This window comes from Bubalus bubalis, chromosome 19 (assembly GCF_019923935.1).
Source record: "Bubalus bubalis isolate 160015118507 breed Murrah chromosome 19, NDDB_SH_1, whole genome shotgun sequence".
NCBI lineage: Eukaryota > Metazoa > Chordata > Mammalia > Artiodactyla > Bovidae > Bubalus > Bubalus bubalis.
The window spans coordinates 9,650,238-9,772,133 of NC_059175.1; the positions used below are offsets into that span (position 1 = coordinate 9,650,238).

Below are 121,896 nucleotides of genomic sequence, written 5' to 3' on the forward strand. Positions count from 1 at the left end.
GCTCTTCTTATGGACTTCATTACTTTCCCCTCACACTCTCCATGGTGCAATATGGAAAGAGAACTGGGATAGGATCAATCCTAAAAAAATTATTGAGAAGTTTAAAACCTGCCCCGATCATCAGTCTACAGATGATGGAGACGTGAATATGTGAGTCCTGTGCTGGACAGGGGTTTGGCTTAGATGGCATCTAAGGTCACTTTTAAAACCACTGTTCTGGGACTCTTCTTTGCCTCCTTCAAAACTCATCGAAGTGAAGTCTATTTCTTTTGACATAAACTATAACCTCAGGAGAAATAGGATACCATCTAGCATGATCCAAAGAGGCAGGGCCTGAGGGCAAAAGTATATTTTATAGGAAGAAAGATCTTCAACAAGTTTCTCCTCTCCTTTTTAGAAGTTCTCTGGTCCTGACATTTCTCTACAGTACATCAACAGAAGTTTAATCTGGCTCTGGTTTGAAAAGTAGATCCATCACGTTGGCTTGGCTTACCAACTAAGTCAGACCCACTTCTCCTGCTCTGCAAGCTAGATGTATTGACCATCAGGCCTCTGTTTTTCCACTCAAACTGCTTCTCTAAAGCCAGTCTGGCAGCCTCTGAGATGGATGGGCTAACGATCATTCCTTAAGCTCCCCCATCACTGGCAGGATGTCCACAGGGATTGCGCTTATTATTCAGGAAGGGGAGATTAAAGTGGGCTTTGAGAAGACTGAAATCCAGAGAACCGTGAGCTTGCCCAAGGTAACATGTCAAAGTTTTCCTCTCCTGTTAATGATTGCTGGAAGATAGTTGCTTAAAAATCCAGATGAACAGGATTATAGACAAGGCAGGTTCTTATATTTCTATACAAAGGAAGCTTAGGGACTTTAGGGAAGGCAATCCAATCAGAAGAGTTGTGCCAGAAGGGCATGTCTTAAAGTTGAACTTGCCAGAGAGTTCACTGTTTTAGGAAGATGTTAGACAGACAACAATGAAGATTATGGACATGCTTTTAAAAATCCTCAATTTTTTTCAGTGCCCTGTATTCCCCTAATTTTCCAACCTTTCCTGAGAAAGATAGCTCTTTAATAGTATTTTCCTCTCTTGGGCCCTGGGGCCTCTACTCCAGTTCATCTGAGGATGTGAGCCATTACTTCCCTTCTTTGTTTATCACAGCAGTCTGTGGTGACCACTCCCTCTGATGGTATATTATGCACTGTGTTTCAGTTCATGACTATTTAGTGCCCCACTGCGGGAAAGGATTATACTTTGGGTCCTGGTGAGCTCATACTTGGCCACATGACTTGCTCTTGGCCAGTAAAACACTAAGCAGAAGTATGTTGGGTTGTTTTCATGGGAAAGTTTTAAAAGTCAGGGTATACTTGGCCTCATTTTCCTCTTCCATGGTGATTAGCAATGTTCCAAAATGCAGTGGCTCTGTCAGCCTGGGTTATGGAGGGTTTTGGAAGGAGGGAAATGTTGAGTACAGCTATAATCAACCTTCCGCGGACATGTAGTGTGTTTAAGGAAATAAACTTTTATAGATATGAGCCACTGAACTTTGAGGGTTATTTGTTGTTACAGCATAATTTAGCTTAGTCTGATCAGTTCAGATAGACTACCATACCCATCAAAATATCTCATAGACAGTATTAGTTGTCTATCGCTATAAGCAAAGTAATTTGCTTATAAGCCCAAAGCTTAGCGGCTTAAAAGAATCCATGTTTGTTATGTCACCATATCCGTGGATCAGGATCGCAGGTGTGGCTTAGCAAGGTCGTCAGCCCAGGGAATACAGACCCTGTATTAAGGAATACAGCCCAGGGTCTCTCAGAAGGCTGCAATCACAAGAAGTTGACTGGGGCGGCAGTCATCTCAAGGCTCAACTAGAGCAGGATCCACTTCCAAGATAACTCAGTGGATGCTGGCATGATTCACTTCCTCACAGGCTGTTGCACTGAGCTCTCAATTACTTGCTGGCTTTTGACCAGGGGCCACTCTCAATTCTCTCAAGGTAGCCCTCTCCATCAGAGTAACATGAGAGAAGAGCCTGAGTGAGGGAATGCCAGCAAAAGAACAGGCTCAGTCTGTCCTAACCTAATCACAGATGTGACATTCCATCATTTTTATATTCTATCAAATGTCAAATTCTATTCGCTGGGTGCTGCCCACACTCAAGGGCAGGGGTTACATAAATGTATGACTCTCAAGAGGCAGGGACCACTGGGAACCGTATTATAAACTGTCTACCACAATTATCTGTCAAAAAAAAAAAATTAACACAAATTGTGCAAGAACTGAGGCTTGTCTAGTGAGGTAAAAAAGAGAATTGCAGATTTTACAACTGGGTTCTGAAGCCCAAGAAGTCTAAATACCTCGTCTAGAAAATACAGTCAGAAGTCAAGCCAGGATTAAAATTCAGGTCAGGGACTTCCCTGGTAGTCCAGTGGTTATGAATCCACATTCTAATGGGACGCAAATTGGGTCTCTGGTTGGGGAAATAAGATCCCACAGGTCTTGGGGCAACTAAGCTTGAGCACTGTAACCAGAGAAGCCCCTATATGCTACAACTAGAGAAAAAAAAACACTTGCAGCCAAAAAACACACACCAAAAACAAAAACAATTGTTTCAGTTTTCTAAAGCTAGTTTGGAAAATTCTATCTGAAATGATCATATTCATTCATGAGTTATAGTATCCTTTCATATATAATGTTGAGTATATACCAATAATTCCCAGAACATTTTAAAAATTAAAAAAAATTAAATTCAGATCAGTATTATTTCCACTAGAGATAAGTTAAAAGTTAAATAACAATATAAGACAAATTGCATTCAACTGAAAGAGAAGCTAGACATCAATTGCTAGTTGAATTGCCAAATAAATCATCTAGACAATGAGTGTACAAGATGTGCAGAGAAAGCAAGCTCTTTCGGCTGAAGCAATTGGAAAGGTAGGTCATGATATGAGCTAGGCTTTGCAGGGTGTAATATTTGAGCAGAAAAGAAGGGGAAAGTGTTTTTAGGATTGGCCTGAGGCTTCTTTAGGGAATGCTAGTGTCATTGGGAAAAGTTCCCCCAAGTGACTCTGATATAACCTGTTATAATCCCCTGGTTGAGGAGCACTGCTCAGGGGATCTTTTGCATTATCTAGTGAGATGTCAGGGAGCATGCTTTGCCCTACAGAGATCTCCAAGGCCAAGTCTTTCAGGATTCCAATATGCTTTCCTCTTACAAGAATAGCTCAATAGCTATATAGACTCTCCCCAGTATTGATGGATAGAGTCAAGTTACTGGAGTTCAGCAAAGACTTCCATGGTCCCCTCATCTAAAGGGTCATGAACACACCCAAAGGGCCTCCGAGAGCACCTGACGTGCAGAGATAAGCCCCCAAGATATAAGTCATTAAACTTTGAAGAAAGACTTATTTTTTAAAAAAGACTTATTTATATTCACCTTGAGCTGATACTGTGTTCCCATTTCTGCAGGCGATATCATTGATAGTTTAAGCAATTGGATCCAAATCCCCAGTCAAGTGGGAAGGAAGCTGGACCCAAATCATCTGGAAAAGCTAGTGTTTTCTTATTTACACCTCCCTTCCATCTTGTTTTATCAACTTGATCATTTTTTTTTTAAGGCGATTGGGAAAAAAGAGAGAGCAAAAGAGAAGGAGAAAGTAAAATTTGAATTCTAAAATAATCTTTAAATTTGGTAAAAGATAGTCCCTAATGGTCAAGATCCCCCTTTGCTCCCTGAGAAACCAAGTCATTTTTCCATTGAAAGCTGCAAAGATAGCCGATTAAGCGTCCAAGTGCAAGCTTTGACTTTCCAAACATGAACTGGGACTGGCCGTGTTATGACAGAGACCTTAATGCCGGGTAGAAGGGAGAGGCCTTTAGGGCCTTTTAGCCGATGGAACAGTAAAGATCTCGGCCTATAGCAACACAAACACCACCCCCACCCCACGCCTGACTGAGGAGGGACCCTGTGGAGCCACAGTGATGGACATTTGAGATGCTTTGTACCCAGACGCAAATGTCATCTTCTGCCATTTGCACTCTTGGCCCGGGTCACCCTGGATGAAGACATTGCTGATGGATATGGCCTTTGTCCAGCGCCCTGCAGTAGGGTTTGGAATGGACGATAGCTGAAGCTTTGCCCACAGCAGCCACAAGATACCCACAGAGACCTATGTCCTCCAGGGTTTGCTAACGAAATTTCTCCTCCGGGAATTAAAAGGACTTCAGTGAAACCTGTCCAGTTTATTGTATTTTTTATTATGTTTTTCTTCTGAAGCAAAGCTGAACATAAAAGAGCAAGTAGCTTCAAAACGTTTCCTGTGTCCTAGGAATCTTAATATTTGCCATAATACAGTCTTGATGTTCGAGCATTTCAAAGGAAGACTGAAATAACTCTTTGTTCTTTTCTCATCTTCTCTCTTTCTCCAGAATTCTATAAAATCTTAGCTCTGGAGATGCAAACATAAAAGTCAAAAGTGCCCAGGACTTCTCTGGTGGTCCAGTAGCCAAGGCTCTGTGCTCCCAATGCAGGGGGGCCTGGGTTTGATCCCTGCAGAGGTCAGGCAGATCCCACATGCCACAACTAAGACCCAGCCGCAGACAAATTAAAAAAAATTTTTTTTAAGTCTAAAGGGCCCAATTACACATCAATAAATCAGGATGAGGTGAACGGGGCTAACCCAGAGGTGCTGGGAGACAGGTAAAAACACCAACTTTGATGCAAGACTTCATGAGCCCATTTGTCTGACATAGAGACCTGAGCCTGGAGTGCTACTTACGGGCAAACCCTAAGTGGAGATTTTTAACCTGGCTGGGGATTAGAACCCCCTGGGGAGCTTTTCGAGCAATACTTACCTATCCTCAGACTCTGATTCAATCAGCCTGGAATGGTGCCCAGGCAAGGCCATTTAAAAGCTCCCCAAACACCTGTCAATGGATATTTAGGTTGTTTCCGTGTTTTGGCTGTTGTGAAGAGTGCTGCTATGAACAGAGAGGTATATGTATCTTTCTGAATTATAGTTTTGTCTGGATATATGTCCAGGAGTGAGATTGCTGGATCACATGATAACTGTATTTTTAGTTTTCTGAGGAAGTGTCATACTGTTTTCCATAGTGGTTGCAAGAAATTACTTTCCCACCAACAGTATAGGAGGGTTCCCTTTTCCCCATACCCTCTCCAGCATTTGTTATTTTTAATGGTGGACATCCTGACTGGTGTGAGATGGTACCTCACTGTAGTTTTGATTTGCATTTCTCTAATAAAATTGTAAATCAACTATACTTCAAGATAAATAAATAAATGCAAGCTCCCCAGGCGGAAACCAAACGTATCTCACTCTTCCAATGATCAAGTGGCCTACGCGCTAAACTAGGCTTGGGGTCAATTAGCTTTGTTCTAGCCTTGGGGTTACAAACTCAGATATCTAAGATGGCCAGTAAGGTAAGGCATGAAGAGGGCCATATACACGGCAACAGAGAGAGGTAGAACTTTTGGGTTTTCAATAGAGGTGGAAATTTGGATTTTTACAAGAAACTTACTGACTTTAAAGTGCTGACAATTTATTTAACATGAAACTCTTTGAAGGTACACAAGGCAACAGCCTTGGTTCCCACTCATACCATTTCCTACACTGGCTCCTCAGATGACTTGGTTATTTCTTTCTTTCATGGATAAACTAGCAAAATTAAGGCAAGAGCGAACAGGTCAACAGAGCTTGAGTGCATCACCTGGTTAACACAGGCCCACGTCAATATGGGGCAGAGAGGTGAGTTCTCATATATACCCTTGTGTCCTTCATTCATTCATTCATTCATTGTGCTGGGTCTTCGTTGCTGCTCGGGCATTTCTCTAGTTGCGGTACACAGGCTTCTCATTGCGATGGCTTCTCTTGTTGCACAGGGGGGCACAGGGCACAGGCTCTGTGGCAGGCGGGCCTCAGTAATTGTGGCTCAAGGGCTCCAGAGCACGGGCTCAGTAGTTGTGGCACACGGGCTTAGTGGCTCTGGGGCAGGTGGAATCTTCCCGGACCAGGGATCACTTCCGTGTCCCCGTCTTGGCAGGTGGATTCTTATCCACTGTACCACCAGGAAGTCCCTACCCATGTGTCTTTAATTGCATTTAATAAGACTGGTTACAGGGAAGGCACAGGAATATCCCCATCACCAAAATGGGTAACACTGAGCCTGAGGCCAATCCTAGTGTAACTCTGAGACCAGGTCTTAGACAAGGATGTGCTACTGGGTCCAGGACTTTAGAAGAAACCCAACAAAAATAAGAAGGGGAATAACTGAACCCCCTAAAGATCACTGTTGAGCCTGTTTATTAAGATCATGAATAAGAGCATGTGGTGTATAAGGCAAAGCACAGGAACCAAAGCCAGACACTTACCTAGAGTCTAGTATGGCACTAGATAAACTAGACTGTCCCCAGACTCCACATCCATAAAAGGGACATAAAAAGAGCTCCCCCTGAGAGTTACAATGACAACATAACATGTACAGAGCACTTGCGCAGTGCCTGGTACGTACAAGGCACTCCATAAATTCCCAATCAGAAAAGGCAACCATTTGCACTCCTTTGTAACTGAATTAAATCATCTCAGAACACTTACAGTTCGAGAGCTCTTCCAAAAATCTAACTTAATTCTAAATCCTTTTTATCTGCAACAACTGGCAAATACATGTTCTTTCCACATATTGAGCACAGATAAAAAAAAAAGTCTCCTCCCATCATAGTCCTTTCCTCCAGCATTTTCCGAAGCTCCAGTGATTCCTGCCGCCTCTGAATCTGTCTCTCTTCCCACACACCTGAGGTACACCTTGTATTACTGAACCTACTGTATCATCTGCCACTCAGCTCATCAGGCTGTGAAAACACCACACCTTAGCAGTCTGCATCGAGTCTCCAGACAGAATCACCCTTAGGGAAGAGACTGTGTGTCAATTATCTTTTCATCCTCTTTAGATACAAAACATCACCCTGAAGACCAAAAGTGTCATCCAAGGCACTTTCTCCCAGCCTCTCTCCACAAAGCCCTATCTTGCCTCCAGCACCCACAGCCAATTCTGAAATTATATTTTCCATCCTGGTGGACTCTGCATTCCACAGAGCAGCCCCAGTCACGGCTCACCATCTTCCAAAACATCTATTTACAAGCAGTTTAATTTGCAAACAGGTGGTGACTTCTACCTCCAGCCACTCTATTTAAGGCCTTGAGGTTAGTGATAGGTTAGTCGCTCAATCATGTCTGACTCTTTGCAGCCCTATCAACTGTAGCCCACCAGGCTCCTCTGTCTATGGATTTCTCCAGGCAAGAATACTGGAGTGGGTTGCCATTCTGTTCTGGACAAGCTAAACAGTGCAATGTCCTTAATCTGAGTTCCAACATTATAGAACAAGTTTTCCTGAGGGAATGACATCCCGTCTGTGGTTAGGCAACTTTTTATTAATACTTCTCTACTCTGTATCTCTTTACCAACATACCCACCTCTGATTCAGATTCTTTGGCCCAGAAGTAGAGGGGTATGACTATTAACTAAGATAACTGATTTTTTTGTTAATTTATTTTTATCAAGGTAGTACTGATTTACAACATTATATAAGTTTCATAGGTACAACATTATATTTCTACTGTATACACTACAGCATGTTCACCACCAAAAATTTAGTTTCCATCCACCACTATACAGTTGAAACCCTTTAGCTCTTTTGCCCTCCCAACCCTCCACATTTTCCCCCTCTGATAACCACTACTCTGTTCTCCAATCTGCATTTGTTTTTGTTTTGTTTGGTTTATTCATTTATTTTATTTGTTTGCTTTTATATTCCACATGTGAGTAAAATAATACAGTGTTTGTTTTTCTCTGTCTGACTTATTTCACTTTAGCATAACACCCTCAGGGTCCACCCATGTTGTCACAGATGGAAGATTTTATCTTTTTTATGGCTAAGTAATATTCTATTTAGAACTTCCCTGGTGATGGTATGGACCTAGCAGAAGCAGAAGATATTAAGAAGAGGTGGCAAGAACACACAGGAGAACTGAACAAAGAGGTGGCAAGAATACACAGGAGAACTGAACAAAAAAGAGCTTCACAACCAAGATAATCACGATGGTGTGATCACTCACCTAGAGCCAGACATCCTGGAATGTGAAGTCAGGTGGGCCTTAGAAAGCATCACTACCAACAAAGTTGGTGGAGGTGATGAAATTTCAGTTGAGCTATTTCAAATCCTGAAAGATAATTATGTGAAAATGCTGCACTCAATATGCCAGCAAATTTGGAAAACTCAGCAGTGGCCACAGGACTGGAAAAGGTCAGTTTTCATTCCAATCCCAAAGAAAGGCAATGCCAAAGAATGCTCAAACTACTGCACAATTGCACTCATCTCACACGCAAGTAAAGTAATGCTTAAAATTCTCCAAGCCAGGCTTCAGAACCGTGAACCATGAACTTCAAGCTGGTTTTAAAAAGGCAGAGGAACCAGAGATCAAATTGCCAATATCTGTTGGATCATGGAAAAAGGAAGAGTGTTCCAGAAAAACATCTATTTCTTTTTTTATTAACTATGCCAAAGCCTTTGACTATGTGGATCACAATAAACTGTGGAAAATTCTGAAAGAGATGGGAATACCAGACCACCTGACCTGCCTCTTGAGAAACCTATATGCAGGTCAGGAAGAAACAGTTAGGACTGGACATGGAACAACAGACTGGTTCCAAATAGGAAAAGGAGTACGTCGAGGCTGTATAATGTCACCCTGCTTATTTAACTTATATGCAGAGTACATCATGAGAAACGCTGGGCTGGGAGAAGCACAAGCTGGAATCAAGATTGCCAGGAGAAATATCAAGAACCTCAGATATGCAGATGACACCACCCTTATGGCAGAAAGTGAAGAGGAACTAAAGAGCCTCTTGATGAAAGTGAAAGAGGAGAGTGAAAAAGTTGGCTTAAAGCTCAACATTCAGAAAACGAAGATCATGGCATCTGGTCCCATCACTTCATGGCAAATAGATGGGGAAACAGTGGAAACAGTGTCAGACTTTATTTTTTGGGGCTTCAAAATCACTGCAGATGGTGATTGCAGCCATGAAATTAAAAGATGCTTACTCCTTGGAAAGAAAGTTATGACCAACCTAGATAGCATATTAAAAGGCAGAGATATTACTTTGCCAACAAAGGTCCATCTAGTCAAGGCTATGATTTTTCCAGTGGTCATGTATGGATGTGAGAGTTGGACTATAAAGAAAGCTGAGTGCTGAAGAATTGATGCTTTTGAACTGTGGTGTTGGAGAAGACTCTTGAGAGTCCCTTGGACTGCAAGGAGGTCCAGCCAGTCCATCCTAAAGGAGATCAGTCCTGGGTGCTCATTGGAAGTACTGATGCTAAAGCTGAAACTCCAATAATTTGGCCACCTCATGCAAAGAGTTGACTCATTGGAAAAGACCCTGATGCTGGGAGGGATTGGGGGCAGGAGGAGAAAGGGGCGACAGAGGATGAGATGGCTGGATGGCACCACCGACTCGGTGGACATGAGTTTGAGTGAACTCCGGGAGTTGGTGATGGACAGGGAGGCCTGGCGTGCTGCGATTCATGGGGTTGCAAAGAGTCTGACACGACTGAGCGACTGAACTGAACTGAATATTCTATTTCTGAATATATTACCTCTTCTTTATCCATTCATCCATTGATGGTTACATAGGTTGTTCCCATATCTTGACTATTATAAATAATGCTGCTATGATCACTGGGGTGTATATGTCTTTTTGAGTTAGCTATAACTGATTGTTTAAAAGTAAAGCTTTTGTGTGCAAATACACCTGAAAGGAGATCAGAGTATGCTACCCCCAAAATAAGTACTTTAGCCTAAGGTTTATTTCAATAAGAATTTGAGCTGAAGAGAATCAACAGACACAGAAAGAATTCTCTGTGCCCCCCTTATCTGCCTATAAGCAGAAAATAAATTTTTCTGTACTAGAAGAGAAGAGTGACCCTTTTCACTGAAGACTGAGAGACAGCACCAAAATGAGTCTGCAGAAACAAACTTACCAAAATGGCCCTCGTCTTCTGTAAGTTTTCCCCATGTATTTCCTAGTCACTTTCTTAAAATTTATTGTCCCCTGAAGCCCAAACCCTCTTTCCTCTGTTAAAAAGGGCATATAAGCTACCATGTCTACCTGCTTCTCTGAGTTTCACTTCTTTTCTGTGAACTCCCATGCATGTAAATATTAATAAAATGTATGTTTTTAATCGTGTTGATATGTCTAACGTCAGTCAAATTTGGAGACACCCAACCACTGAATCTAACAGGTAAAATCTTTTTCTCCCTAACAAGTTTCTTCAAAGCAGACATTCTTGGAGACAGTATTCTTATTCTCTAAACCTAAGGACCTGCACCCCCTTCTTGGAAGATTTATTGTAGTTTATTTAATTAGGAAACAATTGTTGAGCCCTCATGCATGCAAGGCTGCTGGTGGAGAATTATAAACACTTATTTGCCCTGAAGCCATGGCTAAGCTACTGGAGATAGGATGAGGATACATGAAACAATTTCAGAGCAGTGTGAGATGAGCTGTAAAAAAGGAAAGCATGGAATGCTACAAACTGGACCTCGGTAGCTGCACTTCCAGGTCAGATCCCATGCTCCCACAGAGCAGCCGTGGCGGTCCTTTTTAAACATAAACTGAGTCTTATTTTTCCCCTGCTCAGATCCCCTGAAGGCTGACTTTGCACTTAGAATGAATTCCTAATTCTTTTCACAGTCTACAAGACATGGCGTGTATAAATGATTTTATTTGCAAAGCAGAAATGGAGACATAGAGAACAAATATATGGATACCAAGGGGGAAAGGGGAGGAGGGTGGGAGGAACTGGGAGATTGGGATTGACACATACACACTATTATTGATGAAAAAGTGAAAGAGTTAGTGGCTCAGTTGTGTCCGACTCCTTGTGACCCCATGAACTGTAGCCTGCCAGGCTCCTCTGTCCATGGAATTCTCCAGGCAAGAATACTGGAGTGGGTAGCCATTCCCTTCTCCAAAGGATCTTTCCGATCCAGGTATCAAACCCAGGTTTCGTGCATTGCAGGAAGATTCTTTACTGCCTGAGCACCAGGGAAGCTATAAAATAGAATATAAATAGACCACTGTTGGGAACATGCTGTACAGCACAGAGAACTCTACTTGATGTACTGTGGTGACCTGAATGGGGAGGAAGTCGGGAAGGGAGGGGATGTATGTATATGTTGGAAGAGGAAATGGCAACCCACTCCAGTATTCTTGCCTGTAGAATCCCCAGGACAGAGGAAACCGGCTGGCTACAGTCCATGGGGTCACAAAGAGTCAAACATGACTGAGCAACTGAGCACACACACACCCAAATGTGTAGGTATGGCTGATTCATTTTGCCTTACAGTAGAAACTAACACAACTATACTCCAATAAAATTTTTTAAAAGTAAAATAAGGACAATGAGAAATTCAAATATGGGGGGAAAAAAGATGCAGAGTGATCTGTTCCTTGCTGCCCTCTCCACCCACATTTACTGGTCCTTTGAGCATCTAGGCTGCAGGCCTCCACTCATCTCACTTCAGGCCACTCCCCTTGACCCTCACCTACTCCTGAGTGGTTTCTTCTCCTCCTCTGTGTCTTTTGTTCTAATGTCACCTCGATGGCCACTTAAAATAGCTGCCCTCTGTTGCTCTCAATTACAGAACGCCGTTTCCTTCAGAGCACTTAGCACTGTCTGAAATGGATTAACCTGTCTCCTTGTCAAAGGTCTATCTTCCTCCTTAGATTGCAGACTCGATGACGACCGGGTTCCGGTCTGAGTGGAAGAGCACTGCACACAGGGCCTCTCGAGAATCAGTGGTTCTGAATGATGAATGGAGTCAGAAGGTCAGCCTTCAGGACAGCAGCCCTCCTCTATGCCCCCATCCATCACCCACTCCCCTGATGTCTGGGGCTTGTGCTGTCTGAAGCTAGTCACCCCTCACCTGGCCACAGCTGAGCAGGAGCAGGTTCTCCCCCACACCTGGTAGTCCAGCAGCATCTCAGGGCCCCTTTGCAGTTGCATTCCTGTTCCTGAGTTCTTTCCCCACCCAGACTCCAGGCAAGCCTTTGGAAAATGGACTGGATGCAAAGAGAAACCTGTTCCTTCCTCTCCTTCCTCATCGCACCTCCCTTACAGGTGCGCGTGCACACACACACACACACACATGTGCGCATCAGGAAAGCATGGCTGGGCTTCCACAAATGGAGACACAAACTATCCAACAGGTACAATTCTGGCTTTATTCTGAGATCTTCAACTCCTGGTCCCTCACTCCCAAGCTGTTTCCCACGGGAGTCTGTGCTGGGCCCTTGCTCTGAAGCTCCTGTCAAAACCCTCCTGAGTCAGCCTGAGGGAAGGCCGGACCACTGCCGCCCAGAAGATCTGGTGTGACCAGAGTTTTCGGCAATGTCAGTGCGTGACCGTGGGCACCGGGTGACATCATACATGACCTAGCACCGGACTTTCAACACGGCACAGCATGAACTTCATCACAAGAACCAGAAAATATAGATTTGATGCCTCCAGAAAGAGATGGCTAAGATCTCATTTCCTAGGGATCAGACAGATCATGCTGAAATGGGTGTTGATAATACCCACTGATTGCATCTCAAGGGCCATTCCCCTGAACGAAGCCTGGGTCTTGTCATCAGAGAGCTTATTCCTTTAGGGCTACATCTACTGGGAACATTTTAGCTCTAAAATATACAGCATTAGAGAAATGGAAAAAACCTTTTAGGATTGTATAGTGAAGACAGTTTCATAATAACCTAATTAAATTTTAGGATACCATAGAGCTTACTGAAGGGCAGCTATGAAGAAAAGATGCATTAGTGTCCTAGGGGATACACTCAATAGACTCTGACATCAGAACCCCGCCAGGAACGCTAACAGAACCCTTACTCTGGGCCAGGCACTGAGCAAAGCAACAGGCATGTCTCATTTAAACTGAGGGTCAGAAATTATTCTATTTTCACACGAGGAAACTAAGGTTCAGAGAGTTTAAGTAGTCACACAGCTTATAAGTGACTCAGCCCTTTGCCACATGGCTCCATCAGTTCTTCCTGCCATCATCTCTGTTGCTTGTGAACTTGGGAGTCAGCAAGAGAGCCAGGGAGGTAACCAGCTTAAAATCCACCAGCCACTGCTGCACTGTCTGCTCCCTATTGCCCATCTAGGTGGTCTCATCACCAGCCGCCCCAGGCAGACAGCCCTCAAGGCTGCTGCTTGGAAATTGGACCTGTGGGAACAGTGAGGAGAACAGAGGACCAGAGGGCAAGACCCTCTCCTGCCACTGATTCACACAGCCCCCAGGAACCCACATCCAGGGTCCCCACCACAAAGAACACTGATGACACGGCTTTCAAACATAACAGTACTCAGCGTGAGTCAACACGACTCTGCTGAACTTGAAAGCAATGTGCTCTCAATAAGCTGCTCTTTCAAAGCTCTAAGAGCTGAGTCTAATGGGTGCCCTTTAAACATAATCCAGGGTATATTTCTTTCCTGATATATTTTACTATTATTATTGTATTATCATAGAATTACATAATGATAGTAATAAATGGCTAGTGTTTACTGAATATCTACTGTGTGTCATGAATTACATAGATATTTCTCTTAAATAGCTGTATCATGAATAATGCACACTGTACTAACATTTTAACAGCTATTAATGACTATTAATAGTATCTTAGTATGAAGGTATTATTAAAAGTATTTTGTTTATCTATTTCAAATCATTTGCAAGGTTAGTAATTTCACTCTTTCAGATTTTTATAGCAATTATAGTTTAGAATAGAGCCAGGCCCTATACAGACGGGAGTAGGAAATGGCAACCCACTGCAGTATTCTTGCCTAGGAAATTCCATGGACAGAGCACAAGACCATGGGACCACAGAGAGTCGGACATGACTGAACACCGGCACTGGCACTCTAAAGATTAATTCATTTCATTCTTCTTAACAACACTACATTATTTTTTTTCATGGTTATAGTCTTTTTTAAATATAAATTTATTTATTTTAATTGGAGGCTAATTACTTTACAATATTGTATTGGTTTTTGCCATATATTGACATGAATTCACCACGGGTGTACATGTGTTCCCCATCCTGAACCCCCCCTCCCACCTCCCTCCCCATCCCCTCCCTCTGGGTCATCCCAGTGCACCAGCTCTGAGCACCCTGTGTCATGCATCAAACCTGGACTGGCGGTCTGTTTCACATATGATAATATACATATTTCAATGCCATTCTCCCAAATCATCCCCTGCCCTCCCACAGAGTCCAAAACACTATTCTATACATCTGTGTCTCTTTTGCTGTCTCGCATATAGCGTTATCATTACCATCTTTCTAAATTCCATATATATGCATTAGTATACTGTATTGGTGTTTTTCTTTGTGGCTTACTTCATTCTGTATAATAGGCTCCAGTTTCATCCACCTCATTAGAACTGATTCAAATGTATTCTTTTTAATGGCTGAGTAAGATTCCATTGTGTATATGTACCACAGCTTTCTTATCCATTCATCTGCTGATGGACATCTAGGTTGCTTCCATGTCCTGGCTATTATAAACAGTGCTGCGATGAACATCGGGGTACACAAGAACACTACATTATTATCCTTTTTTTTTTTGCAGATAAGAAAACTGAGGTCCAGAAAGAGTAAGTAATTTGCCCAGGGTCACACAGCAAATTGATAGCCTAATGGAGATTTGAACCCTACCAATCTGATTTCAGAGTCCAAGCTTATGGCCTCTTCACTTTGCTGCTACAAATGATTCCAGCGGCTAACCTCTTGAGAAGGCAAAGGATAATTGCATAAAGCTAATGATTGTATTAAAAAAAAAAAAGATTAGCAGATTCAGACAAGTCCATCCTGTGACAGTCAGAATCACATACATCTCATAGGAACACTTTTACACACTGAAAGTGAAAGTGTTAGTCGCTCAGTTGTGTCCAACTCTTTGCAACCCATGAACTGTAGCCCACCAGGCTCCTCTGCCTATGGAATTCTCCAGGCAAGAATCCTGGAATGGGTAGCCATTCCCTTTTCCAGGGATTGAACCCAGGTCTTCTGCATTGCAGGCGATTCTTTACCATCTGAGCCACCAGGGAAGTCTTTTACACACTTAAGTTGATTAAAAAAAAAAAAAAGTAAGTGTTTAATGTTGCACACTATAGAGATCCTAACCTTTTAAGATTAAGTAAATAAAGACTTAGAAGTGCTTACAATACTTACTAGCATTTCTTTTTTTAATATAAATTTATTTATTTTAATTGGAGGTTAATTACTTTACAATATTGTATTGGTTTTGCCATACATCAACATGAATCTCCCACAGGTTCACACGTGTTAGCATTTCTAACTGTAATTTGTTAGTGTCTCCATTTATAAATCAACAGGAACCACATGTAATACACTCACTGGATATTCATGCTCTCAGTGGATACTCAGCTACAACCCACATGCAGATGAATCTTGGGGAAACATACTTAATCAGGGGTGTGTGTGTGTGTGTGTGTGTGTGTGTGTGTATAACAGACAGTAGCCTGCAATGTTTATTGGTGGGAAATAGGACACTCAGGTAGAATACGTAATGTGTCCACTACTTACTCACTACACTGCCTTTCTGAAAAAACAGAATAGGAATAGGTTTCAGCTATGTTTTTCTATAAAACCTTGAATTTATATTAAAAGTTATTCATCAAAAGGAGATAAACAGACCTAACACTCATAAAGTATGATTTATCTGCCATTCTTTGATCTATTTATTTTCTATCTTCTGTAAGTTTTGCATCCCCAAGGTCTTTCATAAGTCATATTGGTTGTCCTTAAAAAGATTATCTATTTAATTGATTGTTTTTACTTAAAAATTCTGTGAAGTAGTTTTGCTAAATGCTTGGAATTCATGTTTTACAGTATTTCTTTTTGGTGTACCATAAACTAAAATTGTTCCTTTCTTCCTTTTTATAAATTACTAATTTTAACCCAAAAAATAGCAATGGAAACCAAAGGATTTTGTGGGAAACAAATCTGTGCATATTGTTATCATTTTGTCCTCTCTCTTGTTACTCACTTAAATCATGAATCTTTATCACAATGATGACAGACAAGAGAATTCCGGATAATATATTGTCTACAAAGCAGGTGAGAAAAAAAGGGAAGAAATGAGAAAAATGGTCAGACCTCATCACAGCTGGGTCAGGCGCACAGGACAAAATGCCTGTAAGCCATTTTGTTTTTTTTTTTTTCAACTGCTTCATTTAAAAAATACCATTTGATCTTTTTTGCCTTTGACTTCACCTCTGAGGCATGTTTCTACCCTTCGGTTGGCTTCAACTAGCTAGCCAACCCTAAGGTCATGCACAATGACTTCCTAAATGTCAGGGGCACACAGGAAAGATCACGGCTGGAGGGTTTAAGACTCAGGCTGCTCCTATCAGAACTGCCTGATGTGGGGGTCCAGCTACCTCAGCCCCCCACCAACTCAAAAAAGTAAGTGGTCCACTTAAGGCCTGTGGGCTGTGTGTCTCTCAACCACTTGAGAGACTGGGTTAAGGTTAGAGCTGGGGACAGGCATGAGCCAAAGCAAAGCCCTGAATGTTCGCAGGCTGAGGCTCCTCCCCTCTTGCTCGGCAACCACACTGAAGTGCTCTTCCCGTGTCCTGAACAACCATAAAGGCACAGCGTTTCCCAGACAATGTGCTGAGCCTGACCCCCATACACAGCAGCCCTACGGAGTGAGTGCTACCATCTGCATCCTTGCCCAGAAGGGGAAAGTGAAGTGCCAGCTGGGACTACAAAACCCAGGAAGCTGGCTCCAGAGCCCACTACCAAGGACCACAACTCTGCCAGTGGGGCACCCCAGCACCTTTGCAGGTGTCTTGGGAAGAGAAGGGTAAGCCCAGAGCAGGGGTTTGAGCACCAGGGGAAAGCCTCACCATCTGCATCATGCCCTCCACTCCCTGGACCTGGTGAGAGAGCATAAACTTCCAGACCCACCTTAGGGCTGCCATTGCGGTCCTCAGAGGCCTGAAGGAGAGGAAATGAGGCAACACATGAATTTTCAAAAAAATTTTTTGAGCCTAAGGTCTGTCTAGTCAAGGTTATGGTTTTTGCTGTGGTCATGTATGGATGTGAGAGTTGGACTGTGAAGAAGGCTGAGCGCCGAAGAATTGATGCTTTTGAACTGTGGTGTTGGAGAAGACTCTTGAGAGTCCCTTGGACTGCAAGGAGATCCAACCAGTCCATTCTGAAGGAGATCAGCCCTGGGATTTCTTTGGAAGGAATGATGCTAGAGCTGAAACTCCAGTACTTTGGCCACCTCACACGAAGAGTTGACTCATTGGAAAAGACTCTGATGCTGGGAGGAATTGGGGGCAGGAGAGAAGGGGACGACAGAGGATGAGATGGCTGGATGGCATCACCGACTTGAGTTTGATGTGAGTTTGAGTGAACTCCGGGAGTTGGTGATGGACAGGGAGGCCTCCCGTGATGCAATTCATGGGGTCGCAAAGAGTCGGACACGACTGAGCGACTGAACTAAACTGAACTGAACTGAAAATCTAAGAGAGGTCTTTTTGAGGGAGACTGTGGGTCTGTCCCTGAACTTTCCAACAGAGGATGGACAGCCCCTCGGCGGCATGCTGAGTGTCCTCCATCAGGCCAGGACATTTTGCTATTGTCCACCCCCCTCCCCCAGTGAAATCCTCTTTTGTCTTCTTCTATCTGCCCTTTTCTTACTCCCTCTCTGTAAGTCTTCACTGATTTGACAGTCTGAAACACTTTACTTCTTGTCCAAAGCTTAGTCACACCATCCAATAATTTCTTGACCTCCTTGATATATAGACAACTAAATAGTTTGGGGCTCAGTAATAAGTCTTATTATGTCAGACTGAAAAGGAAAGAACATTTAAAACATCTTTGCCCCACAAGTCACTGCTCTTTCAAGTCCGCAACAGATATCTACAATTATCAACTGAATAAAAAAAATTAAAATGCTGCTTTCTAATAAACCCTAATTCTTAGAGCAATAAAAATGGTTTGTGTGACAATATCCCTGTAAACCTTTTTTTTTTTTCTATTGGTCTCATGTGTTCACTTTCAGCTAAAGGCTCAACATGAATTCATTTACAGATCAAGGAGACTGTTAATAGCTCCCTAGCCAAAGGCTCTGCTGGATGACTGCTGCCACTGCCTCTCAGCGACAATGTTCACCTCTGGGGAATTTTTCCATTAGTCATGGGTCATCACCATTCTCAAAATGTAATAAGTTTGTGGCTACACATGACCCTGTAAGTGAGAGAAACGTAACTGAGTACTTTGGCATTAAACGTGCCTGGGTTAAAACCTAGCCCAGCAATTCTATCCTCCACTATGTGCATAATGAGTTATGGACATAGATGAATACCGTAGCACTGCGTTTACCAGAAAAACAAAGGAAGCAACCTAAATGTCCACCCTAAGGAAACGCACTGCTATGCTGGAATACTATACAAGAGTTAGAAGAAGTGATCTAGATGCTTACAACAGCTTATGCTTATCAAGTGCTTACAGTGGAATAACCGGACACATTTCTGTTCTATGACCAATGATTCCAAATCCACCTCCCATGCAGTAATGTTGGTAATGCTTGTTTGAGGACACAAGAGGGATTCGGTGGAAATCTGTATCAGTGATAGAAATAAACAATTCAACAACTTTGTCTTAGTGATGGACAGCCAGGGGCGTCTTTAATAAACAGCAGCAAAAATGAACAGCAATTACTGAGCTCTTTCTGGGTCAGGCACTGTTGTGCACACTTTACATGGTTAACTCAATTTCTGCTTCAACAACACAATAAAGACGACAAGAACCTGCATGTCACAGACAAAGAAACTAAGGCACAAAGAAACTAGGGAGTTTCCCGAGATCACACACTAGTAATGTCAGGACTGGAATTCAGCCCAGACCATCTGATTTCAGGCCCTGTAGTTCTAACCACATTGCTATCTATATCTCTATTGGAATCAAAATGATAGAAGTGAAAATAAAATGAGAATGGGGAAAAAAGGATGCAGAATTTTATACAAGACATAATTCATGGAAACTTTAAGAACACATATATATTATAATAATACCACATGTTAGCTGCTAGCATATAAATGTATTATGTAAAAGTATTTCTATGTGGTTCATTAGGGAAAGGGGGGGTAAAAGACATCAGGATGGGGAGGTGAGGAAAAAAACTGAACAGAGCTGTATCCCTAATATTTTATCTCTTTAAAAAGGTTTCTTCAGCTTCAATGAGTATGTGAAGTCAACGCGCTGCTCTTTAGTTTTCCCAGTACTCTTATAAAATGTCTCATTTTTCCCTATGGTATTTGCAAAGCCCAGAATCCATAAACATGCTTTCAATTTAATCCTACCAATTAATACTTGTATTATTAGAAGACAGTTTAAATGACATTTACTTTTACTGAGTTATGCATTTTAGTAGTATGAAAAGATTTGAAAGAAAAACCAAATAGGTTTAACAAACTTTACTTTCTTATGATAAAAGTGTTGCAGATTCATTTTAGAAACTTAGAAAGTTTCAATATGCAAAATGACACTTCACTGAAATACCACTGTTTACAGTCCCATGTATATTGTTCCAGGGATATTCTGTGACTCAACATACATATGTAATTTTTATATAAAATGACATTATATTGTATATCCATTTCCGTAAACTGTTATTGTCCACTAAAGACACAGGAAATGTCTTTAAATGTATTTCTGCATTAAGCAGCTACATATGTTTGATTATACAGATGTACATATTTAACAACTGTTATTACCACCCCCCAAAAATAGGAAGGTTAAATAAAGACATTTTTGGAATAATGAAAGCTAAAAGAATTTGCTACTAGCAGATCTACACTATAAACAAGTGTGAAAAGTAGTTCCTATGACAGAAGGAAAATCATTCCAGACAGAAACCTACACATACACAAAGGAATAAAGTGCATCAGATGGTAAATACATGAGCAAACAACTTTTTGTTGTTTTTTTTTACACATCTATAAAATATAATTTAAAATTTGAAACAAAAAGGAATAACAGTGTATCCCAGGTTTTGTAACAGGAATAAAATCGCAAGATATGATAATAACAGCACAAAAGGTGGCAGGAAAAAGTGGAAGCAAACTCTGGTGGGTTCTTACATTATTCAGGAAGGGGTATAATATTATCTGAAGTAAAATGTGATAAGATGTACATTGTAGACCTGACAGTACCTGTTATATAATTAAAACAAAAGTGTGAAATAAGACACCAATTATATGATTCTAATAACTGATATTTAAAGGAGAGAACGTTCTTAAAAGTAAAAGCTTTTACACAGCAAAAAAATAAAAAAATGAAAAGACAACCTACTGAGTGGAATAAAATACTTGCAAATGATATGACCAATAATGAATTAAGAGTCGATATATATAAACAGCTTATACAATTCAACATCAAAAAATCAAACAACCTGATTAAAAAATAGGCAGAAAACCTGAACAGATATTTTTCCAAAGCAGGCATGCAGATGGCCCAGAGGCACGTGACATCTCTAATCATCAGGGAAATGCCAATCAAAACCACAATGAAAAAAGAATAAAAATTATTTTATAAGACCACATGGTTTATCACTGCACACCTGTCAGAACGGCTTGATAGCCAATGAGAATTTGCTGTATGACTCAGGGAACTCAAGCAGGGGCTCTATGACAATCTGGAAGGGTGGAATGGGGATGGAGTTGAGAGGGAGGCTTGGGAGGGAGGGGACATGGGCGTACCTATGGCTGAACTTGTTGATGTTTGACAGAAAGCCACAAAATTCTGTGAAGCAATTATACTTCAATTAAAAAAATAAAGTGGAAAAAAAAAACACACAAATACAAATGTTGACAAGGATATAGAGAAAAGAACCCTCGTACACTTGATGGGAAGGTAAACTGGTACGGCCACTATGGTAAACAGTATGGAGGTTTTTCAGAAAACTAAAAATAGAACTACCATGTGACCCAGCAATTCCACTCCTGGGTATGTATCTGAGAAAAAACAAAAATACTAATTCAAAAAGATATATACTCCCCAATGTTCACAGCAGCATTATTTATAACTGCCAAGATACAGAAGCAACCTAAGTGTCCATCGGCAGATGAATGGATAAAGAAGATGTGGTGCACACACACGATGGAATCCAACTCAGTCATAAAAAGGAACAAAGTCTTGCCTTTTGCAGTAGTGTGGTTGGACTTAGAGGGCATTATGCTAAATGAAGTAAGTCAGACATAGTCAGACACATACTACATGTGATCGCTTACATGGGGACTCTTAAAAATACAACAAACTAGCGAATATAACAAAAAGGCAGCAGACTCATAGAGGACAAAATAGTAGTTACCAGTGTGGAGAAGGGGAAGAAGGGCATATAGGGGTTGGGAAGCAGGTGTACAAACTATTGAGAGTAAGATTAACCAGAGAAGCTTGGGTCCTGAAGCTTTGACATTAATCACCTTTTTTCTATTTTAACAGTTTATCACCACTGAAGACATTTTAGATTCACTTTTTAATACAGTTTCAGGTATGATAACCAAAGTGGAAGTCTGCTGGCATTTTTCAATATCAAGGGATCAATTTTTCTAAGATTCAGTTCCTTTTTGCATCCACAAAAGGACAGAGACAAAACACAGCAACTTGGCCTTGAATGAGCCCTCCGGGAAAGCCAGCTGTTGTTGCCAAATACATCAGAACTCAGGTGGTGGAAATCAAACAGACTTTCTGAATCATCCCATTTTGTTGCCTGGATCCAGGCACAGCTCTGCACGTCTCTGACAAGGCCTCTTGTTCAGTGAGGTGCCGCCAGTGCCTGGAGGCCTCTGGCAGCTGGGAATTTTTTTAATGGTTCATCAATCTCAAAATATAGTTATCACTCTAGACCCATCCCAGACTTCCTTTGTGGCTATGGGCAAAACACCTGACCTCCTAGAATCTTGCATTTGTCACCGGTAATTATTATGTTAATTAAACCTTAACATATGCTCTGAATGGACACTAAGTGGCTATATTATACACATGTATAATATATAATACATATGTATAATTTAATAAATAATATATTATAAATAAATAATATATATGCACTTAATCTTCACTATAGATGATGAAACTGGGACAGAGAAAACTTGAGTAACTTGCCCTCAAGCCAAGACTTGGCTCCAGCTCTCACCTCAGTCCCACACAGCCTCTGGTCAAGGAAGGTGAAAGACTGAGTCAATGCAAAATCAACTCATTTTTAGCCCCAGCTTCCAGGGGTTTAGCGAAACACTGGGACAGAACACAGTAACCTTGCTTCTTACTCATGTCCCTGCCACTAATTTGCTACCCCCACAGCCTCCCCTTGACTGCTCCAAACGTCCGTCATGTAAGCACCTCCCCCACGAGTGAGAGACAGCCCCCTGTGGTCACTGCGGAGGGTCCATCAACGTGCAGGTCTCTTCTAGTGCTGGCACCTCAAGCCAAGTTGGCTTTCTTACCCTTAAGGAATGCATTCATTTGTTCATTCCACCAATATTTATCAAGCACCTATTATGTGCCAACCTGGGCACTGTTCCAGGACCTGGAAATAACGAGCTAGATAAACAAGAATAACCCGTGCCTGTGAAGAATATACAACTGAGTAAAGAAGACAGACAGTGAACTCATAATTAACAGTTTGAAGAGGAAGAAAAAATAGGGAAATGTAGCAGAAGAGCTGACATTTGAGCAGAAATTGGAGGCTTTTGTGGGAGTTTGTCAGTCAAACAAGCAGAATAAAATTCCAAGTTGAGGGCAAGCACATGCAAAGGCATGAAAATACACTCTTGGTGGGAATGAAACTGGTACAGCCACTGTGCACTTTGGAGAACAGTACGGAGGTTCCTTAAAATCCAAAATTAGAGTTGCCATATGATCTAGCAGTTCCATCCCTGGGCATACACCCAGACAAAACTCTAATTCAGAAAGATACACGCAGCCCAATGTCCACAGCAGCAGTATTTACAATAGCCAAGACATGGAAGCAACCTAAATGTCCATCAACAGCTGAATGGATAGAGACGATAATGTGATACATATATATATGGAATATATATAATAGAATATTACCCAGCCATTCAAAAGAATGAAATAATGCCATTTGCTGCAATATGGATGGACCAAGAGATTATCACACTAAGTGAAGTAAATCAGACAAACACCATGTGATATCACTTATATGTGGAATCTAAAATATGACACAAATACATTGAATGAAGTCAGACAGAGAAGGAGAAATACCATATGACATCCCGTATAGGTGGAATCTACAAGGAAATGATACAAATGAACTTATTTACAAAACAGAAACAGACCCACAGACTTCAAGAAGGAGCTTATGGTTGCCAGGTGGTGGGGGAAAGATGAGAGGAAGGAATAGTTAGGGAGTTAGGGATGGGCATGTACACACGGCTATATTTAAAATGGATAACCTTCTGGAGAGCACATGGAACTCTGCTCAGTGTTATGTGGCAGACCGGATGGGAGGGGGGTTTCAGGGAGAATAGATACATGGATATGTATGACGGGGTCCCTTCTCGGCTCACCTGAAACTATCACAACACTGTTTATTAATTGGCTATACCCCAATTGATGCTTTTGAACTGTGGTGTTGGAGAAGACTCTTGAGAGTCCCTTGGACTGCAAGGAGGTCCAACCAGTCCATCCTAAAGGAGACCAGTCCTGGGTGTTCATTGGAAGGACTGATGCTGAAGTGGAAACTCCAATGCTTTGGCCACCTCATGCGAAGAGTTGACTCATTGGAAAAGACCCTGATGCTGGGAGACATTGGGGGCAGGAGGAGAAGGGGACGACAGAGGATGAGATGGCTGGATGGCATCACCGACTCAATGGACATGAGTCTGAGTGAACTCCGGGAGTTGGTGACGGACAGGGAGGCCTGGTGTGCTGCAATTCATGGGGTCACAAAGAGTCGGACACAACTGAGCGACTGAACTGAACTGAACTGAATACCCTAGTTCAAACTAAAATTTTTAAAAATATGACACAAAAGAACTGATCTACAAACAGAAACAGACTCACAGACATAGAGAACAGACTTGTGATTGCCAATGGAGTAGGGGAAGGGGAGGGATGGATTGGGAATTTGGGACTATTATATATAGGATGGATAAACAATAAGGCCCTACTGTATAGCACAGGAAACTACATTCAATATCACATGATAAATCAGAATGGAAAAGAACATGAAAAAGAGTATATATATGTATAAGTGAGTCACTTAGCTGTACAACAGAAATTAACACAACATTGTAAATCAACTATACTTCAATAAAATTTTTTTAAAAAGAAGGAAAGAGATTGGAGGGTTCCATGACTGTGGGATTATGGGCAAATGATGGCAGGACAGGAAGTCAGGTGAAAGAGATTAGGCAGCCTTTAACTGAAGAAGGTAAACTAAGCAAGGATGTGTGTCTCCTCATCCCCTTTACACACCAGGGAAAATGACAGGAAGCAGCACAAGAGGAATAAGCTGACAACAGCAAAGATACAGGAAGGGGCTCATCAGTGGATGTATCAAGGTGGAAAGCACAAGAAATGGTGGTGATTCATAAAGCAGAGTAGATGACAGACATCCACATTTGAGGTTTCCCAAAAGCAGATCCTGGGACAAAGTCTTGTGAACAGTTAATTTATTTGGGAGGTGATCCCTAAAAAGCATAAGAAGGCAAATTGCAAAGAAAGGGTGAAAAATTCAATAAAGTGCATATTAATTTGAAGGTTTTGTGTGTGTCTTAGTCACTCAGTTGTGTTCTACTCTTTGCAACCCCATGGCCTGTGGCCCACCAGGCTCCTCTGTCCATGGAATTCCCCAGGCAAGAGTACTGGAGTGGGTTACCATTTCCTTCTCCAGGGGATCTTCCCAACCCAGGGATCAAACCTGGGTCTCCTGCATTGCAGGCAGATTCTTTACCATTTGAACCACCAGGGAAGCCCAGTTTGAAGGTTATTAGTAGTAAGTAACGGAGAAGGCAATGGCACAACACTCCAGTACTCTTCCCTGGAAAATCCCATGGATGGAGGAGCCTGGTAGGCTGCAGTCCTTGGGGTCGCTAAGAGTCGGACCCGACTGAATGACTTCACTTTCACTTTTCACTTTCATGCATTGGAGAAGAAAATGGCAACCCACTCCAGTGTTCTTGCCTGGAGAATCCCAGGGACAGGGGAGCCTGGTGGACTGCCGTCTATGGGGTCACACAGAGTCGGACACAACTGAAGTGACTTAGCAGCAGCAGCAGTAGTAAGAAGGGATTCATCCGGGTGGGGATGTAATGGACCTCAGAATTGGAGTATTTATCAACAAATTCCATCCCTCACTGGTTAAAGGTTGTCCCTGAAGGCTTAAAATTCCAGCACTTTCAGGCTGCCCTGTATGTTGAGCCAAGCCCTCCTGGCCTAGGAGAAAGCCTCCATGCAGGGAGAGGCAGGAACCTGAAGTAGGAAGTTGGTGGTATCTACAATGACAGACTTTATTTTCTTGAGCTCCAAAATCACTGCAGATGGTGATTACAGCCACAAAATTAAAAGACGCTTGCTTCTTGAAAGGAAAGCTATGACAAACCTAGACAGCATATTAAAAAGAAAAGACATTACTTTGCTGACAAAGGTCTGTCTAGTCAAAGCTATGGTTTTTCCAGTAATCATGTATGGATGTGAGAGTTAGATTACAAAGAAAGCTGAGCACCAAAGAACTGATGCTTTTGAACTGTGGTGTTGGAGAAGACTCTTGAGAGTCCCTTGGACTGCAAGGAGAACAAAGCAGTCAATCCTAAAGGAAATCAACCCTGAATAGGCATTGGAAGGACTGATGCTGAAGCTGATGCTCCAGTACTTTGGCCACCTGATGTGAAGAGCCAACTCACTGGAAAAGACCCTGATGCTGGGAAAGATTGAAGGCAGGAGGAGAAGGGGAAGACAGAGGACAAGATGGTTGGATGACATCACCGACTCAATGGAGATGAGTTTGAGCAAGCTCCGGAAGATGGTGAAGAATAGGGAAGCCTGGCATGCTGCAGTCCATGGGGTTGCAAAGAGTTGGACACGACTGAGCGACTGAACAATAGGCACTGGGACTGCACGTAAATTTAGAGGCAATCTGCAGGGATGTGGTGCCAGGTATAAGCAGCTTCTGCTATGTACAATAGGCTCCAGACTCAGAATGTGTGAAGGACAGCAGGAAAGGGGCAGGCATTAGCTGGAAACTAGCTGAAATTCAGCTCACCAAGCAAATGTTCTCTCACAACACCATGCGTGATAGGCTCTGCAGTCAGATCATTACCCTTCTCCTGCTCTATTATTAATCCGAAACTGAAAGGTTATGAAGAGTGATGATACCAGACTCAAGTATGCTTCCTCCAAAATCCAAAAAGGCCCGCCAAGTTCTGGACCTCATTTTACTGGTGGACAATGAAAGACAGAGAAACTTGTCTTTGCCCCGCAGGCACTATTTCAACTGGACCCCCAGAAACTTCACTAGGGAGACAGATCCCTAAATGTTCACAGGCTTTATCTCCCACCCCAAGTTCACATATGTCTCACTAAGGCATCTTAAGTATCTGCTACTTCCTGCTCAACAAATCTAATTAACTTGACATCAAAATAGTGGTGAATTATAATGCTGTATGGAAAGTCAAAATGACCAAGGCTTTGGTGGATTGTGTTATAACAAGAGGGCAGAACAGGTCGTGTAGACCTGAGGTAAGACTGGGGAAACACACTGTTGGTTCTTTCAGGTAAGAGCAAAATTGCTTCTGGTGATACTCAGAAATTGGTAAGAAGAAAAGGGCATTTTCTGGGTCAAAATCTGAATACCAGATGCCTGTGTGCTAAGTCGTTTCAGTTCTATCTGACTCTGCGACCCCATGCACTGTAACTTTCCAGGCTCCTCTGTCCATGAGATTCTCCAGGCAAGAATACTGGAGTGGGTTGCCATTTCCTTCTCCAGGGGATTTTCCTGACCCAGGGATCGAACCTGGGTCTCCTGCATTGCAGGCAGACCCTATACCATCTGAGCCACCGGGGAAGCCCCAAAAGGCAAAATAGGAAGGTGAAACGAGGATGCAGTAAGTATCAGCAGCTCACGTCTTTCACGTATTTGACAGCAGCTCTGCAATTCTTCTGCATACCAGCTATTTCTTCCCACATCAGACTGTGTGCTTGTCACCCTAATTATGGATCTCATGACAACAAGGAGAGACTGGGGTGGGTCTTGATGACAACAGGCATCCTCTTGTAAGGCAACTTCCTTGAGTAAAATTATTACAGTCTTCAAGCTAGAGAATGCTTGTCTTCTCAGATGCAGGGTAGCCTGCTTCCTCCAACAAGAGAACCTTGAAAAGACTTGGGGATTTGAGATTCTCAACTCTACCTGGGTCCATAAGATATCCCCATTCCAAGTCTTTTTTCTTTTTTTTTTTTTTTTTTTTTTTTTGGCTGTGCTGAGTCTTAATTGCAGCATGCAGGTTCTTCTTATTGCTGAGCACGGGCTCTAGGGTATACAGGCTCAGCAGTTGCCGTGCTGGGCTTTCCACTTGTGTTGCATGGGCTTAGTTGTCCTGCGGCATGTGGAATCTTAGTTCCCAGACCATGGATTGAACCCACATCCCCTGCATTGGAAGGTGGATTCCTAACCACTGGACCACCAGGGAAGTTCCCCATTCCAAGTCTAAATATTTCATTCCTTCTCAATGGTTTCACTCTCACAAGAAAGACAGCTTTGTCATGCAAAGCTGTGAATTCAGTTAAATTTTGTATTTCACTTGCAACAAGATTGGCTCTGTGGCTATAACAGGAGATTATTTTAGGGCTGCCCTAGAAGCTCTCTGGTTCGCTATAACTAGAACCGAGAATTTAAACATCTAAGCTTGTCACTTTCTTTCTCCCGAGTTCCCAGGAGACTCCATCCCGGGCTGTTGTCCCCTGTGGCCATCACTGATGCCACACTGGTCAAGAGCAACAGCCTCTTGTTCCCACGGACGTTTGCTTCCATAGGCGCTTCATCACAATTAGCCACACATGAGATCGTTCAGAGGTTGAATTTGCCAGCAAATGGGTTTCAACACCAAGATTTTTTTTTTTAATCTTTTCAATTTCATAGATTTTTGAGTTTTAAAACTGTAGACAAAAGATGCTGAACCTGTGATAATAAAACTAAACTGGGAGGAGAAAAAAGAGGAGATGGGGATGGCTGTGTAGGTGAGCTAAAAGTTTATTCTAGCAAGAATTAAACAGATTATTTCTAAAGCTAAAAAGCAAAGAAACTATTAATCTTTTAAATAGGGATATCACCTAAGGAACAAAACAGAAATGTTTTACAGTGATTACTCCTATGGATAAAGGATGGATGAAAAAGGTGGATCCGGGGGACTGTTAGGTACCTGCTTGTTCTATTTATTTCAACCGTTTGTAAGTATCATTTGATTTTTTTTTTTAAGTTTAAAGAATTTAAGCCAAGCCCAGATCAGTCAGGGATGCCAAAGAAATTCATGTTAAGTTTTATCCCTAAGTGATAGGAAATCAACAAAAGTATTTAAGCAAGAGAACAGCATGATCAAAAAATGTTTTAAGAAAGGTCGGGGGGTCTGCAGTGTAAGGGGTGTACCATATGATCTCACTTACATATGGACTCCAAAAGTCAAACTCGTAAAAGCAACAAGGATCGATAGAACAGTGGTGACCAGGGGCTGAATGGTGGGAGAAACGGGGAGGTGTTAGTGAAAGGGCACACAACCTCATTAGAAACAACTACCTTCTAGAGACCAAATGTATGGCCTGTGACGACGGTTAATAATAATGTGTTGTATTCTTGAAATTTCCTAGGAGACTAGATCTTAAGTGTTCTCAACACACACACATAGACACATGCACACATACGCACAAACAGAAATGGTAACTATGTGAGGTGATGGTATGTTAGCTCCATTGTGGTAACTATTTCAACAATGTATGTGTGTGTAGGAGCATCATGCTGTACAACGTAAATATATAGAGTAGTAGCAGTGTCAGTTGCTCAGCTGTGTCTGACTCTGTGCGACCCCACGAACTGTAGCCCTCCAGGCTCCTCCATCCACGGGATTCTCCAGGCAAGAATACTGGAGTGGGTTGCCATTCCCTTCTCCAGTGGCTCTTCCTCACCCAGGGATCAAACCCAGGTCTCCTGCATTGTAGGCAGATTCTTTACCATTTGAGTACAGGGAAGCTCTTTAAATATATATAACTTTTGTCAGTTGTACACAATAAAACTAAAAAATATGTATTTTTAATGTAAAAAAAAAAAAGATCATATCAGAGGCCTATAGGAAGGTGGGGCACAGGAGTGTATCAGGACTAGTCAGAGGGGAACTTTCCATACCCATAGTTCTCATAGCTGAATAGTTCAGAACCTATTTCACTTGCAATTCCAAGTTCCAGCAGTGAGAATATTTAAGCTCATCCCTCATACAGCTCTCATATGGTCAGACAGCACACCGATAAAGGCTGTTTTTTTATCTGTTATCATTATTACGTTGGGGTATATTATTACCTTAGGGTATAGAGTTAATCAACCCTGAATATTCATTGGAAGGACTCATGCTGAAGCTCAAGCTTCAATACTTTGGCCACCTGATGCAAAGAGCCGACTCATTAGAAAAGACCGTGATGCTGGGAAAGATTGAGGGCAGGAGGAGAAGGGGACGACAGAGGATGAGATGGTTGGATGGCATCACCGACTCAATGGACATGAGTTTGAGCAAGCTCCAGGAGTTGGTGATGGACAGGGAGTCCTGGCATGCTGGAGTCCATGGGGTCACAAAGAGTCAGACATGGCTGAGCAACTGAATAACAACATAAAGAGCTATATATGGCCCCATATTGTACTGAGGCCCAATCTAGAGGATTAGTAGAAAAAGTCTTCCACTAAGAACCAAAGAGTCAAGGTGGATGCCTGGCATTTAATGGCCATGGGATAAAGGTGTGGACAGAACAAGGATCTGAATGGCAGGCTTCAGATGCCCCAGGTACTCCCATGCCCACTCACTTCCCTGCTGGCATGTGTGAGTGAGACTTGGAGAGGAAGATAACCAAGAGTTAATGTACTCAGTCTTTAAACTGATCCTGAATTTGCAAATATTTGAAAATACTGCCCATCAAATTTTAACCCAAATATATATATATATATATATATATATATATATATAGTATGGATAGATGAAGAGAGGAGGGAAGAGCTTCATAATGATGATTCTGTGGCTCAGTGATGTGACCAAGGATCCAGACCAAGGATCCTTTCAACCTGCTCTGCCACACTCAACATTAGCTTCATCCTCTGATGGGAAGCAACAAGTCTCCAATCCCAGAGCCACGTCCCCACAAGACAAGATCCAGAAGAAAGAGATCAAATTTCTGGCTTTTCTCTGGAGCAGAGAAACATTTCCTAGAACCACCCCTCTACAGACTTCCTCCCATGCCAATTCCTGGGCCAATCACTGAGAAAGAGACCAGGAAACCCTTTAAACCAGACAAGCCCACCTGGAGCCAAGGGTTGATAGGGCTTACCTGAGGCATGTGGATGCATTCATCGGTATGAATAATTGAAGAAAAAACAGAGTTATACAGGAGAGAAGAGAGTAGCCTGGACACTGGGCAGACATCCACTAGCATCCATTACAACATCTACATGGGAAAACTGGCTTATGGGGTCAGGAAATCAAACTATAGTAACTGGTAATTTTGTTCAAAATCAGTAGAGAAAATATCCTGATTTCTGAAAGTTAAGGAAATAAAATGCTAACAGTAAGGACATAAGACTCACAAAAAAGTATTTCTAATAATCTCACAGAAATCTGGGAGAACCTTGGCCTCCAAGATCTCAGCTCTCAAGAAGCCTCCAAGAATACAGGAGGCACAGGAAGGTACCGATGCAGAGCCCATGAATGTCTGAATGAATAATTACATAGCATAGCATAGCATAGCATGTATCAAGCACTTGCTCTACATTACGCACTTTACATTCATTAACACACAAAATGCTCATAAAAACTCAATGAGGAGTCATCAAAGATGAAGGAAATGAAGCTCAGGTAGGTTGTTACTTGCTCAGCTTCATAATCCTAGTAATGAGAAAGACAAGACACAAACTCGAATTTATTTGATTCTGAAGCTCATGCTCTTAGTCATTCATCTACTATAGTTTCTAGAAAAATGGAGGAATTAAACTAAACAAGTTAAACCATGGTCTATACCAAAAGTTCTGAAGAATTCTAATGTAGTTTTGGTAGCATGCTTTATCCATTTGGAGAAGGAAATGGCAACCCACTCCAGTACTCCTGCCTGGAAAATCCCATGAATGGAGGAGTGTGGTAGGCTACAGTCCATGGGATGACAAACAGTCAGACACAACTGAGTGACTTTTCTTTTTTAAATCCATTTTCACTTAAGTAACCTTTCCTAAATACCCACTCTGCCCTTAAACGTCACCTAGGTCACCCGGCCAACCAGTACGAGCGTTCCCTACTGTCTTCTACTAAAGTGTGGTCCACAGATCAGAAGTCTTGGCATCAGTAAAAGCTCAATAGAAACACAGAGTCACAGACCCTACCCCTAACTTAGTAGACTAGAACTGTATTTTAATAAGATCCTCGGGCAATACATGTGGGAGACCTGGGTTCCATCCCTGGGTTGGGAAGATTCCCTGGAGAAGGGAACAGCTACCCACTCCGGTATTCTGGCCTGGAGAATTCCATAGACTGTAGTCCATGGGGTCGCAAAGAGTCGGACACAACTGAGCAACTTTCACTCACTCGGGCAATTTACATGCACATTAAAGTTTGAATTACTGCTCTATAGCATCCCTGACATCTGGGCTCCTCTAATTTTTCCTGGGGACAGCTAACTCCATAACAACACAGCTCCCATTATTATTAAATTCTTACTAAAGTTTCTCTGATCATTCTACTCCTTCCTCCAGTCTGCCATCTCAACTTACTCTTCAAATTTTAGAAGAGTAAAGGGAACTCTTCAAATTTTAGAAATACATATTACATCCCACCATGATCCTCCCTCTCTAAGCGCCTTCAATGTTTTCCAGGTCACACTGTTCATTTCCTTCATATCAGTGGTCCCTGATCTGATATGTGTATTGAATCACCTGAAAATACCCAGACATAGATCCTAAGAATCTGTGCTTTTTACATACTCCCCAAGTTCAGCCAACCACTGCCTTACATGCCCTCCAGTATCTTATTGATAATATTCTCCTTAGAATGCAGCTTACAGAGCTGAAGACAATGATTTGTCTTAAATATAGGCATTATTATGCCCATAATGAGAGCAGCCTGAAGTGTGACCAGCTTGAAGCGTGACTAGCTCTTGTAAGGGGTCTCATCACACTATTAACCCTTATCAAGTCTGTTGATAACCAAAACCTCCAGGCCTTTTTTCCCCCTATGAACTGCTACAAAGTCAGATGTCCCCAATTCTACACATCAGCTTTTTATTCTCCTTTAGAATTAGATGTAAGGCTATGTACTTTATACTCTTAGATTTCCTCTTGTTGTTTTAACCCCTTAATTTCACCTGCCAGGAGTCCTAAATCTTTAGTCCATCCTTTATTGGATGGCAATGAATGGACTGTGAAGAGCTGGATTCTAGCATTAGACATGCTTAGGTACAATCAGATTTATTTTATTGGGACAAATAGCTCAGCATAAGTCCTGACAAGAAATGTTCGTGCACTGTAGTTGTTGAATCAAGTAATGGTGTAATGACTGAAAGCAGTGATAACCAGAGAGACTGGTTAGGAGGCTCTTGTACTGATTTAAATATAAATGGATGGTCTGAACTGAGATTGGTTCAGTGATAAACAAGGAAGATTTAGGGGGCTATTGAGAGGTATAATCAATAATATTTATTGGACAAGAATAAGAATGTCAGGGGAAGGAAGAGGGAAGAATCACAATGACACCCGTGCGTCTAAACTGAGCAACCAGGAAGAGGCTGGTGCTGGCCCAGGACCAGCCCATACCCTGCCTCTGCCCACCCCACATGATTGCCTAAAGGCTCCAGGGAAAGAGAAATGTTCTCTATCACCTGTGCGTGTGTTTAATTGAAATGGGGCTGATGACTTTATGGACCTAACTCAATTGTGACACAGACAGAATTGATTAAAAAAATAATCTCCGGATAACCTTGAAGACCTTATGCTAAGTGAAATAAACCAGACACAAAAGAACAGATACTGTGGGACTCCACTTACATAAGATACCTAAAACAGGCAAATTCATAGAGACAGAAAATAGAAGGGCCTGGGGGAAAGGGAAGAATGGCATTTATTTTTTAATGAGTACAGAGCCTCAGTTTGGGGTGATGAAAAAGTTCTGGAAATGCACAGTGGTGGCGGCAGAACAATGTAAACAAACTAATCCCACTGAATTGCACACCTAAGAAGAGTGCAATGGAAAAGTTTTGATGTGTGTTTTGCTGCAATGAAAACCGTTTTAAATGTACCTCAAGTTATCAACCGTGGATGTTGATGAACATTCCACTTTTTTTCTAGTTATGGTTGGTTGGGCTTGAGGAACTGACAAAAGTCCTGAGAGACTTAAACCTTCTGTTTAATTTACTGTGAAGTTACAACAAAGGCACTAAGGCATAAAGAACCAACTCAGAAAACAATTCACCGAGAAGTTACAGCAAAGGCCCCAAGGCATAAAGGACCAACTCGGTGGAAGCAAACTGTCAGCTGCTGTGATGGTCTGTGATGTAGAATACTTCTGTTTTTACTGGGTTTTGTTCTGATCTCACTTCTTTCCATCACCTTGAATAAATCTCATTAGCAACTTTTACCTACTGATAAACGCTTTCAGCTAATAGCCTGAAATGAAGTACATATAGAAGTCAAGTAGGCCTTAGGAAGCATCACTACAAACAAAGCTAGTGGAGGTGATGGAATTCCAGTTGAGCTGCTTCAAATCCTAAATGATGATGATGTGAAAGTGCTACACCCAATAAGCCAGCAAATTTGAAAAACTCAACAGTGGCCACAGGACTGGAAAAGGTCAGTTTTCATTCCAATCCCAAAGAAAGGCAATGCCAAAGAATGCTCATACTGCACAATTGCACTCATCTCAAGTACTCTTGCCTGGGAAATCCCATGGACAGAGGAGCCTGGTGGGCTGCCTTCTATAGGGTCGCACAGAGTCGGACACGACTGAAGTGACTTAGCAGCAGCAGCAGTCTTTACTTGGAGAAGGAAGTGGCAACCCACTCCAGTATTCTTGCCTGGAGAATCCTGTGGACAGAAGAGCCTGGTGGGCTGCTGTCCATGGGGTTGCACAGAGTAGGAGACAACTGAAGCGACTTAGCATGCATGCATGCATTGGAGAAGGAAATGGCAACCCACTCAAGTGTTCTTGCCTGGAGAATCCCAGGGACGGGGGAGCCTGGTGGGCTGCCGTTTATGTGGTCGCACAGAGTCGGACACAACTGAAGCAACTTAGCAGCAGCAGCACGCATTAGCAAAGTAATGCTCAAAATTCTCCAAGCCAGGCCCCAACAGTACATGAACCATGAACTTCCAGAAGTTCAAGCAGGATTTAGAAAAGGCAGAGGAACCAATGATCAAACTGCCAATATCCGTCGGATCATCAAAAAAGCGAGAGAGTTCCAAAAAAATATCTACTTCTGCTTTATTGACTATGCCAAAGCCTTTGACTGTGTGGATCACAACACACTGTGGAAAATTCTGAAAGAGATGGGAATACCAGACCACCTGACCTGCCTCCTGAGAAACCTGTATGCAGGTCAAGAAGCAACAGTTAGAACTGGACATGGAACAATACACTGGTTCCAAATAGGAAAAGGAGTACGTCAAGGCTGTATACTGTCACCCTGCTTATTTAACTTATATGCAGAGTACATTATGAGAAATGCTGGGCTGGATGAAGCACAAGCTGGAATCAAGATTGCCAGGAGAAATATCAATAACCTCAGATATGCAGATGACACCACCCTTATGGCAGAAAGTGAAGAATGAACTAAAGAGCCTCTTGATGAAAGTAAAAGAGGAGAGTGAAAAAAACTGGCTTAAAACTCAACATTCAAAAAACTAAGATCATGGCACCTGATCCCATCACCTCATGGCAAATAGATGGGGAAACAGTGGAAACAGTAAGAGACTTTATTTTGGGGGGCTCCAAAATCACTGCAGATGGTGACTGCAGCCATGAAAAGACGCTTGCTCCTTGGAAGAAAAGTTATGACCAACCTAGATAGCATATTAAAAAGTACTTTGCCAACAAAGGTCCCTCTAGTCAAAGCTTTGGTTTTTCCAGTAGTCATGTATGGATGTGAGAGTTGGACTATAAAGAAAGCTAAGTGCAGAAGAATTGATGCTTTTGAACTGTGGTGTCGGAGAAGACTCTTGAGAGTCCCTTGGACTGCAAGGAGATCCAACCAGTCAGTCCTAAAGGAAATCAGTCCTGAATATTCATTGGAAGGACTGATGCTGAAGCTGAAACTACAATACTTTGGCCACCTGATATGAAGAACTGACTCATTGGAAAAGACCCTGATGCTGGGAATGATTGAGGGTAGGAGGAGAAGGGGATGGCAGAGGATGAGATGGTTGGATGGCATCACTGACTCAATGGACATGAGTTTGGGTGGACTTCGGGAGTTGGTGATGAACAGGGAGGCCTGGCGTGCTGCAGTCCATCGGGTCACAAAGAGTTGGACGTGGCTGAGTAACTGAACTGAACTGAAACACTTTCAGCAAATAGCCTGAAATGTGGTACATATAGAAGTAAAAATAAGGCAAGCTTTTATCTGGGTTGTAAGTAAATACCTAACAAAAAAATGTATATACAATCTGAAATTTCAGACTTTAAATTTATGGAAGTGTCTTGAGATGAACAGTGGCTCATTTTGAAATCTCCTAATCTAGCCCTGTGAAGTGACTCTCAGCCTGGGTCACACACTGGAATCATTTGAGGGAGTTTTACAAATTGCCAATACCTGCATCCGAACCTGAAAGATTTAGTTATCTGGAGTCCAGCCTGTGCATCAGAATTTTTATGACCTGAGCTCCTTGGGTGATTATATTCAGCCACTGGCTTAGAAAGTAAGACAAATTCCCTGTATCCTGAAAATGAGAGATGGAGAGAAATGTATCTAACTAAAAACCTGTGAGAGTGATCATATCATCAAAGCAGAAATTGATATAAGAATCCTAAAACTTTAGAAGGAACTTCAAGATAGTCTTGGAGTAGGTAAAGGCAACATACTCCAGTACTCTTGCCTGGAGAATCCCATGGACAGAGGAGCCTGGCAAGCTACAGTCCATAGGGTCACAAGGAGTCAGACACGACTGAGCGTGCACGCACTCAAGATGGTCTAGGTGGTCAGTGGGTCTCAAAATGGGATACCCAGACCAGCAACATCTGCAGCCGCAGGACATGTATTAGAAAAACATATTACAGGGCCCACTCCAGACCTGTGGAATAAAAATCTAAGGTGGAGCCCAGCTACCTGAGTTTTAAGAGGCTCTCAAGGCCATTCAGCTATCAACTGAAATTGAGAACCATTGTTCAAGAGCAGTTAACCGGGAATTTTAAACAATATCCCATCACACTTCAAAGATTCTGATACAAGGGGTTTTTCTTTTTGAACCTCAACTGATTTCACTGTAAAACTGGGATGGAAAACCAGCTGGAAAAGAACACAAATCTTTTGATTCCAAATTGAGCTCTCTGTCTAGCAGCCAATTTAGGTTCTTCTCAGGATGCTAGATCCAATCTGGTATAGATTTAAGCTGTGACCGTTTGAAGACTTCATTGTCCCTCACAGGGCTCAGTTCTAGGAAATTGACCTTCTGGTTACTGTTCTTATATCCCTCATGATGGAAAATGAAGGTTAGGCCATGAAAAATCAACAAAGTAGCGGAAAAATAAAATTAAAATACCAATGAGTGTGTGCATGCGTGCTAAGCTGCTTCAGTCGTATCCGAGTCTTTGCGACCTTATGGACTGAAGCCTGCCAGGCTTCTCTGTCCATGGGATTCTCCAGGCAAGAATACTGGAGTGGGTTGCCATTTCCTCCTCCAGGGGATCTTCCTGACTCAGGGATTGGCCAAAGGATCAAACCTTACATCTCCTGCATTGGCAGGCGAGTTCTTTAACATGAGCACTCCAAAATAAAAACAAGAACCTTACAAACAAAGTATTATATACTTGCAAACAAGCATATAATACATGAAAAGTGTTTACATTTCAAAATGGATTGTGGAAAATCTATTTACCGTTCATATAAGACCAGCACTGTGATCTTCAGGCTACCAAAGGTCCACTTAAGCCTACTTAAGAAGTTACTTTGTCTCTTTGTGAAGTGAAAGTGTTACTCACTCAGTCCTGCCAACTCTTTGCAACCCCAAGGAATGTAGCCTGGAGTTTCTGGCAAAAATTTCTAGCAAAAATGAGTACAAGGCCCCATTGTTCTGCAGCAGTGAGACAGTGACATGGGAGGGTCTTTCCTCCTGCTCAGTACCCCTCCAGCTCCTCCTGCACCTTCCCAGACCTTCCCTCCCAGACCTTGCCTCCTCGGCCCACTTGCCCTGGTACTGGCAGAGATATGGGGCACCTGGGGAGCGGGGGAAGAAAACGGGCCTCTGGAAAAGGAAGGAAAACAACTAGTACTAGGCCAGAGAGGCTGATTTTGGTCCCCTGTGATCTTCCCCAAGCTCCCACAATTTTTTAGTAGCAGAACTAGGACTGAACTGGTCTTCTCCCAGTCCTTTTCCGCCGAGTGTTCTTTCCACAAGCATGACACCTCCCATGCATTTATGCTGTCTTCACAACTTGTTACTGATGTGACACTGTCACCTACACACAACTTTTAAGAATTAAAGGAAACACTCGTTTTGTAAACCGTTTGATTCTACTGGAAGCTATTTCAGCATCTGAAAGTCCCAGGGTCATCATTATATCCAGCAATACTTGAACCATAAATGTACATTTATAGAGCACAGTTTAGTAACATGCCTTAAAAAGCTTGATCTAACAATTCCACTACTAGGAATTTGTACTGATAATCATAGTCATATAAAGAAACTACACGACACTTGTTGCAGCATCATCTATAATAGAGGGCATCCAGAAACAAGCTAAGGGCCAACAATACAGTAGTGGTTAAGTCAAGCAGGGCGTCTACACCAAGCAGTCAGGCAGTATCAAGGTTATTGTAGAGGGGATAATAAATGACATTAAAAACATGCCAACAGAGTCACATTACATTAAGTGAAAATGCAGATTGCAGAATATGTTTTTCTGTGAAAAAAATTCCTACAGATAGAAAAAAAGACAACAGTATACAGGAAATTATGAACAGCAGTTATCTCTGGGGGGTGAAATTACAGAGAACTTTCACTTACTTTCTTCACTTGTCTCGAAGTTTTCTACAAATAACATTGTTGGGTTTTTAATTATAAATCATTTTACAAGAAAAGTTATTTTTAATTATCATAGGAATGTGATGAATAGAGATATGGTTGAAAATGTTATCTTCTATAGAAATCTCTATATTGGTCCAAGTTCTCCAAAATTCTACTTGTTCACATCTTACAGTTAATATCTACTCAATAACACATTTAAAAGAATTCATTTTCTCTAGCGTACTTTTTTATTTATTTAACTTTACAATATTGTATTGGTTTTGCCAAATATCAAAATGAATGTCACAGGCATAGTGCTCCCCATCCTGAGCCCTCCTCCCTCCTCCCTCCCCACACCATCCCTCTGGGTCATCCCAGTGCACCAGCCCCAAGCATCCAGCATTGTGCATCGAACCTGGACTGGCGACTCGTTTCATATGATATTATACATATTTCAATGCCATTCTCCCAAATCATCCCACCCTCTCCCTCTCCCACAGAGTCCAAAAGACTGTTCTATACATCAGTGTCTCTTTTGCTGTCTTGTATATAGGGTTATTATTACCATCTTTCTAAATTCCATATATATGCGTTAGTATACTGTATTGGTGTTTTTCTTTCTGGCTTACTTCACTCTGTATAATAGGCTCCAGTTTCATCCACCTCATTAGAACTGATTCAAATGTCTAGCGTATTTCTGACAAGTAGTTCTGGTCACAGTTTCTCTTCAGTAAGTTCTCCACTAAATCCCCACCTTCTAAGACCTTGTTCTCCCTCAGACACTTCTCTCCCTTAACATAAGGAGCAGCTCAAACCTGTGACGTGGGTCACCTTTGTGAAAGAAAAAGCTTCCAGACATGCTGAAATGCTGGCTGCCACAGAAAACCAAATTGCCCTTGCCCAGTGGTAAAGTCCCCTCCTGAGTCAATTACACAGCTCTCTAGAATACTAACACATGTCATGTGTTTGATATCATATGGAAATCTACATTAAAATTTACACATTAGGCAGATGGCCTCTAGAAGCTGAAATCAGCAAGGAATTGGATTTCCCCTCAAAGCCTCAGAAGGAATACAGCCCTGCCATTTTGATTAGACTTCTGACCTCTAGAACTGTTAAGAGAATAATTCTGTGTTTTTCAAGCCACTACAAAGCTACAAAGCAGCTATCTGGAATACTGGTTTGCAAGAATTATCAACACCTGACGTGTAACATCAGCACTCAGTCCACGACAGTGAGTTAGAGAGACAGCAACCACATGCTGAAGTCTGCCTGCTTGGTCCTGGCTCACATCTGTTTCTCATGGAATTATTAGCAGTAGGGCTCAGAGTGGCTGGCCAATTATACAGTCACCTTGATTATAAGCCTCCTCACCTGGAACGCACCCTTGCCTACAAAGGTCAAAGGCAGACAGAAATTTCATTTAGCTCCAAGAATAACTTAATCCTTAGCATCTTGACTCCAGACACAAGAAAATTCAAGGCACATTAAATAAAAAGTTATTTTAGTATTTTGTGAAAATGATGAAAACCGTCATCATTAAATATTAGTTGTATTTAATTGTACCATTTACAGACAAATGTTATAAATGACAGGAGATCATTAGTATCTAGTTCATTTCTTTCATTTCTAAATATTGAATTTCAGAGCCAATCATTAAAAGATGCAGCTTTGGCCAGAGCACTCAACAACAATCATCCTTCCAGAACACCATCATCAATACACTTTACAACTAACCAGAACTGTGTGATCCTCCCCCACCATCCTGGAAGTCTTATTAATGATATCATTCAAAACCTGTTCTTGCCCCTGTAAAGGTAATATACACCCTCTCTCTAGTCATGCCTTGCATGCAGACATGCACGTTTGGTAAATGATCAATTTTTCACTTGTACATTCACCAGTGCCTTCTGCTAGCATGACAAATCCTCACTTGAAAACATTTCCCTTGAAAACTGAAAAAGAGAAGTAATTTTGTCTCTTTTTCATTCTGTAAGTGCCCAGAAAGCCTACTTGAGAACTGTGTTTCTTAAAATTCTAAGAAATACTCAAAATTCTAAGATACTCATACCCTAGCTGAAATTCATATTTTAATTACCAAAATGTTTAAATTCTCATTACAAAAAAGTAGTCTTTATGTATGTTGATGGATGTGCCAAGTAACCACATTGTGGTAATCATTTCACAATATGCAAGAGCATCAAATCATCACATTGTATACCTTACACTTACAGAATGTATGTCAATTATACCTAAATAAAGCCCAAAGGGCAGGCAAAAACTGCTGCCTATTTTGGCAAAGCATTATAAATGCTTTTTATCTGATAAAATGAACAAAATAATTATTTTAAGTGTGGTGTTAGTGGTGACCATGATCCTCCTAAAGAAAGGTAAAAACACTTCTAAAATAGCATGAATCTTTCTTTGCCTTGTTGATGGTTCCTACAATGAAATACCAACTAGTCTTGATTAAAAAAAAAAAAAATCACTGTTTTCTGATAAGGATGTAAATTTCAACCAAAAATTTAATATAATTTACTATTTAAAAACACTCACTGTGTTCCTTTGCTGGTTTGGTTTCCTTTCTTTTCCTCGCTGCCACACACAGAGGACAAGGAGAGAGGAGGAGACACAGCCACTCCAGACTGGGAAGAGGCAGGTTTATTAAGGCAGGGAACTCAAAGACCAGCGTGGTGGCTGGGCCGTACCAGGAGAGAGTCTCCCACCTGCTCACCAGAATCTTAGAAGTTATTATAGAGTCCTTATCTGAGTTCAGTTTATGTATTTAGGCCAGAGGGCCTTGGCAACACCTTACTTTCTCCACGCTGCTTTCGGCAAACTATGGGACTGGTGGGCAGTCAGGAGAGTGGGGAGGAGCCAATGATTGCCCCGTTCGAGGTCAGGGGTCACCTGGCGGTCTCCTCCTCCACAGGACCTCCTCAAAACATTCATCTGAAAATGCAACTTACCTCTGAATTGTGATCTTCTATCTGTACACATCTCAAAGAACTAAACTGACTTCAGATACACAATGCAGCTTAAACTGAACATCACGCACAAATGTTTGAAATATTAATTTTATTAGGAAAGATTTCATAGTAGTATCAGATCATATAATCAGTCACTTCATTTTAAATACAATTAAAATACGAACTTTTCATTCATTTGACACATATCTGGGCACCTACCAGTGCCAGGCATTGGGGACCCAGGTCAAGCAGGACGATCCCTGCTCTCACGGAGCTTACATTCTAACAGGAGGGCAATATTTTTTTTTAATGCTTATATTTCTTATAAACATGTAAGTCAGAGGAAGAAAATGGTGTTCTACAAGAGCACATAACAGGTGTCTAACCCAGCCCAGGGAAACCACAGAGATAAAAAGATAAGTGTTTAAGTAGAAGGGAGAAAAGTTCAGGTAGAGAGAACCTCATAGACTCTAAGAGTGGAAGGACTTTTTAGGTTCAAGGAATTGGAAGAAGTCTAGAATGGGAGGAATACCCAATGTGAAAAGAGGAGTCAAGGAGATGAGACTTAAGAAGTGATGATTAAGACCCATGGAGGGCATTAGGGGTTTGGCACTTCTAAGGGGAACCAGTGAAAGATGTGAGTAAGGAAGCAACATGCCAGAAGTGCGCCTTAGAATGGCCATTCTAATTCCAGAGTGAGGCAGAGACTGGACTAGGTAAGACTGGATGCAGGCAGACTCCTTCTAAGCTCTGCAGTGAACGACAAAAGTAGTGGAGGAATTCAAGAGATGGTCAGGAGGCAAAACCAATTGAACATGAGGATCGAATTCTGAGGGTCCCTGAACCTGTTTGACACAGAGGTCTGGAGCTCAGGGGAGAGCTGTGTTAAGAATTGTTGACACAGGAATCATCCCCATTTAGATGGTAACTAAAGCCATAAGAAGGGCTGGAATGGCCAGACAGCATAAATGAAGCCATGAAAAACACATACATTTAAGAATGAGGAGGAATAATATTCAGCCATAAAAAGAATAAAATCTTGCCATTTGCAACAACATGAGTGGACCCTGAGGTCCACTATGCTAAGTGAAATAAGTCAGAGAAAGAGGAACACCATATCTAACTGATATGTGGAATCTAAACAACAAAACAAGCTTATACATAACTGATTAGTATTTGTGAGAAGGAGAGGGGTGAGGGTGGACAAAATGACTGAAGAGGGTCAAAAGGCAGCATAGGTCCAGCTATAAAATACGTAAGTCCTGGGGATGTAATGTACAGCATGGGGACTACAGTTAATAATGCTGTATTGCATATTTGAAATTTGCTAAACAAGTAAATCTTAAAAGTCCTCATCACAAGGAAAAAAAGAAAGAAAAAATTTCGTAACTGTTCATGATGATGGATGATGATTAGACTTATTTTGGTGATCATTTTTGTAGTGTACAGAAATATCCCATCATTATGTTGTACACCTGAAATTAATATAATTTTACATTCAATTATATGTCAGTTTAAAAAAAGAAAAAGGAAATGTGCCAGGAGCAGGGAGAAGAGGGAATGGGGAGTTATTATTTAATAACAGAGCTTCAATTTGGGATGATGAAAAGTGCTGGAGATGGATGGTGGTGATTACCAACAACGTGACGTGCTTAACATCACAGAAGCGCACACTTGAAAATGGTTAAAATGGTAAACTTTATGTTAGGTGTATTTTGCCACAATTAAAAGAAAAAAAGAGACACTTTTGTGCTATTTGTATCTTTTAGAGTAAGAATGTATTCACATATTGCTAATGAAAAATCAGGACAAATGGTGAAGGGAAGGAGGAAGGAGCAGAGGAAGCCGGGCCTGCAAAGGAAACAGAACGAGGACCGGCAAGGAGGCTGGGAGGTTACAGCGTGGAAGCTCAGAACAGCGCTGCTGGAAGGAAGTGTCTGACCGATGTGAATGCTCCAGGGAACTGAATCAGGTAAAGCTGGGAAAAGACCCACTGGTTTCGGGAACATGGAGGTCAGTGGTGACCTTGGAGAGGAGGGCTGCTGACAGTAGAAACCAGAGAGGCGAGAATGGGTAGGAAACAGAAGCCAGGGTGCAGACAGCCAGAAGGCCGATGCCGTGGAGAGGAGGAGGACGGTGGCTGCAGGGGAAAGTAATAGATGCTGTTTTTAAAAAAGTACATTAACATATCACCATGCATAATTGGCAAAGCAACCACTTCAGGGGAAATACAATTTTCTGTTTAAAATATCTCAATAATACCTGGAATTTACAGATAACAGAACTTCTCATACTTCTTAGGGCTTAGAAAGGATAACTCTAAATTATTTCCTTCCTTCTAAGCATGGCAGAGTTGAGCCATAGAAAGCTTTTTCTAAGAGAATTTACAAGGAATGACACTTCATCAGATAAATATCTTCACTGATTTTTTTTAAAGGTAGAAAAGTACAATGCACTGTGTTAAGAAAACACTTTTACTATTAATAGCGACATGTTGAAAAAGTCTAAAATTTTAAGGCTACAAATATCTTAAATTTCAGTACACGTCCAATAGAAGATGCTTTATATTCCAATCACATCCTCAAGATGCCGAAGTTAGTTTTCTGGATGGGCGCGTTGAGGGCGGCACTAAGACTGAGACCCAGGACCAGCCTGGTGTCCACTGGATCGATAATCCCATCGTCCCACAGCCTGAAAAAAGACCAAAAAACGAGTGATTATGAATCCTGCACCAAACACCCAGTTATACTCACAGTGCCTAAAAGTGCCAAGGAGGTCTTTCTGCAGGTAATATATGGATCCCCTGATGAGCTTCTGTGTATTATAATCTCACAATAGAGACCATGATCAGGAACAGGAGGGAGGAAGGAAAGAAAAGTGACTTGTCTCAGAACCCACAGAATGTCAAGCTGAACTTGAGGCTTTAGGAGCAGCTTACTACAAGGAACCTCAAAATAAACCCTGGTTTTAAAATACTTTATTTCATGAAAAGCTTTCCCATCCCTCCTCTGCCCACACAAACATACCAACCAAAATGTTATATTACTGCTATTATTATGGAGATCCATATAAACCAAGGTAAGAGTCTCCAACCAAAGTCCCCACTGAAAAAGGTATAGTCCCCCAAACTCCTAAGAAACTATGAAAATTATTAAATAGACTTCAGTCCATTTTATTAATAAAATAAATATCTTCACATGTAGTTATTTTTTGCTACAATAGGAAAAGCAAGTAAACTGATTTTAAAAACTGATTTCAGAAAAAATTTACAAGTAGATATCCTAGTTTGCTATTCATGGACAACCTCATATTTATACAGAAAAATGAGTAAGAAATAATATTTTTAAAGGTCATTAGTGGGTGTCAGTTTTGCTTTTTGTAAACAAACTGCCTTCAGCATCTAGACATAGCATCAATTATTAAACCATACTTACATTGACAGACCATGAATCAAATCTTTACTCATAAAACATTCATAATAAGTACCCTTAAAGCATCAACAGGCAATAAAAAAATTATTTTTGTAACCTGTTCAATTGACTATACACTCCCTCTGAAGCCTGCATGCCTGTGTGCTCAGTCATGTCCAGCTCTTAGCAACAACATGGACTGTAGCCCCATACCGGGCTCCTCTGTCCATGGAATTCTCCAGGCAACAGTACTGGAGTGGGTTGCCATTTCCTTCTCCAGGGGATCTTCCCAAGCCAGGGATTGAACCTGCATCTCCTGCATCAGCAGGCGGATTCTTTACCACTACACCACCTGGGAAGCCCCTTTTGGAACCTACAGCTGAGTAATATAGCAAACACAATGATATCAAGGTTGCTCCAGGTAGGAGGTCCTTAATCAAATGTCTGGATAAGTTTGGATATAAAAACAATTGAGAAGAAGAAAATTGGCATGCTGTACATGTAACCCGTAAAGAATAAGAAAAACCCAGGAGGTTACATTGCAGATGATGACAAAGCTCTCTGAAAAGACACACCTAGCACATTAAAGCCTAAACAGACGAGGAAATTTATTATTAAACTGAGATTTATCCAACTGAAGGAAGGTGCCACAAACTGGCTTGACAATCCTTTAATCATTGAAACAAAGTTGGTATATCCATGCCACCAATTGTTTTAACAGATCAAACACCTACAAATTAACAGAAAAACCTTAGTCTTTCAATATTAAATCCCAGAGATAAGTCTAGCTGGGCCATATGCTCTCCTGTCTTGAATATAATCCACTAAAAATAATAATAATGTCAAGTATGAAAATAATAAGGGATTCAGTCTAGCTAGGACTGAAAAACAAATTAATGGCTCACACAAAATATGCTATTTTTCAAAGTTTAATATTCCACTGTCCTTTTAAATTTCAAAGTCTTATGTAAAAACAAATTATAGGTGAGCTTATAATGCATATTTCTCTTAAATTTTTATATGATTTTCTATTCCTTCTTTGTTTCTACTGGCTACTATGTAAGCCTGTTTCAGTGAGGGTAAAAAAGAACATACAATTTCTCAAACCAAAGACTATATAAAATATTCTGTTCTTAATTAAGTGAATCAATGACCTGCCATGACAAAATACACTTGGACATTTGCTTTCAGAAATACATACTAACAAGAAGAGAAACAGGTTCTTCAAAAATCCCAAATGGTATTAATTTAAAATTTGAAACTAATGATGCTCTGGGAGATAAGTATGTTCAGCCTTTGCAGCCCCCCAACATCAGGAGCAGAGTCTGCCACAAAGGATGCATTCAGTGACTGACATGGATTCTACTTTTTGATTTTTCTTTCTCCCTTCTCTCTGGTTTCTCCAGTAAATGACACAAATCACAGCATAATCTAATTTTAAAAGACACAAATAGTTATTTTCTTTTTTCCATCTGCCCAAAGGATAAAAGGAAGACATAAAGCTTAAATTATTCTTCAGAATGCAAAACATTAAAGTTGTTGAAAAAGAGGTCTGAAAGCACACATATATCTCCAATGGGGACAGCTGGGATAATTTATTACCTCATTTAAGTGGTGTAAGAAACAAACAGAATAAGAACCACAGTGGTATGTGAGGTAATTGCTTAATGTCAACACGTGGACCCTGGCTGTGAATAATCAATCACCTTCTGAATGCACCAGGCTCACTTGTTAAGAAGTGTCACTAAGTGACCATTTTCATGTTTAAATGGGGTAAAAGCAAAATAATCAGAAAGGGGGATGACTGGGATTCATGTGTCCAAGCAAAAATTATTGCAGAACTAATTCCTGAAAGTGACACAGCCAGGATTATAACTCAACTTCCCAGCCCCAGTGTGGTCCACCTCTGGCCCCAGTGTGGTCCAGGCCGTGAACCACTCAACTAGGAGTGGGCTAAGGGAAGAGGCGGGGAGAGTGGTAGGGTCAGACCAATAGGGATGGATCCAAAGTCCAGCCTGGAAGAAGAGCCAGCATTTCAGCAGCAGGCATTCCCATTCGAGAAACAACAGTACAAAATTGTGTCCAAAAATTATTTTTTGCTTCCCACGAGGGCTGGATGATGCCAACTCCTCAGATCTCATAAAGCTATTGTTCTGACTGTCAAAATGTTCCCATCAAAGAGTTAGTTATTCTCTGGCTCCCACCTTGCGCTGGAATAGTAAGGGTTTCCTTCCTCTTCAAACCGCTTAATGATGGGCTCTTTTAAAGCTGCTTCATCAGCACTGGAGAACTGAAAGAAAAGGGACCATGACTAAGTCCTGCTGCAGGGGAACACGGATCCACTCAAGAGAATCTCAAGGGAAAAGGGGGCAACAGATTTCATGAATGACAATGTTACTACCAACATCTGAACAGTGAGGTGTAGATTACATGTGGTGCTTTAACATATATGATCGCACCTGAGACGTGAGTATCTAATAAATTAGTGCACTGTTACATCTCCTTCATCAGAGCCAACATCCTGAAGTTGCTTAACACAAGGTCAACACCAAGGTTATCACATACTTCAGCAGGGTAGAGCAACTGGATGTCAATTATACAACATAACAAAAGGGCTATATTATATTACATTTAACAGCTTCTGTTTAAGGAGGTGGAGAAGTTGGGGATTTTCATTCAAAATAGCCAAAATTTTAAAGATTTTAAAGTTTAAAGGGATAAGACAATAAACCATATTTTAAATAACCTCTGCAACTTCCCAGATAGCTGAGATTTTTCTCTAATTAACACTTAAGGACTGGCCCATCCATATTGCCAGAAACAAGTGATAATTAATTCAGACTGCAAACTCTCTATGCAAATTAATTTTGAAATCCTGAAAAGTATTTTCAACTTAAAGATTATTTTTTCAAATAAATCCAAGATTTTTTAATGTACTTTCATTGACTAATGTCATTTATAACTCAAGAATTTAAAGGGAAAAACCACTAAAATCCTACACTTTCCTTTAAGACATAAAAATAGATGAATTCATATATCTGTATACCAAATTAATCAAATAACTATTTAATAAGGTATCACTGTGCTGGGCTAGCATTTAAGACACGTCTTCAAAACATTAGGTAGAATTTCATAGACCGCACTGCACACACGTGCCCCTCTGCACACACAAAAGTGAGGCTTTCCTTTTGCTTGGATACTAGTCAGCACTAAAGTGAATCTGAAACCTCAATTCCGCAGAATTCCTATCACTTGGGATGAGAGGCATGGATGAGATGCATTCAGGGAGGCAGGAACCACCTCTGGCTTTATACTATCCTCACGCTACACACTGGGCAGTTGACCAGATGATCAATGTCTAAATGACAGAACTGAGAGCCTGAAAAGGCAGCGCCTCCTCTATGCTATGCCTTACTATGATGAAACAGTGCATCCAAGCAACTTCAGGAACATTCACCAATCATGAAATAGTTGTAAGTTATAATAAGTTACAATGTAAAATTTCAGATGAATCTCTAACAGACACAAACAAAAGACTCCATCTAAAAGCAGTCATTTGCTGATCTGCCTTTCATTAAGCTTCCGGGACCCTTTCCAGCCTTCTTCATTGATACTTTCACAGTGTAATAATGGTATTCAATTCTCATTATATGACAGGGCCTCCACTCAAGGTATCCTTAACAACAATCTACAAGTAAAACAGGAAACAAAATTCTGCGGCTTTAGATCATAAAACCAAAGACGTAAGTCAGGTTTATTTAAATCTCTTCCACTGCAAATAACTAAGAATCAAACATCTTTATGCCTCAGGCACTCACAGACAAGAGTTTCTGAAGTGTTTTCTTAGAGATTCTTAAAAATGTATAAATTACTACAAGAAGTTACTTCAAATGAAATGGCTTTAAAAAGAGAGATGGAGAATGTGGAGGTCTAAGTTGCTAAAGCAACTTCCAGGCCAGCATCTTCTAGATAAAGTCAGGCCCTGCGTGTTGGAACCGTGCCCGTGAACTTGGCGGGGTTCCGGGTGGGCTGCTCCCCGGCTCCAGCGCCTGGCGAACCTCAAACAGCACTTTACCTGCTTCCCTTCCCGCGCTCGTTGGTCCTTTGCTACTGTCGCCAACACGTGAGCTGCCTGCTCTCCGCCCATCACTGAGATGCGAGCATTTGGCCACAAGTAGAGAAATCTTGGGCTATGCAGGGAGAAATGAAAGAATGATCAAATGAATTCACTGTACAACACAGAGATTTTCAGAGGCTCATGTTTACCTTTTAAATTAGTGGTTCTTCATTCTGGTCTCATGCTATAATTATCTGAAGATTAAGAAAAACAAAAACAATGCCCACAACCTACCATAGACTAATCTCCAGCAGTGGGGCTTCAGCATGGTAGAATTTCTAAGTTCTCCAGGTGATTCTAATGTCTGTTTTGATGAATTATATTTTTCCATTTTATCCAAATTTACAGGGCAAAAATGTATTCAAAAGATCTTCTGCTTATGTATGGTTATATGCTATTTTCCATTCCTAAAATTGATGATACATCACCTTCTCCCTTTATTTTTTAGTTTTAACAGGGGACTCTAAAGTTTGTAACCCTTTTAAACATACCAACTTTGGGCTTTCCTGATTATTCTATCTTTATAATGTTTGTGCTTTATTACGTCCTGTCTCTATTTTTCTTGTTTTAATATCCTGCTCTTCTTTGAACTTCTTGGGCTAGCTGCTTGGCTCAGTGATTTTCAGCCTTACATCTTTTCCAGTATGTATGTATATATATATATATATATATATATATATATATAAAGTCTACACACCTTCAAAACAAGACTTTAGCTGCATCACACAAGTTATGATACGATATATAGTGTTTTCATTATCAGCCATCTCAAAATATTTCCTAATTACCACTTTGGCTTTCTTCCAAGTGGTACCTTTAGCATTAAATTTCATTTCACCCCTCCAGAGGATGCAAATTACGGCCTAATTGAATAGGATTTGTGAATGTCATTCTGTGTTTCAAATAAACTTGAAATAAACTAACCATTCATAATTATACCTGAAGTATGATTCATTCCTTCAGAGAAAGTCATGACAACCACCTACCTATAGGCTCTGCCACACATCCCGTAGTTTCCAGCCCCGTAAGATCCCCCGATGATGACAGTTATCTTCGGCACATTGGCACAGGCTACGGCAGTCACCATCTTGGCACCATCCTTGGCAATTCCTTCAGCTTCATACTCTCGACCAACCATAAATCCTACGAGGAAAGAACAGAAAGAGAGCCTCAGGGTGATGAGATTAATGTGCAGTCATTTTCACCAAGGTACTGGAAGGACATCTTGTCAAACTATATATATTTTACCAGAGGTCTTTCACCCTAATAAAATATTTATATGTGAAATACACACCCCCCCCAAATCTACTTTTAAGGGTAAAATAAAATTTTCTCTAATCATTTAAAAAACTGCTTAAATGTTTCATCTGGATACACACAGAGATCTTTAGACAAGATAACAATGCCACATACCTTCAAGAAATTAATCTCAAAACTACAGCTTGGTGAGGAAAGAACAGGATGAGGCAAGTTAAGGAAAAAGTACTGGGGCAAGTCCAACTGTGAAACTGTGGGTTTCTGGGCTCACTGACCTGGTTCACAATATAGATTATTCCTTCTGAAGCGCTGCTTTAAAACTTTGAGAAAATAAAATTAATGTTTCAGAGAGATGCTCAGAGTCCTTGTCAGTGACTCAATAGCAAGATAAAAGAATTCTCATTATCATTACAGGATCCTTCTACTTCTCCAAGCTCCCAGCTCTGTTGAAACTGATCTGCAGCCTCACTGGGGCTTCCAGGCCTTGGGGTCCTTTTCCTCTTCACCTTACAGACACCAAGTCAGGCTTCATCTGTCTCCCTCCCCATACGCAGATTCACACGCCTACTTGATAGTTGCTCTTCTTGCTTTGCACATCTCCTGCATTGGGTAATTCAATTCAACCACTTTTTCCGGATCATCTGTACTTGCTGTGGCTACAACAATACTGATACAATACCCCTTGCCCTCACCAGGCACCATCTGCCTCCTCTGGTTACCCACCCCAACCCTCTGAATTGGGCCCTCAGAACAGCTCAGAAACTCCTTTATCCATTTTATCTTGACTCCCTGTAACATTTCCATAATAGCTATCTCAAATATTGACTCTTTAAAAGTTCTCACCCCCTACCCACCACTCCACTGCCCCTCTAGTCCCTGTGAATGATTTTACCTTGAAAAAGAAGACAAGCCATTTCACCTGGCTTTCTCTGACCCTACTGTCTTTCAGCATAAAGAACAACATAATCATGCTGCCTTTCTTCCTTTACTCTCATCTCCTGGAAGAAATTACTCAAAGATGGTCCCTTTCTCTTCTCCCTGGGTCTTTTCTATTCCCACAGCTTGAAGTCCCATCTCCATGTTCCCCTCCAGCTAACACAGCTTCTGTGCTCAAGACGGTTCAACTGCCCACCATGCATCTCCAGATGGTTGTCCCACAGGCCCCTCAAATACAGTGTTGTAAACCAAACTCCACTCTCTGTCCCCAACACACCTAAAAATAAAATACGACAAAAATGTAGGAATCTTCCAAGCACACAGTTTAACTTACTGGTGGTTAATAAACCATGAATCATTATTAGAAACAAGGTCTCTGGACTACCAAATCTTCAGAAGACTTTTACATGACCTCTTAGAAGGTCTGCCACACAGGGTCCTCTCCGGCCGCAGCTGGATACAACTTCTCTCAAGAGTCATCTAACCAAGGATCTTTGGCTCAAGAACAGCACCAGATGAAGATGTTTTAGTACCAGTACTGAGTAAAGCCCTGCTATCTGTCAAAGGCCAAACTCCTTCTCATAAAGGCATGCCTGATCCCAGCAACTAGTTAAGGGGCCTCTCCTTCCTTTGAACCTGAGATAACCATGCATGACTTAGAGGTAGAAAAAGTTTTCAGCTCAGCGACATATTAGAGTGCTTCCTATATGTCAAACACCAGGCAACACACAAAAAGTATAAATAGGAAAGTCAGAGAATTCCAGGAAAAAGAACTCTAGAATCATAAGAGCCCTTAAAGAGTCATTTTATCCACCACATTAGGATGGTCCATGAATCATGAAATTGGACAGGTGACATCAGTCATATTGTTCTCTGGAGTCAAAACTCCAATTCCAGACTTTGGTTCAGGATGTACGTGTCCATTTAAAAAAGATGTTGCTTCAGGGAGAATTACACAATGAAAGATGAGGAAAAGGGAAGACCAGAGCATGTGCTTGAAATCTTTTAAGGGCAACAAAGTACGGGAAAGACACCAGGGGTCAGACAGCATCCTCTGCCACTGATGACGGTGGAACTAGCTCAGGATACTGCTGCTTTCTGGGTGGGTGGGTGCGGATACGCAAGTGTAAAATGAGGTCACTTGAATGCAGTGCATGAAACTCAAAAACTGCTTGGCTAAAAATATGCATAAACTCCTCCAAACCTTTAAGATTCATGAGGCAGTAACCTTTGAAGACAATCTAGAGAGAGCAAGTCCAATCAAGTTTTCTGTTCTGATGGAAGCGTTCTATGTTGGCACTGCCCAATACATGGACATATTGGACAGTGCAGCTCTGAAATAAATGAAAGCAAACTGGTGGAACTATTTTCTTACCAGTAATATTTTGAAGGAAGAGCAGAGGAATATTCCTTTGGCAGCATAACTGGATAAAATGAGCCCCCTATAACCAAATAAGAAACAAATCTTTTCAGAGGAGGTTAACAAATCTGTAATCACCATGCATCCTGCAAACACCACACGGGGGTCAAAGCAAGAGTCCCCTCTGCTTGGCGAGTCTGACCTTGTGGTAACAGTAACGGTGATACCACAGTGCAGATCTGCTGTCAGTGGGCACTTGACTGGTCTGCACTGAACCTGTGCTGCCCCGGCACCTGTCTGATCACTGGCCTACGGCCACAGCACAACTCCTGTGTCCGAGATGACACCAATCACTAACATGCCAAACAACAAGGAAAATTTAAGGACCAGGGAAGGAAGAATTGCTCGTCAATGAGAATTTCTGAATCTCACCATAAGGCATTCTCTGGTTCTCCACTTTTAAAAGGATAGAATATAAATCCTTCTGGGATATCTATGTTTTGATGATCATCTGAAATTCTTTCATGCACCAAGATTATAGTAAAATATATCTTTCCCTACCAACGTGTTTCAAATAAATGGGATTTTAGATAAGTGCTAGAGACCCTTTAACCTTAAGCTAAGGAAATTAGTTAATGACACAAAAATATTCCTTTCCCTATTTTTCTAAAGATTATATGAGTAAAAGAACAATTAAACCATTTGTTTCATATTTTACTCTATTCACAGATGCCCTTAACTTAGCTGAAAATGCCGTGGCAAGTACAAGATGGCAGAGCAATTGCTCAACCTCAAATACGAGGATGAAGAAATCACACAGACTTGTGTGGCTTAATTTCAACAAATGAAATGTCAGACTGGGGCCAAACACAGCTCTTCTCCTGGGCTTATCTATGACAAGCCAGCAAATAAAATGAGGTGGAGTTTACTGACCCCCGTCTGACATATCCTCTATTGAAATATGCATATTATACAGTCATTAAAAGTCAGTGTATTAGGAATATTTAGTATTTTAGGAAACACTCACTATACATATTATTAAATGAAAGCAAGCAAAATCTCTCTATATATGGCAGAACCCATTCTGGGTTTTGTCTTTTGTGTTTTAAAGAGAGGGAATTAAAAAAAAAAAACAACTAAGGAATATAATAAAATGCTACCCAAGGTTGTTTCTGGTAAGAGTGTAGCTGACTTTTCTGTTCTTTATTTTTACTTTACTTTCATCTTATAATCACAGTGGGGAAATGACAAGGAATACAGAATCCAGAAACCAACTTTACAGGTAAAACATTCCACCAAAGACAAGCTCTTCCTAATTGAGGTATGAAAGTGCTTAGCTGCCTGCTACCTGCCTCAGTAAGAGATGCTTCACCTTATTATTTACCTACCTTATGAAGAGGAAAAACAAAACACTAAGCATTTTAATTTTCTTAAGAAAACATTTTATCAAATAAGTACATGAATTACATTTATCCAAGTTTAGGTAAATCTGAACAATGATGTATGAAACTGAATACTGAACCCAAAAGGTATCATTAATTTCCTCTCTGAAAACCAGAGCTTTAGTTCTCACTATCTTCCTGTTCCAAAAAGTGAAAATATAATCAGGTTAAAACAATGACAGGATAGAATAGAGCAGATGATGTCTCAGAACATAAGAATAGTATTAATATCTTTGAATCCCTCAAGTGCATGAAATACTATCAAGGCAAGTATTTCCATATTCTTAGAATACATACACACAATCCATAGCAGTTATAATTCAAGTATTAGAACTTTCCTAACAATCGTTTGTATCTTAATAGTGCTCCAGACCGTTCATCATGTTTATGTAAACCCCCATAAAGCTGTTTCAATCACACCTGCACGCACACACATGGCCACACGCTCACACACACACACACTGTTTTGTTTGCTAAGGCATCTGCTTAAATATTTAAAAGCTTTCATGCGATACATTTTCACTCATTATTTGAAATGTTTAAATTAAAACAGGAAAACCTTGGAACATTTTTAACAGTACTTGCCTTTTTGGCCGATTCAGAAAAGAGAACTCCATTGTTTCCAACGATACCTATTGGGTATCCAAATATTCTAGCAAATCCTCAAAAGAAAATTGAAAAAAGAGAAAAAGATGTATGTATTTCAGAGAGCTTTTACTTCATCACAAGCAGACATATTTATACATTGTTTAATTTCAAATCAATGTTTAAAATGTACAGATTTCATCTATGGTACAAAACAGCTCAGGGCACAATTTATTTCTAAAGCACTAAAGTCTGGGATTTATGCTTTCTTGAAAGGGTTGTGTCACATGTAAAGTACATTATCCACTTGCCTGATCAACTGCTTTGGTTAGACGATCGGGTCAGTGTGAATGGATCGGCCATCCATTCACATAACATGTATGTAAGAGCATCCACTATGTACCTCACACAGAGAGTATTCTGAACTAGAACAAGTCAGAGACATGGATCCCTTAAAAGGTCAGTGTCCAGAGTCATCAGCTTGCCTTAAAATGCCTGTGTTAATGATACCCCTTTGAAATAAAGGGGATAAACTCAGCAAAGACAAATCTTTTTAAAAAGCAGGAACAATCAAGCCCGGTGGTAACCGAGCTGAAGGTAAGAAATACAGTTAAACTTAGAAGAGTGTATCACTCCACTTTCCTTTCCTCTGTGCTTGCATCTTTTTTTCCTCCCTTTCACAAGTTTTGTTTTTGTCTCACCATGATTTCCACTACCACTCCGAATACCCACTACACACACAGGCACACACACACCCCGCACCCCCCCAGAAGTAAGACAGAAGAAAAATGGTGAAGAAAACTCTGTAATTTTATGAAATAGATACTTTGGGTGATTCTAGGATGCTATTTTGTAAATATGAAGGATGTGACTAGAGACATTTCCAAACCTACTGGATTATAAACAGGTGTCAAGTAGTTGGAAGCCAAGTATCAACAAACTGTGCTTGTTAGAGCGAGTCACAGGAAGTATGCTACCAGTTTCTGGACCAGGCTCCATCTCCAAGCTCAAGCTGGACAGGCTGCAGCTAAGACCCCCAGTGCAGGGGGGGCCAACAAAAAGCAGGTGCTCAAAAAGTGAATGGATAAGAAAGAATGTCAACCGTAAGACTTATTTTTGTTCTTTTCTCTGGCTTTGTCTTGATTTATTTTTAAAAATTCTTATGGTTATTTAACAATAACCAACAGAGAATAAGATGGTTGGATGGCATCACCTGCTCAATGGACATGAGTTTGAGCAAGCTCCAGGAGTTGGTGATGGACAGGGAGGCCTGGCATGCTGCAGTCCATGGGGCTGCAAAGAGCCGGACACAACTGAGTGACTGAAGTGAACTGATGGTTATTTGATGTGATAAAATGAAACACTGATTTAATGGTCACCTATATTTCTTCTAGTCTTTCAGACCTAAAATCTCAGCCAAAACCCTATGCTGCACACCCTAAAAGCCACTACCTCTTTCTTACAGAGGCAGTTCAGGGAGGGGCAAACTTGCCCAGGGCTCTAGCAATTCACTCTGAGTCCTTGCCTGTCCCACAAAAAGAGCTCGGAATTTGGCCCCTGTCGCAGCAGTAAGGTGCTAACCCTGAAGGTGTTCTGCCCTGTTAACTATTTAGACTTTCCATCTATCGAGTAGGGTGCATCTCTCGCTACACTGGGGTCACCCACCCATGAAGGGAACATCTTCACCAACTTCCTATGGGTCAAACAAAACAGTGAAATGTCTATGAAACCCCTATGGTTAAGTGCAGGGGCAGGAGGAAAGCTGTAAGAACCGCCAACAGCACCAGATCCTTGGAGAAATCTGTCCTTGTCCCTCCTTGCTCCCACTCAGGGCCCCAACCCTCTCAGGGCCCCCTGATCATCACCCCCTCCTCCTGCCCCTCTCATTTCCCCTCCCCATCTCTTACTGCCCCACTTCCTCTCAAACCACCCTCCCCTCCAGCCCCCCTTCATTCCCCACTCCTCTTCTCTCCCTCCTCCCTCACCCACTCACTCCCTCCTCCCCCCACCTCTCAGTCCTCTCTTCTTCCTCTCACTCCCCACCCCTCCCCTCAACCTTATTTGAATTCCAATACAGACTAAAAGAAATGGAGGAAAGTGGACACAACCCTGGTATTTTAGGAGGCAAAGGTACCATAAGTCTTTTAGCAAGTCCAGGGCAAATACATAAAAAGAGATGACAAAGACAGCCCATCCATCTTCAACAAAGAAGCTAAAACAGTTCTGACTTGTTTTAAATTGCTGCACAATGCGGGTTACATGCAGAACTATTTGGTGACAAATCCTGTCTATATATCAAACAAAAGGCTCTTAATCACTTAAATACCTACATACAAACACATAAATTCCACTCCCAGTATGAACCCTTCTCTTGCTCATAAATCAGACCAGAAGAAAGTGCTGTGACTTATCCTTAAACTTCAATGTAGATTTGCAATTTGGATTTTTGCAGATAGTTGTTTTCTCTACTCTGATATGTTACCTTCAGATTAACTACTACATTTTGGAGCTTCTACAAGACCAAATAAAATGCCCAAATTTGTTTTGCTGTTTGTCCAAGACAGATTATTATGCATCTGGTATCTATGTTTCAAATATTTTTTTTTCAAAGGCCTACAAACAACACTTTAGGTAAATGAATTAACTTTTATAAATATTCTTATTTTGCTTTTTCAGACTTGACATTCTGTCCTGTATTCTGTCCTGTATTTGTGTGGGTCAACATAAGATCTACACAGAGACAGTGAGAAGGTTTAACTGAGTCTACAGTTTTCTGGGAAATGAAAACATCACATGAAACTTCACAGTTGAATTGAAGACTAAAGAATGAAGAAGACCGTGCTGAAATTTTCAAAACAATTATAGCTATCCAGAGAAATAAAAAGAACTACAAATATTTCTGTTAATTTTACGATCCTAAGAATCTTTTTATACAGCTAAAGCCACAAAGTCACAGAAAAAGGGCCTGGACCATAGCATTTTGCCCTCATGATTTTAAACTCTGGATCCATAAAGCCATTCGGCTACAAATGATCCTTACAAAACACTTCCTCTTGAATACTGACTCACATTTGTACTGCTCTAAATAACAAAGTTCATGCCAAGTGCATCAGAGGCGTGAGACAAGAGATCATCTGTTTTCAAAGCATCATAAAATGTTCACATTTTCAATTCTTCATCTTTATACCTGTAACTAATGTGTCTCCATATAAGGCTTTGAACTCATTGAATCTGCTTCCATCCACGATTCTAGCAATGACCTAAGAGGAAAAAATAACAATGTCCCTGAGGAATTATATTACAAAAGGCTTTGTGCATTCAAGTTATTCATAAGGAAAACAAATTCTTAATGAAGTTGTCACTTTCGCAAAATTTCACCCTGTTCAGAAAATCTCAGTAGAATTTCACTCGACTTGTATGGTTAATGCCCTGAAGTCATTCTGAGTCCTGATATTACACTTCACTATAAAAGCAACAGTACCACATGGCCAAACTAGACCAACCTAGACAGCACATTAAAAAGTAGAGACATTACTTAGCTGATAAAGGTCCATCTAGTCAAAGTTATGGTTTTTCCAGTAGTCACGTATGGATGTGAGAGTTGGACTATAAGGAAAGCTAAGGGCTAAAGAACTGATGCTTTTGAACTATGGTGTTGGAGAAGCCTCTTGAGAGTCCCTTGGACTGCAAGGAGATCCAACCAGTCCATCCTAAAGGAAGTCAGTCCTCAATATTCACTGGAAGGACTGATGCTGAAGCTGAAACTACAATACTTTGGCCACCTGATGGGAAGAACTGACTCACTGGAAAAGACCCTGATGCTGGGAAAGATTGAAGGCAGGAGAAGGGGACGACAGAGGATGAGATGGTTGGATGGCATCACTGGACCTGAGCTCATGGACATGAGCTTGAGGAAGCTCCAGGAGCTGGTGATGGACAGGGAAGCCTGGCGTGCTGCAGTCCATGGGGTCACAACGAGTCAGACACGAATGAGCGACTGAACTGAACTGAACCACATGGCACCCTACAAGGGCTGAGAAGCAGAGAAGCAGAGACTACAAGGGCTGGCTACCAGATTCAGAGCTTCAGGGGCTGTCAAATGTATTAGCTGAGGGTCAGGGATTCAATCAGAAAGCAAGGACCCTCTGTATAGAACAGAGAAGCATACTCAATATTTTATAATAACCTAAAGGGCAAAGAATCTGAAAAAGAATATATGTGTGTGTATATATATATACATACACACACATATATGTATATTTTACATATATGTAAAACTGAATCACTGGACTGTACACCTGAAACTAACACAACATTGTAAATCAACTATACTTCAATTAAGAGAATACATTAAAACAAGAAAAAGAAGAAAGAAAGGTCCAGCCTTAGAGTCAGAAGACTTAGGCTCCAACCTAAGGTATCACATATAATTTGTGGGCCATTTGTGTGTCCTGGAGTAAGTCAATTAGCCCCTCTGAGTCTCAGTTCTCACTTCTGCAGAAACAGAATAAAGTTGTGAAGATGTGATGAACTAGTAACAAAGGAACCTAAGAAAATAATGCTGAGATGAAGAACCAGCTCTGACTCCCAACGTCTCCCAGCTCCACCACTGAGACACTGGAGGCATAGGCTGGTTACCTAAAATCCTCAAAACCTCGGTTTCCTCATCTGTTTAATGATAATAATACTTAAGTGCTAATAACAAAGCACAGTGCCTGGCACTCACTGAAAGGCAGCTGTCATTAAGTCTTCAATAAAGGTTCTTTGATTCTGAATCTGACTGATGTTTTTACATACACACATGTATATATACATGTCATTAATTTATAAGAGATCAAAGTTACCAGATAATCCTCAGTGCTCAGCATTAAACATCAGGACTATTTCAAAGTGTTCTAAACATGAAGTATATTCCAAATTTTTTCAGAAACTATTTTAGATGCTATGCATCATTTTTTCAGTCCAGTTCAAACTTCCTTTTCCCTCCTTACCATGTCAATCAAAGATGTATTTTACAAGATGCAAAGGCTGAAAAATGAGTGAATAACTTACTTTGAATTATGTTTTAGTTATTTTCCTTAAAAGGTCCAATAATATAATGGGGATATAACAGTTGTCTAAGTGCTATGGAGTTCTAAAATTACACCTTTTGAAAAACAAACATATAACAATGACCATTCTTCCATACAAAAAATAAAATCACTCAAGGTCAGAGAAACCTGGGGCCACTTAATGTGAAACTCCCTTCTATCTGCTTTATGATGAAGCTCATTTAACCACATAAAATATACTAACTCATCTTCCCAAAGAAGTAAACTTTAGGAAGCAGACATATCACATGATATTATCCCTATTTGTAGGAGTGGAAATCAATGTTCAGAGGTTCAATCTCAGTACCACTGACTAGGGAAACAAGGACCAGAACTGGGTTTTTCAGTTAATATCCCAATGCAGTCCCACAGCTCCATATACTAATATCTCCAAACAAGGCTTATTTGCTATTACAGAAAAATATAATAAATTATCATCACAGTGATGAACATGAAGAAGCTAGGATACAATTTAAGAAGGCAGTGGTCTATCTTTATAAAAAGATACCAATTAAGATGGCATCACTAACTCGATGGACATGAGTCTGAGTGAACTCCGGGAGTTGGTGATGGACAGGGAGGCCTGGCGTGCTGTGATTCATGGGGTCGCAAAGAGTCAGACACGACTGAGCGACTGAACTGAACTGAACTGAGGATGAAATTGAAATACTGTTTAAAAAAAAAAAAAGGATGAACTACCACGAAGGCATGGATTTGCATCTGTTTTGTTTATTTCTCTACCCTTGGTTCCTGAAATAGTATCTTCACAGAAAAAGCATGCAACAAATACTGTCAAATATATGAAAAAAGTGATTATGCTTGAAAGAATGAATCCTTCACCATCTAGAAAACTTGACTATTAAAACAACTCATTTTTCAGGGACAGCATCCTTGTAAGTACCATTTTTTTCTCTATGTCTGTAATTAACTGAGAAGTCAAATCAAAAACCTAATTTTAAAATGTATAGTTAACTAAGTTACCTTGCCAAAGTGAAGTACCAGTTGATGCTTCATTAAAATCCAAGATTTAAGACTCTCTAACAATAATAGGGTATTTCCTAAATAAATAATTGCTCACATCCATAAGTTTGATATTATATTCATCTATTCTTCCAAAAATATATTTACTGAGTGCCTGCCATGTCACCAAGTACTAGTATAAGAATGAGGACCTAGCTACAAAAAAATGTTTCATGAAGAACTTTTCAATAATGGGGAAATGTTTATAATTTAAGCATTGATTTCCACTCCTAGAATATATGTATATACTATCTGAACTACATAAAAATGTATACACGCACATTAAGCCAAAATACCAAAATATTGGCTGCTTTCTCTAGATGGTGGAATTACAAGCAATTTTTGTTTTTCTGTATTTTCTATATTTTTCACAATTAGTACATAATAGTTTTTTTTTTTTCATAATAGTTTTATAGTCAAGGGAAAACATAACAAAATATTATAGGCACAGAATCTGATATTAGGACAATTTCCTAATTTAAAAACTATTCTGCCAGAAAAGATTACATGCTGTATACAAGCACTAAAAACTGTCAACCTAGACCATGGAAGACAATCTGTAACCATAGCAACATCTTCACCTGTAATCAGAAGTCTAATCCTTTGTTCATGTCCTATTGATCTAAAAGGGTATGTTTTTTTTTTCAACAACTTACTGACATTCCATCCATTTCCCGAAATAAGAACCCAAAAAAGAAACAGCTGGAAATTATAGCACTGCCCTACATCTTTCCTCGTGTCCACAGGAATACAGAGCACTAAATATGAACAAAGCAAGCTTAGGCATCGTGCAGGAAAACTTGCTGATAATTAAGAGGTGTTCCCCCTTTTTTCTTTTAGTAAGATATCTTTCCCTTTTATGTCCCATATATAAAACAGACTTCAGCTTTGAAAATGGATACATACAGCTTCCTAGTTCACACGAAGTTTAAACACATGCCTTAAACTATGACAGCACAGCTTAGAGCTCACAGCTCCACTTTACACACCTCTCGGACATCAAAGTTCCTCTTAAGGTTGGCACCAACTATTCCATACAATTCATCAGCAGGAAATAAAGGATCTTCAGAAGGCTCAATGGTAACCTGCAGAAATACAGAATAACAACATTAGCCTGTTTAAAGATATTATTTCAAGGTGACATAAGCCAAAATGCATTGGAAAAATAAAAAAATATAAGAACAAATTCAACTCACATCCATTTTCTTCTGATAATTTAGACTCCTCACAATCTTCCTAGCTAAGTGAAGGGCATGATTATCATCCAAAGCGTAGTAGTCACTTACTCCAGACTTTCTACAGAGTAAAGCACACTAAAATAATCAGAACAGGGGAAAGGAAAATAATTAAATATCTTAAACCTCAAGAACCTTCTCTCATCTAAGGATGACATCTTTTTGCTTCTAAAACACTTTAATAACTGTCATCTAATTTGATCTTCATAACGTCCATGGCAAAACAGTATTATTAATCTTGATTTATGAACAGGGAAAACTGAGGTACACAGAAGTTATATACCTTGCCGTAGGACCGCCAGTAGCTGCGTAAGAACCCTCACCTTGTATTTCTCAATCCTGACTTTCTTTTAGTAGACCACAGGGCCTTACTGGCAAGAACTTCTATTTGATGCTCATCCCATACACCACAGATAAAACTGCATATGATGCATTTCAACCTCAGCTGGCCCACTTTCGTGATGTAGTTGGTAACAACGACAAGACTCACTGAGGTACAACTGTGTACCTTCATCAACTGTAAAGATGATCACAACCTCACTATCTTCATCAACTGTGACGACGCAACTGTGGCTTCTCATCTCTGAGAGACTGCCGAGGCCTCCCTTATCACGTTACAGCCCCAGAGTCAGCTCTCGCAGGCAGCGCACAAAGGCTTGAAGACACTGTCCCTCAGATCAGTGCTGAAAACAGCTGATAGCGTGGCGCTGTGTAAGGGCCATGGAAGTCCTTCTCATTTCAGGTTCAATGTGAATGAAGCCTGGGCATACTCTGGTTCTTAGATGGCTTGTTATTTCACTTGTAGATGTATGGCTATGACTTTCTAATGCAATATTTTAAGAAGAACTATAGAGTCAGGCAAAAATATATACCTGAAAAGAATAGAATTTTACTTTATTTTATAAGCAAAGATTTGGAGAAGGAAACGGCAACCCACTCCAGTATTCTTGCCTGGAGAATTCCATGGACCGAGGAGACTGGTGGGCTACTCCATGGGGTAGCGAAGAGTCAGACACGACTAAGTGATTAAACAGCAACAAATAAGCAGAGACTAAGCTGCCATAGTCTAAATTTTGATGTCTTGTCTAAGGAAAACACCAAATCCTCAGGAGCTATGTCCAGACTAGGGCTCTCACGGTGGTCTCATGTCCCGTCCACTTTGGGCTTGGGTGTTCCTCAGTAAGAGCAGGGACCATGTATCCTCCAATACCTTTGCAAATGGTAGATCCTTCAGTTTCATCAACTTAATAAGGCATTTTACAACTGACCGTATCTTTCAAACATTTCACACATAATACCAGCTGCATTTGCTGACTTCTATCTACACTATAGCAACTCAGTAAACAAAGAGAAATAGGAGAGATTGCTTCCCAATTGGTAAATATTTAAAATAAAATGTCTTCTTTTAAAAATTGCCTAGTATGTACCAAAATAGTAGGAAAGGGAAAGTTTTGATGAGACACTGTATTATGTAAAGCTTTGTGTCAAATTACCTACTAAGGATGACAAATCAGAGATGTACAAGTATGTATTTATTTATAGTAACAGAGAGAACCAAAGCAACTTGTGACTAGTAAATTTTATGACACTGTTCCTGAAAAAAGCCATCACCACCTAATCCACATGACTTTAAACAAGCTATTATTAATGATAATAGCTGGCAGTAATAGAGCGCTTAGGATGCCACAGACAGTGTGCTGTGAGGCAGAAGCAATTCACATCTCCATTTCACTCATGAGGAAATGAGGCTCCGGGAAGTTTAGTAGTTTGTCTAGTCACAAGGGTAACAAGTGAGGCAAATGGAAGATGCATCCTAGAATCTACACCCCTAACTTTTTCACCTTTTGACTTTATATTAGAGTAGCTGATCAACAGGCTGTGTTAGTTTCAGGTATACAACAAAGTGACTCAGTTATACACATGTATGTATCAATTCTTTTTCAAATTCTTTTCCCATTTAGGTTGTTATATAACATTGAGCTGAGTTCCCTGTGCTACATAGTAGGTCCTTACTGGTTATCCATTTTAAATAGAGTAGTGCGTGCACATCAATCCCAAACTCCCTAACTGGACGCAAGCTAGCATATTCGCTCTGTAATTGTTTTTTAGTTCATTCATTTACCCGCCTAATTAAATTATAAATCCTTGAGGGCAAGGACTAGGCCTGAAATTCTTCTGCGTTACTCATAACACTTGGTATAATCCATCTATCCACAGTAGGTGCTCAGTGAGAAAGGAGTGAATGGAAAACTGAGGCAGAGGTAGGTCCCTTAGCCAGCTCTTCAAAAGGCATGGCAAGTGTTCTTTGATAGGAGAGTGGAAATGTTGTACATATTTTCCTTCTCCCACTCACTAGACTGTTCCTACAGCCACCTGCTGGTTTGTGGTATGGCAGAGCAAGAAAGGTTTACTGCACCTCCCAGGCCACTGAGCTCAATGATTAAATCTACCTGCCATTTATGTCTGGGTTCTTTAAAGTCTAGTCCTAGGCCCTGTTCCTTATCTACACTCAGCTCAAGGTGGACTTATCTATTCCCATGGTTTAAATTCCACCTCTGTGCTGATGGTTCTCGAGCACTGATCTGGGCTCCAGACACTTATAGTTAACTGCCTATTCAGCATCTCTACTTGGATGCCTGGAGCATCTCTAACTTAGCAACACTTGACCCCTCTGTTGCATCCCAAACTCTGCCCCTCCTCCAGTCCTCCCAGACTCAGGGAATAAAACCATTTCATGTCATTATCTTCATTACCTCACTTTCCTGTGCCCCATATATGAAATCCATCAACAAATCCCTCAATTCTACCTCTAAAATAGAGCACAAATGTGATTACTCCCTTCCTACCTTCACCACCACCATAACCTAAGCCAGCAGCACCTATGCTATTGATAGAACCATCCAACTGGTCCCTCATACACTCTTGCCAACCTACTAAGCATCTTCCGTCTAGCAACCGGAGGGATTTTTCTAATGAAAGATTTGATAATAGTACATCTCTCCTTAATACTCTTCAATGATTTCCTAATTGCTCATAAGAATACTGATTATTATGATGATAAACATGATAATAATGGCAGTTAACATTTACAGGTACTTAGTTTAAAGTGGGAGAAGGTAATGGCACCCCACTCCAGTACTCTTGCCTGGAAAATCCCATGGACGGAGGAGCCTGGTGGGCTGTAGTACATGGGGTCGCTAAGAGTCAGACACAACTGAAGCGACTTAGCAGCAGCAGTTTAAAGTGGGTATTGTTTCAAGCAATTTACACATAATATCTCATTTAATCCTCATGAAATTCTAGGAGGTAGATGGTGGTATTCTTACTCCTGAACTTTAACCTGAAATGGGCCAACCGGTGATGTAACGGAGCTGGCTCACGCCTGACTCACAAGAGCCAATTGTATGTATCTCTTCCTGATGCCATGGTGAGTGCTGTCCCATTGGTAGCTTAAAATCAGGCATAGTGGGATAATTTATACCACAAATATGGATTGGCAGATGCCACAAAGCAGGATATTTTCTCTTCTCAGAGAACAAGCTAAGTGTTTACCTCTTATTGAGCATTTAGCTAAGCTATTCCTCAGCATTCCATGCAGCCTGCAGGGACCTTGAATGGACACAGGCTCCTCAAGCAAGACCTAGGTAGCAGCTCAGTCACGAGCAAATATAAGTTCTCAATGACTTCCCCAACAGCCCTTATGATCAACAGTCTGCACTGCCTCTCACGGCCTGCATGCTTATATACAGTCTCCAAGGAACTTAACACTACCCCCAATCTTCTGGTTTGATTGACCAATCTGGCCCTAGTCAGGGGACCCCAAAGCACTCCAATCATCAACCCTAATAAAAACATGTACCCCAGGTCCTGTCTCATCTCTGGGCACTCTGGCTTGAGCACCTCATGTGGTCCATCAAGGTGTGCTGTATAATTTCTCCAGGACCTATGACTAATAAACTTCTCTATTTCAGATTCTCTTATGGTCTATTGTTGAATCATGGCTCACCATCCAGCACCCTGTCCTCCACTTAACAAGTGTTAATTAAGCAATGTCATAATGCCTGCACGCCACTGGCTTAGCTCTACCTTCTATATGCCTTCCCTATACTTCTTTTTTGTGGCCCTTATCATGTATACACATTTATATACTATTTTGAAGGAGGTGAAACAAACCTCCCTGACTAGACTATAAGCTTGAGATCAAAGACAATGTCTATCTTACTACCTTGAATACCTAAACAGTGCCTGGTACATAACAGGTGTTCAATGGGTATTTGTTAAATAAATGATAAATCTGTCTCTCCAGTCTTTCTAGGCTATAATAAAAAGCTGATGTTCTTGCTTAGAAATGGAACACTAAAGAACTGAACCCCAAAACTGCAGATCTAGAATAAGTAAACTGGTTTGATCTGGCAAGTTTAACACTTGGAAAAAATAATTTAAAATTTCTTTTAAACAGATAAATGACAATCAATCCTGGGAAGAAACAACTGCTTCTGTTTCACCTGCAGTGAAGATCAGCCCCTCCAAGATCCTCAGCTGACACCTCTTCTCCAGTGGCTGCTTTAACCTACAACAAAGATAAAAGTCAAAGGTGAGTTTTGTCCATCAGAGTTATTAAAAAGCCTTCCCATACATTCCCTAACCTGGCTATATCTACCATTCTTTCTTTCACAGAACTACATATTTTGTTTCTCATTTAACCCACCTGGATAATATTGTCTCTAGTCTACAGACAAGAAATGCGAACCCAGAGTCACTAAGGAACTTGCCCATAGCCCCCAAGCAAGGGACAGAAACTGACTTGAACCCAGACATTCCTGGCTTGAAAGCACGCTCTTTCCCCTACATTATTCTGCCTCCACATGCACCTTAGAGCCTTCGTATCTGTGCATATGTTGTTCCCACTACCTGGGCTCCCTTCTTCCTCTCATCCACCCAATGAATCCCCACTTATTGTTCAAGCCCTACCTGCTCGATGTGGCTTTCCCTGATCTGCCCAGGCCTTTAAACCATTAATGACACTCCATGGTATTAACAGAGCCATGCTTGCTCATCTGTGGTTCAAGCATATTCCGCTTACACCTCCAATGGCACGTCACTACTTTGCGTGTGTCTGTCATCTTTCCTATACTGTGAGTTCCTGGATGGCAGAAACTGTGCTTTATTCATCTTTGGACACTCAATAAATGTACTGGAGTAATGATATTTTTTTTTCACCTTTGCTAAATAATTCCAGTGACTATCGAAAACAAACTCTTAAAGGTATAGTATCTTTAAGATGGGGGAAAAAATCTCCATGATTACCCACATCTAAGATTCATGAGAATATGACCAAAAAGAGAGAAATGTTAAGTAATAAATTAAGACTGTCTTAATTATAGTCTGAGAAGTTTTAACAAGAAAAATGATTTAAGGCTAAATGCCAACCTGGTCCCTTAGGAATCGTTTATTGATTCCTACTTCTTTGAGTTGGTTGATTTATTTCTTTTTCTCCAAGTCATTTTTTAAAAGGCTTTTATTAGAATAATGAACATTAATCTAAAATACAGCATAGGAATGACTTATTTACTACATCAAAAGCTCTGTCTTAAATATTATTCTACAGGGAGAAGTAATTAAATTTTTCACCTCCAAATATTCCACCCCCAGAACTAAATTCTTGATTCTCTTCTTCCCAAAAAATTCAGTGTAAAATAACATTCAGTCCAGATAATAACTAGTTACAAAGGTGTCTGGATATTTAAAATTGTAAAAACTAATAAATAGCTGATAAATGATATTCATTTTCAGGGAACTAATACCAGCTGAAAAAATAAAATTTGTCATCAGTTAATATTTACTGAAACACTTACACATGACTGAAACTGTGACATATATAAAAATTTGATAAAAGTTTAAGAGAAAAAGAAAATGGCTCATTCTATTAAATAACAAGCTTGGACATAGAAGATAGGACAACAAAACAGCTCCTTCAAAACCTTGTCTGCAAAGCCTTTTCTCAATTTTCAGTAAAACAAGCATCAAAATTTAGAATTCTCCAATAGCTGAGGCTGCTGCTGCTTTTTTTCTACCTATACACATGGCCTTTTGATGGAAGACTACGGAACAGGGTTCAGTTCTCTAACAGAACTGCAGACTTCAGTGGCCAGGTTGCTTCTTTCTAAGATATAAGTTAAATCTGAATCCACTGAACAGACACTGTGATGTTGACCTTTATCTTCTTTATCCTGATGCTGACAAAATCCTCTCAAAAACAGCATTATATCCATATTATGATAATGCCTTATTCCCAAAAAGATGTTTTAAATTCTAGTCATATCTGTACTCATTCTCTAATAAAAATAAACAAGACTACCCAGGAAAATTTACTATACATAGTAAATTAACCAACAATTGCTATGAATATAGCTAGAGAGATATTAAAGAATAATATTTAGTATTATTCTGCAGGCTTTTGGAATGAAGCCTTGAGACTTTTACTACATCTGAAATGGTAGTTTTTCAGGCTTACCTGATCCTCCATAAAAAAGTTATTGAAAATTAACACAAAGCATAAGATCTTTTAACATACTCTTTTTAATAAACTTGTGTTAGTATTCCAAAACCAAGATAAACTTTTGAAGCAATAAACTTCCTTTGTAAGATATAATTCATGTACCAGAAGATTTGCCATTTAAAAGCATACAATTCAGTGTCTTATTATATTAACAAGGCTGTGTACTCATCACCACCAGCCAATCCCAGAACATCCACCACTCTCAGAAGAAGCATTCCTACCCATACACCCCACCCTAGACCTTGGCAACCGCTAACCTACCTTCTGTCTCTATGAATCCGCCTATTCTACATATTTCATAGAAGTGGAACCATACAATATTTGTCCTTTTGTGTCTGGCTCAGTGTTTTCAAGGTTTATCCATGTTGTAGGATGTGTCAGAACTTCATTCCTTTTTACGGCTGAATAATACTCCACTGTAGGTTTACTGTACCTTTAGAATTTCCTTGGCATTATTCTGTTTACCTCTTTAATATTCTTGGATTATATATACACAGTGGGACGTTTCCTTGTAATTTGTACTAACTACCTGTGTCTTTACCCACCCTCTGTTTATCCCTCTGAAATCTAGGATCAAGTTGTGGCACAAACACTGCAGGGTGACCGCTGCTTTCCTGAAACTCGCTGTTGCAGCCTGGTGGAGCACAGACCAGAAACTGCCCCATGACTCGAGGGTGCGGCAAAGTGCGCCCTCGTGATTGTCCTAGTAAGCATACCAAATGCACATACTTGGGGCAGGACGTGCTCGCTGCTCCGCTTCACTGCCTGCCCCTGCGTCCATCCCCATGGAAACAAAACAAGATGTTCCTGATCAACAGCAGAGCCTTAACTTGACTCCCTCTTTATGGTGCGCTGATCAAACTCCCCAGTATAGCTATTCCCTAATGATCTCATGTGACTTCTACCAATAAAAGTGCGGGCTGAAAGGAGACATTTTGTCTTCCTGCCATGGAGAGCAGGAGGACCCCCTGATTCCCTGCTTGCCCAATTATGTGTCTGACTTTTCATTATGCGCCGGCCCCTGTTTCAGGACTTTCTCACCCCCTGTGCTGGACGTGGCAGGTGGCGCCCAAACAGGGACCTGAAATTGGGAAGAATTCCCCCGAGGGAAAAAACTTAAAGTGAAGACAGCGAGCGGTAAGTGAGACGCCTGGATCACGACCAGGCCCTCAGACTCTAAGAGTGGAAAGTCCCTTGTTGTCTTACAAAGTCAGGGTAACAATGGGGAATGATTTGAGTAAAGCTGAGAAACATTACCTCCAGCTTGTGAGGCACCTCCTCCAGACTGCTAGAGTGCAGGTGAAAGAGGAGCAATTGACACAATTGCTAAGTGAAAGTGAAAGTGAAGTCACTCAGTCGTGTCTGACCCTTTGCGACCCCATGGACTGTAGTCTACCAGGCTTCTCTGTCCATGGGATTTTCCAGGCAAGAATACTGGAGTGGGGTGCCATTTCCTTCTCCAAGAGATCTGCCCAACCCAGGGATTGAACCCCAGTCTCCCACATTGTAGGCAGACGCTTTACCGTCTGAGCCACCAGGGAAGTTAGAGGTGGTTAAATATAATCCTTGGTTTCTGGAAGAAGGCACTCTAGATATTGAAAATTGGGATTGAGTGGGAGAGAATTTGAAACCAGTACACAGGAGAGGGGATCGCATACTCGTGATGGTATTTGCAACCTGGGGCTAGTGCGCTCGGTCCTATACCCTTTTCAGACTGAGAAATCATGCCAGAAGGCGGTGTCCCCAGAAGCGGCTCTTGTTTACCCTTCCACCCCTTTGCCACCTAAACTTGAGGATGATTTTCCACCACCGCCACCTCCACTGGATCCAGAAATGTCTTGGGAGGATAAGCCGCTGATTCAATTTCAGCCTGCTATGGCCTCCACCCTTCATACGTGTGCTTTAAACATTGAGGACCATCTTGCTTTCCCTATTAACTACAGACCCGACGCCAATAATCCCACTCAGGTTATTGCAACCCATGAAACTTTTGACATCAGTGTTTTAAAGGAACTAAAATCTAGTGTTAGGTTGAACGGGGCTAATTCCCCTTAACACAGGAACTGTTGGAAATTTGTTTCCCTGGAAGAAGTTCTCCTTACAATGTTAAAATGTTAGCCAAAGCACCTTTAAGTGGTCCCCAATATTTACAGTTTTTTGCCTCTTATACTGAGTTGTGCCAAGAGCAAGCCCATACTAATTTGGCCACTGGACATAATCTTACTTTTGAAATGCTCATAGGCACAGGGCAATATACCAGTCCAACAGCCCAACTGACTTATGAAGGTACACTGGTGGGAGCATATGAACAGGTCACCAAATGTTGCCAAAGGGCGTGGCAGACAGTATCAGACCCTGACAAGCCTACCAGTTCATTTGTCAAAATTTTACAGAGACCTGGAGAAGACTCACTGAATTTGTAGACTGGCTCTCATCTGCTCTCCACTGTCAAATTAATAGTCCTACGGTGGAGGACATTTTGTTAAAACAATTAGCCTATGAAAATGCCAATGAAGATTGCAAGGCTGCCCTTAACCCTATTCATCAAAATGTCAGCCTTGCAGATTTTGTTCGAGCATGTCAGAATGTTGGTACACAGGCTCACAAACAAACCATGCTAGCTCAAGCAATTTGTGCTGCCTTTAAAAATAATTTTAGCTCTTCCCCTGCCAAATGTTTTCAATGTGAAAAGCCTGAACATATGAAAAAGGATTGCCGTTCCCAATCTAAAACAGGTATTACAATACCTCCACCCATTTGTAACAATAAAACACCAGGACTGTGTCCTCAATGCCAGAAAGGCAATCACTGGGCTAATCAATACAGATCAAAATTTCCTAAGAACGGTTCCCCTTTACAGCCAGGAAACAGCCAACAGGGCCAGCCCCAGGCCCCACAAACAATGGGACATAGCTGGTGAGGATCTCCAGCACACCCTGCAGCCTATCTCCAGCCTCCCAGCTGCTACCAGCGGAAGTGCTGCGTTGGACCTCCCAACCAGAGTAACTGTTTAGATTAATGAATCAGACCCCATGTAGCAATCCCTACTGGGATCTGAGGCCCCATTCCACTGGGGACTACAGGACTCATTCTGGGCAGAAGTGGCCTTACTCTCAAGGGCCTCCAAATTCTTCCTGGCCTTATTGACCTAGACTACTTGGGAGAAATTAAAGAAATGGCTCTTTCTTGCTCATCCCATGTCATTCTTCAAGGTCAACGAACTGCTCAGCTCCTTCTCTTGCCTTACCATGCCCCTAACAATTATAATCCTATCACCAGAGGAAAACAAGGATTTGGGAGCACTGGTGATCAAGTAGTGTGCTTTACTCAACAAATACTCTCAGATTGGCCCACTTGTAAGGCTAAAATTCAAGGAAAAACCTTCTCTAGTCTCTTAGATACTGGAGCTGACTTTTCCATCATTACTTCTCATCAATGGCCAGATGACTGGCCCTTGACTGAACCCCAGGAAAAAATCTCAGGCTTTGAAGAATCCCAACACCTTGCTCAGAGTTCAGCAATTCTTCCTTGCCTAGGGCCCGAAAAACGACTTGCCCAGTGGCGCCTAGTTCTCTCCAACAAGGGAAAGGCAGATCATATAATGATGAGAATGGGGTAACAACTGAGAAAAGGGCTAGGAAAAAATTTATAGGGAGATCCTTCTCCTTTACCTATTCAACCCAAACTGGAAAGAAAAGAGCTACTATATAAAAATTTTTAATGAGGGTCACTGACATTTCTCCGCCACTACATGCCACACCTCTAACGTGGCTTACATCTAAACCTGTTTGGGTGGATCAATGGCCTCTAGCAAAGGAGAAACTTACGCATTTACAAGTCTTGGTAGAAGAACAGTTTCAAGCAGGACACAGAGGAAAGTACTAGTCCTTGGACTACTCCAGTTTTCACAGTCCCTAAAAACATCAGGCAAATGGAGGCTGCTTCATGATCTTCGAGCTATTAATGCAGTAATGCAACCCATGGAGGCCTTGCAGCCCGGACTCATCCCCTTTGGCCATACCTCAAGATTGGCCAATTGTAGTTCTGGATCTTAAAGACTGTTTTTATACAATCCTCTGAGCTCCACAAGACAAAGAAAAATTTGCCTTTTCAGTACCTAGTATTAACCAACCAGCCCCCATGAAATGGTACCAATAGAAAATGTTGCCTCAGGGGATGATGACGCTATGGCAACAATACGTGGCTAGCACTCTGGAGGGAGCTCGATCCCTCTGTCCTCAAGCCTCCATCATTCACTATATGGATGACATACTCTTAGCTGCCCCAGAAGTCTCTCCTAAACCCACTTTTTCACCAAGTTCAACACGATCTTAAATGATGGGGACTACATGTAGCCCCCCCAAAAATTTAAAAAACAGCTCCCTTTTCCTATTTAGCTTATTGGGTTTCAGAACATACCATTATACCCCAAAAGGTATCCATTAGATGTGACAATCTCAAAACATTCCATGATTTTCAGAAGCTTTTAGGAGATATTCATTGGTTGTGCCCTGCTTTGTGCATTCCTACCAGTTCACTTACACACCTCTTTGAGACCCTTAAAGGGGACTCAGCCCTTTCTTCTCCTCAGACTCTGATGCCACAAGCTAAAAAGGAACTTGATATAGTAAATATTGCCATTCAAAATGCTCAACTTAATCATATTCATGATGATCATCCTATTCTCTTCATTGTTGTAGCCTCTTCAGAAGCCCCTACAGGAGTTCTATTTCAAGAACAGCCCACCTTTGGCATCACAGAATGGCTGTTGGCACATTCTCAGGAGGGCAAAACTCAGATGACGTACGTTACCCTTGTGTCTAATTTAATTATACAAGAAAGAAAGCATACTTGCCAGTTAACTGGCTTTGATCCTCAAACTATTCATGTTCCATTTGACAAAACTCAACAACAGCATCTTTGACAGACTTGCTTATCATGGCAGGTCATCCTCGCTGCTTTTGTGGGCATTTTAGACAATCACCCTCCTGCACATAAATTATTACAATTTATTTCCCTAACTCCCTTTGTGTGGCCCAGAGTCACCAAGGCCACACCTATCCCAGGCACTCCTACTTATTTTACAGATGGCTCTAACAATGGCAAAGCAGGCATTACCGACCCTGAGGAGTGAGCAACTCGAGTAACTCCCCACACCTCGGCTCAGCGAGTGGACCTAGTAACAGAAATTACAGTACTTGTTTCTAAAGACCTCTATTAATATTGTTAGTGACTCTGCCTATGTGGTTGGAATGACCAAGTCTACTGAGACTGCAAAAATTAAACATGTTAATTCTGAGGACTTATTCCTCCTATTTCTCCAACTTCAAAAAGCCATTCGCTCCCATTCCTTTCCTTTCTTTATTACACATATTCAAGCTCACTCCCCTCTCCTGGGGCCTCTCACCCTTGGCAAATCTCAGGCTGACCTTCTAACGATGCCCAATTTTAAGCAGGCTTACCAGTTTCATCAACTTCTTCATCAATCTGCCATTCCCTTAGACATCAGTTTAACATTACTAAATCCCAAGCAACACAAATTATTCAAGCCTGTCCTTCCTATTAACAAGTCAGTGCTTACCAACCTCCATCACCTGGAGTTAACCCTCAAGGGGTTACTCCAAATGAAATTTGGCAAATGGATGTAACCCATTTTCCTGAGTTTGGACACCTTAGCTACCTTCGTGTTTCTATTGATACTTATTCTCATATGCTTTGGGCTTCTGCTCATCCCGATGAAACCACCATTCACGCCCAATGCCATTTATTAGCTGCTTCTGCTCATATGGGCATCCCAAAGAAACTTAAAACTGACAACGGGCCAACTTACACCCGTAAAGCTTTTACAGCCTGTTGCTCTCCCTGGTCTATTAGTCATTCTACAGGCATCCCATATAATCCAACTGGCCAAGTTATTGTTGAATGAGCACATTATACTCTTAAAAGTCAACTTTTAAAACAGAAAGGGGGAACAGCAGGGAAATCTCCACCTGCACATCTACGTCTAGCTTTCCTAACCTTAAATTTTTTCACAACAGATGACCAAAAATCAACCCAACATGAGAAACACCATTCACATACTCCTTCAGTGCGACACCCACAGGTCTGATGGAAGGTGCCAGAAGGTAGTCCATGGAAAGGACCAACCCCCCTACGAACATGGGGAGGAGGATGTGGTTGTGTCTCAACAGGTCAAGGCCCTGGTTAGATACCAAGCAGGCGCATCAAGCTTTACCATGGATCCCCCATTTGCACCACGGGAGATGTGGGACCCCACGAAGAGCAAGGCAATGGTGACACAGAAAGTCCAGAGGCTGCGCCTGGCGGACTGCACCCCCCTCCCCCCACCACCGCCCCAAGCAAGGACAGCCACGCACTCGTCAGGCACCTCCTATGACTTGCGGACAACTGAAGAGCCGCAGTCAAAAGAGCGAACAGATGCTCTTGCACACTCAAACACCTAAGACCCCCAAGATCATGCTGCTGGCTATGGTGGCATTGGTCTCCTGTGCTGTAACTGGGGCTGCTGCTGCTAAGTCGCTTCAGTCGTGTCCGACTCTGTGTGACCCCATAGACGGCAGCCCACCAGGCTCCCCTGTCCCTGGGATTCTCCAGGCAAGAACACTGGAGTAGGTTGCCATTTCCTTCTCCAATGCATGAAAGTGAAAAGTGAAAGTGAAGTCGTTCAGTCGTGTCTGACCCTTAGCGACCCCATGGACTGCAGCCTACCAGGCTCCTCCGTCCATGGGATTTTCCAGGCAAAAGTACTGGAGTGGGGTGCCATCGCCTTCTCCAGTAACTGGGGCAGATGCCGATTTGTATTGGACTTATGTTCCAGACCCTCCGTTAGCTAGACCCTTAACGTGGATTGACACTTCCCCTACAGTTTGGACCAACGATTCCCATTGGTTCCCAGATCCTGACGGGGTACCCCCAAATTTAACACTAAAACAGCTCTATATTATTATTCTGGACTGACCATGATAGTCCTGCAATCAAAACAAAAAGGGGGAGATGTTGCAGCCTGGCAGAGCAGAGACCAGAACCTGCCCCACGACTTGAGGGTGCGGCAAACTGCGCCCTCGTGATTGTCCTAGTAAGCACGCCAAACAGACATACTTGGGGCGGAACATGCTGCCTGCTCCGCTTCACTGACTGCCACTGCGTCTGTCCCCATGGAAACAAAACAAGTCATTCCTGATCAAAAGCAAAGCTTTAACTTGACTCCCTCATTATGGTGCGCTGATCAAACTCCCCAGTATAGCTATTCCCTAATGATCTCATGTGACTTCTACCAATAAAAGTGCGGGCTGAAAGAGGCCATTTTGTCTTCCTGCCACGGGGAGCAGGAGGACCCCCGATTCCCTGCTTGCCAAATGATATGTGTCTGTCTTTTCATTACGTGTCCATCCCTGTCGCAGGTCTTTCTCACCTGCCCTGCTGGACACGGCACTCACAGTAATGGAGATGGTCAAATGGGAACTGAGGAAAAACCAGGGATAACATAATCCAGTCCCCAGTGCCTACTTCACAGGCAGGTGACCAGTGAGGGCACACACGGTCCCACTCTCAGAAGAGTTCTGTGCTCAGAGTTTAATGCTCACTGGTTACCCTAGTGCAAGTCTAAACAATTTTATCTCTGAAGCTGTTTTCTGTAATGAAGTCTGATGGGACAATGGAGCATATGTGTTAAGGTTTACAGCCTCTGCTCTTGTGCAGTCCTCCTCCCCTCTGCTCCCTGCTTCCTGGCTGACTGGCGCCCGCGCCCTGGGTCTTGCCCTACCTTCTCTTCCCTGCCCCTGACCAGCGACTGTTCCATCTGTCCCCAGTGGGGCTCTGGCTCAGGAGCAGGGTCATAGGTCAGGTGTGCACCCCATGGTGTCTCTGGGAGGATCATGGTGGCCCATCACAGACCTGGGCTAGGCAGTGCTGAGATGTGCTTGCTAACAGGCCACTTGCGGGGAGGAGAGGGGCTAAGAGCTAGCCTTTTGCCCATCCCCATCCGGGTACCAAGCACATTTTCACATGGAGATGGCACAACTTTGGGGTCATAGTGGGCCCATGGGAAGCAGAGATGCCTGGGGCGGCGGTGGGGGGTGCAATGTCATGAAACAGCGAATAAAAACACAACTGCTAGACAGATCACAGAAGAAAGGAAAATGTTTTATATTTTAGTACCTTTGACAGTGGAAACAATGCAACCGTCTATCAACCAATAAATGCATAAACAAAATACAGCCTATCCATACAATGAAATATTACTCAGCTATAAAGAGGAATGAAGTAATTCCTCAAAAATTTAGATACAGAGTTACCACATGGCTCAGCAATCCCACTTCTGAACATATAAGAAATGAAAGAAGAAGAAATGAAAGCAGGGACTCACACAGATATTTGCACACATATGGTCACAGCAGCATTATTCCAAATAGCCCCAAAGTGGAAGCAGCCCAAAAGTCTATTGAAGGATAAATAGACAAAATGTGGTATATACATGTACACTGCCTTTAAAAGTCTTTAAAAGGAAGGAAATTCTGACACATGTTACAACATGGACAAATCTTGAGGGCATTTTCCTAAGTGAAATATGGCAAACACAGAAGGACAGATACTATAGGATCCATTTAAATGAGGTTCCGAAAGTAGTCAAATTCATAGACAAAGTAGAATCATGGTTTCCGGGGTAGTGAAGAAGGCAGGGAATAGGGAGTTAGTGTTTAATAGGTACAGAGTTTCAGCTGGGGAAGATGAGGACGTTCGGGAGATGGATGGCAGTGAGAGCTGTACAACAAAGTGCCTATACTTAACGCCAGAGCACCGTACACTTAAACATGGTCAGAATGGCGCATTTTCCATTATGTATATTTTACTTCAAGCAAGCAAGCAAGACCATGTTCTTACCAAAAAGAAACGAACAGGCAGGTTCTTACCAAGGGAGGTCCACCCAAGAAAATGGTACCCTGCTTGCGGACGATGATGTTTTCATCAGCCATTGCAGGCACGTAAGCTCCTCCTGCTGTGCAGGAGCCCATGACCACTGCTATCTGGAATCCAAGCACACAGGAAACTCATGCAGTACAGCTCGAACAGTGAATTACACAGTCTCTGGATCTACAGTTCCACAAACAGTACCAGGGCATGTTACTAGCTTGTCCCTGTGTTGCCTTTGTTTTTTTTTTGGTTTTTTGGGGTTTTTTTTGTCTGTGCTGTATGGCTTGCAGGATCTCAGTTCCTGACCAGGGATTAAATGCAGGTCATGGCAGAAAAGCTTGGAATCTTAACCACTAGGAGACCAGGGAACTCCCTGTGCTTCATTTTTAAAATGGAGTTCTCTAAGTGTTTAGAACTGTTTCCTAACTTTTGTATCCAAACATTTTGAAGGGCTTAGGTCACACTTTTACAAAGCTTGTAGACAACCTCCATGTCAAATGGAAGACTGGCCAAACACACCATTACACTGAGCAACTGATGGAGAGAAGAAACTCACAATCAACCCATAAATTAGCAAAATTATATTAAAAGGACAACTTTTATATCTAATAATAGCAATAATAAGTTCTCTAAACAATTGCCACTTACCTCATAGGAATACTGAAATAATTCTCCAAATGAGCAATGTTAATTTTGTGTTACCCTGAATATAAGACTTTCTAAATATAAAACTAATGTTAGCATCACAATTGAAAATCTTGCTCAAAAGAAAGTCAGTTGTGTTGAAGCTGGGTGATGCATACTTGAGGGTTCACAGTACTATTTTTCTACTTTTGTGGGTGCTTAAAATTTTCCATGATAAAAGTTTTTAAAAAATTCTTGCTTAGAAATTAGTATGATACAAACAATAAATATAGATTTTGCTGATTAGTCCTAGATAGGAATAAATACTACCACAAAGAAAAATAAGAGAAGTATGTAGTGAATATTTTCTTAAATTACCATATGAAAGTAGTTTTACTAATTCCAATATTCCATCAGTTTTCCTTCTAGTCATATAAATACCTACTTTGGAAAAGAAAAAAGCCACACTATTATTAATCCAAAAGCAAAAGGCAGCATGAGTTAACATTTTCTATGTAGATGGCTGTCTTGTTAACTCATGTGCTGCCTTCTATTTAGATGGCTGTCACAAAAGGCATTTTCTCCTATTTCATGTAATGTTATTAAAAACAGCTGTAGCATTTCTTTGTCAATATATAACAGAAATGTTTATCACTTCCTGCTTTGCTTGTCTGCTTATCAGTCACTGAGAAGTCTTTTTCTTTCAGTTTTATTGGAATCTAATTGACACACAGTGCTGCCTAAATTTAAGGTGTACAGCATAATGACTTGACTTCCATGTATCATGAAAGGTTATCTTAGTAGGTTTAGAAAATATCCACCGTCTCATTTAGATATCACTTTTATTTTTGCTGCACCATGCAGTGTATGGGATTCTTGGTTCCCTGACCAGGGATCGAACCCATGCCCCCTGCAATGGAAGCATGGAGTCTGAGCCGTGGACTGCCAGGGAAATCCCTAAAATTTTTAAAATGGAAGAAAAATGTTTTTCTTATGATGAAAAAACCTCTTAGGATTTACTCTGAATGGCTTTCACACATAACATAGAATAGCGTTAATTATATTATTCATATTGCACATTATATCACATTACTTACTCATCTTATAAGTTTGTACTTTTTGACCACTGTCATCCAGTTCCCTTTCTGCCCAATCCCTCGTCTCTGGTAACTATAAATCTGATCTCTTTTTCTCTGGGTTTGTTTGGTTGGTTGGTTGGTTTTGAAGTATAATCAACTTAAACACGATGTTAGTTACTGTAATATGACAGAGGGATTTGGTATCACTATACATGTCAAAATGATCACCACAGTAAGTCCAGCCACAGGCTGTCACCATATAAAGATAGCACATAATTCCTGACTGTATTCCCCACACTGTACATTTCATACCCATGACTCATTTTACAACTGGAAGTTTGTACCTCTTAATCTCCCTCACCTATTTCTCCCCCTGCCCCTGCCCCACCTCCCTGCAGAAGTTTGTTTTAAAATATCTATGGCTAGAAAAACTCTTGCCCATGAGTACAAAGAAATATTCATCATAGCAATGTTTATAATAGCAAAAACATGCAAATAACCAACAGGTCTATCAATACAATATTTTGAAAGGGATATTGTAGATAAATAAATTCTTTAAAAATCTGAGGCAAATGGTACTAATGAACCTATTTGCAGGGAAGGAATAGAAATGCAGATAAAACAGACATGGTGGGGTGGAGGAGAGGGGAGGGCGGGACGAACTGATAGAGTAGCATCGACATACATACACTACCATGCGTAAAATGGTATAAAAAAGCTCATGGGAAGCTGCTGCGTAGCACAGGGAGCTCAGCTGAGCTCTGTGACGCCCTAGAGGAGTGGGACAGGAGATGTGGGAGGGAGGCCAAGAAGGAAGAGATATATGTATACATATAACTAAGATCATGGCATCTGGTCCCATCACTTCATGGGAAATAGATGGGGAAACAGTGGAAACAGTGTCAGACTTTATTTTGGGGGGCTCCAAAACCACTGAAGATGGTGGTTGCAGCCATGAAATTAAAAGACACTTACTCCTCGGCAGGAAAGTTATGACCAACCTAGATAGCATATTGAAAAGCAGAGATATTACTTTGCCAACAAAGGTCCATCTAGTCAAGGCTATGGTTTTTCCAGTGGTCATGTGTGGATGTGAGAGTTGGACTATGAAGAAAGCTGAATGCCAAAGAATTGATGCTTTTGAACTGTGGTGTTGAAGACTCTTGAGACACCTTGGACAGCAAGGTGATCAAACCAGTCAATCCTAAAGGAAATCAACCCTGACTATTCATTGGAAGGACTGATGCTGAAGCTGAAGCTCCAATATTTTGACCATCTGATGCGAAGAGCCAACTTGTTGGAAAACACCTTGATGCTAGAAAGATTGAGGGCAGGAGGAGAAGGGGGCAACAGAAGATAAGATGGTTAGATGGCATCAGTGACTCAATGGACATGAGTTTGAGCAAACTGAGAGATAGGGAAGGACAGGGAAGCCTGGCATGCTGTAGTCCATGGGGTCACAAAGAGTCAGACACGACTGAGAGACTGAAAAACGAAAACAAAGAACACTTCAGATGCCTTTTCTCTGCAGAAGCTCTATAATCAAGAAATCAACAATCCACTTCTCCAAAGCCAGAGAAGACATCACAAACGTATAGAGAAGACCTTTGCTTAGTAATGAGTGGGACACTGTGGCAGGCAACTTCTAAAACACCCCCCACCCCACTTCATCATCCTAGACTCTTGGTATTCACGTCCTGTATGATCCCATTGCCTTGAGTGTGTGGTGGGTCTGGTGATATGCCTCTAACAAATAGAATATGGCGAGTGATGGGACGTCACTGCTGTGCCCAGGGTATGAGAGACCATGTCTTGTGTCTTGCTGGCCTCTCTCTTGCCCACCTGCTTGCACACTCTAATGCAGCAGCTGACATGCTGTGATGTGCTGTATGGAGAGGCACACAGTAAGAAAGAACATACAACAGCTCAAAAGGAACTAAGAAAGGCCTGCAGAGGACCAAATCCTGCCATCAGCCAGTGATACGGGGTGAAGCCTTGAGAGGATGCAGTCAGTCACGTGATCCAGCTAAGAGGAGAGCTCTAAGATCCAGCTAAGCTGTGCTCAGACCCTGAATCCATAGAAACTGCAAGACAATAAGCATTGTTGTTTTAAACTGCTGTGTTTGGGGATAATTTGCTCTGCAGTAATGGAGAACTAATACAGAGATCAAAAACCATCTCCCTCATGTGACTGCAGAGAAGGCAATGGCACCCCACTGCAGTACTCTTGCCTGGAAAATCCCATGGACGGAGGAGCCTGGTAGGCTGCAGTCCATGGGGTCGCTGAGGGTCGGACACGACTGAGCGACTTCACTTTCACTTTTCACTTTCATGCATTGGAGAAGGAAATGGCAACCCACTCCAGTGTTCTTGCCTGGAGCATCCCAGGGACGGGGGAGCCTGGTGGGCTGCCGTCTCTGGGGTCGCAGTCGGACATGACTGAAGCGACTTAGCAGCAGCAGCATGTGACTGCAACTGAAGCACATCTGAAGACCTGGGATAATCCGTGTTTGAAGTGCTTTGTTGCTGTTGCTCTTTAAGTATCTGTGAACTGTTCCTCTAGTCCAGAGGTGGGAGCCAGACCAGCACTAGCACTCTGTACCACCCCAGAGAGTGATGAGAAACCAAGGGAAAGACAGGGATAAACTGTGAAGCCATTATGCTAAGTGAAAGAAACCAGTCACAAAAGACCACTTACTGTGCAATTCCATCTATACAAAATGTCCAGAAGAGGCACATCCATAGGTTACCTGGAGGGACTAAGTTAAAAAATGAGATTAACTGCCAATGGGTGTGGTATTTCCTTCTGGAGTCATTTAAAGTTGTTTTAAAGTCATTTAAAGTTGTTTAAAATTGATTCAACCCTGTAAATATCCTAAAAACCACTGAATTATACATATTAAATGAGTAAATTGTATAGTATGTGAAATATACCTTAATAAATTACTTTTCTATAAAACTTATAAAATTAAAACAAAGCACAAGTTAGAGTGACTAAGTATATAAGAATCAATATCCTCACATTTTTCATCAGTAAGAAAGAGAGGCTATTCTAGTTCTAAGCATCCAACACAAACTTAATATCGCTAAAGCAAATTCTGAAAATAGAAATAAAAGAACACAGCGAAGTCACCCGTATCACACCATCTCCTCTTCTGTATTTAATTCTGAGTCCTTCACTCACTCACAAATAGAGTGAGCGTGCACCGAGAGCTCTGCCTCTGTGCCTACCGCTTTTCTCGCAGAGCGTGGGGACCCCAGGGCCCAAACAGCCCCGAGGACTTTCCAGGCCCCGAAGCATTTGTCCAGAGTACAGTGAAGACCTCACACTGGGCCACCCTGAACAAGGGATCCAGAACCCCAGAAAGGAGATTCTGCTGCTTTCTCTACCAAGAGGACACTATAAGGACATAAGGAAGCTCTGTGGCCACAAACCGCTCGGGCCACACTCAGCATAGCTTTGGCTGTGTGGGTGACACAGCCCAGGCACCGCGTCAGCAGAGACATCACAGCGCCCCTCATCTGCATGAGAACACGAGACCTCCCGCCAGCTCCACGGAGAGGCCGCTGTCCACTCCTTCACCTTTGAGGTGGGCCTGCTCTGTGACACAGACAAACCAAGAGACCCCTCTTGCAGGGTCAGCAGGGCCATGGCGACTCAAAAACTTAAATCCAGAGCAAGAAAACAGCAAGGAGGCTAAGAATGATGTGCAACTGACAGTAACAATCCTCGTCATCACCGCCGCGGGCAGCACAGCAAAAGCTGTCAATGAAAGGAAACGAGAGGCTAAAGAACAGAAGGAAGAGGCTGGAAAAACTTTAGACAAACCTGCATTACCCTCTAGGCTTTGTCTGCACAAACAGAGACTGGTTGTCACTGCACCAAAAACAAATTACATATTGTAGGTCAGCAGCCTGCCCTGTGGACGGGGTCTCTGAGATGAAGTCAAGAGGTTTTACATCTAATTCTGAGAAGCTGTGTGAACCTTAGACCTCCATCTTTCCACTGAAAAATTGCAGAAGACCATGCAGTTCAAAGGCTCTCTCTGATAAATGTAACAGAACTTGGGGACAGAGATTTTCAGCCGCTTGATGGAAAAGCCATTAAACTATAATTTTTTTTTAATCTCTCATCTTATTCCTTTTTCCTTTCAAAGTAATGCAGAAAGCAAATACTGCCTGTATCACACTATTTGCTTCTATCCTTGGGTGGGGAAGATCCCCTGGAGAAGGAAATGGCAACACACTCCAGTGTTTTTGCCCAGAAAATCCCATGGACAAAGGAGCCTGGCAGGCTACACTCCATGGAGTCACAAAGAGTAGGACACGACTGAGCACAAGGCACCTAAAGAGTTACCATTAAAAAAATAAAAGCCATAATACACACATATTAAGTCAATAGCTGTCTAGAATTTAAGAATATTATCAACTAAACCATCTGATCACACTGTTGATCCTAGAACATGCATGCTTATCTGTGCCCAGTGGATAGGATGAAATGTACATAGAAAACAAAAAATCCACCTTACCCAGAACATTCTGCTTCTGCTCCAAGCTTTTTATCAGAGAACTTCAAAACAATCAAACAGAGTGGTTTCTTCTACCCCTGACCCTGTCTGGTTTCATGAGCAGGTTCAAGTGAATTTAAAAAATATTACTCAGTGTTTATCCTAACTAAGACCCGCAAAACATTTACCAAGGTCTGAAGCAAAGAAAATAAATTACAAAAATAATAAGCTAAGCCAAAAGGGATAAGAAGGAAATGGTAAGAAAAAGAGGAAAGTAAGGACATTTGAGAATAATTTCAGGTACATCTCCAAAAAGAAGAATGGGCAGAAATACAAAGAAGAAAAAAGGAAGAAAGGCCTGAGGAGCTGCAACCAGCATGGCTAGGTGAGTAACGCCTGAATCAGAAGAAATAAACTGTTAATAAAAACAGAAACACTTGTTGCTGGTGTAGTAAGGATCACAGTAAAACAAGGCAGAGAATTAATGCATCAGAGCAAAGATCAGTCCAGACTAGACTCTCACTAGACTATAAAAATTAATGGTAATGTAAGATCTGAAGAAAAGAAACACCAAGATCCCACTTCTGAAGAGAACTGGAAGTCTCACACTTAAAAAGTCGGCAACGCGGGAGCCACAAAAGAAAGTAAACACTAATGGACACCAATATGCCAAGTCTTTAAACTTCAAAAACAAGTCAGGGGTCCTAAAACCTATGAGAAAGTAAGGAAAAATGAAACAGGAGAGAATACAGAGTGTATCTAGTTAACTGTTTTTTCTCGAGTCCAAAAACAAAATTATTGGATCTAGAAGATCTGTAGGAATCTAGTCACATCTTTACAGCTGTAAAATATAGGACATAACAGAGATATCGTTGTACGAGACATACTTCTTAGAAATGGATAAATGGATTTAAAATGGTCAAGGTTAATAATATTAAATAAAAACCAATCTTGGGGAGGAAAACAGGAATTGAACCAACATAGAAAGTTAGTGCTCACTGGGCTTCCCAGGTGGTTCAGTGGGAAAGAATCCACCTGTCAGTACAGGAGACACAGGAGATGAGGGTCGATGCCTCTTTTGGGAAGATCCTCTGGAGAAGGAAAAGGCAACCCACTCCAGTATTCTTGTCTGGAGAATCCCATGGACGGAGGAGCCTGGCCGGCTTCAGTCCACAGGATTGCACAGAGTCGGACACGGCAGAGCACATAGAGATCACTATCAAAATGAACGTATATAACATAACTGCAGTTACAACAGTGATTGCTTTATGCGGTAAAATACAAGAAAAAAAAGATTGTTTTTAACAATCCATCTAAGCTAATATCTTAAATACAGTAAATAATAAAACATGGGATTTTCCAGATGGCCCAGTGGTAAAAGAATCTGCCTGCCAATGATTAAAACACAAGAAACAGAACCACTTTATAGCCATAAAGAGTTTCACTCTTTTAATAAATTATTAGGTAGACAAATAAATGTGTTGGGATGTAAACAATCCAATATTGTCTCTAATCCCAAGTGGCATAGAGTTTAGTAAAGGAAATGAGTCAGGATACGTCTAGATGAAAGGGATAAATGCCACTAGTAAGGCAAAGTGCAAGAGTTATGGACGGGAGTTGGGTGAAGAAAAGATTACTTCCAGTAAGGGATTCTCAGAAGTTTTCCTGGAAAAGGTAGCATCTAAAATGGATGCCACCATCCATCTTAGATGGCTGCGCGGGTGCAGGAGGGCCTAGAGGAGCTATCCCACGTTGAAGGTCAGGAGGGGCGGCGGTGAGGAGATACCCCTCGTCCAAGGTAAGGAGCAGCGGCTGCGCTTTGCTGGAGCAGCCGTGAAGAGATATCCCACGTCCAAGGTAAGAGAAACCCAAATAAGACAGTAGGTGTTGCAAGAGGGCTTCAGAGGGCAGCCACACTGAAACCATAATCACAGAAAACTAATCAATCTAATCACACTAGGACCACAGCCTTCTCTAACTCGATGAAACTAAGCCATGCCCGTGGGGCAACCCAAGACAGGCAGGTCATGGTGGAGAAGTCTGACAGAATGTGGTCCATTGGAGAAGGGAATGGCAAACCACTTCAGTATTCTTGCCTTGAGAACCCCATGAACAGTATGAAAAGGCAAAATGATAGGATACTGAAAGAGGAACTCCCCAGGTCAGTAGAGGCCCAATATGCTACTGGAGATCAGTGGAGAAATAACTCCAGAAAGAATAAAGGGATGGAGCCAAAGCAAAAACAATACCCAGTTGTGGATGTGACTGGTGATAGAAGCAAGGTCCAATGCTGTAAAGAGCAATATTGCATAGGAACCTGGAATGTTAGGTCCATGAAGCAAGGCAAATTGGAAGTGGTCAAACAGGAGACGTCAAGAGTGAACATCGACAGTCTAGGGATCAGTGAACTAAAATGGACTGGAATGGGTGAATTTAACTCAGATGACCAATATATCTACTACTGCGGGCACGAATCCCTTAGAAGAAATGGAGTAGCCATCATGGTCAACAAGAGTCCAAAATGCAGTACTTGGATGCAATCTCAAAAATGACAGAATGATCTCTGTTTCCAAGGCAAACCACTCAATATCACAGTAATCCAAGTCTACATCCCAGTAACGCCATAACCAGTAACACTGAAGAAGCTGAAGTTGAACAGTTCTATGAAGACCTACAAGATCTTTTAGAACTAACACCCCAAAAAGATGTCCTTTTCATTATAGGGGACTGGAGTGCAAAAGTAGGAAGTCAAGAAACACCTGGAGTAACAGGTAAATTTGGCCTTGGAATACAGAATGAAGCAGGGCAAAGACTAATAGAGTTTTGCCAAGAGAATGCACTGGTCATAGCAAACACCCTCTTCCAACAACACAAGAGAAGACTCTACACATGGACATCACCAGATGGTCAACACTGAAATCAGATTGATTATATTCTTTGCAGCCAAAAATGGAGAAGCTCTATACAGTCAGCAAAAACAAGACCAGGAGCTGACTGTGGCTCAGATCATGAACTCCTTATTGCCAAATTCAGACTTAAATTGAAGAAAGTAGGGAAAACCACTAGACCATTCAGGTATGACCTAAATCAAATCCCTTATATTATACAGTGGAAGTGAGAAATAGGTTTAAGGGACTAGATCTGATAGACAGAGTGCCTGATGAACTATGGATGGAGGTTCGTGACATTGTACAGGAGACAGGGATCAAGACCATCCCCATGGAAAAGAAATGCAAAAAAGCAAAATGGCTGTCTGGGGAGGCCTTACAAATAGCTGTGAAAAGAAGAGAAGCGAAAAGCAAAGGAGGAAAGGAAAGATATAAGCATCTGAATGCAGACTTCCAAAGAATAGCAAGAAGAGATAAGAAAGCCTTCCTCAGCCATCAATGCAAAGAAATAGAGGAAAACAACAGAATGGGAAAGACTAGAGATCCCGTCAAGAAAATTAGAGATACCAAGGGAACATTTCATGCAAAGATGGGCTTGATAAAGGACAGAAATGGTATGGACCTAACAGAAGCAGAAGATATTAAGAAGAGGTGGCAAGAATACACAGAAGAACTGTACAAAAAAGATCTTCACGACCAAGATAATCACGATTGTGTGATCACTTACCTAGAGCCAGACATCCTGGTATGTGAAGTCAAGTGGGCCTTAGAAAGCATCACTACGAACAAAGCTAGCGGAGGTGATGGTATTCCAGTTGAGCTATTTCAAATCCTGAAAGATGATGCTGGGAAAGTGTGCACTCAATATGCTAGCAAATTTGGAAAACTCAGCAGTGGCCACAGGACTGGAAAAGGTCAGTTTTTATTCCAATCCCAAAGAAAGGCAATGCCAAAGAATGCTCAAACTACTGCACAATTGCACTCATCTCACACGCTAGTAAAGTAATGCTCAAAATTCTCCAAGCCAGGCTTCAGCAATACATGAACCGTGAACTTCCAGATGTTTAAGCTGGTTTTAGAAAAGGCAGAGGAACCAGAGATCAAATTGCCAACATCTGCTGGATCATGGAAAAAGCAAGAGAGTTCCAGAAAAACATCTACTTCTGCTTTATTGACTACGCCAAAGCCTTTGACTGTGTGGATCACAACACACTGTGGAAAATTCTGAAAGAGATGGGAATACCAGACCACCTGAATGGCCTCTTGAGAAACCTATATGCAAATCAGGAAGCAACAGTTAGAACTGGACATGGAACAACAGACTGGTTCCAAATAGGAAAAGGAGTACGTCAAGGCTGTATAATGTCACCCTGCTTATTTAACTTATATGCAGAGTACATCATGAGAAACACTGGGCTGGAAGAAGCACAAGCTGGAATCAAGATTGCCAGGAGAAATATCAATAACCTCAGATATGCAGATGACACCACCCTTAAGGCAGAAAGTGAAGAGGAACTAAAGAGCCTCTTGACGAAAGTGAAAGAGGAGAGTGAAAAAGTTGGCTTAAAGCTCAACATTCAGAAAATGAAGATCATGGCATCTGTTTCCATACTTCATGGGAAATAGATGGGAAACAGTGGAAACAGTGTCAGACTTTATTTTGGGGGGCTCCAAAATCACTGAAGATGGTGATTGCAGCCATGAAATTAAAAGACGCTTACTCCTTGGAAGGAAAGTTATAACCAACCTAGATAGCATACTGAAAAGCAGAGACATTACTTTGCCAACAAAGGTCCGTCTAGTCAAGGCTATGGTTTTTCCAGTAGTCATGTATGGATGTGAGAGTTGGACTGTGAAGAAAGCTGAGCCCCTAAGAATTGATGCTTTTGAACTGTGGTGTTGGAGAAGACTCTTGAGAGTCCCTTGGACTGCAAGGAGATCCAACCAGTCCATTCTAAAGGAGATCAGCCCTGGGATTTCTTTGGAAGGACTGATGCTAAAGCTGAAACTCCAGTACTTTGGCCACCTCATGTGAAGAGTTGACTCATTGGAAAAGACCCTGATGCTGGGAGGGATTGGGGGCAGGAGGAGAAGGGGATGACAGAGGATGAGATGGCTGGATGGCATCACTGACTCGATGGACGTGAGTTTGAGTGAACTCCGGGAGTTGGTGATGGACAGGGAGGCCTGGCATGCTGCAATTCATGGGGTCGCAAAGAGTCGGACACGACTGAGCGACTGATCTGAACTGAACTGAGCAACTAACACACACACACGGAGAACTTCAGCAAAGGGAAAAATGACAAAACAAACAGTCTGGTCTCCAGGAGATTAATGTTAGCAGGAACTTCTGAGGGCAACAAGGTTTTTAGGAGACTAAGCAGTCAGGAATGAAGATACTGGGCCAAATCGTAAGAAGTCTGGTAATCCAGGGAGGAGGAAAAGCTTCATGGAACAGCAGAAGTTAGAAAAGGTCCTTTTCTTTGGGCCTTATTTTTTGGAGTACTTGTTCTTTTAAAAAAAAAAAAAATGAAGGGGAAGTCAACAAGATAGAATAGTGCTCACAAATATCTTGAGTTTTTCAGTAAAGCTTCAGTGCAGATAACCAGCTTAGCATTCATACATTGAGGAAAAGACTAGAAGAGGCACCTTAGATGCTAGTGTACGATAACAATTAGATTTTTTTTAATTCGACAAGTTTCATAGAATATAGGGGTACTTCCCTGGTGGTCCATTGGCTAAGACTCCATGCTCTTAATACAGGGGGCCTGAATTAGATCCCTGGTCAGGGAACCAGATCCCATACGCCACAACTAAAAGATCCTGTGTGCTGCAACTATTTGACTAAGGGCAGTCAAATAAATAAATATTTATTTAAAAAAAAAAGAATACAGGAAGGCAAACCTTAACCACAAACATCCTACTGGCATGAAATACAAAAAAACAAATGCTAAGAGAAGGAGCTCAATTAAGGAAATACTGATGTTAAAATTTTTAGGAAATACGGACTTTCCTCTTGGTCCAGCAGTTAAGAATCCACCCGCCAATAGAGGGAACATGGGTTTGATCCCTGGTCTGGAAAGATTTCATATGCCGTGGATCAGCTAAGCCCATGTACCACAACCACCGAGTCCGCACTCTAGGGCCTGTGATCCTCAACAAGAGAAGCTACGGCAACGAGAGGCCCTGGCATGGCACAGCCCAACTAGAGAACAGCCCCGCCTGCCGCAAGTAGAGAACACCCACACAGCAATGAAGACCCAGTGCAGTCAAAAATAAATAAATGAATAAAATTTGTAAAACATTTTAGGAAACAAAAATTAAATACGCAAACTGAAGGCATTCAGTCAAATGCCTCAGACATACTATTTTATGATAAGCAGATAATTGCTTATTAAAAATATAGGACACTTTTAATTGTAAAAGTCTCAGATTTTAAAACACTCTTTAAGCTTCAGGTTCAACAGGAGCAGAGACTCTACCTAGTTTTATTCACCATTGCAGGGCCTGGCTTAGAGCAGCTTCTCCATAAATACTTGCTGGATGTTGGTTGACATATTTTGTGGTTTCTACAGAAGCTACATGAACCAAAAGCCAGAGCACAGAAGAAGCATGCAAGGTGGCAGAAGTCTACAGTGGGTTGAATGTCCACACTCGAATCTCTGGAACCTGTGAATGTGATCTTACTGGGGGGTGAAAGGGGGGTAGACTGAAGGGGTGGGGGAGGTCTTTGCAGATGTAATTAAGTTAAGGATCTTGAGATAAGATCATTCTGGATTACCCAGGGGTAATCCAGTGACAAGAGTCCTTATAAGGAGGAGATGGGACGCAGAGCAGAAGGCCATGTGAAGACTGAGACAGAGACTGGAGTCATGTGGCCACATGCCAAGGGAACACCTGGAGCCATTGGAAACCCAAGGAGATGAACAGAGTCTTTCTTAGAGCCTTGTGAAGCACCGTGGCCCTGGCACTACCTTGATTTCAGACATCTAGCCTCCAGAAATTTCTCCTAAAAGACAAAAGATCACAATAAGAATTTCTTACCAGATAATGGATGGAAGGGCTGACTGTGCAAAAGTGAACAAAGTTGAAGTTTCTATTTAGATAAACAAGGCATAGAGATAGGCAAGGTCGTCACATAATAGTAATCTGCTAAGTCACTTAGCCGTGTCTGACTCTTTGCGACCCCATGTAATCTAGCCCACCAGGCTCCTCTGAAGTTTTCCAAGCAAGAATACTGGAGTGGATTGCCATTTCCTTCTCTAGGGGATCTTTCTGGCCCCAGGGATGGAACTTGCATCTCTTAGGTCTCCTGCATTGGCAGGAGGGTTCTTCACCACCAGCGTCACCTGGGAAGCTCACATAACAGTAACAGTAAAATATAGAATAAAAATAACAATACATTGTATTGGTAGAATATAAAGAAGAGATATAATAGTTGCAGGTGATGACTAATTAGAGTATTAATAAAAATACTAAAAACTTAAGAAATTCAATAACAACAAAAAACCCAAAGGAATGGCAGCTGTATTATTAAATATTTCAAACATACAAAAAAGATTAGAATAAAATTAATATTCTTCACCTAATACCCAGTCTCAATAAATCTTGACATTTGGCTAACTTTACTTCTGAATTTTTTTTTAAAGAATAAAATATTTCAGATACAGTTGAAGGCTCTACAGACCTCCTACTGGCCTTTTTCTCCTCCCTCCCACCTCAAAAGTAACCACTGTTCTAAAGTTGAGTGTATCTTTCCCATGTACCTGTTTAGACACAAATAATAGGTTATTTGATATATTTAACATTTGCATACAGAGCAACTGGTTATATATTTACTTTCTTTTAACCCAATATATTCTTTGAGACTTATTTCTGTTGATGCATACAATTCTAGTTTGTTCATTTTATTTTTTTTTAATTTATTTTTAGTTGGAGGATACTTGCTTTATAATATTGTGATGGTTTCTGCGATACATCAACATGAATCAGGCACAGGTGTACATATGTTCTCTCCTTTTTGAACCTCCCTCCTACCTCCCACCCCATCCCACCCCCTAGGTTGTCACAGAGCCCTGGATTTGAGCTCCCTGCATGATACAACAAATTTTCAGTGGCTATCTGATTTTAGATATGGTAACGTATATGTTTCAATGCTACTCTCTCAATTTGTCCCACCCTCTCCTTTCCCCACTGTGTCCACAAGTATGTTCTCTATGTCAGCATCTCCATCACCGTCTTGCTGATAGGTTCATCAGTACCACCTTTCTAGATTCCGTATCTATATGTTAATATACGATATTTGTCTTTCTCTTTCTGACTTACCTCACTCTGTATAATAGGCTCTAGGTTCATCCACCTCATTAAAACTGACTCAAATGCATTCCTTTTTATGGCAGAGTAATACTTCACTATATATATGCACCACAACTTCTTTATATATTCATCTGTCGATGAACATCTAGGTTGCTTCCATTTTCTAGCTATTGTAAATAGTGCTGCAATGAACGCTGGAGTACATGTGTCTCTTTCAATTATGGTTTTCTCAGGGTATATATGCCCAGTAGTGGGATTGCTGGTAGTTTTATTCCTGGTTTTTTTAAGAAATTTCCATACTGTTCACCATAGCAGCTATATTAATTTGCATTCCCATCAACAGTGCAAGAGGGTTCCCTTTTCTCCACATCTTCTCCAGCATTTACTGTTTGTAGATTTTTTGATGATAGCCATTCTAAGTGGTGTGAGGTGATATCTTATTGTAGTTTTGATTTGCATTTCTTTAATAATGAGTGATATTGAGTATCTCTTCATGTGTTTATTAGCCACCTGTATGTCTTCTTTGGAGAAATATCTGTTTAGGTCCTCTTTCCACTTTGTGATTGGGTTGTTTGTTTTTCTGGTATTGAGTTGAATGAGCTGCTCATATATTTTAGAAATTAATCCTTTGTCAGTTGTTTCATTTGCTATTATTTTCTCCTATTGAGGGTTATATTTTTACTTTGTTTATAGTCTCCTTCACTGTGCAAAAGCTTTTGAGTTTAATTAGTTCTCACTTGTTTATTTTTGTTTTTATTTCCATTACTTTAGGAGGTGGGTCATAGAGGGTCTTGATGTGATTTATGTCAAAGAGTGTTCTGCCTATGCTTTCCTCTAAGAGTTTTATAGTTTCTGGTCTTACATTTAATCCATAGTTCATTCATTTGAACAGCTGAAGATTGTAACTATCCCATGAACGGTCATTTACTGTGTTCTTTAACCTTTGTTACAAAAAATAATGCTACAAGTAACATTCTTATGGATGTCTCCTCATACATATACTAGAATTGCTGCAGAGTATCATCCTAAAATATCAATTTCTCAGTGTCCTTCCTTTTTAAAAACTTGTTTCCTTTGGAACTAACCTTTTTTTTTTTTTACTACAGCATAACAATATTCCCATATTTAGTAGATTAATCTGACTAGGCTTTCTGTGGAAAAAGACTAAATTGTGTATTGACTATCCTTTGTCTCTTTATCCAGTTCTGTTTTTCTTTATAAAACTTATCACAGTTTGAAATTATCATGTACTTGAGATCGGTTCAAGATGGCAGAGTACAAGGACTGTGCTCATCTTCTGCCAGAGTAGCAAAATCATAACTGGCTGTTGAATAACCATCAACAGGAAAACATCGGAACCCACCAAAAAAAAGATACCCAACATCCAAGGACAAAGGAGAAGCTTCAATGAAATGGTAGGAAGGGCACAATCACCATAAAATCAAATGCGAATCTTGCTGGGTACGTGAACCACAAACTGGAGAATAATAATACCAAAGAAGTTCTTGCACAGTTGTGAAGGTTCTAGACCCCACATCAGGCTCTCCAGCCTGGGGATCTTGCCAAGGGACTGGGAATCACCAGGGAATCTGACTTTGAAGGCCAGCGGGACTGGATTACAGGACCTCCACAGGACTGGGGGAAACAGAAACAAAGCGATGTGTGCCCAGGTCCCAGGGGAAAGGAGCACTGACCCTACAGGAGACGGAGTCAGACCTCCCCTGAGTGTGTGAGGGCCTCCTGCAGAGGCGTGGGTGGGCAGTGGCCTGCCACAGGGAGAAGGGCACTGGTAGCAGCAGCCCTGGGCGATGGGTCTCAGCATAAGTTCTCTTGGAGGATGCCAATAGCCCTATCACAGAGCCTCAAGGGGCTCCCAGGTGGCGCTAGTGGTAAAAGCCCACCTGTCTATGCAGGAGATATAAGGGACACCGGTTCGATCCCTGGGTGGAAGATCTCCTGGAGGAGGAAATGGCAACCCACTCCGGTACTCTTGCCTGGGGAATCCCACGGACAGAGGAGCCTGGCGGACTACAGTCCATAGGCTCGCAAAGAGTCGGATATGACTAAAGTGACTTAGCACACACAGCACAGAGTCTCTAGACTCAAGGACTTGGTCAGTTTCAAGCCAAACAACTAACAGGGAGGGAGCACAGCCCCACCCATCAGCAGATAACTGTATTAAAGTTTTACTGAGCATGGCCCTGCCCACCAGGGAAAACTAAGAGACAGTTTTGCCCACAGCCAGTCCCTCCCATCAGGAAGCTTGTATAAGCCTCTTATCCTCATCCACCAGAAGGCAGACAGAAGAAATAAGAACTACAATCCTAGCAGCCTCAGAACTAATACCACAATCATAGAAGGCTAACTAAAATGAAAAGAAATAGAATTATGTCCCAGATGAAGGAACAAGATAAATCCCCAGAAAAACAACTAAACAAAGTAGAAATAGGCAACCTCCCAGAAAAAGAATTCAGAATAATGATAGTGAAGATGATACAGGATCTTGTAACAAGAATGGAGAAGATGCAAGAAATGTTTCCAAAGACCTAGAAGAACTAAAGAACAGAGATGAATGATATACTAGAAGGAATCAATAGCAGAATAACTGAGACAGAAGAATGGATAAGTGACCTGAAGATAGAATGGTAGAAATCAATGCTGCAAAACAGAACACAGAAAAAAGAATGTAAAGAAATGAAGACAACCTAAGAGACCTCTGGGACAACATTAAATGCACCAACATTCATATTATATGGGTCCCAGAAGAGAAAGAGAAAGGACCTGAGAAAATATTTGAAGAGATAATAGCTGAAAACTTCCCCAACATGGAAAAGGAAATAGTCAACCACGTCCAAGAAGCACAGAGAGTCCCAAGCAGGATAAACCAAAGGAGAAACACACCAAGACACATAATAATCAAATGGACAAAAATTAAAGACAAAGATAAAATATTAAAAGCAACAAGGGAAAAAAGACAGACAACATACAAGGGAAATCTCATAAGGTTATCAGATGATTTCTTGAAGACTAAATTGTATATTAAATTCTCTTTTGGAAGTTCCCTGGCATTCCAGTGGTTTGGATTCCATGCTCTCAATGCCAAGGGCCTAGGTTCAATCCCCAGTCAGGGAACTAAGACCCCATAAACTGCATGGCATAGCCAAAAAAGTAAAATTCTCTTTTAAGTCATCTCAGAATACCTGGTTAGCAAAGACATTTGATGCAAAAAGCAACATATCTCATTAATAAGAAATTACCTGTGTAATGCTTTTAGAAGACATAACTGCCTGATTGTAGAATATGCGGCCAAAGTGATCTCGATCTGGAAATACCTCTGCTTGTCGAGGTAAGTTTGCCCCTCCTGAGTCAACTGAAGACAGGGGAAATAACAGATATAAGTATATCTCAATGAACAAAACATCCTATACACCGGAAGACTTGTCTCAATGATAATAGCACCAGTTCTTAACTGCATTCACAGAAAAAAATTTGCTCTATCTTTCTAAACTCTTCTGCAGCCTCTTTCTCCAATCCTCCCACACAGCCCCCTAAATTGTATTGCTTTCTTCAAACATATTAGGCTGTCCTACCTCTATGCAAAATTCCACTTGAAATTATTTAGGACATTCTCTGATTTGAGGATTAGCCCCAGAAATCGCAAAAAAATCCTTAACCAGTTCAACTGAAAATGGATCTCTCTCTCTTTAAAAACAATCCAAAAACCATCTACCAAATTCATGGGATAATTTTATCACACATTGCCTTCTGTTTCTCTTTTTACTGTGATAACAGTGGTGGATAAGAATGTCAGCTGAATTCAAAACAGAATTTCATTACTTCACAGCTGTGTGACCACAGAAGCATTTCTGAGCCATTCTATGCCTCAGTTTCTCCACCTGTGAAATGAAGGCAACAGCAGTGTACCACAGGGTCGTTACCAGGATGACATGAACTAGTGCATGCAAAGCACTTAGTTCAGCACATACTGTGAGTGTACAGAGCCAACGTTACAGAAAACTAGCTAGTCTTATACCTATCAGTATGAGTCTTCTATTGACGTTTAATACATTATATCCTGTCTCCAATTCACTATGAGGAAGACAGACAACACCACACCCTTAACTGCTTTCCCTACAGCGTTGGGCACAGCAGTTGCAAGCTGTAGGGTCCCATTTGTGGTTTTCTATATGTGCAAAGCAGTTCACACTCTAAATCAATCAGGTAAATTCACTTTCATAGGAAAAAGAAATCTCATCTGTACCTGTTCAAATATTCACAGAAATGAACAACAGATACTGGTGTTTTTACAAACTAAGCTAATATCCAGGACGTGCCAATTTTAAACTGCTTTGCTTTTATGTTCTTTAAAAAATATCCTTAATGATTAATGTATTTTAATTCCAAATATAAATTTACTTTCACTGAAAATTAAATTTCTTTAAATTATGTTTGCCCAAATTATGTACATACTCAAGCATTTAACCTAGTACCTGACACTCAAGAGACTCATAATTAGCTATTATTTTTTCATAGTTTGAATCCATTACGATGAATAGAAAAACAAAAATATATAGAAGGGAAAAAACACCACTCATGTAGAGGAAAAAATAGCACACCCCAAAATAGTGTCAGGGATTCCTCCTCAGTGATGTTATAATAGGTAGTTCTTATTTACTTTTCCTCCCAAGGGTTTTAACAAAGAATAAGTATTTCTTTTGAAATTATGAGAGAAACCAATAGCTCTTCTTGAAATGCCCACTGATAATGTCATATATCCTTCTAAACAATCTTTTACTTCTCTAGCTGAATAACAGTATATTTTACAGTTCTTATAACTTGCCCAAGTAAATGCAGGGGAGCCTGTTTTGCATTGCAATTTCTTGTGCTCGTAAGTGTTTCTTCACAGTTACTGGATAGTAGGTTCCTCCTTTGACTGTGGCATCATTGGCAACAATCATGCATTCTACTCTGAAAGGCAAAAATTTCATTGGAGAGAGAATATGAGAGATTTTTAAAAAGTAAAGAACAACTGCATCTCATTGTAAGACACTCCCAATACAACCTGGCAATTTCCAGTATTAACACATACCACTAATGATAGCCATTAGTAGGCAATCTTATGGTATAGGAGCTTTAATCACTGTTCATATACTCATTTATATAAAATGAATCACTTTTAATTAGTTTACAAACTCATATCTGATTTTTTTAAAGAATCATCACCCCACGTTAGCAGAGGAAAACTAACAACCTAAGCCACATTTTGCAATGTTCTTTGAATGAAACAGTCCTAACATGATAAGACGACAACAACAACAAATCCAAGTCTCGAGACGAGAAGATCCCTCATGATAAACTTCAGCATTTCCTTTCAGGAAGGTAATTTTCAAAAGGGAAAATCGAGCCATCGAAAGTATTTATGTTTCATATTTTCAAAAGTTCTTCATGTTACTTCCATATGCTTTTCTATAAAACTAAAAGAAGTTAAAAATACAACATTTATCTTGCTTAAAGTAATAATAGGTGCAAATTTTAAAATAGTATTTTTGAAAGCATATACTATAATGAGTCATTAGTGGGGCCCTTTCTCACCAAAACCAGTTTGTCGGGTACCACGGTCCCCAGGCAACTAGCAAGAAGTGGGAAAATGAATGAAGAGGGCCACCAGAGAGCCTGCTGAGTGCTGCCAGGAAAACTGAGGGCTGGAGGCTCACTCGAAACTTGAGAGAAGTGTGGTCTTCACAAAATTTAATCTTCTTTATATTTATGATGTTTTTGTTACCTCACTTTATATTCTCTAGAATTCTAAAAAATAACTTATTGAGTTCTTGTTGAACATGAACTAGAGAACAGCAACTGAGCCCATGACCTTAGGTAATGTTAAATTTCTTTTATTAGGGTAAGTGGTTCCTCTCCTCTGAGTATCAATTTTATTCACTAGGTTATAGCAAGCATTTTCCCACATTATAATTAACATTTTATAGAGTGGGAAATACATTTTAATGACTTTAATATTAAATAAATCACTTCAAAAGGAACTGAGGCTCTTGGCAGGCTGCTGGGCCATAACCCCACACCTCCAGAGTATGGTCACTCTTCCCTTTCCTGGGGGTGCTGCATTAGAAAAACTAAGAAGTTCTGGTGCAGGAAAGAGCCCAGGCTATGAAGTCAGGCACAGGGAGGCTGAACTTCTGACTCTGTCACTTGCCTCTATCAACCTTGGACAAGAGACATTACTAGTAACTTTTACTTGTTTTATGGAAACATCACAGGATTTCCCTTGTGGTCCAGTGGTTTAAAAACCATCTTCCAACGCAGGGGACACTGGTTCGATCCCTGGTCCGGGAGGATTCCACGTGCCCCGGGATAACTAAATGTGTGTGCCACAACTACTAATACTAACCCCGTGCTCTAGGGCATGCGGACCACAACTGTTGAGCCCCAGCGCCGCAACTACTGAAGCCTGCAATCCTAGAGACTGTGTTCTGCAACAGAGAACCCACTGCAATAAGAAACCTGTGCATCACAACTGGAGAAAATAACCCCGCTCACCGCAACTAGAGAAAGAGCACGTGCAGCAATGAAGACCTAGTGCAGCTCCCCCGCCAAAAAAACAGAACAAAAGCACAGACGTAGTACAGAATGAGAAGAAAAGTAAGGCCACAAAACACTATATTAGAGACTCCTCTGGTGGTCCAGTGGTTAAGAAGCCATGCCTCCACTGCATGGGGCATGGATTCGATCCCTGCTTGGGGAAGTAAGATTTCGCATGCAACAAGGCATGGCTAAAACGAAAATACATACACTGTATTAGACACCTATTGATTTTGCCTATCCACCATTTATTATATTGGCAACAAAACTAAATTTTCTTTCAGAAACTGCTTCTTCTCTATTTTTAATCCATGTGGTTCTAGCAGGACTGACCCCAAAGTCCATCCATCTTCAGAGGTGAGCACAAGGACCAGGCCTTTCTACTCAGTGTCCATGTGGTGGGTTCAGCAACGGGCCCTGGCCCTGGGTCTGTGCCCTCAGGAACTCTCCTCTTAACCCAGCTGCTAAGCTCATAGAGCAGAAGCTGGGTAAGCCTACGGCCAGCTCTGCCTCAAGGCTCGAACAGACTGCCTAGGAACAAAACCAAAAACCAGCCTGGTGGCCTGGTGATGCTGTTTGAGCTCCTAGATCTGGCTTGGCCCAAAATCAGTTAAGAGTCAACAAATCTTTTTTTATTTAAACTAGTTTAAACATCTATCATCTGCTAGAGAAAGGGTGCTAACCATATTCAACCATATGATTATTATGTAAGAAAGGTCACTTTAATTATAGCAAAGTACTACTTTAGATGCTTTGAATAAGTGAATTCTTTTCCAGTCATACTATCCAACACCAGAGCAGCTTCAGGGAAAAGACAAAATCTGTCTGGTCTTGGCCCCTGCCTCCATGGAATCTTGTGAGCTAAAGCGCATACACTCAATATTGAGCCCTGGCTACTGATGTTCATAGAGAGCCTCAGAGAATGGGTGTCTGAGAAGAACACTGATACAAAGTTTAAAATCTTCAGTGGAATGAAGCAAGGCTGTGTTCTGGTCCCTACCCCTCTGTCTCTTTGATTTATCACTGGGGCGTAAGGTTTAGGAGTTAAAGAAGGAAGTGAGAAAGAAGCAATAATGGTGAACGACTATAGTCACACCTCCCGTGAAGGCACAAATCATGGGGTGAAGGTGGAGAGACACACACGTAAATCAGAATCCGAGTCAAATGCAACTGTATCAGGCTGCCTGATCTCAAAGTCAAGTTTTGCCAGTGGCTTGATCTTTGGCAAGTTATTTTAACACTCCAAGGCAGTTTGCTTACCTGCAGAATGGTGATGATTATAGCACCCCTTCTGACAGGATTGTGGTGGAGATTAAGACAACTAGGCAGTGAGGAGTGTTTACTGCAGTACGAGGAACGATGACTGCAGGGTCAGTGTGAGAGCATACAAAATACACACAAACAAATGTAATATCTAGCGATCAAGATGCCCTAAGTCTATGGCAGTTCTCAAAGGATAGCACTGGAGAATCCGGAGAGCTTGTTTAAATGCTGATTTCGGGGCTCTACCCCCTGAATATGACTTAGTACTTTTTGGGAAGACCTGACCATTGACACTTCTAACAAGTTCTCACTTGAGGCTGATGTTCCCCAGGGACCACACTCCAAGAACTACTCCTCTAAGACAGCGGTTTTTTGCTCTAGATGTGCAAGAGACCACCTGCAGAGCCTTGGAAAACTACCCACGCCAAGTCCAAACCCTGGAGATTCTGATTAAGTATGAAGGTTTGGATTGGGTCCCCAGGATCACTGCTTGCGGTTTTTCCCTTCACTTTCTATCCCTGAAGCTCCACAGATGACTCTAACACATCTGGGTAGGAAGCCTCAGATCTAAATAATATCACTAGCATGACACTCACACACTCATGTGCAAAGCAGTGAGTGGTGGATGCCCTGCCCTGTCGGCCTGCTTCCTGACTCACGGGGCTGAGCACGGTCAGAATACTCACCCTGACACTCTCCCAATGCCTGTAATAACGCCACCTGCAGGGACCTCCTCATCACCATACAGCTGGTAACCCGCAAACTGTGATAATTCCAGGAATGGAGACCTGAATGGAAAAAAGAATGCTGCTTGAATTAATGTTTTCTTTTTTTAAAATCATATGTGAATAGTTACACATGGAAAAGGAAAAGACTTTTTTTTCTTTAATGGGTCAACGTTTCAAATATGTGTGTTGGATATAAAGTTTACAAAAGGAAGAATGCTAAAACAAAGTCTAGTGTGAACACTTTGGGGATTGACACAATATAGCCACACAAAGGAACACATTTATCTTTGAAGATATTGTACAGATATACTTATTGATATAGAAAGAGAACAGCAGCTAACACTTACGTAGCACTTAACCACGTACCAGCCTCTCCTAGGAGCTTCGGAAATGCTAACTCATTCAGCCCTCAGGACTACCTTCTGCTATAGATCCTACTAGGATCCTCGCTGACCAGTGAGGAAACTGAAGCACAGCAATGAGGTCAGTTGTCTGCGGTCACACAACTACCAGTACGTGGCAGAGCTGTTTTGATAAGCTCTTTAACAGGGGACCAGGCTCTTAGCCACTGTTATTATTCTCTCACTTAAATGTTCAAGATACATTAAGGGCAGTGGGGGAGGGGGAGAAGGAGGTTATAAAACACAAGATTCCATTTTTCTAAAACAAACAAAAAAGTGTGTCTGATCCGCATTTGCATGAAAACAGTGTAGGTGTTAACGGTATATACACTAGTGTGTTAATGCACACCAGGTGTTAATGCTGTTTGTCTCCAGGCTGGGCACGTGTGTGCGTGTCCACAGAAACGATACTTCTGAATCTTCATTTCTCTAACTGGTCCTGGCCCTTCCGCCCTTGAGCCCCACAATCTACTCACACACGTGGCCAGAAAACCTTTTCAAAACATAAGTCAGGTAAGTCCTACCAAGTCTCCCCGTTTCTTTCAGAGTAAAAGTCCAAACTCTGACACTGACCCACAAATGCGTTATGAATTTGACCCCATCTTCTGCTACTCCCCACTTCACCGAACCTCCACTCCCACGAGACGGCGTCCCGGGCCCTTCGGCATATTGGCATCTGTGACCCACTCCCAGCTCCCACCACAGAAACTTCACACTGGCCGCTCCGTCCGCCTGTAACCCCCTCTCCCCAGATATATACAGCCCATCTCTCTCCACTCCTTCCAACCTTTGCTCAAATGTCACCACGTCAGCGAGGCCAATCCTAACCACCTCATTTGAAACTGCAACTTGATCTTCATCTTTCTCTCTTGTAACCCTGGCCTACCTTTTCTTTTTTTCCCATGACATGTATCACCTTCTGACTTATTATATAATTTGTGACATTTATCAATTATTTTCTGTCTCCTCCTGCTCCCCGTAAGCTCCAGTAGGGCAAGGAACTTGGTCTGCTTTGCCCACTGATGCATCGCTAGCACCTAGAATAGCACCTGACATTAAGCAGCCTCACAACAAACACTTGTTGCTGAAGTTTAGGTAAGAACCAGAAAGTAAAACCACTTACTTCACAACGCTTTCTAAGGTGGGAATTTCCTGGCGGTCCGATGGTTAGGACTCTGCGCCTCGCTGCCACGGGCCTGGGTTCAACCCCTGGTTGGGGAACCAAGATCCCGAGAGCTGCACAGCACAGCCAAAAAAGAAAAAAACAACCAAGAAAGCACCATGAACAGAGGACACCCTGAGCCAACACCTGGGTATGTACTAACCCTGGGTCTATGAGGTTGTCAATTCTTTCTCTGGGTAACAGTTTTCCTCTTGATACGTGCCGTGCTCTGGCTTTCTCACCACCTCCTGTGATTAAAAAAAAAACATTATAGATGAGATGAATTCAATAAAAGGTCTTCATTCAACTGAATACCAGAAAAACATATAACACTTAATGCAATCAAAAAAAAGTAACATATCCTATGAAAAACAGATAATTTTTCAGATCATTCAAACTGGAATTTTTTTAAAAATCAGTGTATTATAAGCCCACAGTATATTATACATTTTCTAAATTCAGCAGTAATTACTTAAGGAAATAATGTAATATGTTTCTCTGCATCTCACATACTGCAAATACTGCCTCATCTCCACCACACTTATTACACCCATTATAAATATCTAGCACTGTACTATATGCTCTATAAAATTTGAAATGTTTCTAACATCATCTGTACCAGGTAAAAAGCATTTTCTGACTTCCATAATATACACAACAAATCTTGGCTAAAGGTGCCACTCTGTGCGTTGCTAAGTCACTTCAGTCGCGTCCGACTCTTTGTGACGCCATGGACGATAGCCCGCCAGGCTCCTAGTTCCATGGGATTCTCCAGGCAAGAACACTGGAGTGGGTTGCCATTTCCTCCTCCAGGGGATCTTCCTGATCCAGGGATCGAAACTGAGTGTCTTATGTCTCCTGTGTTGGTAGGTGGGTGCTTTACCACTAGCGCCGCCTGGGAAGCCAAGGTACCACTAGTGACCCATCACTTTTAAGGTCCTCAAACAGGAGAGAGTTGAACACATTATATAATAATTAAAACCGCCCCTTTGGGGACTTCCCTGCGGTCCTGTGGTTCAGACTTTGTGCTTCCACTGCAGGGGGCATAGGTTGGATTCCTGGTTGGGGGAACTAAGACTGTGCATGCCACAGTCATGGGGCCAAAAAGAAAAAAAAAGTCCCCTCTTGTTACTATCCTGACTCAGAGATTGTCTTCAGTGTTTCCTGACTTTGCCCCAGACAAAAGGAAATCACAGTGACTGAAGAGTTCGCTGGGGTAACCAACCCATGAGGCTGTTTGAGGTGAGGGGTGCACAGAGCCTCACCCGGCCTGAGAGCTGTCAGGCTCAGTACCTGGGGAACAGCCACACCCTACCCTCAGCAAACCACAGTAACTGAGCAGAACAGACCATCATATCACACCTTAGTATCTTTACCTTCACTGCTGCATACGAATTTCATCTTAATAAACTCCTTGTCCACTGAAATGTTTAGCTATTTTTAAAAACGATTTGTTTTTTTAGGTGAGAAAATACATTCATACAGATTTCAAAGAAGCCTCCAGGTAGCACAACTTTATTTTCATATCAAGACTTTCCTGTATCTAAGGGGATGTTTAATTTTTTTCTGAAGAGGTAGAGGGCTTATTTTTAAGACTAAGCCTGCCTTAAGGTAACCAAGAAGAACATATCATACATCTAATCTTTTAAAAAGAAAACAATTCTGGGAGGGAAAGACTTACAAGATAGTGTGAATTAAATCAAAGGGCTTTCCTCCTTTCTCCCAGCCCCAGGGAATTCAGAGTTGCTAAGTGAGGTATGCGTGGGGGTAGGAGAGAGCGGGAACAGGAGGGTGACAGAGGGCAGAGCAAACTTCTGAGTGACATTTTCATCATCATCTCGATGACAGGGACAGTTTCACGGGTATATACGTATGTCAAAACTCATCAAACCGTATACTTAAAATAATGCAGTTTATCACATGCTAATTATACCTTAATAAAGCTGTTTAAAAATAAATATTAAAGAAAAGTGAACCTAAGGCACTACAAAGAAGACGAGGCTTGGGTGAGGGTCTTTGGAGAGCCGAGGGACACAAGGGTCCACTCAGTGGCTAACAGGATAAGGACAGCAGGGGAGGGTGAGATGAAAAAGAGGTAAGAAAATAGATCTGTGGCTTGTCTGTTTTTTTTAAGTACTTAGACCAATATTATTCTTCTGCCTAAACCTTGACTTTGCTATTCAGAGCATCTCGTGAATTCAGATTTTATTAGGAAAAACCAGAAAGAGTGCTATCCTTGATATAAATTCTCAGGTCACAGAATTCATGCAGACCACAGAAAGACAGCATGTCACAGCACCTTAGTTTTCTAAACATTAACTCTTAAAGACTTTTGCATTAATTATCTCCACTCCCACAGACTCAGAGCTGGAAAACCCATGTTTTCCTTCAATCTCATGTACCATATTGCACTGATTCTAAAACATGCATTTTGTTCACATTTTAACACTCCTAAAATCAGGAAGGATTTTACAGTTTATACCATGTTTTCATTCCTGTCACCAGGGGGCAGTTGAGACATAGCGGTCAGCCTCTGCCTGCTCAGCACAAATGCTTAACTGTGGTCACTTCAGTGATGCTATACGCATTGCTGGAGCTACAGACATGCAGTTTAACTTCCACTCCAAAGTGTTTTTAAAACTACACAAAGTCCTTAGACAACAAAGTCCTACTATATAGTACAGGGAACTATTCAACATCCTGTAACAAACCATAATTAGAATATGAAAAATGTGTATATATGTATAATTGAATCACTTTGCTATACACCAGAAATTAACATGACACTGTAAATCAACTGTTAATAAAATAATATTTTAAAAAACATACATAAGCCTTATCTCAGGGTCATTAAGAGGCCCTTGTTTCAACCACCAGAACTATTTGCATTCTTCTATATCAATAAAGTTATTACCCAGTTTTAGAAAAACTAAGCACTTCTGAAACTATCAAAACACTTACAGGCCTTCAGTTAACTTGTTAATCAAAATACTTGAGTTCTGGCTAGCACCAATGACACGGCTGCGGTAACCCTCGTTCCACCTGTAGGAACGACTAAGCCGCTCCCAGCCAGCCTATATGCCACATGCGCTGGGTGTGCTTACCCGTTGCAGTCGTGTCTGACTTTGTGCGGCCCCATGGACTGCAGCCCAGCAGGATCCTCTGTCCATGGAATTCTCCCAGCAAGAATACTGCAGCTGGTTGCCCTGCCACCCTCCAGGGGATCTCCCCAACAGAGGGATAGAACCCATGCCTCCCGCCTTGCAGGTGTATTCTTTACCGCTGAGCCACCAGGGAAGTCCCCTAAACGCTCTACGGGAACCAAGGGGACAGCAAACATGGTGCCCTGAGAAGAAATCTGAAATAATGGTAGCAGTGAGGTGGAGGAAAAGAAGACACAAAACGGAGGATGAGAATCCATCCATTATTGCCAACCTTTTTACTTATCACAAGTGCTCTTAGATGAAAACTTTGAGGGTTAACCTCCGAAGCAACTTGAAACACTGTCCCTTCCTCTTACCTGAAAATTACTTCAGAAATGTTATGAATTCAAAACTGAGGATATCTATACATGAGGTCAATGGGGACATAAAAAGATGCTCAACATCAATAATGATTAGAGAAATGCAAAACGTACCTACAGTGAAGTGCCACCTCACAGCATTCAGAATGGCCATCAGTAAACAGTCTACACGTAACAAATGCTGGAGAAGGTGCGGCGAAAACGCCTGCACTGCTGGTGGGAATGTAAATTGGTACAGCCACTATGGAAAACAGCACGGAGGTTCCTCAAAAAACTCAAAATAGAGTTGCCACATGAACTAGCCATCCCACTCCTGGGCACATACCCAGACACAATCATAATTCGAAAAGACACATGCACCCCTCTGCTCATAGCAGCACTATTCATAACAGCCAAGAGATGGAAACAAGCTAATTGCCCACTGACAGATGAATGAAGATGTAATGGATACACACGTACACATACACACAACGGACCACTGCTCGGCCATAAAAGAGAGTGAAACAATGCCATCTGCAGCAAAAGGGAGGGACCTACAGACTGCCTCACTAAGGGGAGTAAATTAGAAAGACAAACACCACATGATATCACTTGTATGCAGAATCTAAAATATGACACAAATGAACTTATCTATGAAACAAAAACTACCGCACAATTGCACTCATCTCACACGCTAGTAAAGTAATGCTCAAAATTCTCCAAGCCAGGCTTCAACAATACGTGAACCGTGAACCTCCAGATGTTCAAGCTGGTTTTAGAAAAGGCAGAGGAACCAGAGACCAAATTGCCAACATCCGCTGGATCACTGAAAAAGCAAGCGAGTTCTAGAAAAAACATCTATTTCTGCTTTATTGACTATGCCAAAGGTTTTGACTGTGTGGATCACAACAAACTGTGGAAAATTCTGAAAGAGATGGGAATACCAGACCATCTGATCTGCCTCTTGAGAAATCTGTATGTAGGTCAGGAAGCAACAGTTAGAACTGGACATGGAACAACAGACTGGTTCCAAATAGGAAAAGGAGTACGTCAAGGCTGTATATTGTCACCCTGCTTATTTAACTTATATGCAGAGTACATCATGAGAAATGCTGGGCTGGAAGAAGCACAAGGTGGAATCAAGATTGGTGGGAGAAATATCAATAACCTCAGATATACAGATGACACCACCCGTATGGCAGAAAGTGAAGAGGAACTAAAGAGCCTCTTGATCAAAGTGAAACAGGAGAGTGAAAAAGTTGGCTTAAAGCTCAACATTCAGAAAACTAAGATCATGGCATCTGATCCCATCACTTCATGGCAAATAGATGGGGAAACAATGGAAACAGTGACAGACTTTATTTTGGGGGGCTCCAAAATCACCGCAGATGGTGACTGCAGCTATGAAATTAAAAGACGCTTACTCCTTGAAAGAAAAGTTATGACCAACCTAGATAGCATATTAAGAAGCACAGACATTACTTTGCCAACAAAGGTCCGTCTAGTCAAGGCTGTGGTTTTTCCAGTAGTCACATATGGATGTGAGAGTTGGACTATAAAGAAAGCTGAGCGCAGAAGAATTGATGCTTTTGAACTGTGGTGTTGGAGAAGACTCTTGAGAGTCCCTTGGACTGCAAGGAGATCCAACCAGTCCACCCTAAAGGAAATCAAGCCTGAACATTCTTTGGAAGGACTGATGCTGAAGCAGAAACTCTAATACTCTGGCCACCTGATGCAAAGAGCTGACTCATTTGAAAAGACCCTGATGCTGGGAAAGATTGAAGGTGGGAGGAGAAGGGGATGACAGAGGATGAGATGGTTGGATGGCATCACCGACTCAATGGACATGAGCTTGAGTAGACTCCAGGAGTTGGTGATGGACAGGGAGGCCTGGCGTGCTGCAGTCCATGAGGTTACAAAGACTGGGACACAACTGAGCGACTGAACCGAACGGATAAAACAGAAACAGACTCACATACGTAGAGAATAGACTTGTAGTTGCCAAGAGGGAGAGGGGGTCACGGAGGGATGGACAGAAGTTTGGAATTAGCAGATGCAAGCTATTATATATAGGATAAACAAAAAGATCCTACTGCATAGCACAGGGAACTATATTGAATATCCTGTGATAAACCATAATGGAAGAGAGTATGAACAAGAATCACTGAACTTTGCTATACAGCACAAATTAACATAACACAGTAAATCAACTATACTCCAATAAAATATATTTTTTAATGTGTCTTTAGAGGTATTACTGATATGTTACATATGAATAACATAGGGCTTCGCAGATGGCGCTAGAGGTAAAGAACCTGCCAGCCAATGCAGGAGATGTAAGAGATGTGGGTTTGATCCCTGGGAGGGTAAGATGCCCTGGAGGAGGGCATGGCAACCCACTCCAGTGTATTCTTGCCTACAGAATCTCATGGACAGAAGTGTATATCACTTGTACATTATATGTACCTTGTAATACCCACTTTCCTGGCATAACAGTGCTAACGCCAGGCAACACCGTGAGGATGACTGTCTGTTCTTCCCTGGCTTCCCTCCCAAGGGTCCCTCCCAAGAAGAGCTCTGCTCTCCTGCAGAAATCAGACCGCCAGAGGGTCAGAACCTGCCATCCCCAGCAGAGGCCCAGCGCTGGAGGCCTCTACTGCTTCTTAGTCAGACCCATTAGGTTTAACATCCAAAGGGAATAATTAACTCTTCAGTTCTGCTCCCAACAAAACATACTTTCATTTCCGCAAGGGTTCTGATTCTTTTTCAGGAGACAATGCTTTATTCCAAGATGACTTCAAGAGTATGATTCTAGTCATCTTTCTGAAAAGCATACCAGCAGGATATCTTGCCTCTCAAATCATATCCAATAGACAAAAACTCATGTCATTTTTTAACACCATTTCCTCACACTTAGAACAGGGGTTCAGGAGCTACCTGGTCAAAAAGAATGACAAATGTCCACTACCTCTGTTTTTACAACTCACCCTCCTATTTACACACCCCTCTCTTCCTAGACAGAAATTAGGGTGGCAGAGGATGAGATGGCTGGATGGCATCACTGACTCGATGGACGTGAGTCTGAGTGAACTCCAGGAGTTGGTGATGGACAGGGAGGCCTGGCATGCTGAGATTCATGGGGTCGCAAAGAGTCGGACACGACTGAACGACTGAACTGAACTGAACTGTTGCTGTTTAGTCACGAAGTCGTGTCCGACTCCTTTGCAACCCCATGGACTGTAGCCCTCCAGGCTCCTCTGTCCATGGGATTTCTCAGGCAAGGATACTGGAGCGGGTTGCCATTTCCTTCTCCAGAGGATCTTCCCCACTCAGGGACAGAACCCTTGTCTCTCGCATTGCAGGTGGATTCTTTACCACTGAGCCACCAAGGAAGCCCAGGGTGGTCTGGAGACAGTGTAATTGACATTCTTTGCTTTTTGACTGCCTGCTTTCCTTTCCTCCTTTCCTGAAAACCACTGCTACCTCCATGAAGTTTCAGGAGCTGCCAGCTGCACACTGTCTTGGAGCCCTGGTGGACATGGGTCCAGGCTGGCACTGTGAAATACCACACCCCACTGGATACAGTGACTGGGCTAAGGAGAGAACACGGGACCCCAGAGAACCCATCAACGTTTTCCAGATTGGAGGTGAAAGGATAACTAGATCTTTCCTTCACATTATAAACTGATTGTTTACAATTTACTTCAGATTGTTGCTGGCCTCCAAGCAACCTAGCTCCCCCCCTCATGGAGAAAGAGAATGTGGTCCAACATACATAGGCATCCTTAAATGAGAGAAAATGGGCAGAGACAGTGAGTCCTGGAGGGCTTGGAGTCCCCTGGTCATTCAGCACTTCTTTTGCATGGTTTGGTTGTTGGCTTCTGGATTAAACAAGTTTGATTTGGAGCTTTGTGACTTACAACCAAAGGGACTGGATACAGCCATTATCAAAATAATATTCTTCTTATATTACAAGTACCTAACCTAGAAGAAATGGTTTCCCAGGTGGCACAGGGGTAATGAATCTGCCTACCAATACAGGAGACACAAGAGACATGGGTTCAATCCCTGGGTCAGAAAGATCCGCTGGAGTAGGAAATGGCAACCCACTCCAGTCTTCTCACCTGGAAAATTCCAGGGAAAGAGGAGCCCAGTGGACTAAATCCATGGGGCCAAAAAGAGTCAGATATGACTGAGAACACAGAATACAGAAGGACCTATAGGAAGTTTACTGTCTTCGCCTGTTTTTTTTTTATTCTCCCCTATATCCTTATAGATAGAATGGGAGCAATTACTGCCATCTGAATGAGGTCTTTGCTTCACCTGGCCCCACACTGAATTTCATATCCACTTGTTCATGTCATGGTAACTTTTAGAGGATTTAATTGATTTTGACACTAAACTGCTGCTGCTGCTAAGTCACTTCAGTCGTGTCCGACTCTGTGCAACCCCACAGACAGCAGCCCACCAGGCTCCCCCGTCCCTGGGATTCTCCAGGCAAGAACACTGGAGTGGGTTGCCATTTCCTTCTCCAATGCGTGAAAGTGAAAAGTGAAAGTGAAGTCACTCAGTCTGTCCGACTCTTCGAGACCCCATGGACTGCAGCCCACCAGGCTCCTCCGTGCATGGGATTTTCCAGGCAAGAGTACTGGAGTGGGGTGCCGTCACCTTCTCCGTTGACATGAAACTACTACTGTACAAAAGGCAGAGACCAGTGTATTCCAAATGGATTTCTTTTATGGTTTTTTTCAATTAACTTTGATTAATCTATTGTCAAAAGAAGACAGAAATGTGTGCTTTGAGTAAATAATGCTTGTACTTCATAGACCGACTCTTGAGTCTCAAGTTACAAATGAGGTACTGAAAATGTTCAAGAGGGATTAAATAACTGGACCAAACTGGTTTACTTATTAGAGTAACTACCACCCTCAAAATTCTACAAAGGATGAAAATACTGAGCTTATTTCTTCCCTAAGGCCTATACAAATGAATACACAATTTCAGATGGTCTTTCTGTCCATCTGCCATCAATCAATTACCTTGTCTCCATCCCTAAAGTGCTCAGAAGAAAAAACATATAAAAATATTTTAATTTAAACAAATCCACTAAGATTTTGCCAAATTATTTCACTAATGACTTCTACTCAAAGTCTGTCCTCTGAATGTGATAAGATCATATCCAGGAATACAACACCCTTAAACTACAGGTTGATAGACCAAACAGATTCTATCTATGAGGATATTGAAGAGAATTCTTTTTTTGTTTGTTTGTTTGTTTTGGGGGGGATCTTAAGGTTTTTGATGGGGAAACAGTGAAAACAGTGTCAGGCTTTATTTTTGGGGGCTCCAAAATCACTGCAGATGGTGATTGCAGCCATGAAATTAAAAGACGCTTACTTCTTGGAAGAAAAGTTATGACCAACCTACATAGCATATTGAAAAGCAGAGACATTACATTGCCTACAAAGGTCTGTCTAGTCAAGGCTATGGTTTTTCCAATGGTCATGTATGGATGTGAGAGTTGGACTGTGAAGAAAGCTGAGCTCTGAAGAATTGATGCTTTTGAACTGTGGTGTTGGAGAAGACTCTTGAGAGTCCCTTGGACTGCAAGGAGATCCAACCAGTCCATTCTAAAGGAGATCAGCCCTGGGTGTTCTTTGGAAGGAATGAGGCTAAAGCTGAAACTCCAGTACTTTGGCCACCTCATGTAAAGAGTTGACTCACTGGAAAAGACTCTGATGCTGGGAAGGATTGGGGGCAGGAGGAGAAAGGGATGACAGAGGATGAGATGGCTGGATGGCATCACCGACTCGATGGACATGAGTGTGAGTGAACTCCGGGAGATGGTGATGGACAGGGAGGCCTGGTGTGCTGCGATTCATGGGGTCACAAAGAGTCAGAGACGACTGAGCAACTGAACTGAAGGTTTTTTCTTTCTTTAAACAGTCTGGTCCCGGATGGGGGCCTCTCCACCGCCCCTCTCCAGTTTGGCTACAGTTCTGAACGTCGCTCGATTTTGAGCAGCTCCACCTCGATCACCAAGATTGCACCACCTGGAATCTTTGGGGGAGCTCCCTGATCTCCATACCCCAGCTCTGATGGACTCACCAGCTTCCACTTTCCCCCCTCACACATCCCTAACAGCCCCTGGTCCCAGCCCTGGATGACCTGGCCTGTGCCCAAGGAGAAGACAAAGGGCTGGTTCTGGGGCAGGCTGCTGTCAAACTCTGTTCTGTCTTCTAGCTTCCCCATGCAGTGCGTGCGCAGGACGTCCCCTTTGCGCGATTTGATGGGACAGTGGTCTACCCACTTCTTGACTCCGACCTGCAGCTTCCGTTTGCCCTCAGCCCCTGTGGCCATGACCACGGCGCTCAGGCAGATGGACAGTACTATCAAGACCCAGCTCAGCCTCATCTCTCTCCTCGCTGTGCCCCTGGAGTCAGAGAATTCTTTTTAAATGAAGGCCATAAAATTCAAATAGCTCCTTCTCAGGTACTTCAACATGAGGACTCTTACTTCGGAAATGGCTATTATTTCAAGTCACAGAGCCTTCTAAAGTAAATTATCATATATACCAATAAAGGCACAACAGATGTTGAATAAGTTAGCACTTATTTAAACATTATTTAAACACTTTAAACACTTATTTAAACAAATAAGTTAGCACTTATTTAAACATTAGCATTTTATATTCCTATGATGCAATTTCTTCCAAGAAAAAGAATGTCTATTATGTCCACGATTTAAAAATAAAAAATGACAATTTACAAAGTTTTTAGGAAATCTCATTTAATTAGCAATAAACCCACACAGAAATTATTTCCAAATTATACAACACAGCAGAAAAAGCACAATTATGCAAAATACAGTATATAGTATGAATATGATGAACAGAAAATGTTTTTAGTTGCTTCAAGTAAAACAAAAATTTCAGTGTGATCCTCTGACTGAAATAAACAGCTTAAGAAGAAATAGTTTAAAATACTGATGAGGAAGTTCTCTGGTGCTCTAGTGGCTAGGATTTGTTGCTTTCACTGCCATGGCCCAGGTTCAATCCTTGGTTGAGAAACTGAGGTCCCACAGGCCACAAAGTGTGGACAAAAAAAAAAATGATGAATCTGAATTTCTACTTCCCCCCAAATAATGGCAGTTCTACACGAGCAGAAAAACTGACCAAATACTAGGAAAAAATAAAATGTCTGCATGCCGACAAATGCAGGCTTTTTTTAATTGAAATATAGTTAAATAACAATATTGTGTTAGTTTCAGGTGTGCAGTAAAGTGATTCATTTATATATATTTTTTCCGTTTATTTTCCATTACCAGTTATCACAAGATAGTAAATACTGTTCTCCATGTTTAGTAAATCCATGTTGCTTATCTATTTTATGTATATTAACTTTTTATCTGTTAATCACATACTTCCAATTTATCTCTCCCCCCTTTCCTTTCCCCGAAGTTTGTTTCTTATGTCTTTGTGCCTGTTTCTGCAGTCAAATGCTCCACCACTGAGCTATACCTCCATGTCTGTTTCTGCTTTGTATATAGATTCATTTGCATTATTTTTTAGATTCCATATATAAATGATATTATATAATATTTGTCTTTTTCTTCCTGACTTACTTCACTTAGTATGATATTTTCTAGGTCCATCCATGTTGCTAGAAATGGCAATATTCCATTCTCTTTTTATGACTGAGTATATATCCACATGTATATATATATATACATATATGTCACATCTTAAACCAATCACCTGTTGATGGGTATCTGGGTTGTTTCCATGTCTTTGGCTCTTGTAAACCATGCTGCTAATGAACACTGGGGAATTAAGAGCTTTCATCTTTTCCAGATATAAGCCTAGGAGTGGGATTGCTGGATCATATGGTAACTCTATTTTTACTTTTTAAGAACCTCCACACTGTGTTACACGGTTTCCCTGATGGCTCAGGGAAGAATCCACCTGCCAATGCAGGAGACGCAGCTTCAATCCCTAGATGGAGAAGATTCCCTGGAGAAGGAAATGGCAACCCACTCCAGTATTCTTGCCTGGGAAATCGTTTGGACAGGGGAGCCTGGTGGGCTACAGTCCATGGGGTCGTAAAAGAGTCGGACACGAGTTAGCAACAACAACATACTGTCTTACATGGTGGCTGCCCCAATGTACATTCCCACCCACAGCAAATGCACAGTCTTGAAGAGTCAAAGCGCTGATGCTACTAGTTTTTCTAAAACAAATAAAGGGACATCTTAATTAAAAGCATAAACTGACGAGTAACTGAGCGCTTACCTAGTCTGATGCTCTGTGCTCGCTCGTGGAGTTGATTTACTAGTGCTTTCATCTGTTCATAGTTTTCCTAAAACAGAAACAAGGAAAAAGAGAGAGAGTATTCTAGGAAACCAATGAAGTTTTTTTTTTGTTTTTTGTTTTTTTTTTTAACCATAATGAGGGTTAAGGAGCACAGTATTAGATGCCAACCGTATGTGGCCTCCACACTGGGCCACTTCCGTACTGAGCCAACTCCAATATACAAACTAAAAAAGTTAGTTCATGCCTCTCTGTCTTTGCTCAATGTCTTCTGCACTACCACGACCCCGCTCTAGTCCATCTATATAAATCTCACCCTCTATTTATTTATTTATCTATTTATTGGCCACCCCTCAAGGCATGTGGAAGCTTAGTTCCCTGATCAGAGATGAAACTCATGCCTCTGGCATGCGTGGAAACGCTGAGTCTTAACCACTGGACTGCCAGAGAAGTCCCTCACCATCCCCTTTTAAAGCCTAATTCATATTCCATCTCATCTCCAACTTAATTTTTGGCTACTGCCACTCATTTTAACCACTTCCTTCCTTTCACGTCTACTGAGCTTACCTCTACTTGTTTTACTTTGTTTGGGAATATAAACTCTTTGAGGGTTAGAATGCCATCTTCTTTTTCTGTCCTATCAAATACTATTGTGAGGAGACACCAACCAATTCAGAAATACTTGCTTTTACACTTACTGACAATTTACACTTAAAAATAAAGCCCAGGGGAAAACGGATCCTATTTTATGTTTTAAAAGGATCAGAGGGAAATTCCCTGGTGGTCCAGTAGTTAGGATTCCAGGCTTTCACTGCCCTGCCAAGGGCACGGATTCAATCCCTGGTTAAGGAGCTAGGATCCCACAAACCATGAGACACCGCCAAAAACTAGAAAAATAAAATCAATCTCTGAATCTGTCCACATTATGTGATTTGACAAGTGGAATGTAGGCAAAAGGGACAGTGTACCAACTGCAAGCAGAGGCTTTAAGAGGGACAAGGTACTTCCACCTCTTTCCTCTTGTGCCCCAGACTTCCATAATGAGAGGAGCATCCCACAGCTGTCACTACCCCTTCATTCTGGGTCCTGGAATAAGAAACAAGTGGAGCAGGGACTTCCCTGGTAGTCTAGTGGTTAAGAATCAGCCTTTCAAAGCAGGGGATGTGGGTTCCATCTTTGGTTGGGGAACTAAGATCCCACATGCCACAGGACAACTATACCAGTACATACCAGTGAAGACATAATGCAGCCAGAACTTTAAAAAAGAAAAGAGGGCAGCCATCAGGGTGAGCCGACATGGGCGCCTACAAGTACATCCAGGAGCTGTGGAGAAGAAGCAGTCGGACGTGACGCGCTTCCTGCTGCGGGTGCGCTGCTGGCGCTACCGCCAGCTCTCGGCGCTGCCCCGCGCCCCGCGCCCCGCGCCCCACTCGGCCCGACAAGGCGCACAGGCTGGGCTACAAGGCCAAACAAGGCTATGTCATATACCGGATCCGTGTGCGCCGCGAGGGCCGCAAACGCCCAGTTCCTAAAGGTGCCACCTACGGCAAGCCTGTCCACCATGGTGTCAACCAGCTCAAGTTGGCTCGAAGCCTGCAGTCAGTTGCGGAGGAGCATGCTGGCCACCACTGTGGGGCCGTGAGGGTCCTGAATTCCTACTGGGTGGGTGAAGATTCTACGTACAAATTTTTTGAGGTTATCCTCATTGATCCATTCCATAAAGCTATCAGAAGAAACCCTGACACCCAGTGGATCACCAAACCAGTCCACAAGCACAGGGAAATGCGGGGGCTGACATCTGCAGGCAGAAAGAGCCGCGGCCTGGGCAAGGGCCACAAGTCCCACCACACTATTGGTGGCGCTCACCGTGCAGCGTGGAGAGGGCGCAATACTCTCCAGCTCCACTGCTACCGCTAATATACGTAATGGTCAAGTCACTCCATTCTTGAAAAGGCTATTGAGAAAACTCATCGTTGGTGTCAATGCAAGTTCAACTGGCCTCCAACTTCATATTGTCTACAGTTCCCATCCCTGCTCAAACCAGCCTCACAGTTCCAGACTTGCTGGGCGCCACCTGTGGTTGCCCTTACTGCCTCATTCTGCTTGTTCCATCATGTCCTCCCGTAGACTAGACTTCTGTTTCCCAGGGTGGATTTGAGTGTAGGAAATACAGAAGAGGAATTACCCCAATTCTTGGCTTGCTATCTTCATAAATGGTTTGATTCTGAAATTTAATTGCTGGTTTTCTTGAACCAATTTTTTTTTCCTTCAAGGGTCTTTAAAAAGGCCCACTTAAGTGATTTCCAGAAAACAGGCTTGCAAAACCATTTAAGACCCAAATTCCTTCTGACTCAAAAAAATCTTAAACCATATTATTTTGTGTGTGGAGGTTGTTCAACTACATAATAACAGAATAAATGTCTATTAAACCAAAAAAGAAAAAGAAAAGCAACAGTGTGGACCTGAATCTAATATGGCCCTGGAGCGGAGCTGCCACGGCCGCCCCAAGTGTGAAAACTAAATACTTGTTCTTTTGAACACTAAAATCTTGGGACTGGTTGCTACTCAGCATTACTGAATTAACACCTAGCTAAAATAGATCACGAGATGACCTTGAGAAGAGGAGGCAAAGTAGCAAGAGCTAATACTTCTTGAGGGTTTATTGTACTTCAGGCACTGTAACTAACTGTCTTGATAAATGAAAATACACCTAATCATTAATGCCACAACACAACTGAGGCACAGAGAAGTAAGTAATTCGTCCAAGATCACTCAGCTAACAAGCAGTAGAATTAGGATTTTAAACCAAAGCTCTAGAATCTTGTTCCTAAAGTACAATGCCTCTTCTGCCCACTGAAAGGGCCACTGTTAACATTTCCTCCAGGTTTTCCCCCTCTATGGAAAAATGTTCCTTGTTTACTTTTAAATAGATATGAAATACTAAACCAGTGTTTTTTCCACCACAGCACAATTACTTCCCTATTCTAATTACTAGCACACAGACTAAACCAGAAGATAAAACATTTTACACAGAGAAAGAAATTATAATCTCAGGCTCACACTCCCTAACCCCTGACTAGCAGCTGCTTATCAAAGACATCAGCCCAGACCTGACCTCAAAAAGACGGCAGACCGATAAGCTCCAGGAGCTCATTCCCTCACACAGACATCACAGAACAACCCCAAACCTTACAGGAGCTCTGGAGAACACTCAGAGGTCCACAGCAATCAAGAGAACACACCACGAAGAAGTCACATTCGATGCGGCGGGAAACCCATTCTCTACCCTGCTGCCCTGCCGGTTATTCTGCCACGTTCACAGTATCATGCCACTTCTCTACTTAAATGCCAGCAAACAGACTGCAAAGGGACATCAAAATGTGGCTCCGGCACATGGCTTCCCTCCTTTACCTGACCACGTAAGCAATCCCATCTACCCCATGAACTCCACACCCTGGCCAGGACTTCCAACTTCTCACTCCCACTAACTGCCTTCATAATTTAGAACCTATGTTCTCATGACTTCTTTTGGTTGAAGAGCCCCATTCTCCACCCTGAACCTGGACAGTTCTTACTCAAGAGCCAACTCACTCATTACTTCCTATCTTTCTGCAACCACTTTCTAGGCTTTAGACACCCCTCATCACAATGCACTGCTTTCTTGTCTGTCTCCCCGACAAAAATATGATTCCATTCTTGCACATCTATTCCAAGTACCTAAATAGTGGTTTCCCTGATAGCTCAGTGCTGAAGAATTGACGCTTCTGAACTGTGGTGTTGGAGAAGACTCTTGAGTCCCTCGGACTGCAAGGAGATCCAACCAGTCCATTCCAAAGGAAATCAGCCCTCGGTGTTCTTTGGAAGGAATGATGCTAAAGCTGAAACTCCAGTACTTTGGCCACCTCATGCGAAGACTTGACTCATTGGAAAAGAGTCTGATGCTGGGAGGGATTGGGGGCAGGAGGAGAAGGGGACGACAGAGGATGCGATGGCTGGATGGCATCACTGACTCGATGGACGTGAGTCTGAGTGAACTTCAGGAGTTGGTGATGGACAGGCAGGCCTGGGGTGCTGTGATTCTTGGGGTCGCAAAGAGTCGGACACGACTGAGCGACTGAATGACTGAACTGAACTGAACTGAACTGATAGCTCAGTTGATAAAGAATCTGCCTGCAATGCAGGAGACCCCGGTTCAATTCCTGGGTCGGGAAGATCTGCTGGAGAAGGGATAGGCTACCAACTCCAGTATTCTTGGGCTTCCCTTGTGGCTCAACTGGTTAAGACTCCGCCTGCAGTGAGGGAGACCAGGGTTCGATTCCTGGGTTGGGAAGATCCCCTGGAGAAGGGAAAGGCTACCCACTCCAGTATTCTGGCCTGGAGGATTCCATGGACAGAATAGCCCATGCAGTAGTAAAGAGTGGGACGCTACTGAGCGACTTTCACTTTCACATAGTGCCTAAATCACAATAACCATTTAATGTTTCTGAATGAAACAGTCTCCCTTGGTCTCAGGAAATCTAAAAACTTCTTTAAGTCTCTCACTGGATATTGTTTCTGCCTCAGTCTGATTTTCTTTCAACCTATTTGCTTTTCCAAAGGGAGGAATTATTTAATATGTCTTTTCTGGGGACTTCCCTGGTGGTCCAGAGGTTAAGAATCTGCCTGCCAATTCAAGGGACACAGGTTTGATCCCTGGTCCGGGAAGATCTCACATGCTGAGGGGCTACTAAGCCCGTGTGCCACAACAACTGAAGCCCACGGGCCCAGAGCCTGTGCTCCACAAAAAGAGAAGCCACTGCAAGGAGAAGCCCACACACTTCAACTAGAGAAAGCCCACTAGCAGCAAGGAAGCCTCAGCACCGCCAAAAATAAATAAAATAAAATGTATCTCCTGAGAGTTATCTGCACAACTTAAACGTTATCTGTATAGGCTTAGAAACCATGGGATAGACTGAAAATTTCCAGCTGATATTTCATAAACCAGGAGTTGATTGTGTGACCTGTGGCACCTCCAAATTCCAAGAGGAGTAGATTGTGTGACCTGTGGCACCTCCAAATTCCAAGAAAAGCTATTTAAATACAAGTATTTTCCATTAACATAACCAACCATCTCAAATATAGGGTTAGCTGTGTTCGGCCAGTGGTTCCCAAAGCTAGCTGCCTCCAAGGCCTTTGCCCCTCCTCACCCCCAACCTAATTAACCATGCAAACACCAGGACCCCACCCTGGAAGACCAAAACGGCCCAGGGTGAGGCTTAAGGCGGCTGTAACTCGAACGAGCTCCCGGAGAACCACTGGCTTTGAGAACCACTTATTTTAAAGATACAAAGGACAGTGCCAGTGCTAAAAGTGAACTAAAATGTATCTGATTTGTTTTCTTTTTCAAACTTCACGACCTCCTAGTGCGTCCCAGAATCATGACTGCGGATCCAGAGAAAAGAGGAGCTACTCTTAAAAGTAGCCTACCCTCTATGCTTCCCAGTCCGGCCAACACCTTGTCCCGTCGTTGAAGAGGAATCACTGACCCGGGCCGCTCACCCACCCTACCTGGTAGATGGCAGAGCTCGAGTCCGGTTGGGTGCCCAGGGTAGCCACGGAGTCCCCATGATAGGAACGCAGCGCTGGGGCAGCGGCGCGGGCGCACGGCCGCAGGGCTAATCTCAGAGCGGCCCACATGGCAGCAGGCACAGAGGCAGGAAGCTGCGTGAGAGAGCGGCCTGCGCCGATTCGGAGCCGAAGCTTCCCCCGCCAACTCCTCGGCTTCGGGATACACCTCGGCCCAGATCCTTGCTGTCCCAACTCGCCTGAACCCTCCGGGAGTCTCCGGTAAGCCCAGGCACGTGTCGGCGAGCGCGGCCCCTGATTGGTCGATGTTGAGCACCACGCCTCCCGAACTCAGCCAATGAGGGACAGAGATGCAGCCTCGCGAGGCCGGTCTGTTCCCGAGCCCTTGAGCATTGCGAATCGCAGGACGGAGCTGCGGAGCCGCGGCTGAATTTCTTTGCTTGTCTGGGAGCTTCTTCTACGTGCTGTTTTCTTCTTCCCCTACTGCTAGAAAGGGTATTCCGGGACTTGAAAAAGCTTATTCTTATATGAGATCTGGAAACCGAACAGGCTTATAAAACTGTCCTAAGAAATTAAACTCTTTAAAGGCGATAACCATCCGTTCAACAAATATTTCTTCAGTGTCCCCTATCAGGTGCTCTTTTGGAGCTGGGGATACACTGGAGAACAGGCCAAACGTACCCTTTTATAAAGCGGAGAGAACATAAATTTAAAATTCTGGTAGTGATAAAGTACATCCTAGATGTACGATTATAACGTACTTCTAAAACCTAGCCTGTAACAAGTCAGCTCAGTTCAGCCGCTCAGTTGTGTCCGACTCTGCGACCCTATGGTCCCTGTCCATCACCCAGAGCTTGTTCCAATTCATGTCCATCGAGTCGGTGATGCCATCCAACCATCTCATCCTCTGTCTTCCCCTTCTCCTGCCCTCAATCTTTCCCAGCATCAGGGTCTTTTCCAATGAGTCAGTTCTTCACATCAGGTGGCCAAAGTATTGTAGCTTCAGCTTCAGCATCAGTCTTTCTAATGAATATTCAGGACTGATTTCCTATAGGATGGACTGGTTGGATCTCCTTCCAGTCCAAGGTACTCTCAAGAGTCTTCTCCAACACCACAGTTGAAAAGCATCAATTCTTCAGCACTCAGCTTTCTTAAAGGTCCAACTCTCACATCCATACATGACTACTGGAAAAACCATAGCTTTGACTGGACGGAACTTTGTTGGCAAAATAAGGCAAAGTTGCCTATAACAGATCTGAGTGAAAAAGTGAAAAAGCTAGCTTAAAACTCAATGATAGGGCCTACATGGGATCTCATTGTTAAAAATGGCTCGCAAATAAAATATAAAGTCACAGTGACCCATGAAACTGACCACATTGCTCAAGTGACATCCTGTTTTAGCCGCTGGCACTCTTTGCCAAGACTAAGTGACCACCGTACCATTGAACACCTTTGGCTTTCTCAAGACTACCGACTGCCAAATTCCATCTGCAGACTAAAGATCAACTAACCACCCCCTGAGGGGACCCAGTTTCCCGCCTGGAGGGTGTAAGAGGGACCCACCAGAAGGGAAGGGGCTGGTTCTTCTCAAGGGCCAGTCACTCTCTTGTTTCCCTTTAATAAACTTCCTTTTCTTTGCCTGGCTGTCCAGTTCATTTTCTTTTTCTCCACACTCGCCTTACATTCAACATTCAAAAAAAACTAAGATCATGGCTGGCATCCAGTACTATCACTTCATGGCAAATAAATGGGGGAAAAATGGAAACAGTGACAGATTTTATTTTCTTGGGCTCTAAAATCACTGTGGATGGTGACTGAAGCCATGAAATTAAAAGATGCTTGCTCCTTGGAAGAAAAGGTATGACAAACCTAGACAGCATGTTAAAAAGCAAAGCCATCACTCTGCTGACAAAGGTCAATCTAGTCAAAACTGGTTTTTCCAATAGTCATGTACAGATGCTAAAGTTGGATCATCAAGAAGGCTGAGCACCAAAGAACTTTCAAACTGTGGTGCTGGAGAACACTCTTGAGAGTCCCTTGGACAGCAAGGAGATCAAACCAGTTAATCCTAAAGGAAATCAAACCTGATTCATTGGAAGGACTGATACTGAAGCTCCAATATTTTGGCCACCTGATGTGAAGAGCTGACTCATTGGAAAAGACCTGATGCTGTGAAAGATTGAGGGCAGAAGGAGAAGGGGAAGACAGAGGATGAGATGGTTGGATGGCATCACTGACTCAATGGATGAGTTTGAGCAAACTCCAGGAAACAGAGGACAGGGAAGCCTGATGTGCTGCAGTCCATGGGGTTGCAGAGTCAGACACAACTGAGTGGCTGAGAAACAACAACAACAATCTGAGCTTCCTCACAATTTCTCACACACTGGAAATGAGAAAAAAATTATCTTCCTTAGTCCACTTAGTCTTAGATTTGAGATAATTTTTGTACACAATGTTAGCTTCATTCTTT

General features: G+C 41.8%; 2 protein-coding genes and 1 pseudogene across 2 annotated transcripts; 1 reads left to right on the forward strand and 2 right to left on the reverse strand.

Annotated features, from left to right (window-relative positions):
• Nucleotides 1-41,638: 41,638 nt before the first annotated feature.
• On the reverse strand, nucleotides 41,639-119,711 carry MCCC2 (methylcrotonyl-CoA carboxylase subunit 2). Its single transcript, XM_006078192.4, has 17 exons — nucleotides 119,409-119,711; nucleotides 113,844-113,910; nucleotides 102,215-102,299; nucleotides 100,447-100,548; nucleotides 96,744-96,871; nucleotides 95,161-95,273; nucleotides 77,488-77,601; nucleotides 66,504-66,568; nucleotides 61,960-62,059; nucleotides 61,753-61,848; nucleotides 57,841-57,913; nucleotides 54,654-54,730; nucleotides 52,642-52,708; nucleotides 50,060-50,216; nucleotides 49,032-49,146; nucleotides 47,161-47,246; nucleotides 41,639-44,237 (listed from the first exon to the last, which is right to left on the reverse strand). The coding sequence occupies exons 1-17, from the start codon at nucleotides 119,535-119,537 to the stop codon at nucleotides 44,120-44,122; spliced, it is 1,692 nt and encodes a 563-aa protein (XP_006078254.1). The 5' UTR covers nucleotides 119,538-119,711; the 3' UTR covers nucleotides 41,639-44,119.
• On the reverse strand, nucleotides 111,383-113,817 carry LOC123330650 (peptidyl-prolyl cis-trans isomerase FKBP2-like). The gene has a single exon (XM_044932704.1). It carries the CDS (start codon nucleotides 111,965-111,967, stop codon nucleotides 111,545-111,547), a length of 423 nt encoding a protein of 140 aa, XP_044788639.1. The 5' UTR covers nucleotides 111,968-113,817; the 3' UTR covers nucleotides 111,383-111,544.
• LOC102413994 lies at nucleotides 115,158-115,778 on the forward strand (annotated as a pseudogene).
• Nucleotides 119,712-121,896: the final 2,185 nt, after the last annotated feature.

Coding starts and splice junctions, on each gene's coding strand:
- MCCC2 (XM_006078192.4), bottom strand. CDS start 119,537: ATGTGGGCCGCTCTGAGATTAGCCCTGCGGCCGTGCGCCCGCGCCGCT. Junction 113,911..119,408: donor CGAGCTCTGCCATCTACCAG/GTAGGGTGGGTG, acceptor TTTCTGTTTTAG/GAAAACTATGAACAGATGAA. Junction 61,849..61,959: donor ATTATCAGAAGAAAATGGAT/GTGAGTTGAATT, acceptor GTATTTCTGCAG/GTTACCATTGAGCCTTCTGA.
- LOC123330650 (XM_044932704.1), bottom strand. CDS start 111,967: ATGAGGCTGAGCTGGGTCTTGATAGTACTGTCCATCTGCCTGAGCGCC.